Source organism: Moschus berezovskii, chromosome 10 (assembly GCF_049115385.1).
Source record: "Moschus berezovskii isolate FMDL1 chromosome 10, NW_MosBer_1.0, whole genome shotgun sequence".
NCBI classification, from domain to species: Eukaryota; Metazoa; Chordata; class Mammalia; order Artiodactyla; family Moschidae; genus Moschus; species Moschus berezovskii.
The window spans coordinates 5,278,075-5,422,253 of record NC_142469.1 but is presented as its reverse complement, the minus strand read 5'-3'; positions in this window follow the sequence as shown (position 1 = coordinate 5,422,253).

Genomic DNA, 144,179 nt, shown 5'->3' with positions numbered 1-144,179 from the left:
GAAAGTGAAGTCTAGGGAACAGCTATCTCTTGTTGGGCAGGGATTCGGCACAGCTGGATTTTGAGACAGAAGTCAGCTCCACTACTAGATTTGAATGAATATGACACTTGATGTTCCAAGTGGAGCACCTAAATAACTCAGTCCTGTGACCTAGGTTAGTGTTATAAGACATTCAGGGATCAGTCACAGGGAGGAAATGATTTGGCCAAGAAACAGCACCCACAGTGGATATCTCTGGATATTATGGTAATGAAGATGAAACACCTGGTCTCAAGGCTAATTTTAACAATAGTATCTGCCATTTATTCAATACCTGCTTAGTAACTGACAGCAACCTAGCTCCCTCCAAACTTTGCATATGAGAACCAGGTGGAGACTGTCCTGGCTCAGGTCCCTTGGCAAGTTTAAGTATCTCATAAACATTGGAACTGGAGTTGGCAATTCCCAGCTCTAACTCTAATGAACTATAAGGACAAGATACCAATTCAATGAAGACAGTGAGTCTCTTTTTATTCTTCATGCCTTGATTGTCTCCCTTTCTAGTATAGATCTTGGTGGGGCCATCTGGGGAATGTCATCCCTTCTCTGTGGAGGCTGGGATGCAGGCTAAAAAGATTCAGATTTGGAGTAGGGCAACTCATGGGCTTCTGCCCATAGGTAGAGCCAGCATGCCTAGTTCTTTCATCAGAACCTTTCCCAAAAGAAAGAAGCATGTGACCAGTGGGATAAATGTGGTGGTGTTTTCTGGACTCCCTGTTCTAGAGCATCTCGGAGAGTGTACCTAACCATTAACACTTGCCTCTCCACAGATGCAGATTTTCCCATTCTGTGTGCTTTTGTCAGTCACTTGTACATAGGAAATGGATACAAATCTGTTTTTGTTACTTCCCAAATCTATTTATACTTGAAGCATGTGGTGCAGAATGACAAGTTGTCACTTTATAAACATCAGTCGGTAGTATTTTGAGATGCTATTTAATGTCAATATAGAAGTGCTTGGTGGCTCAGACTGTTAAGAGTCTGCCTAAAGTGAAGGAGACCTGGGTTCGATCCCTGAGTCGGAAGACCCTCTATAGAAGGAAATGGCAACCCACTCCAGTATTCTTGCCTTGAGAATCTCATGGATGAAAGTGCCTGGCAGGCTACATACAGTCCATGGGGTCACAAAGAGTTGGACATGACTGAGCGGCTTTACTGTCATTTAATATCAATAGTTAAGGTATTATTTAAACCCCTAGATGGTGTCTTCATCTGAGTGTAATAGATATTAGTGTAACTTGTGTTCTTCCTGAATAACCACGTTTCACTTCCAATACATCTAAGTGAGGATGTCCTCATCTCTGTGGTTTGAGTGACACACTGCTGAACAGAATGTGTCTCCTATCCTCCCAGAGTTTAAACTTCAGCAGAGAGAGACAGATAGTAAAGACTAAGTATAATAAACCTGTATTTCTCTGCAACATGTTATACACAATAAAATGTATGTTGTGTACCCAGTCAGTAAGGTGTTTCTGACTCTTTGTGATGCATAGCCTGTAAAGTCGCCTCTCTTCTTGGGATTCTCCAGGCAAGAATACTGGTGTAGGTTACTAATGCCATTTGTTTGACATTGTCTAAAAACACAAGGGAAACTATGTGGTGGAGCAAGTGAGCAAGAGGAAGACTTGTAGAGGATGAAGTCAGGTGGATAATAGGGGAGAGGAAAAAAGTCAGATTCCAACAACGAGGTTATTAGAAGGGCTTGTGTTGTGAGTGAAACAGAAAATCTTGCCAGAGGTTTGAGTAAGACAGTAACAGGATCTGAGCGATCATTCTGGCTGTACTGCTGAGTATTGATTAGTGAGTGGGGTGGGATGGACATAGGCAGGGTACCAGTTAGGAGGCTAATGCACTTGTCCAGGTGACAAATGACCCTTGGCTCAATATAGGCAGTGAAACCAGAGAAATGGTCAGATTCTGGATCTGTTTTGAAGGTTAACCCAGCAGTATTTGCTGATGTATTGGCTTATTTTTTTTTTTTTTTGTTTTGGTAATCAGGTTTTTTTAAGCAGAGAAAAATGTCTTAAGATACCTCTGAAGATAAAGGAAAAACTAGGCAAACCAATTTTTCCAGACATGCTACAAATAGGTATATCTGACATTTTATCAACTTTAATTGATGCCAAGAAACTCCAATACATTGGCCACCTCATGTGACTAGTTGACTCACTGGAAAAGAGTCTGATGCTGGGAGGGATTGGGGGCAGGAAGAGAAGGGGATGACAGAGAATGAGATGGCTGGATGGCATCACCGACTCGATGGACATGAGTTTGAGTGAACTCTGGGAGTTGGTGATGGACAGGGAGGCCTGGCGTGCTGTGATTCATGGGGTCACAAAGAGTCGGACACGACTGAGCGACTGAACTGAATTGAACTGAACTGAACTGAACAATATCTCTATTACAATGTAAAAGTCTGATACATTTATAATGACATTCTTGATGATGGCCCTGAGGCACAGAAAGACACTTTGACTTCTGCATTGGTCATGCATTAACAAACCACGTTTGGCATGAAATATTAGTTTGGTGCTCTGCACTTATGCTTATCTTGTATATTCATGTGTGACTTTGTGTTGAATGGAGACACTCTCTCATAATTATATTTAATAATTCAAGCTATGTGTGCCCTATGTGATAGTATAACTAGAATAGTACACATATACATGTGTGTATATGTATGTATGTGTATAGACCTGGGTACGTGCTTGTGTGTTTGTATATAGCAAGAAGTCCATATGAAGTAGGCAGACCTAAGAATATAATGTTAACTATTAAGAGAACAGATGCCAGAATTAGAAAATATGGAAAGGGAAGAAGACAGATACCAGGATGAGATTTGATAATACTGACTCTGAAATTTTGCAAATATGACACAAACTCTAGAATTATAAATATATTTTGATGAACAAGCTATTAGTTTCCTAGGGCTGCTACAACAAAGGATGATTTGTGCTTTTTCAAATCACCTGCAAAATACTAGGTGATTTGAAACAATAGAAATTTGTTGTCTCACAGTCCTGGACCCTAGAGTTCTGAAAACAAGGTGTTGGTAGGATCACACTCTTACTCTGAAACTTCAGCTGAGTCCTCCCTTACTCACCTGTTTCTGGAGGGGCTGTAAACCCTTGGTGCTCCTTGACTTGCAACTGCATCACTAGTGTCTGCCTTCTCTTCTCACATGGTGTCCACCTTGTGTGTTTTACCATCTTCCTACAAGTACACACTAAAAACAGAAAGATTTTAAAAATCTTGAGTCATATAATTCCAGTGCTTGCTAATACGGCAGAATTTTAGAGGATGGACAAATCCTAAAATTCCCATTCTGTGACTTTCTGATTCTTTTTAGAAATGTTATCTGATTAGTCTCTGTTATTAAATGAGGCTACCACTAGTTTTGTGGAGTTAACATTTAGGATTATATGAATGAATATACTTATATTAATTTCTGTCACAGTGCCACCTGAATGCTAACCTCTTCCTAAATGTTTGCTTTTTTAATTCAACTCTATACTCTGTTTAGTTTCTGGACTACTGCCTCAACCACAGTTAAACATTTCTGGTCCTTTGAGTAACTGAAACATCAGCTTCATGCTTGTCCTGAATTTTATTGACGTATGCTCTGTATTGATTTGATCACTTACTATTGACTAATTTGCTCTCTTGACATTTTATTTCTAGGCCTAACCACACTCTTGCATCTCTTGTAGTTGTAAATCTCTGATTATATTTGGCTAAAGGTTTCTCCCTTCCCTAGGTCCCTTTAGTTCCTACTAATACTTTTCAGTGTGTATCCTCAGTTCAAGTATATTCAGTAGCTGATGATCTGGGGCTCCCTAAAGCTCATGTAAGTCTATCCTCTCTTTCCTGAGATACAGACACCTTATCCTGCATTCACACACTAATGCGGTCTGGGGTCTAGCCCCTACTCTTGGCTTTGAATTACATGATATTCCCAGTGTAAAAATAACATGAATTCCTATATTCTTATCATATTTCTCTTCCTTTTTCTCCAAAGCTTCCATGATATTTTACTTTTTGAACAGTTATTTAATGCTTAAGAAACATGACATGAATATTCAGTCTATTTTTGCAAATGCAAAAGCAATTCTAGATAGAATTTAGAAAATTCAGTTGAGGTGCACAAATTTTTTGATCTAAGATTATAACCGTAAACTATATTTTCCCATTTGATTTCTGTGTATGCTTTTATTTGGGGTAGAGCTTCTCTAAATAATTTACCATTTTGCTTAGATTTTGGATAATTTTTTATTTCCTATAGTGTTTTTTTTTGTATTAATATATCTTCTTTTGATACTAGTGCCTCTGTCATTCTTTATAGTAGTCTAACAAACTTTCTATGATGAAGGAAAATAAAGTTGTGTCTTATAATTTTGATAGTGCAATTTAATAGATGGTGAAATTTTGTGCTTTTCTGCATTTAATATTTCTACATGAAGGTATGTAAATATCATTGTTTATACTTGAAAGAAGTCATCTTCAATTTTTCTAAAACCAATAGGTCCTGTATATAAAATAAGATTGTTCACAAACAGGTTGAAAAAAACGTATTTATTTTTTGTAACCCCAGAGGAATCACCCCACATTTTATACTTATTTAATTTTCAAAAGCACAAAAATATATACTATCAATTTAAAATATATATTTATCTATTTTTAATTGAATGTTAATTACTTTACAGAGTTTTATTGTTTTCTGTCAAACATTGACAAAAATCAGCCACAGGTACAGCTTCCTCCCATGCCTCCTTCTCATATCCCTCCACATCCCCCTTCTAGATTGTTGCAGAGAACCTGAGTCATACAGAAAATTCCCATTGGTTATCTATTTTACATATGATATTGTAAGTTTCCATGCTACTCTCCCCATACAACTTACCCTCTCCTTATCCCCATTGCCCCATGTCCATAAGTTTGTTCTCTATGTCTGTTCCTCCATTGCTGACCTGCAAATAAATTCATGAGTACCATCTTTCTAGATTCCATATATATGCATTAGTATCTGATATTTATTTTAGTATCTGATATTCATATTAGTATCTGATATTTATCTTTCTCTAACTTACTTCACTCTGTATAACAGGCTCTAGATTTGTCTACCTCATTAGAACTGATTAATATATTCCTTTTTTATGATTGAGTAATATTTCTTTTTGTAAAGTAATGCTCAAAATTCTCCAAGCCAGGCTTCAGCAACACATGAACTGTGAACTTCCAGATGTTCAAGCTGGTTTTAGAAAAGACAGAGGAACCAGAGATCAAATTGCCAACATCCGCTGGATCATCGAAAAAGCAAGAGAGTTCCAAAAATATATATATTTCTGCTTTATTGACTATGCCAAAGCTTTTGACTGTGTGGATCACAATAAACTGTGGAAAATTTTGAAAGACATGGGAATACCAGACCACCTGATCTGCCTCTAGAGAAACCTAAATGCAGGTCAGGAGGCAACAGTTAGAACTGGACATGGAACAACAAACTGGTTACAAACAGGAAAAGGAGTACATCAAGGCTGTATACTGTCACCCTACTTATTTAACTTCTATGCAGAGTACATCATGAAATATGCTGGCTGGAAGAAGCACAAGCTGAAAACATTATTGCTGGGTGAAATATCAATAACCTCAGATATGCAGATGACACACCCTTATGGCAGAAAGTGAAGAGGAACTCAAAAGCCTCTTGATGAAAGAAAAAGAGGAGAGTGAAAAAGTTGGCTTAAAGCTCAACATTCAGAAAACTAATATCATGGCATCTGGTCCCATAACTTCATAGCAAATAGATGGGGAAACAGTAGAAACAATGTCAGATTTTATTTTTCTGGGCTCCAAAATCACCGCAGATGCTGATTGCAGCCATGAAATTGAAAGACGCTTACTCCTTGGAAGGAAAGTTATGACCAACCTAGATAGCATATTAAAAAGCAGAGACATTACTTTGCCAACAAAGGTCTGTCTATTCAAGGCTATGGGTTTTCCAGTGGTGAAGATGTGAGAGTTGGACTGTGAAGGAAGCTAAGCCCCGAAGAATTGATGCTTTTGAACTGTGGTGTTGGAGAAGACTCTTGAGAGTCCCTTGGACTGCGAGAAGAGCCAACCAGTCCATTCTAAAGGAGATTGATCCTGGGTGTTCATTGGAAAGACTGATGCTAAAGCTGAAACTCCAGTACTTTGGCCACCTCATGCAAGGAGTTGACTCATTGGAAAAGACCCTGATTCTGAGAGGGATGGGGGGGCAGAAGGAGAAGGGGATGACAGAGGATGAGATGGTTCGATGGCATCACCGACTCAATGGACATGAATGTGAGTAAACTCCGGGAGTTGGTGACAGACAGGGAGGCCTGGCGTGCTGCGATTCTTGGGGTAGCAAATAATTGGACACGACTGAGCGACTGAACTGAACTGAACTGATATATATGCCACCACTTCTTTATCCATCCATCTTTTGATGGACATCTAGGTTGCTTCCTGTTCTAGATATTGTAAAAAGGGCTACAATGAACACTGGAGTAAATGTGTCTTTTTCAATTTTGTTTTCCTCAGAGTTTATGCCTAGGAGTGGGATTGCTGAGTCATATGGTGATTTTATCCCTAGTTTTTAAAGGAATCTCCATGTCCTCTTCCATAGAGGCTGTGTTATGGAAACCAAGGTGTCATAAAGAGATGAGAGACTCTTGAAGGTGTAGAATATCAGGGTTTATTCAACACCGGTGTGGGATCAGGAGTCACCTCCAAAGGCTGTCTGCCTGGTTTTGTTCTGGGTATCTTATATACACTGTAAACTTCCCGCTCAAATAGCTCAGATCCCTCCCCTCTCCAGGTAGCCCAAGTTCCTCTGGACAAGCAAGCAAGATCACAGACGTAGCAGCAGTGATTGATGAGCAGCAGCTATTAACACAAGATAAACGAAGGGCAAGCAAAAGGTTGTTACTTTAATTAGGGGACTTTAATCTCACTCCTATCTTAGTCACTGATCTTGATGTTTAGGGTGCATCTGCAGCTGTCAGAGAGCATCATCTTCTGGCACTTGCTGGTGTCCCTTTAAAAGCAGCACCTGGGTGTCTGTTCTCTGTTGGACAACTGTCTCTATGAACCCTGTTATAACTCTGATAAGGAGGAATATGAGGCAGGGAATAAGCAGACATCCAGAGATTATGGCTACGACCATACCAACCATTGTTTTAAAGCCCCCCTAGCCAAGAGAGGAGAAGGCATTGGCAACCCACTCCAGTACTCTTGCCTGGAAAATCCCATGGATGCAGGAGGCTGGTAGGCTTCAGTCCATGGGGTCGCTAAGAGTCGGACAAGACTGAGCGACTTCACTCTCACTTTTCACTTTCCTGCATTGGAGAAGGAAATGGCAACCCACTCCAGTGCTCTTGCCTGGAGAATCCCAGGGACGGAGGAGCCTGGTGTGCTGCCGTCTATGGGGTCACACAGAATCGGACAGGACTGAAGTGACTTAGCAGCAGCAGCAGCCAAGGGAACCATCCTCCAAAGAGTCCATTTGTATCCCATCCCTTTCAGGTCTGAACCGGAATATGGGCAATTTTCTTAATATTTTTAGCTCTGTCTATCACAGTTTTTTCATTGTCATCTATTTGGACACGGCAGTCAGTTTGGTTGAAATTCCCACAAACTCCTCTGTCCTCCACTAGGAGCTCAGTTCCTTTCCGTTTAGTCACTCAGTCATGTCCAACTCTTTGCAACCCCATGAACCACAGCACGCCAGGCCTCCCTGACTATCACCAACTCACGGAGTCCACCCAAGCCCATGTGCATTGAGTTTTTGATGCCATCCGACCATCTCATCCTCTGTCATCCCCTTCTCCTGCCCTCAATCTTTCCAAGCATCAGGATCTTTTCCAATGAGTCAGCTCTTCACATCAGGTGGCCAAAATATTGGAGTTTCAACTTCAACATCAGGCATTCCAATGAACACCTAGGACTGATCTCCTTTAGGTTGGACTGTTTGGATCTCCTTGCAGTCCAACGGACTCTCAGGAGTCTTCCCCAACACCACAGTTCAAAAGTATCAATCCTTCTGCCCTCAGCTTTCTTTATAGTTCAACTCTCACATCCATACATGACCACTGGAAAAACCATAGCGTTGACTAGATGCTAGTATAGCGCTAATCAATTTTAATAAATGGCAGTCCTCATTTGAGATTGTTGGTGAGCTAATAGTTCCAATGCAGTTGTTATTTCACTAGTTATAATCTCAAGTACCGTGTGCAGTCAGATTATTCAGTAAATGGGAGTCCTGTATCCCCAACGTCCATCTTGTGCCAGTGTGGCCGACCATAATATTGGATTATCCATTGTGGGGGCCACTCATCTTCATCTCAATTTTGTTTTCCCCTTATCTCGAGGGATTGTTTTTCTCTATGTCTCAGGTTGTCAGGTTGGGATGCCTAGTGTGTCCCCTTGTGAGTCGGGTAAGAGGAAGAAACCTGGCTGAATTATTCCTATGGTGCAGGTTCCTCCCCATCTGGATGGAAATCATGAATAGGCCCTTCTCCCGCAAATCCAAAATAGTCCTTCTGGGGCCTGCCATAAGTCTGGGTTTGTGGAGCTTAGATGCTTCCAATATGGGCTAATGCCTGGGATTACAAGAAAGGGATTCACATCAGTTTGATTTCCTATACAGTTTTGCACTAGAATCCTGGAGGTGGAATTGAAGGGAACACAAGTGTGATTTCCATTCCCTCCTTTTTGGGGAGCCCAATACTAGGTTGGGCGCCTGGACACCATGAAAGGATCTTACTGGTATTATTATAGACCAGGGCTCTTTTGTCTCTTCAACACAGGTATAATTTATCCCTTCCCAGCTTAGGCACTCTTCACCTTCTGTCTCCGTGGACAGGGTCCAACTCCAAATAGGACGTCCTGCCCACCTGCTAATTGTTTGATTGCATTGAAATAGCAGAAATGCATCCAATCCAGTACCCTTTCAGGGCCATATTTCACTCATCAGGGCCCCTCCACAAACCCAGTAGCTAGTGACATTTAATTCCCAGGCAACCTCTTTGGCTAGATGGATAAAACAATTATTTCCAATAGTGGGCATTTCTAACTTATCTTTGAGAGAGGCTTGAAGCAGGTTGTACAGTCCAGTGGACCTCAGCTTTGAACCTGATGTCAAGTGTCTGACTTGGTTACTTGGGCCTTTAACCATTTTACCACTCCTTGGACTGCTTCTTTCTTAGCCTGGTCCAATTTCTCCCTTCTATTTGACATCCAAAAATGAGTCTGTTGAGTCCAGCAGGCCATCTATTTGGGGTGCCACAGCACATTAGGCCATTCACACTGTGGGCTCTATTTTTTTTCTTTCCAGTAATGTTTCCCTTCCCTAATGCATGAGGAAGCTGAACTATAACATGCGGCCAGTTGGTTTGTTTAGTAAATGGATCCTCGGACTCATTTCCCCTCATGATAGAAAGAGTCCATACATTTAGAACAATCATCCTGACTCTTGGTTGAGGAGGGGATTTTACAACTTACAGAACTATAAGGCAAAAATACGCTGTTTTCATATATGAGCTGATTGTAGTAGGTGGAGACTCCAAAAAGCAAGAATTATGAAGTAGGCAAAGCAGGGGGAGAGTTTTTGAATACAAATCCATGCCAGGTGAGACACAGAGTAAAGCCCTATTCTGAGTAAGATGAATAGGGTGAGTCCCAGCCCAATTAAAAAGCAATACATCCACCTCTTGTCAGCCCTGTTGGTTCCTCAAGCTTTAGCCGTGCGTTGACGGATCAGCTTTCTGTGTGGCCAAAGCAGGGCTTTAGGGGTAGTTGTGTCCTTCTTTGCAAGGTCAGGCACAGAAGTTCCTCTAGACTGAGGGCAGTTTCCGACTTCCCTTGGCTACTAGTCGGACTTGCAGGTTTGACTCTGGAGTAATGGATCCAAGTGTCTATTCCTGCCTCATTGAGAGCAGTGGGGGTAGTTAAGATTGCATAATAGAGCCCTTTCCACATGGGTTTTAAAATTTCTTTTTCCAGTCCTTTACCCATACTTGGTCCCTTGGTTGGTAGAATGGACTGTTATGCCTAAGGATACGGGTAGTCCATCAATTGTCCATATATGTATTTGAGAGATTATGTATCCTAACCCTTGTAGCTGCCTATTTAAGTCCAAGTTCTCCAGTTCTCTGGTGTCTCTCCTTAAGCTGACTAACAGGGGTGGTTGTCTATACAGGATTTCAAATTGCAAAAACCCTATCTCCTCCCAGGGTGAACCTCACCTTTAAGAAGACCACAGATAGCATGTCTACCCAAGATAAGCTGGTCTCCTGTCATAGTTTTGCTAGGGTTTGTTTGAGGATTCAGCTCATGTGTTCCACTTTCCTTGAGCTCTAGGGACAGTGGGCAGTACGCAATTTCTACCAGATCGTCAAAGCCCTTGCCAACTGTTGTACTGCCTCAGCTACAAACGCCAGTCCATTGTTCGACCTTATAGTCAGAGGCATTCCATATCTGGGGACAATGTCTTTCAGGAGTGTCTTGGTTTCTTCTCTTGCTTTTTCAGCTCAGGTAGGAAAGGCTTCCACCCAGCCTGAAAACATGCAGATAAAAGCCAAAAGGTATCTAAATCCTTGGCTTGGGGTGATTTCAGTGATGTCTTCTTCCATATCCTCAAAGGCAGATAGTCTACAATGTTGTCTACCTGCCAGCCTACTAGGCCCTTGGCAAGCATTATTTTGTAAACAGGTTACACATCACTGGGAAACAGAACAGAATGCTGGGATGTGAGAAATGAGGTAGTGCCAGCCTAGCAAAGTCTCTAAGGCAGTCTTGACCATATAGGTCAGTTCATGTTGCTGGTGGACCAGCTTGCAGGCTAGCGTTCCAGAACATAGACTCAGTGGTCTTGTGTGATCCACCATCCTGTCTTGGCCTTGGTTCCACCTTCCTTTTTTATCCATTTTTCCTCCTCGGGAGAATACCTGGGAGCAGCCGGTTTCTCCAGGGCTGGCAGGACTTTCAGTTTGTCTGGTGTCCACTCCTGGGTGGCCTCCTTGGTGACTGCATCAGCCTGGTGGCTCCCTCTGGCCACCGACTCACCACCCTTCTGGTGGCCTTTGCAGTGAATGACTGCCACCTCCTTTGGTTCTCATACTACTTCCAGAAGTTTCAGGATTTTGGCTTGGTTTTTAATCCCTTTTCCTTCTGCTGTAAGAAGTCCTTTTTCCTTGTACAAGTCTCCATGTAGGGTAGTAAAAGCATACCACGAATCAGTATAGATGTCAGCTCGCTGTTCTCAGCTGAGTTCCAGTGCCCCGATTAAAGCTTATAACTCTCCTCTCTGTGCTGACCATCACTGAGGAAGCGCCTCTGCTTCCACCACTTCAGAGTCAGACATCACAGCATACCCAGCCATCCTCTTCCTGTTCTCCATGAAGCTGCAACCATCAGTATATAGGACCAAGTCTAGGTTGTGAAGTGGCTTATCAGTCAGATCTGGTCTACTAGAAAATAGCTTAACTAGTATTTCCAAGCAATCATGGTCTAAGGGCCCTGCTTTGTCAGATAGGAAGGTAGCTGGGTTTAGAGTCCATATAACTTCCTATTTTACCAGGGGATTTTCATGTAGTAACCCTTGATTCTGAGTTATCTGTGCATCTGTGAGCTGATGGTGGCCTCTACTACCCATCAGGATTACAACTGAGTGTGGGGCTGTAACATTTAGGTTTTGCCCCAATGTTAACTTGTCAGCCACCCTCGCTTAGCAAGGTAGTGGCCGCTAATGCTCAGAGGAAAGGTGGCCATCCAGCTGCGACCAAGACAATCTGTATAGACAAGCAGGCCACCGGCCTTTACCAGGGCCCAAATTCTTGGGTCAAGACTCTCAAGGCCATTCCATTCTTTTCATGAACAAAGAGATTGAACTCTCGAGTTATATCAGGAAACCCTAGATCTGAGCCTTGGAGAGTTTGGCCGTAATTGTTTGAAATGCTTGCCTCTTGACTAGTTCCCTATTCAAGGTACGACTTTTCTTCTTTCAAAGCCTTATATAGGTGCCTGGCAAGGTATGAAAATCCAGGGATCTATATCCTACAGAATCCTGTTGCTCCCAGGATCTCATGGCCCTTCCGACGAGCAGTAGGGGTAGGAATGGTGTAAACTGCTTGTTTCCTTTCAGTTCCCAGCATTCACTGGCCCTGCGTGATGTCAAAACCTAGGTATCTGACTTGTCTTTTACAGATCTGTGCCTTTTTCTTTGGTACCTGGTACCCAGCTTCCTTTAACAAAGAGAGAAGGGCTTTTGTTCCTTCTAGGCATTGAGCCTGCATTGTGCTCACCAGCAGAAGGTCTCCAACGTATTGAACAGGACAGTCTAACTCCTGTCCAGGAAATTTAGGTAAGTCAGCAGCCAAATCTCTGCTGAAGAGAGTAGGGGAGTACTTGAACCCCTGAGGATGCCTCATCCAAGTGAGCTGTTCCTTGTTTCCCGTGTGAGGGTTTTCCCACTCAAAGGCAAATAGTCATGGGCTGACAGATGCAACCCGGAGGCATCTTTAAAGTACAAGAAAGTAAACCCTGAACTAGTGATCCATTTCACATATGATAAAAAGGATGGGTTATGGTTCAGAATAATGTTCAATATTCACTTAACTGTAACAAATGTACTACACTAATGTAAGATATTAATAACAGGGAAAATTGTGAGGGGTGAGAGGAGTATATAGAATTCCTTATGCTGTCTGTTTAATTATTCTATAAGTCTAAAACTGTAATAAAAATGAAATCTATTATTTTTAGAAGGTATTCGCATATGTTTAGTTCACACTATTTTTACTAAAATAAGAAATGGGGTTGTTCCTTCAAAGGAAAATGGACGATTTTCTTCACAGATTAAAAAGTTAAAAAAAGAAAAAAAAAAAAGAAAGTAAACCATTCGGCTGCAGAAGGGATCCTAGTAGGGTTTATGGATTAGGCACTGCCAGGGGCAGAGTAATTGTTGCCTCATTTACAGCTCTTAAGTCTTGAACCGGACAGTAGTCATGCACTCCTGGCTTCTTCACAGGCAGTAATGGGATGCTCCAGAGTGGCTGGCATTTCATCAGAAGTGACTTCAACAGAAGTCCATGTTGGAGTAGTCTGTTTAAATGAGCCTGCATTCTCAGTTGGGCCTCCTGGGGAATTGGACACTGTTGCAGTTTTACAGGCTGAGCTCTGGGTTTCAGATCAATCAGGATGGGAGCATGGTGTTTTGCCAGACCTGGAGGACTTTACTCAGCCCAAACCAGTGGGTATCCAGTCTCTAATTCAGGAGGAATGGTCCATTCTGCTGGAGGGGAAGAATACAGGCTCCATTCTTCTCTCCTTACAGCAAGAGCACCATCAAGGAGGAGGGTAATCCTGCTAGCTTTAGCCGAGCTGACTCATCAGCAGAAAAGGAAATATGGGCCCCCACCTTAGCAAGCAGGTCTCTTCACATCAAGGGAACGGGACAGTTGGGCAGGTAGAGGAATTCGTACCCTACCTCATGAACCCCAGTCGGCATTGTTGAGGACTACAAAACAACCTGCGGGTCTGGGCACCTGTGGCCCCAATGATGGTGGCTTCTTTTCCCTAGAGGGGTTCTCCCTGCTGGGTGACCACTGAATGCTCCGCACCTGTGTTCATCATAAAGTCTATGGCATTGCCCCCTACTTGAACACTGACCATGAGCTCTCGGGGGCCCAATTGGAGAGAGCTCAGTCCCGTCTAGTCAGATTCTACTCCAGTTAGCCCGAAAAGATTAGCTGGGTAGCTTGGATTGATACTGGCTCAGTGCGTCTGCTCCATGGTTTTCTTCTCAGGTTGACTGAGGCACTCATTTTTCCAGTTTCCCTTTTCCTTGCAATAGCACACTTATCGCTGCTGAGGGGAATTCTCCTTTTCAGATCTGGGCCTCTTGCCTTATGGGGTGGTGACACTTGGGGTGCAGGCTTTGACAAGACAACTGCCAAGAGTGTGGCTTTTTGCTTCATCCTCTTTTCCGCTTCTCAGCGTGCTGTTTGGTCGTGATTGACAAAGAGTTTGTTGGCTATTTCTAGCAGTTCTGTGGCATTTTTGCCTGCAAACCCTTCAAACTTCTGTAATTTATTCTTTTAATGTTAGATTGTGCCTGTCCCACAAAGGCTGCATTTATCATCCATTAATTTTCAGGTGTTTCAGGATCAAAACAGGTGAAGACCCAGAAGGCCTCACACAGCTTCTCATAGAAATCAGCCAGGTTTTCATCTGTTTTTGGTAACACCTCAGTGGTCTTAGTGATGTTAGTAGGTTTCTTAGCCCTGGCCTTTACCCCCTGAGGGGAGGCTGTCAATACCTCTCTAACTTCCAAGGGAGGTTTCTTCCCCACTTAGTATCTGGGTCCCAGTGAGACTCTTCCTCTGAGAAGTTGTCCCAAGCCCAGTTCTCCATGTCTAATTGACCCCCTGGGGCATTGGCTTGAAGCCATTTTTGAGACTCTGTCATGACTCTTGATGTTACTCTGTACTGAATAGGGTGAGGAGAAACTGCTGGTAGTCTACCCAGGTGGGGTGTTGCGTCTGGAAGATGGATTCTAAGAGATCAACCAGTGCTTGGGGCTTTTCAGAGTAGGAGGGGGTGCAATGTTTCCAGTTAAGATCAGTCATGGTATAAGGCTGGTAGCAAAAAACAGGTTCCCCCTCTTGTAGGGTGCCATCAGCAGCAAAGTGCTGCCTGAACTCTTTCATAAGGGTGTTTGCAGTGCTGAGGCAGCTGCTCCCTGAGCTGACTAGAGGTGTCTACCCGTCGGTTCTGGGGTAGCTGGCCGTGGGGGCACAATGGCTTCAGGAGCGTCAGGAGGAGGATATGAAACGGAAGGCAGTGGGCTGTCTGGTAAAGGCAGATCTGCTACTCTCAGTGCAGCACTCATGGGGGTGTAAGGTGGGGGCACTGGAGGCATTTCTTCAGCCTAGTCCTGGAGAATAGGTGGTTCCTTCTCTTGACACGAGGCCCTTTACTTTGGTTGAGCTACTAGGACCTTACATTGTCCCTCACCTGTGGCATAGAATCGAAACCAAGGGGACTTTAACTGGGCAATGTCCAACCACTGATCTACATATGGGAATTGGTCTGGGTGGTCGGGGTCTCCTGTTATGACTCTAGGCCTTGCTCGGTCAATGGGTATGTCTAAGGTACCTTCTGAGGGCCATCCGACCCCAAAGGAGGGCCACTCCAGTGTACAAAGGATCACAGTTTTCCAAGACTCAACTTTACACCATAACCCCCAGAGAATTCTTTGTTAAAATTCTTAACCATACATTCTAAGACAGTGGGCTTAAAAGTAAACTGGCCCATTTGGTGAAATTTCCAAACCTGAGGTGGTATTGCACAACAAAACAAAGGGAGGTGCTGACTATCCTCCACCTGGCCCCACCCTTTAAGGAGGTTTAACGCCTCTAAGCAAAATGGCTGTCTGAGGAGGCTTTACAAATAGCCGTGAAAAGAAGAGAAGCGAAAAGCAAAGGAGAAAAGGAAAGATATAAGCATCTGAATGTAGAGTTCCAAGAATAGCAAGGAGATAAGAAAGCCTTCCTCAGCGATCAATGCAAAGAAATAGAGGAAAACAACAGAATCAGAAAGACTAGAGATCTCTTCAAGAAAATTAGAGATACAAAGGGAACATTTCATGCAAAGATGGGCTCGATAAAGGACAGAAATGGTACGGACCTAACAGAAGCAGAAGATATTAAGAAGAGGTGGCAAGAATACACAGAAGAACTGTACAAAAAAGATCTTCACTACCAAGATAATCACGATGGTGTGATCACTCACCTAGAGCCAGATATCTTGGAATGTGAAGTCAACTGAGCCTTAGAAAGCATCACTATGAACAAAGCTAGTGAAGGTGATGGAATTCCAGTTGAACTATTTCAAATCCTGAAAGATGATGCTGTGAAAGTGCTGCGCTCAATATGCCAGCAAATTTGGAAAACTCAGCAGTGGCCACAGGACTGGAAAAGCTCAGCCTTCATTCCAATCCCCAAAAAAGGCAATGCCAAAGAATGCTCAAACTACCACACAATTGCACTCATCTCACACGCGAGTAAAGTCATGCTCAAAATTCTCCAAGACAGGCTTCAAGAATATGTGAGCCATGAACTTCCAGATGTTCAAGCAGGTTTTAGAAAAGGCAGAGGAACAAGAGATAAAATTGCCAACATCCACTGGATCATGGAGAAAGCAAGAGAGTTCCAGAAAAACATCTATTTCTGATTCATTGACTATGCCAAATCTTTGACTGTATGGATCACAATAAAATGTGGAAAATTCTGAAAGAGATGGGAAGACCAGACCACCTGACCTGCTTCTTGAGAAACCTGTATGCAGGTCAGGAAGCTACAGTTAGAACTGGACATGGAACAACAAACTGGTTCCAAATAGGAAAAGGAGTACGTCAAGGTTGTATATTGTCACCTTGCTTATTTAACTTATATGCAGAGTACATCATGAGGAACGCTGGGCTTGAAGGAGCACAAGCTGGAATCAAGATTGCTGGGAGAAATATCAATAACCTCAGATATGCTGATGATACCACCCTTATGTCAGAAAATGAAGAGGAACTCAAAAGCCTCTTGATGAAAGTGAAAGAGGAGAGTGAAAAGATTGACTTGAAGCTCAATATTCAGAAAACAAAGATCGTGGCATCTGGTCCCATCACTTCATGGGAAATAGATGGGGAAACAGTGGAAACAGTGTCAGACTTTACTTTTTTGGGCTCCAAAATCACTGCAGACGCTGATTGCAGCCATGAAATTAAAAGACGCTTACTCTTTGGAAGGAAAGTTATGACCAACCTAGATAGTATATTAAAAAGCAGAGACATTACTTTTCCAATAAAGGTCCATCTAGTGAAGGTTATGGATTTTCCCGTGGTCATGTATGAATGTGAGATTTGGACTGTGAAGAAAGCTGATCGCTGAAGAATTGATGCTTTTGAACTGTGGTGCTGGAGAAGACTCTTGAGAGTCCCTTGGACTGCAAGGAGATCCAACCAGTCCATTCTAAAGGAGATCAATCCTGGTTGTTCATTGGAAGGACTGATTCTAAAACTGAAACTGCAATACTTTGGCCACCTCATGCGACGAGTTGAATCACTGGAAAAACTCTGATGCTGGGAGGGATTGGGAGCGGGAGGAGAATGGGACAACAGAGAATGAGATGGCTGGATGGCATCACCGACTCGATGGACATGAGTTTGAGTGAACTCCGGGAGTTAGTGATGGACAGGGAGGCCTGGCATGCTGTGTTTCATGAGGTTGCAAAGAGTAGGTCACGACTGAGCAACTGAACTGAACTAGCATTGGCAGTAGGTGTAAAGCCCCGACCCAGACTAGCCTTTCAAGGATGGATTAAATCCCGCAGAGACTGGTGCTACCCTGAGCTGCATGAGTCCATCACCAAACGGCAGGTTAGGACCCACTCAGGCTCCCTAGTCTGAAAACAGGGGAGCGTGGGCTCTCACTCTGCACAGTTCCTCTCTTAAACAAGCCAGAATGGTCAGACCACCTGAAGGAACAAACCCTATTCTGAGTGACTCTCCAATCACTGGGAGGTGATTAGGCTCCCCTCCTGCCCTATGGTGTGTCTTGACTCTGGCAGATGCCCCCGGGGCACTCATCCATACGATGTACTGTCCTGGAGCCCGCTTCTGCTCTCCTTCTGAGTCCTTGGGAATTGGCGTGGGCCAAGGCCGGCCGGTGCGGCTTAAGTGAGTGTGGGTATCCTCCAAATCGCTGGGCAGTGCCTATCCATCAGTCACCTGCTGGCAGCTGCAGCTTTCTCCAGTTCCCTGATAAGGGTGTTGCAAGAGGTCAGCTCCGTTGGTTGTTGGGTTTCCGGCCAATATACCAGAAAATGTTATAGAAATTGTGGCCTCTGAAACAGACAAGAGACACTTGAAGATGCAGAATAGCACTGTTTATTCAGCAAAGGTGCAGGCTCAGTGGAGTTGCCTCCAAAGGCTGAGCACCCCAGCTCTGTTTTGGTTATCTTTCATACACGGTAAACTTCCCACTCAAATGGCTCAGATCCCTCCCCTCCCCAGGCAGCCCAAGTTCCCATGGATGTAGCAAGCAAGCAAGATCACAAATGGCAAGTGGTGATTGATGAGCAGCAACTGTAAACATAAGATAAATGGAGGGAAAACAAAAAGGTGTTACTTTAATTGGGGGGCTTTGATCTCACTCCTATCTCAGCTGTATCAATTTACATTCCCACCAACAGTGCAAGAGTGTTCCCTTTTCTCCACTCCAGCATTTATTGTTTATACACTTTTTGATGATGGCCATTCTGACCTGTGTGAGGTGATATCTCATTGCATTTTTTTTTTTTTTATGAGCGTTGTTGAGAATCTTTTCATGTATTTGTTAGCCATCTTTATTTCTTTGGAGAAATGTATGTTTAGACCTTTTTCCCACTTTTTGATTGGGTTGTTTTTCTGGTATTGAGTTGTATGATTTGCTTGTTTATTTTGGAGATTAATCCTATGTCAGTTGTTTCATTTGCTATTATTTTCTCTCAGTTTGAGGGTTGTCTTTTCACTGTGTTTATAGTTTCCTTTTCTGTGCAAAAGCTTTTAAGTTTAATTAGGTCCTACTTGTTTATTTTTGTTTTTATTTCCATTGCTGTTGGTACTTTTCATTAGATAAGACATGACATTGCAAAATAGCTTAATTTATTTATGTAGTCATGAAACTTGTAGTATTTAGTCTTCAGTTAATTTATTTAAAATGTAACTGATAAGCTAACCTATATTCAAGAGAAACACTACTATTTGTTTAGTATTCATTTAAGACCTACAACCATCAGCAGAAAGACACATACTTCTTTCTCCTGTTGCCCTAGAAATGGTTTCTATAGCAACTGAGTATATTGCTCTGAGGACCCAAAGACTACACATGAGTGTGTGCATTCATAACAAGAAAAAGTTTTTACATGATCTTTTATTTTTCAGCTTAAATATAATTGATATCAAGTCAGTTGGAACTCTTTTATAACAAATAGTACATGAAATATTATGAAGAACAGTGGAACAAAATTTTGATTTATTTCTTTAATCTCAGTTAAGTAAATAGCTCAAAGTTACTCACAACATTTTTAATCCATAAATGTTCCCACAGTTTGTCTTTGATATCAATTTCAAGAATAGTGCTATATTATCTGCTAAAAGTTATTACTCTCAATACTTAATACTCACTATGGTTACAAATAAAGATCCAAATATAAAGTCTATCCTATTCAGGTGCATAATTAATTTTAGACAAATACTCTTCTAAATAATTATAAATACTCATGATATACACTAATAAACATTGTGTGAGTATTTAAATGGTCTCTTTGGAGCCACTATGATGCATGGACTTTTGAAATCATTTTTTTCCCATAATAAAATATGCACAAGTGAGTTTTTATATAAATGGAATGTAATTTAAAACAATAGATAAGTAATTTAGCTTGTGATGTAAAAAGGGACTTATATATGATATAGTATCTATTTGTAGTTTGTGTTGTTTCCTTTGTTTAGTCATTTTTCAACATTGATTTTCTTTTTCTCATTCATTCCTATTCTGGCTTCATCCACTTTGTGATTTCCATGTACATTGCCCCAAGACTTTCATTTTCTCTTAAAGCATATCAAGTAATAGCTGTGTGCAGATGCCCAAGAGAAAGGCTTTTCCTCTCATACCAGAGTTATTTTCCCTAACATTATACTTTAGGCCTTCCACAAACTATTTTCTAAGTTTAAAATGGCTTTCGTCCCCAAATCCTGCTGAAGTCTTATATTTGTTTCAAGGTTTCTGTCAAAACTTCATTTCTTCAAGGAGCCATCCTAAGTGTTCCTCACCTTCTGACTCCCAGTGGAATTAATCGCCATATTTCTTAGAAAGAACTATGTCTCTGTACACTCTTGTATAATATTCATTTTCACATGAGATTTATTCTGCAGTCTTTCTCATGCTTTTACTCCTCCCCACAGAGTGCACTGAAATCAGTGTCACCCAAAGGATTTCTGAATTGAATTAACTCCCAGGACGAAATACTTTTTCTATTCCTATGTCAGCAGATCACTTTTGTGCTGATGTAGGGAGTTTCTCATTGGTTATTGATATTGTGCCCAAATGCTATAGAAACTTGAAAAAAAAAAGCATGAGAAGCTGTTTTAAACTATTGGGTTTAACCAGCACTGTGCTCACAGGTCCTCTTCTCTCTCTCGATGCTAGCTACTTCTTGATCTGTTTTGCTGGCTTATCCTCCTTCACTTGTGTTATCATTTCTAGTACTTCTCAGTCACGGGAGAACTCAGGTCTTGCATGTAGTTTTTTTAAAGTGTGCTTTTCATCTTCCCAGATCTTTGCTGAAATTGCTTCTAGAAGTTCTTTCCCAACCTCACACTTGACTCACAGAACTATGATGATTACTGGGTACTGGATACTGGAGTACATCTGTCTACGGTCTCAGGCTCTCTGGTAACTTTCTTCTCTCTGGTACTATGACAAGCTAACTCTGGCCTTCCTGGCCTCCTGAATTGCAACTCCATCTCCTGAAGTCATAAAGAGCGTCATAGTTCGTGTGCATTCCTCCGGCATGTGCTAGAGTCCAAACACCTCCAGATTGAATGGGGGATAATCAGAGCAATGAAAGTCAGGGGAAGCCTATTGTCCAATATCTGAAGACCCTTGTTTTACTTACACTGTCTTGTTTCTAGCTGTTTAGAGCAAATACATTTCATCTCTGTTACTCCATCACAGCTGGAAAAGGAGATTAGTCTTTTATCTTTTATTGCTATTTAGGGTATATTTTCTCTAACATAGTTTTATTTTCATGCAAATTTCTTATCATAGAGTTCATTTTCCTATGTAATCCATAACAAAATTCTATTTTTAGAAATAATTTATTGGCAACATCACATGAGATTTTTTTTCATCTTTTACCCCTTAGGTTTTTCTTCTACTTCCCATTTATCCTAGGTGTCCTCAAATTATGCTACAAGGATACTGTCATATTTTCTTCAATTTTGCAGTCTCTATATTGCATGATATTTATTTTCTTATTTGAATCTCCTTTGAAAGGAGTCTCGGTTCTAATAGCTAATAGTCTGAAGTACAGAGCATAAGGTTTGTATCTTTCAAGCTCCTCAACTGCTGTTGGCTTAATACATCTAAATTATGAAATTGCTACGTTAATGGCAAGCAGCCAATTCTTCCCAATATAGAGAATTAAATTTATACTTCAGTTCAGTTCAGTTCAGTCGCTCAGTCGTGTCCGACTCTCCGCGACCCCATGAATTACAGCACTCCAGGCCTCCCTGTCCATCACCAACTCCCGGAGTACACTCAAACTCGTCCACAGAGTCGGTGATGCCATCCAGCCATCTCATTCTCCGTCGTCCCCTTCTCCTCCCGCCCCCAACCTTTCCCAGCATCAGAGTCTTTTCCAGTGAGTCAACTCGACACATGAGGTGGCCAAAGTATTGCAGTTTCAGCTTTAGCATCAGTCCCTCCAATGAACATCCAGGATTGATCTCCTTTAGAATGGACTGGTTGGATCTCCTTGCAGTATAAGGGACTCTCAAGACTCTTCTCCAACACCACAGTTCAAAAGCATCGATTCTTCAGCCATCATACTTAGAGGACATCAAATTAATAAAGAGATATTTATTATTTAATAAAATTAATTTTACCAATTTAGAACTTAAGTAACTATAACTGTATTGAAAGATGATTTAAAAAATAGTTTCCTGAGGTTCACCATTGGATACATGGTAGGGATTTTATAGTAAAAGTTTCAAAATTAAAGGATCTATTTAAATGAACAAATTTTCCTTTTGGTAAAAGAAGGGTTATAGTGAAATGGATGTCTTCCTCCAGGGAGCCCAGGTCCAATTTTCTTGTGTAATTCCTTACATATTCCCTCTTCTTATACATGGTTTTAACTTTCATCTCCTTCAAGTCAATTGTCCACTGAAGTGGGGCATAAATGACACTCAAAATATAATTTAAATAATAGATTCAGTTGTTAAACATTTGTAAAATGTGTAGCACTCATCGGAATTGCTTTAAAGAAAATATGAAGTGCATACTTTTACCAACTATGATTTTGGTACATACATTAGGGGAGCAAGCGTTGCTTATTATTAATGTCACTGATGATGCTGATGATGAAGATGATGGTAGCCTATTTATTTATAATATATAAGTACATATATTATTAATATAAAAATTAAATTATTATTTATAATAAAGTATTTATTTCATGATTACTGCCAGCAGAGGCACTGTTCCTTTGTGAATGTTGTCAGAATCATAATCCCCATCACTGTCAGGGTCAAAGTTTGAATCTTTGTCTACTCTCTTAAAGTATGTGTCTTTTCATTGTAAACAGAAGAATATATTTTCTCCCAAAAACAGAGATAATACAATTTTTACTATTAATAAGTCTCCAGGCAAGAGTACTGGAGTGGGGTGCCATTGTCTTCTCCGCTGATAAGTCAGTACTGGACTATTAGTGAGGTGAGGTAGACCAAAGCGCTCTTCCATCATAGATTAATTGTGCATAAGTCCTGATCCTCTTCATGCAGAATAGTAGGATCCAGTGCAACGCACAGTTTAATGAGAAGAAAGATATTAAATTTTTGAACTATTTTGAAAATCAAAATTTGAAATTCAGACACATATGACATTTATTTTTAGAAGGTGGGATTCATGTCAATGTATGGCAAAACCAATACAATAATGTAAAGTAATTAGACTCCAATTAAAATAAATTAATTAAAAAATTTTTAAAAAAATAAATGTTAAATCTACACTGAGATAATAAATATTTTGTGCATTCTTAGTCTGTATATGAAGTAACAGAAAATTATAAATTTTAAAAACAAAACTGATATATATTTGTGGTTTTATATGAAAATATAAATCAAAGTTTTGAAAGACTTATTTTTTTTTTTTTTTAATTTTGCTCTTTTACAATCAGGCTTCTCTGGTGGCTCAGACGGTAAAGAATCTGCCTGCAATGTGAGAGATCTGGGTTCGATCCCTGCATTGGGAAGATCTCCTGGAGAAGGGAATGGGTAGCCTCTCGAGTATTCTTGTTTGGAGAATTCCATGGACAGAGGAGCCTGGCAAGCTAGAGTTAATGGGATTCAAAGAGTGGGACCCTTTCTAGCGACTTTCACTTTTTCACTTTTCTGATATAATGCCATGTTCTTTCCATTCATAACCTACTTTAGTTGTCTTCTTATATTGCTTCTAATTACCACAGATCAAATTGCCAACATCTGCTGGATCATTGGAAAAGAAAGAGTTCCAGAAAAAGCATCTATTTCTGCTTCATTGACTATGTCATAGCCATTGACTGTGCAGATCACAATAAACTGTGGAAAATTCTGAAAGAAATGGGAATACCAGACCACCTGACCTGCCTCTTGAGAAAACTGTATGCAGATAAGATGGTAAAATACATAAAAATCAATCAGTCCCCTATTATATTATCAATAACCAGTTATTCTATTTACAAAATCATCAACAATGGCAACCACAAACAAAAATAAAACAAACAGTAATTCTATTAGCCCAAGGAATTAATTGAAAAACTTGTGAATTCATAGGAATAATGTTATAAATATTTCCTGGGAAATATCATAGTTTAAGAAAAATTTTAATATTATCAAATGTCAATTCTGAAACTAATATGTAAACATAGTCTAATTCCAAACAAAACACAGTGTTAATTTTTGATTAACTTTCCAGAATAATTATTTCCTAAAAACAACTTGACTTAAGTTTATTTCTTATATCAGAAATTTCACTCATTTTAAGTCACAATCTAATGAATTCTAGTAATCATTACTTACTACTGAGTGGAGTGATCAACTTAAGTTTTAAAACATTCTATCACCCTAAAAAGATCCCTGAAACCTATGTACAGGTCATTCTTACTTCCATCTGTAGCCCCCATTAATTGCTAATCTACTTTCTTCATCTATATATTTGCATTATGGGAATACCAGACCACCCGACCTGCCTCCTGAGAAATCTGTATGCAGGTCAGGAGGCAACAATTAGAACTGGACATGGAACAAAAGACTGGTTCCAAATAGGAAAAGGAGTACGTCAAGGCTGTATATTGTCACCCTGCTTATTTAACTTATATGCAGAGTACATCATGAGTGCCGGAATCAAAATTTCTGGGAGAAATATCAGTAACCTCAGATATGCAGATGACACCACCCTTATGGCAGAAAGAGAAGAGGAATTAAGGAGCCTCTTGATAAAAGTGAAAGAGAGTGAAAAAGATGGCTTAAAGCTCAACATTCAAAAAACAAAGATCATGGCATCTGGTCCCATCAGTTTATGGCAAATAGATAGGGAAACAGTGGATGGCTTTATTTTTCTGGGCTTCAAAATCACTGCAGATGGTGACTGCATCCATGAAATTAAAAGATGCTTACTCCTTGGAAGGAAAGTTATGACCAAGCTAGATAGCATATTAAAAAGCAGAGGCATCACTCTGTCAACAAAGGTCCATCTAGTCAAGGCTATAGTTTTACCAGTGGTCAGGTATGAATGTGAGAGTTGGACTATAAAGAAACCTGAGCACCGAAGAATTGATGCTTTTGAACTGTCGTGTTGGAGGAGACTCTTGAGAATCCCTTGGACTGCAAGGAGATCCAACGAGTCCATCCTAAAGGAGACCAGTCCTGGGTGTTCACTGGAGGACCTGATGTTGAAGCTGAAACTCCAGTATTTTGGCCACCTGATAATAAGAGCTGGCTCATTTGAAAAGACCCTGATGCTGAAAGAGATTGAAGGCAGGAGGAGAAGGGGATGACAGAGGATTAGATGGTTGAATGGCATCACCGACTCAATGGACATGGGTTTTGGCAGAATCCGGCAGTTGGTGATGGACTGCAAGGCCTGGCATGTTGCGGTTCATGCGATTGCAGAGTCAGACACAACTGAGTGACTGAACTGAACTGAACTGAATTATTCAATTAGATGCCTGAGCCCTTCATAAATTATTAACTCCTTGAGAAAATGAACTATGCCATTTGTATTCCCAAATATGGTAGCCTTGGTGTAGTAAAAGTGTGTGCTTGCTGTGCTCTGCTTAGTTTCTCAGTCATGGCCAACTCTTTGTGATCCCATGGACTGTAGCTCGCCAGGCTCCTCTGTCTGTGGGGATTCTCCAGGCAAGAATACTGGAGTGGGTTGCCATGCCCTCCTCCAGGGGCTCTTCCCAACCCAGGGATCCAACCCAGGTCTCCCTCATTGCAGGCACATTCTTGACGATATGAGCCACCTACTGATAAAATTGATTAAATAAATGTGTTAATTGCAGTGATGATTTGCAGAAAAAAATTGACAAGTTTTCTTAGACATAAGTATCTGATTCTAATTTAGTGGATACAATGAATATATTCCCTGGAACTAATTATAATTAGAGGACAGTGTGTGTCCATTTTAATTCTTATGTCAAATTTGGTCTCAGAATTTTAAATACATGAGATACCTCTATGCAGTTTAATCATTGATTATCATATTAGTGTTTGTTTGTTAAAGCTCTCTGATGTTCTTTAAACACCTAACAAGAACCCTTTTTCATCTGCTTCAAAAAGGAAAAAAGTAAAAAAAGAATGCTATAAGCTAGCTCTTTAGATCAGAGAATAAATATTGAATGTCATGACTTTGGACTATGCATCTCTAATAAACTGCCAGACAAAGTATGTTCCTGCAATTACCCAGAAAATGGGAAAAGTTAGACCATCATTGACCTTTGCTACTCAAGCTAATTAGGCATTTTGAAATTATAAATGTTAACTCCACATGTAAAACTCAAGTCCTCTACTTTTATATCTGAATCCAATTACATTATTTTTACCATTAATGAATATACTTAGAGTTAAAATGTTTGCATAATGTACAACCTTTGAAAATTGAAGTATTCATAATAGATTTACATATTGCATAGACTTGTATCAGAACAATGGTTTTAAAATTTCAAAGTTGTGCAACTTAAGAACAATAATTTATTTGTAAATCTGATGTAAAAATTAACTTAGTGGTTACTTAGAAATGTATTTGGCAGGAGCAAAGACATTGTAAATATTGTTTTAAATGAAAGAATATGTATTATAACTGTAAATCATGCAAGTTATGAATTTTAAAAGTAGGAACATAAATATGCTCATCAAATACAAAAAATACAAGTAAGTTTAGGGATAATCTAGCACAAACTCCTCATTTTTCATGCTAAAAAACTAAAATATTTCTAATTAAATAATTTATTCAGTCCCCCTCCAATACATTAGAAGCAAAGAGTAAAATGAGATATTTTATTTTCACACTGTAAGCCCAGAACAGGATTGCTGTTATTGTTCAGTCACTAAGTCATGTCCAACTCTTCGCAACCCCATGATCTGCAGCATGACAGGCTTCCCTGTCCTTCACCATCTCCCAGAGTTTGCTCAAACCCGTGTCCATTGAGGCGGTGATGCCATGTAGCCATCTCATCCTCTGTTGTCCCCTTCTCCTCCTGCCTTCAATACTTCTCAGCATTAGGGTCTTTTCCAATGAGTTGGCTCTTTACATCAGGGAGCCAAAGTATTGAAAATTTAGCTTCAGCAACAGTCCTTTCAATGAATGTTTAGGGTCAGTTTTTAGGACTTACTGGTTTTGTCTCCTTGCAGCACAAGAAACTCTCAAGAGTCTCCTCCAGAACCATAATTCAAAAGTATCAGTTCTTTGGTGCTCAACTTTCTTTATGGTCCAACTCACATCCATACATAATTACTGGGAAAACCATAGCTTTAACTATACTTACCTTTGTTGGCAAAATGATGTTTCTGCTTTTTAATATGTTGTGTAGTTTTGTCATAACTTTCCTTCCAAAGTGCAAGTGTCTGAATTTCATGGCTTCAGTCACCATCTGCAGTGATTTTGGAGCCCAAGAAAATAAAACATGTCACTGTTTCCACTTTCCTCCTGCTCTATTTGCCATGAAGTGATGGGACCGGAAGTCATGATCTTCATTTTTGTAATGTTGAATTTTAAGCCAGCTTTTTCACTCTCCTCTTTCACTCTCATCAAGAGATTCTTTAGTTCCTCTTCACTTTCTGCCATTAGAGTGGTACCATCTGCATATCTTGGGTTGTTGTTATTTCTCCAGATGTGAAATGAAATGTTTTCTGCCATATCCTCAAACAAGGATGTCACAGTTAGCCTTCAAGGATTTCAGCTTTCCAAATGTAAATCCCTGAGGCCAGAAAGAACAGTAAGGGCTATCTGGCAGTCATCAGGTAAGAGCTGTGGAGCTTAAAGAATGCCAGAAAGCAGCAGCAGCCATATACCATATCTGCTATTCCCTTCAGTTAACAAGGAATTAAGAATGTTAACGATCAAGAAACGGGATGATGACCCCAGATAACTGAGACATATATGAAAGAAATGATTTTAGTGAGCCCAGACACTTGCTTGCAGACATATATAAAATAGTGCTAAATTCCTTAATTTGACATATTTTGTTTTCTTTAATTAATAATATGAGTGCTAAGTCACTTCAGTTGTGTCTGACTCTGTGTGACCCTATGGACTATGGCCTGCCAGGCTCCTCTGCCCATGGGATTTCCCACGCGAAAATGCTGAGTGTTTTGCCATGCCCTTCCTGACCAGGGATAGAACCCGCGTTTCTTTTGTCTCCTGCACTGGGAGGCAAGTTCTTTACCAGTAGCGCCGACTGGGAAGCTCTTAATTAATAATAATCTTTATATATTCAGATTCACAGAGGTTGCTGTGCTTCTGACTCTTTGTGATCCATGGGCTGTAGCCCGCCAGGCTCCTCTGTTCATGGGGATTCTCCAGGCAAGAATATTGGAGTGGGTTGCCATGCTCTCCTCCAGAGAATCTTCCCAACTCAGGGATCCAATCCAGGTCTCCTGCGTTGTAGGAGATTCTTTACCGTCTGGGCCACCAGGAAAGCCCTTATATATTCAGATTACCTGCCCCTTGCTGCAAACTTCCTAGTAACCCGACTCATCCCTCCACCTCCTGGGAAACAGTACTCTCAGAGTCAGTTCAGATGCTGTCTCTCAGGCTGGAATTCTTAAGAATTCTCACCAAATAAAGCAACTCTCCACTTTCAGGTTGTGACTATATTTTTAGTTGACACCAGCGATCTTGGTTCTAGCTTGTGATCTAGAAGAAGAGTAAAGATGGTTTCTTAGGAATGTTAAGTAAGAATAAGAAGAGGGACAGTTATAGGGGTCAAAAAAATAGTAACTTTAACCCTTCAGGTCAGTGGTTTAGATTTAGAAAATTTAAATTGAAAATCAACAATGATGTAAAGATGATACAGTATGATTTATGAAGCTTAAGTGACTTGGTTTAAATGATACTTATTTAAGGTACATTTGTAAAGTAATGTATAGAATAGTCAGGAAAGATCAAAAGAATTTAAGCCCTGGCACCATGGAAACATTTTGAAAAACAAATAAAAGAGAAGACTTTCTTGAGACCCATGCTCCACTGCTTTACTCCAATGAATTATTATTTCAGCAATTTTATTTTTTACTTCAAGAATTCTTTATAGTTCTTTGATTATTCTGTTTTGTTTATAGTTTGCACTATTTCATTAATAAAATTATTCTCATATCACTTTTTCAAATAAAATTTGGAAGCTTTCTAAAATATTTTTAGTAAACACCTTCTCAGACATTTCTTATGCTGAACTTCTATATAATGAATGTAAATTTCTATCTATTTGTTTTTCTAAGTGATGGGCTTATCTAAATTGTTCTTATCTACATTTCCTAAATTTATAATAGTAGATATTGCTTTTATGATATTGCACTCATTTTTTATAATACTTATAAAATCATTAAGAATCTGTAAATATCATTATCATAAAATATTAAAAATTGGAAATATTTTCAACCATGAGACCATATAGGAAAACATAAAATATAAATATATATTTGCCCATATGATAGGTATATTGATAGGTATTTATTAATTGTCATCATTGAGAAATGAAATGGAGTGAAATGTCTTTTATGTTACATTTTTATCGTATGAATAATGAATATTATAAGAATTGTTGCAATAATTAATGATAATTAAAAGCAATCATATAATTAACTCACTAGGAAGATAGATTGACAGTACAAATATTAAGACAGATAATTAAAAATTACTGTAGAAAACAAAATCATTACTAAAGATTTGTAAAAATTAAAGAATAATACAGACAGAATTTAGACATTAGTTAATGTCACAATTCTAATATTTGTATTTTTTTTATTCTCACAATTACAACATGAAATTAAAAAGAAGAAAGAAACCCTTTCAATTACAAATGCATGAATTTACTAGTTAAGAATGCAAATTGCAGGACATCTGTATAATCATCCTTAGCCAAAGACACATTTCATGTCATGCAAGTACATTTGGAACTGCTTTGTCATGTGTTCATACAAGGGTTTTAAATAAAATGGAACAGCATCAAAACCATGATAAGAAGAGAACTTGGAAAAAATGAAAGCCTTAACGTTATGTGCTACTCATGACAACAGCAATAACCTAACAAACAGTTTTGCTAGCAGGAAAATTATTTTATTTCCTGAAACTTGCTGAAAATTTCCTAAAGCTACATTCTATTATATTGCCTATTACAAGAAATCTGTTGTAAACATCCTCCTATCATTTTACTTTAGGGAGGACACTGAAATTGGCATAGACACAATAAAAGCTGAAATGGAGATAGTGATTTGGGGGTCATTTTGTTACTGCCAATGGTAATTACTTTGTTTCCTACCATAACCTTTGAGACAATTTCTCAGTCTCACCATGATTGACAGTTTGGTGGGATGAGTCTTTGTTGTGGGGAATGCCCAGTTCACTGTAATATGTTTCACAGTTTCCATGGCTCCTAAGCTAGTTGTGTGACCCTCTCCCCAACCAGAAATGCACCCTCCCAAGGTATCTATAGATATTGCCCTATTTCCCTTATTGTGGCAAATTCATCCCCAGCTTCAAGCTACTCTAGAGTGAAGATACAAAGATGTTTAAAAAAAAGTAGTTGTGAATAGAGTTCATGTTTAAAAAAATAATTCTGTCAACCAAAAGTTCATGTTTAAAATATTAGAAAAAATTTTCTCCAACAACAATATTAAATTGAAGTACGAAATACTCAGAAAGTATTTTCTTCAAACAATGCATAATGTTAGTTTTGGGGCTGTTTCTATGAAAGTGCATTATTGCCATTTCCCAAATATTTCAATCCAGGAGGTAAAGAAAACTCTCTACCTTAGTCAAGTACTAAGGCAAAGGCCAGTTTAAATGAAATAAAAACAAAAAACAAAACAACACCAACAAAAATCAGAAGTATGTATATATATATATTTTTTTTAATTTTAATGTGTTCTATTGGTTTTAATTAATTTTATTTATATAATGAACAGAATAAAAGAAGTAGTACATTTCTGGAAGAAAAAATATTGTTCCTCCTCTTAGATGAAATTGAGTATATATTTAGTGTCATTGGTATTCTTATGGTGACTATAAGAGCGGTGCAGAAACTGACTGTCCTGTAAAGGACCTGAAAGCAAATGTTTTAGGCTTTGTCATCTCTCTCAACTGCCCAGCTGTGCCACTGCCATGTGAAAGCAGCAATGCATGCCCATCAGCATTATGTGAGGACTCCAGCTTCTTCTCATCCTTAGCAGCACTTGGTGTGTTTTGTTCTAGTCTTTAATTTATACTATTCTAACATATTGGAGAAGAAAATGGCAACCCACTCCAGTGTTCTTGCCTGTAGAATCACAGGGACGGGGGAGCCAGGTAGGCTTCCGTCTATGGGGTCACACAGAGTCGGACACGACTGAAGTGACGCAGCAGCAGCAGCAACACTGTGTGGTAGTATCTCAGTGGGATTTTAATTATCATTTTTACAATAGCAAATGACTTTGTGCATATTTGCCATATGCTTATTTACTATCTGTATCTCTTCTTTTGCTTGTTTATATTTTTACCCAAGTTCTTTATATATTTTATAATTAAAATCTTTATCTTATGCATGTTTTGTTAATGTTTTCCCCAAGACTGTGTCTTATGCATTTATTATATTTTTAGCATTGTCTTCTGAGGAGCAGAAGTTTTGTGTTTATTGATGAAGACTAATTTATTATTTTTTTCTCTTATGGTTCATGCTTTTATATCCTATATGTAAATATTTGTGAAATACAAAGAAGCAATTTATTTCCCATTGGTTCCATTAGAAGTTTTATAATTTGATTTTTACTCATTCATATTTCAACTTTATTTTTGTATGTTATGCAATGTATACTTATTTGCATAAAAATGTCTGGTGCTCCACCACTTAGTGATATAGGCAGAATCTTTTCTCTGTTGACTCCAGTTCAGTTCAGTCACTCAGTTGTATTCGACTCTTTGCAACCTCATGGACTGCAGCACACCAGGCTTCCCTGTCCATCACCAACTCCTGGAACTTGCTCAAACTCATGTCCATCAAGTTGATGATGCCCATTCAATCATTTCATCCTCTGTCATCCCCTTCTCCTACCTTCAATCTTTCCCAGTCTTTTCCAATGAGTCAATTTTTGCATCACGTGGTCAAAGTATTGAAGTTTCAGCTTCAACATCAGTCCTTCCAATGAATATTAAGGACTGATTTCCTTTAGGATTGACTGGTTTGATCGCCTTGCAGTCAAAGGGGCTCTCAAGAGTCTTCTCTATTGACTTACTTTAGATCATTTGTTAAAAGTTGATATTCTATTCTGTTTCATTTCTCTATATATCTTTTCTTAAGCCCATACTACATTATTTTGCTTAAATATATCTTTTTAATAAATCTCAAAATCAAATAATATGAATTTTCCAACTTAGTTCTTTTTTCAAAAATTGTTTTGATTACTCTAGGCCCTTTGTTTTTCCATAAAAATTTTGCAAGTTATTTGTCAATTTCAACTTGAAATTATGTCAAATCTTTAGAACACTTCTTTTTTTAACAAAATGATCATATATGCACATACATGTAAAATGACTCTATGTGTAGTTTTATAGTGTATATATCTACATCTTTCTGTGTTTGGAGATATATATGTATGTATATACTATGCATACTATGTATATACATATATTGATAGATTTGATATATTTATCAAATGTTCCTTTTTCTAGAAGAGTAGATGTAGATTTTATCATGTGATCTATCTACCAGTTTCAACTAAACCTGACAGTGTAATTTCTGGAAAATTTGTGAAACAGTAACTTTAAAAGAATATTCAATGACATGTTTTCATGTTGTATGCAAACAATATTTAGTTTCAGTTCAGCTCAGTTCAGTCACTCAGTCGTATCTGACTAAATCCATGACTTGAATACATGAGTATTTATAATCTTGGACCTCTCCCTTTCTTCAGTTGCATACATTCCCTGAAAGAAAGTGAAAGTGTTAGTCCCTATATTGTGTCTCACTCTTTGTGACCTCATGAACTGTAGCCCTCCAGGCTCCTCTGTCCATGGAATTCTCCAGGTAAGAATACTGGAGGGAGTTGCCATTTCCTTCTCCAGGGGATCTTCCCAACCCAGGGATAAAACCCAAGTGTCTCAATTGTAGGCAGATTCTTTACTGTCTGAACCACCAAGGAAGCCCATACATTCCCTAGGTGATTTCAACAAGTTTTGTGACTTTAACATATTTTGTACTGATTCAACATCAGATTAAAATAGCTATATCTCTATTCATTTCTGCTTGTAAGTACCATAGATTCTCTTTCACTGTCTTCTTTCACCTTCATCAAGAGGATCTTTAGTTCCTTTGTGCTTTCTGCCATAAGGGTGGTGTCATCTGCATATGTGAGGTTATTGATATTTTTCCTGTCAGTTTTGATTTCAGCTTGTGCTTCATCCACTCTAGCATTTTGCCTGATGTACTCTGCATATAAGTTAAATAATCAGGGTGAAATATATACAGCCTTAACATAATCCTTTCCCACTTTTGAAGCAGTTGCTTGTCATATGTCCACTTCTAACTATTGCTTTTTGACCTGCATACAGGTTTCGCACAAGGCAGGTAAGGTGGTCTATTATTTCCATCTCTTTAAGAATTTTCCACTGTTTGTTGTAATCCACACAGTCAAAAGCTTTATCATGAAGCAGAAGTGGATGTTTTTTTTTTCTGGAATTCTCTTGATTTTTCTATGATACACTGGATGTAGGAAATTTGATTCATTCAGTTATTAATAATGAAAGCTGTTCTTGACTGCTTTATTTTTTTCAAGCCCACATCTACCTGTTGTGTAACTCTATCAGCTTTACTTTCTAAATATATCCCAATCGAGTGCATTCCTTCACTAACCTGCTCTCATGTACAGTTTGTGGCTTCAGCTCCTACAGTCACCACTTAACTAGTCAGACTCCCCCAGCTGTTATTTTCAGATATCATCATTTCTCACAACATTCAGAATTAAAAATTTTTAAAACACTGCATTCAAAATGAAATCTAAAATGTGCATTATGGCCTAACTTAAATGTCTATTTCTTTCTCCTTCAATTCTCCTATTGTCTATATTTCTTCCCACAATCTCCAGCCACAATGGTCAGCTTCACATATTCTTTTGCACGTGTTCTTTCTTGTGTCTATGAGCACTTCACCCAGCTATCTATGGGGTTCATTCCTTGTCTGCACTCATTTCTATTTTCATTTCAGTCTTAGAGTAACTTTTCCAAATCAGTCAATCTCAACTTAAAATAACACTCACCATCAGAATCCTGATTAAATTTTTTCATAGTATTTTTATGTAATAGATTACACACAAATTCATAAAGAAACACATACAAGTTCCCTTATACAACTGACTGCACACACATTCACACACACACATACACACACACACACACACACATATATATATGAACAATGTCTATATTCATCAGTTCAGTTCAGTCACTCAGTCATGTCCAATTCTTTGTGCCCCCATGGACTGCAGCACACCAGGCTTCTCTATCCATCCCCAAACTACAGAGCTTACTCAAACTCAAGTCCATTGAGTCAGTGATGCCATACAACCATCTCATCCTCTGCCATCCCCTTCTCCTCCCACCTTCAATGTTTCCCAGCATCAGGGTCTTTTAAATAAGTCAATTATTTACATGAGGTGGCCAACATATTGGAGTTACAGCTTACCATCAATCCATCAAATGAATATTCGAAACTAATTTCCCTTAGGATGGACCAGTTGGATCTCCCTGCAGTCCAAGGGACTCTCAATTGTCTTCTCCAACACCACAGTTCAAAAGCATCAATTCCTTGGTGCTCAGCTTTCTTTATATTCCAACTCTCACATCCATACATGATTACTGGAAAAAAAAAATAGCTTTGACTAGACAGACTTTTGTTGGCAAGATAATGTATCTGCTTTTTGATATGCTGTCTAGGTTGATCGTAAATTATCTTCCAAGGGGTAAGTGTCCTTTAATTTCATGTTGGCATTCAGCATCTGCTTTGATTTTGGAGCCCCCCAAAATAAAATCTGCCACTGTTTCCATTATTTCCCCATCTATTTTCCATGAAGTGATGGGACCCGATGCCCTGTTCTTAGTCTTCTGAATATTGAGTTTTAAGCCAACATTTTCACTCTCCTCTTTCACTTTCATCAAAAGGCTCTTTAGTTCTTCTTCACTTTCTGCCATAAGGGTGATATCATCTGCATATCTGAGGTTATTGATATTTCTCTTAGCAACTTTGATTCCAGCTTGTGCTTCATCCAGCCTGACATTTTGCATGATGTACTCTGCATATAAGTTAAATAAGCAGGATGACAATATACAGCCTTGATGTATTTCTTTCCCTATTTGGAATGAGTCTGTTGTTCCATGTCCAGATTTAACTGTTGTTTCTTGATCTGCATACAGTTTTATCAGGAGGCAGGTCAAGTGGTTTGGTATTCCCATATCTTGAAGAATTTTCCATCATTTATTGTGATCCACACAGTCAAAGGCTTTGGCGTAGTCAATAAAGCAGAAAGAGATGTTTTTCCTGGAGCTTCCTTGGTTTTTCGAAGATCCAACTGATGTTGGCAATTTGATCTCTGGTTCCTCTGCCTTTATTAAATCCAGATTGAACACTTGGAAGTTCATGATTCATATAATGCTGAAGCCTGAGTTGGAGAATTTTGAGCATTGATTTGCAAGCATGTAAGATGAGTGCAGTTGTGCAGTAGTTTGAACATTCTTTGGCATTGCCCTTTTTTGGGATTAGAATGAAAACTGACCTTTTACAGGCCTGTCACCATTGCTGAGTTTTCCAAATTTGCTGGCATATTGACTGCAGCACTTTCGCAGCATCATCTTTTAGGATTTGAAAGTTTTCAACTGGAATTACATCCCCTTCACTAGCTTTGTTCATAGTGATGATTCCCCAGGCCCACTTGAATTCACATTTCAGGATGTCTATCCCTAGGTGAGTGATCACACTATTGTGATCAGGGTCATGAAGATCTTTTCTGTATAGTTCTTCTGTGTATTCTTATCACCTCTTCTTAATATCTTCTTCTTATGTTAGATCCGTACCATTTCTGTCCTTTATTGTGCCCATCTTTGCGTGAAATGTTCCCTTGGTATCACTAATTTTCTCTAAGAGGTCTCTAATCTTTTCCATTCTATTTTTTTCCTTTAGTGGTTTGCATTGATCTCTAAGGAAGGCTTTCATCTCTCTGTGCCATTCTTTGGAACTCTGCATTCAAATGGATATGTCTTTCCTTTTCTCCTTTGCCTTTCACTTCTCTTCTTTTCCCAGCTATTTGTAAGGCCTCCTCAGACAAGCATTTTGTCTTTTTGAATTTGTTTTTCTTGGGGATGATCTTGATCCCTGCCTCCTGTACAATGTCACGAACTTCTGTCCGTAGTTCTTCAGCACTCTGTCTATCAGATCTAATCTCTTGAATCTATGTGTCACTTCCACTGTATAATCGTAAGGGATTTGATTTAGGTCGTACCTGAATGGTCTAGTGGTTTTCCCTACTTTCTTCAATTTCAGTTTGAGTTTGGCAATAAGGAGTTCATGATCTGACTGTGGCTGATGACTATGAGCCTGATCCTCTACAGTCTGCCTGTGACTGTACAATAGCATTTCTCCAACTTTGCCTACAAAGAATATAATCAATATTATTTCAGTGTTGACCATCTGGTGATCTCCATATATAGAGTCCTCACTTGTGTTGTTGGAAGTTGATGTTTGCTATGACCAGTGTGCTCTCTTGGCAAAACTCTGTTAGCCTTTGACCTGCTTCATTTTGAACTCCAAGGCCATATTTACCTGTTACTCCAGGTATATGTTAACTTCCTACTTTTACATTCCAGTCCCCTATGATGAAAAGGAAATCTTCTTTTGGTTGTTAGTTTTAGAAGGTATTGTTGGTCTTCATAGAACCGTTCAACTTCAGCTTCTTCAGCATTACTGGTCAGGGCATAGACTTGCATTAATATAATTGGGAATGGTTTGCCTTGGAAAGAAACAGAGACCATTCTGTTGTTTTTGAGATTACATTCAAGTATTTCACTTTGGACTCTTTTGTTGACTATGATGGCTATCCCATTTCTTCTAAGAGATTATTACCCACAGTAGGAGATATAATGGTCATTTGAGTTAAAATCACCCATTCCCATTTATTTTAGTTCACTTATTTCTAAAATGTTGATGTTCACTCTTGTCATCTCCTGTTTAAACACTACCAATTTTCTTTGATTCATGAATGTAACATTCCAGGTTCCTATGCAATATTGTTCTTTACAGCATCAGATTTAGTTCCATCACCAGTCACATCCATAACTGAGTGTTGTTTTTGCTTTGACTATGTCTCTTCATTCTTTCTGGAGTTATTTCTCCACTGATGTCCAGTAGCACATTGGGCACCTACCAACCTGGGGAATTCATCTTTCAGTGTCCTATCTTTTTACCTTTTCCTACTTCTCATGGGGTTCTTAAGGCAAGGACACTGAAGTGTTTGCCATTCCCTTCTCCAGTGGATCACATTTTGTCAGAACTCTCCACCATGACCCGACCATCTTGGATTGCCCTACACAGCACAGCTCATAGTTTCGTTGATTTAGACAAGGCTGTGATCCATTTGATCAGTTTGATTAGTTTTCTGTGATTGTGGTTTTCATTTTTTTGGTCCTCTGATGGATAAGGATCCGAAGCTTATGGAAGCTTCCTGATGGGAGAGACTGATTGAGGGGGAAATTGGGTCCTTCTGATGGGTGGGACCACGTTCAGCAAATCTTTAACCCAGTTTTCTCTTTACGGACAGGGCTGTGTTCCCTCCCTGTCGTTTTACCTGAGTCTAAACTATGGTGGAGGTAATGGAGACCTCCTTCAAAATTCCCCGTGCATGCATTGATGAACTGAGTGCCCCCGACCCTGCAGCAGGCCACGGACGATCCATGCCTCTGCCAGAGACTCCTGGACACCCACAGGCAAGTCTGGTTCAGTCTCTTTTGGGATCACTGCTCATTTCTCCTGGGTCCTTGTGCACACAAGGTTTTGTTTGTGCCCTCCAAGAGTCTGTTTTCCCAGTTCTGTGTAAGTTCTGGCAGCTCTATGGTGGGGTTATTGGTGACATCCCCCAAGGTGGCCTATGCCATACCCAAATCTGCTGCACCCAGAGGCTCTGCCCCTGTGGCAGGCCACTGCTGACCTGTACCTCTACAGCAGACACTCAAACATAGTTCTGGCTCAGTCTCTGTGGGGTTTCTGGGTACTGATGCACACAAGGTTTGTTTGAACCCTCCGAGTGTCTCTGGTGGGTATGGGGTTTGATTCTAAATGAAGTTTCATCCCACCTACCATCTTGCTGGGGCTTCTCCTTTGCCTGTGGATGTAGGGTATTTTTGTTTTTTTTGGTGGGATCTGACATTCTCCTGAAGATGGTTGTTCAGCAGCGATTTGCAGTTTTGGAGTTCTCACAGGATATGAGTGCACATCCTTCTACTCTGCCATCATATATGTTTTCCTTGATTTCCCAGTGGAAGACAAATTACATGAGAGCAGGAACTTTTTGATTACTGATACATCCTCAGCAGTAAGGAAACCACGTGGATCACAACAAGTGCCCAATGAAATATCTGGGTATTGACATAAATAAGAAGAAAGAGAAGAAAGAAAAAAATAAATTTTATATAGAACCCTTGAGACATTTTTGTATTATAAATTTATATTTAGTTTGTATATTTATATACAAATTGATAGTAAGGCAGATTCTTTAACATCTGACCATTCTTTACCATCTGCAATGCAAAAGACCCTGGGTCAATTCCTAGGTCAGGAAGATCCCTGGAGAAGGAAATGACTACCAACTCCAGCATTCTTGCCTGGAGACTTCCATCCACAGAGATGCCTGGTGGGCTACAGTCCCTGGTGTCACAGAGTCAAACACTACTAAGCAACTAACATAAAGCAATAAACTCTACAGTTTTATGTATTATAACATGTCTTTGTAATTCAACATTTATTCTGTACTTTTATATATATCTTGTAAGCAATCAATGTAGAGAAATGTAGTTATCTGCAAAATGTGGACATCTTCCTCACATACAGATACAATTACAATTATCACCTCCTGTTTGTTGATCCGGAAATGAATCGCCAAAAATGTGACTTGAGTTTCAGCAATTTTCACGACATATTCAATACATACTATTTTAAAATACTGATCATGTGACATATTGATTACACAGACAAGGACATCCATCCTGTTAGCAGTTTACAAGAGATACAAAGAGTTTATGTGAGGTTCTATCCATAAGGATATGATGTGAACAGAGAAGATACAATTTATTTCAAATAAAAGGATGCAACTAAGAGTCATAAATGAAGGTACACTAAACTGTCAGCCTTATTTTATCTGGGCTACATCGTGGTCATTTTTAATGTAACATGCTCCAGGAAGGATAGAAGCAGAAATTTATTTAAAGAGAGTTAATAAGTCTCTCAAGTCCTATTTGGAGAAACCAGATAGTCTAGAATAATTTGGTTAGCTAGTACTTAATGGGATAAAACTCACAAGTGCTCAACCTTCTAGCCAAGATGCTAATTGTATTAGAAAATATTGTCTGACATCTATATCAATAAATGGTTTTCGTGGTCTTATTTGGTGCCATATATAAATACTCACAAAGCAGCTAAGCAAATAAAATTTTTAATCACATTTATTTTTAATGGTGCCTCTAAGTAACTTAAAATGGCAACTTCAATTTTTCAAAAAGTACCATTCACCTTGAATTTTTAAAAATCTTGTGAATTATTCTAATGGACTTTTAAGAACATATCCTGTAAGTGTTTGAATGTCTTTGACTTTATTTTAACTATCCAAGGTCTTTGATGTTCATGGTTGGAATTACCTAATTATCAATAATTTCCTACACAAAATGTAATTTAAAATGATGTGACCATATTCAGTGTGAAATTTTCAAAAATTCACCACCAGATATTTTCAGAGTGAGAAAAAAATGTGTGTAAAATTAACTATACCCCAAATTAGCCAATTAGTGTGTAAAAATAATTTGCTGGTTATTCTAAAGTAAATCAGTAACTGGTGAAAATTGCATAAAATTATTTAGGTCTAGCCCAGAGTTTCTCAATCTTTAAAATGAGTAAAAGCCACTTGAAGATTTTTACAAAACAGCTTCTGATTCAGTTATTCAGTGAGCTGTGAATTCTATGGGGCTCCCATGATGCCAGGCAATATACATTGACAGGAGGGGGACTCCTGGATAGGGTTTCATCTCTTCTGGTTTTCTGACTAAAAAATGACAATATCTAGGTGTTAAATAAAAATTGTTTGTTCAGATGTTTCCTTCCCAAATCAATGATTTAATATCATTTAAATTGAGTTAATTTAATATTGTCATTCAGCTATTTTAAAGTAAGCTAGACATACTGAAGACTGTTCTTCTAGATCTTACTGCTTCATTTCTCCATTCTAAGAGAAACAAACTCTTTTTTTTTTTTTAATTGGAAAAGAGATGCATATACACTATCAGCACTTTCTCTATATTTTAGTATTTAGAGCTATTTCTGAGGTATAGCAGAAGGAAATGGCATTATGATTTAAATTCATAAATAAGTTATTTTATTTTGTTGAGGTCGTATGAGTGTCCAGAGAATACAGCTATTGGAAAGTCGATTTTTTCAAGGGGTTTAAAGCATAAAAACACTAAGCATCTTTCAAAATATGTTGATTGAATTGAACCTACAAAATGTTTCAGGAATAAAATAAATGCAGCATATGATTCTCTTTGGATGCCATTTCAAAAACTTCTCACAGAAAATACACAAAAATATGAATTTATTTTCATAATAAATCTGTATAAAGTAATCATAGGAAAGCAATGAAAACAAGTGACACAAGTACTGCCTTAAGGTCTTATCTCTACAGACAATACAAGCACAGAAAACATTAATATGAAAAGAGATTCTGGTTTGCCAATCATTCCTTGGAAGCTGGAGAATACTTTTTCTTTGATATGCTTTATTTTTTCTGAAAGTTTGAATGAATAATTGCAAAGGTGATTTTCTTTTATTTAAAGACCTTCCTGTTAAAGAACTAAAAATCTATTAATGCTTTGTTGACATAGAGTTAACTGTGGATAAATGAACTGGTTTCCACAAAGGCACCTTTTGCTATTTAAAGCAGTAAGGGGGTGGTCGCTATGGTGATTGCTGGAAGAGTATGCATATCTGCCCTATAACTGCCTATGGGTGAGTAAATGTCACCTGATTTTGATTTTTGTTTCTAATTTTGTTAAAGCAACATTTTTCACAAATAAATCTCAGATGTAAACAATATGCTATAAGCTTGTGAATATTAAAGATACTCTGTGTGTAAAGTGGGTAGTTATCACTGCATTATATTGCATACTTTGAGTAGAGAGCATAAATAAATGAACCAAAGCCATCAGTGTATGTAAGGTATTGATCTCAGATGCTCTTTGTCTATGGAGATTTGAAGCTGGATCTCAATTCCCCATGCAGAGATTGAAGTCAGGCTTCAGCGGTTAGATCGCTGAAACCTAGCCACTAGACCATGAGGGACAGTGACCAGTGCCCAGGCCCCAGATTGCATTGGAGAAAGGAATTTCAACAAAGAGATGGAAAGTAGTGAAAAAAATAAAATGTTTATTAGAAGGAAAAAGGTACATGTGGATAGATACACACGGGCAGGCTCAGAGTCATGCCTTTGGGGTAGTGCAAATCACTTACATGGGACAGATCTTCTGAATTTACCTCTGGCCTATCATCTTGCTTCCTCTGGCTCTGAGTTCCTAGTCCCTATTTGCTGACACATGTTTTAGAAAAAGATGGATCGCAGTGCAGAGATTTCTGGGAAGAAGTACATATTATGGCCTGCCTCCCCTTCCTTTCTCTGACCTCTGAGAAACCTTTCTGCACATGTGTAGTTTGGGAGGTCTCCTTGACCTCAAGGATGAGAAATATGTAGCCTCTTCACCCTCTATCTAAGCAGGACTTAGTTCCTCCCTTGCTTCTGTCAATATCTTGGAGTATCTGCCCACAGAGGACATATTCTAGCTGTTCAGCCTGGGGGCTCATATATCCCCTGCCTCAGTATTAGTAAAATGAAATGATAACTAAAATCATCTATTATATTAATAATAAATGGGTAGATGGTAAAATTCCTGTTAATGCTTTAAATTTCCAGATTATTTTTTGATTCATTTCATACTCAGGTAGAACAAACAAAGTAATCTGATGGGAAGCAACAGCTTCTAAGCCCCAGGATTCACCAAATCCTCACTCTGCAATAAATGACTGGGTACTCCTCTAACATTTCAAAAAAGTATTCTCCAACTTTTTTATTTTGTAATCATATAAAAATCAGACAAAATCTAGCAGACTTATGAAGAAGTTACTGCATAAACACATTTTAAAGTTATATGCTGTTATATACATTCAAAATATAATTTTAATTGCCTATTAATTGAGGGAAAAGGTGACTACTGTTAAAAGGTTTTTTTATTAAGAACGTGAAGAGTTTTGAAGTTACTGGCTTGGCTCATATTGGTAATTATTAATAGGAATAGGGCAGTATTAAAATAAAGATTCATCATGCCATAGGGGGACATGAAGAATTTATAATGCATATGTTGTGTTTGGAAGTTGGAAAATTTGTAAAAGAGGCAGCTACATCCTGAAAAGTTTCACTTTATAGGACTTTAACTATTAAACCAGATGAGAAGGGAACACAAATCTGTCAGTGGTCAGAAGTCTGCCCAGAAATGGACAGCCTGTATAACGGAGATGGAGGTACTCTGTCCCACATGCTGTGTATGTGCTGCGTTTCCACTCCCAAATGACTCTTTAACTCCTATCACCCAGAGGGCGTAGATGAACTGTTTATCATTGAACCCAGTGAGAAAATTTAATGTAACACATTCAAAAATCAACTCAATTGAGAAGCATGACATAGATCTATTTCTTTTATAGTATTGGTTATATTTTTTAAATATGGTTGTAACAGTACCACTGACATAATCCACTAATGCATCAGTTTATGCTTCTTCCACTGAAATTCCTGGTCTTGTGATAGGAGGGAGCAGAGGGGAGCGTCAGCTTAGAAAGGATCACTGCATGAATGCCATATGCAGCTGTATTGGGGGAGTAGTACGGTGGCATCCCTAATAAATAAAAGTAGGCTGCTCTTCCTGCCTCTGAAGGGTAGTAGCTTAGCTGTGCCCTATATTTTGTCCGTGGACATAAGCTTTATTTACATTGTGTTAGTCTGGAAAGTGATCTGCAGCTTTTGAAATTAAAAGTGTAACAAGTTGTGGTGTAATAATCATGAATTAAGAAGGTGACTGCTGTGAGTGGTGTGTACCATGTGCCACAGCTGAGGTTGGCCATTGAAGGATGACCTGTGAAGTTCGCAAGGCAGGAAGCAGCTGGGATGGTCCTCACCTCACTTTCTGTGTTCTCGGCGTTTCTGGCACAACTTCTGCTTCCCCAGGACAACCCTCCACCCACCTTCTGTCCCTGCACCAGAGCTGCTGGTGATGCTAGTAGCTATTTTGGTAGGTGACACTATTTTTTTTAACAAATTTACTTTTAATTGGAGGATAATTGTTTTAGAGTATTGTGTTAGTTTCTGCCAAACATCAACATGAATCAACCCTAGGCATACATTTATCTCCTCCCTCTTGAACCTTCCTCCCACCTCCCACTCCACCCTACCCTTCTAAGTTTCAGGTGAGGCACTCTTACTCCCCTTTCCCTCTCCAGGCTGGCAGCCGTATGTGGTTCCCTGCAGTAACTAATCTCTCACATCCCTGCACTCTATGGTTCATCCTTAGATTCCTCTTTACCTTCTTAAACAAATATTTGAACTGAATTAATTTTTTTGGAACCCTTTGTTTCCTAATTATGCCATAAGGACTAAAAAATTGAAAATTCAGTGAGATAAGTTATTATACATGTTTCTATCAACTTCTTCCAAACTGCATATTTTCTTAGTTAATGCACTGAATAAAAACAAAATAAAACTCTCAAGTTGAGTGGAAAACTGGTTTTGTCTCAAAGTATAAACTGGTGATACCCTCTAAGCATTACATTAATAGATAAACAATAAAAAAAAAAAAATCAATATATTACCTGAACGGAGTTACTGGTATTTCAAGTATAGTTTTAGAGATAGTTCAAGGAGATATGTCTTTTATATGTAACATATTCTAGTCATGAATAACATTTAAAATCTGACTCACTATAAGCAAATACATATTTATTGAGGAAAGTATTATAGTGTTTAAGGGGCTGAAGGATGACATTTGAGTCCTATACCAGCAATTTCTGCTGTGCAATACCTTGGTCACTTAGACTTTATTTTGTATGAAATTAAGAAGAATAATTCTCACAACGTCCTGCCATGACTGTTCTTATACTCACTTTCAGTTCAGTCGCTCAGTTGTGTCCTACTCTTTGTGACCCCATGAACTGCAGCACACCAGGCCTCCCTGTCCATCACCAACTACCGCAGTTCACCCAAGCCCATGTCCATTGAGTCAGTGATGCCATCGAACCATCTCATTCTCTGTCATCCCCTTCTCCTCCTGCCCTCAAACTTTGCCAGAATCAGGGTATTTTCCAATGAGTCAGCACTTCACAACAGATGGCCAAATTATTGGAGTTTCAGTGTCAACATCAGTCCTTCCAATGGACACTCAGGACTGATCTCCTTTAGGATGGACTGTTTGGATAGCCTTGCAGTCCAAGGGACTCTCGAGTCTTCTCCAACACCACAGTTCAAAAGCATCATTCTTCAACGCTCAGTTTTCAAGCCAACTCTCACATCCATACATGACTACTGTAAAAACAATAGACTTGACTTGATGGACCTTTGTTGACAAAGTAATGTCTCTGCTTTTTAATATGCTATCTAGGTTGTTCATGACTTTTCTTCCAAGGAGTAAGCGTCTTTAAATTTCATGGTTGGAATCACCATCTGCAGTGATTTTGGAGCCCAGAAAAATAAAGTCAGCCACTGTTTCCCCATCTATTTGCCATGAAGGGATGGGACCGGATGCCATGATCTTAGTTTTCTGAGTATTGAGCTTTAAACCAACTTTTTCACTCTGCTTTTTCACTTTCATCAAGAGGCTTTTTAGTTCCTCTTCACTTTCTGCCATAAGGGTGGTGTAATCTGCACATCTGAGATTATTGATACTTCTCCCAGCAATAATGATTCCAGCCAGTGTTTCCTCCAGCCCAGCGTTTCTCATGATGTAAACTGCATAGAAGGTAAACAAGCAGGATGACAATATACAACCTTGATGTACTCCTTTTCCTATTTGGAACCAATCTGTTGTTCCATGTTTAATTCTAACTGTTGCTTCCTGACATGCATACAGGTTTCTCAAGAGGCACATCAGGTGGTCTGGTGTTCCCATCTTTTTCATAATTTTCCAGTTTATTGTGATCCAGTCAAAGACTTTGGCATAGTCAATAAAGCAGAAATAGATGTTTTTGTGTAACTCTCTTGCTTTTTTGATGATCCAGCAGATGTTGACAATTTAATCTCTGGTTTCTATGCTTTTTCCAAAACCAGCTTGAACATCTGGAAGTTCACAGTTCACGTTATTGCTGAAGCCTAGCTTGGAGAATTTTGAGCATGTCTTCACTAGCGTTTGAGATGAGTGCAATTGTGCGGTAGTTTGAACACTCTTTGGCATTGCCTTTCTTTAGGATTTGAATGAAGACTGACCTTTTCCAGTCCTGTGACCACTGCTGAGTTTTCCAAATTCGCTGAAATATTGAGTGCAGTTTTTTCACAGCATCGACTTTTAGGATTTGAAATAGCTCAACTGGAATTCCATCACCTCCACTAGCTTTGTTTGTCATGATGCTTCCTAAGGCCTACTTGACTTCACATTCCAGGATGTCTGACTCTAGATGAATGTGAGTAATCACACCATCTTGATTATGGGTCGTGAAGATCTTTTTTGTACAGTTCTTCTTTGTATTCTTGCCACCTCTTAATATCTTCTGCTTCTGTTAGGTCCATACCATTTCTGTCCTTTATCAAGCCCATCTTTGCATGAAATTTTCCCATGGTATCTCTAATTTTCTTGAAGAGATCTCCTGTCTTTCCCATTCTGTTGTTTTCTTCAATTTCTTTGCATTGATCACTGAGGAAGGCTTTCTTATCTCTCCTTGCTATTCTTTGGAACTCTGCATTCAGATGGATATATCTTTCCTTTTCTTCTTTGCTTTTCACTACTCTTCTTTTCACAGATATTTGTAAGGCCTCATAAGACAGACAGCCATTTTGCTTCTTTGCATTTCATTTTCTTGGGGATGGTCTTGATTCCTGTCACCCGTACAATGCCATGAACCTCCGTCCATAGTTCATCAAGCACTCTCTCAATAAGATCTAGTCCCTTAAATCTATTTCTCACTTCCACTGTGTAGTCATAAGGGATTTTATTTAGGTCATACCTGAAAGGTCTAGTGGTTTCCCCCCTTTCTTCAATTTAAGTCTGAATTTGGAAAAGGTCAGACTTCATTCCAATCCCAAGGAAAGGCAATGCCAAAGAATAATCAAACCACCACACAATTGCACTCATCTCACACGCTAATAAAGTCATGCTCAAAATTCTCCAAGCCAGGCTTCAGCAATATGTGAACCGTGAACTCCCAGATGTTAAAGCAGGTTTTAGGAAAGGCAGAGGCACCGGAGATCACATTTCCAACATCTGCTGGATCATGGAGAAAGCAAGAGAGTTCCAGAAAAACATCTATTTCTGCTTCATTGACTATGCCAAAGCCTTTGACTGTGTGCATCACAAGAAACTGTGGAAAATTCTGAAAGAGATTGGAATACAAGACCACCTGACCTGCCTTTTGAGAAACCTGTATGCAGGTCAGGAAGCAACAGTCAGAACTGTACATGGAACAACCGACTGGTTCCAAATAGGAAAAGGAGTACGTCAAGGCTGTATATTGTCACCTTGCTTATTTAACTTATATGCAGAGTACATCATGAGGAACGCTGGGCTGGAAGAAGCACAGGTGGAATCAAGATTGCCAGGAGAAATATCAATAATCTCAGATATGCAGATGACACTACCCTTATGGCAGAAAGTGAAGAGGAACTCAAAAGCCTCTTGATGAAAGTGAAAGAGGAGAGTGGAAAGGTTGGCTTGAAGCTCAACATTCAGAAAACAAAGATCATGGCATCCGGTCCCATCACTTCATGGGAAATAGATGGAAAAACAGTGGAAACAGTGTCACACTTTATTTTTTTGGGCTCCAAAATCACTGCAGATGCTGATTGCAGCCATGAAATTAAAAGACCCTTACTCCTTGGAAGGAAAGTTATAACCAACTTTGATAATATATTTAAAAGCAGAGACATTATTTTGCCAACAAAGATCCGTCTAGTCAAGGCAATAGTTTTTCCCGTGGTCATGTATGGATGTGAGAGTTGGACTGTGAAGAAAGCTGATCGCTGAAGAATTGATGCTTTTGAAGTGTGGTGTTGGAGAAGACTCTTGAGAGTCCCTTGTACCGCACGGAGATCCAACCAGTCCATTCTAAGGGAGATCGATCCTGGGTGTTCATTGGAAGGACTGATGCTAAAGCTGAAACTGCAATACTTGGCCATCTCATGTGACGAGTTGACTCACTGTAAAAGACTCCTATACTGGGAAAGATTGGGGGCGGGAGGAGAAGGGGACGACCGAGAATGAGTTGGCTGGATGGCATCACCGACTCTGTGGATATTAGTTTGAGTGAAATCCGGGAGTTGGTGATGGATAGGGAGGCCTGGCGTGCTGTGATTCGTGGGGTCGCGGAGTGTTGGACACGACTGAGCCACTGAACTGAACTGAACTGAATCTGACAATAAGGAGTTCATGATCTGAGCCTCAGTCAGCTCTCAATCTTTTTTATTTATACTGATTGTATAGAGCTTCTCCATCTTTGGCTTCAAAGAATATAATCAGTCTGATTTTGGTGTTGACCATCTGGTGATATCAATGTGTAGAGTCTTCTCTTGAGTTGTTGGAAGAGGGTCTTTACTATGACCAGTGAATTTTAAATCCTCACTTTACAGAATATGAAATGGAGATTATTTTATTCTCTGAAATTCAATGTCCAATACCTACTCTGTAGAGAGCTGAATTTTTAATATCCAAAATCTTTGAATTTATTGATCTTTATTTGCAATAGTGCTTTGTAAATTAATTTAAACAGCGTTCTCTTAGCTAGTTTTTATTACCTCTATTAATTTTAATAGCAAACATTTCTCGTAGGTCCTTCAATGCTTTTTCAGTGGTTCAGTTCAGTTCAGTGGCTCAATTGTGTCCAACTCTTTGCGACCCCATGAATCACAGCACGCCAGGTCAAACTGTCCATCATCAACTGCCGGAGTTCACTCAAACTCATCTCCATCGAGTTGGTAATGCCATCCAGCCATCTCATTCTCTGTTGTCCCCTTCTCCCCACCCCCAATCCTTCCCAGCATCAGAGTCTTTTCCAGTGTGTCAACTCTTCGCATGATGTGGCCAAAGTATTGGAGTTTCAGCTTCAGCATCAGTCCTTCAATGAACACCCAGGACTGATCTCCTTTAGAATGGACTTGTTGGATCTCCTTGCAGTCCAAGGGACTCTCAAGAGTGTTCTCCAGAACCACAGTTCAAAAGCATCAATTCTTCCTTGATCAGCCTTCTTCACAGTACAACTCTCACATCCATACATGACCACGGGAAAAACCATAGCCTTGATTCGATGGGCCTTGGTTGGCAAAGTAATGTCTCTGCTTTTTAATATACTATCTAGGTTGTGGTACATGATTTCAAATAAATTAAATCCAAATTTGTGATGTCACAAATGCCATTTAAATTTTAAATTTTGAAAAAATTGCAGATCCAAATAAATTGAGCCAATGAGACTATTTTTTTTTCTATAAAGTGAAAACTTCATCAATGTAAAAAACAACCAGTTTCTTTAAATGACTATAATGTTGTCAATTCTTTCTGAAATAATTAAATAATGAATGATTAGTGTTATAGTGTTAGTAGTTCAGTCATGTCCAACTGTTTGTGACTCCATGGACTACAGCCAGCCATGCTCCTCTGTCCATGGAATTATCTAGGCAAGAATATTGGGGTGGGTTGCCATTCCCTTCTCCAGGGAATCTTCCTGACCCAGGGATTAAAGCCGGGTCTCCTGAATTGCAGGCAAATTCTTTACAGTCTGAGCCATTAGGGGAGCCCAATGAATGATTAACCTATATTTTAATAGTAAGTTGTTAGTAGTCTTTTTTCCTTATTTTTTTTTAACATATGCATATTTTCAAATACTTTTCCCTTATATGTTGTTATAAAATATTGAGTATACTTCCCTGTGCTATATGGTAGGTCCTTGTTTATCTGTTTTATGTACAGAAGTGTGTATATGTTAATCCAACTATATTAATTTATCTCTCCGCCACCCCTTTTCCCTAAAATTAATTTGAGGAATCATTTTTCTGATTCTCTTCTCATCTGAATAAATGTAATGATTTTGATAATGCTGATCATTCAAAGGAGAAGTTGAAGCTTAAAACGCTCTGAATATCATTGCTGTTCAGGTGCTAAGTAATATCCGACCCTTTGTGACCCCACAGACTGTAGCATGCTAGGCTCCTCTGTCCGCCTCTGTCTCCTGCAGTCTGCTCAAATTCAAATTCATTCGGTTGATGATGCTGTCAAACCATACCGTCCTCTCTTCTATGAGACTTAAAGCTATAAATTAGTGGCTGTTTTTTTAAAGCAATAAATTTTCTTTTTGGTGACATATCAGATGGTGAACTTTAAAGGATGAGGTTTAAAGGATGAGGACTGGTGATTCAAATCATATTCAAACATGAAAATTACATGACTCAGTTAAAGGGCTATCAATTAAAGAGAGAACCCTTTTGAACTAAGACATCAATTTCTTAGGACAAAAAGTTACTTATCCCTAAAGCGAGTTGGACTGTGAAGAAAGCTGATTGCCAAAGAACTGATGCTTTTGAACTGTGGTGCTGGAGAAGACTCTTGAGAGTCCCTTGGACTGCAAGGAGATCCAACCAGTCCATTCTAAAGGAGGTTAGTCTTGAGTGTTCACTGGAAGGACTTATGCTAAGCCTGAAACTCCAATACTTTGGCCGCCTCATGTGACGAGTTGACACACTGGAAAAGACTCTGAGGCTGGGAAGGATTGAGCGTGGGAGCAGAAGGGGACGACAGAGAATGAGATGTCTGGATGGCATCACCGACTCTATGGACATGAGTTTGAGTAATTCCGGGAGTCAGTGATAGACAGGGAGGCCTGGCGTGCTGTGATTCATGGGGTCGAAAAGAGTCGGACACGACTGAGCGACTGAACTAAACTGAATGCAGATATTTGGTGTGGTATAGTCAAAGATACATAGATTTCTTGGTAAGAAGATGAAAATGAGGAATGAAGCAGAAATCATTCTTTGAAACTTATTCAAATCATGCTGGTAATTCTCTCTTAAGGAAACTGTTTTGTGTCTGTTATCCTTTTCTCTTTAGAAGTATATCGGCTATGACTCTCTCTCCTTTCATGAAGGCTATTCTTCTATCCCATTCACTGAATGTCTGAAATTCTTGAAACATTTTCAATTATTTGTCTGCCCTTTTATATATATTCTTTTATATTTTACTTTTTAAAAATTCATCTCAAGTGTGAAATCTGGCACTGCTTTATTCTCAGTTTTAGAATGGTGAAGGGAATGAGACCTAGAAAGCTACTCTGACTGTATTAGTAATAGACATCAATCAACAGGAGTATTTAGCAGTCAATGTTTGGTGTCCAGAATCCCCATTAAAGTATATGTCTGCTTTATCCAAGTGCTTATATCCAAGTAAATGCTACAGTTTGCTTTAGCTAATAATACAAGCTGATTGAGAGGTTTTTTCCTCCCTAAAGGAAGAAATATCTTATAAACTTTGGTTATACTAGATCTAAATGGGCAGAAAAGTCAATTGGTAAGCACAGAACACACCTCTGGGAAACATTTTGGTAGATGATGTTTACATAGATGACTTTAAGTGCAAGTAAGTAGTAAAGGTCACTGTGACAGCAATATTAATTTTATATTATAAATAAAAATACTTGAGTGAGATGGCTATTTTTCTTTCTTCATGGAAAACTGAAGATGCTGGTTTGCTCGTCAAAATTTGGAGAAGGAGGAGGCAGACGATTTAATTATTATGACAACTATTATTCAAAGTTTTCTATTTACCTTTGTATTTTAACAAACTGAATACAGGTTCAAAAGAAATGCATTTTATACAGGTGAAAAAGGTTGATGTTCTTAAAAATGGAGTGTAATTGAGTAAATATAAGTGAAGGACCTGTTTTTAAATGCAACGGCCTTCATGTCTGAGGGAAATTCACAATATAATAATTTGTTTCTGATTGTATGAACTTCCCTGGTGGCTCAGATGGTAAAGCGTCTGCTTCCAATGCGAGAGACCTGGGTTCAATCCCTGGGTTGGGAAGATCTCCTGGAGAAGGAAACAGCAACCCACTCCAGTACTCTTGCCCAGAGAATCCCACAGACGGAGGAGCCTTGTAGGCTACAGTCCATGGAGTCGCAAAGAGTCGGACATGACTGAGCGACTTGACTTCACTTCTGATTGTATAAAAATGAAAGTGAGATAGTTCTATAGGTAATATAAAAAACTCACAAAAATTTTACATTTTCAGAACACCTCCATATGCAGTACCATCTCCCTTTCTCACCAATCCGTATGAAGGAGAAAATTCAGACATTGTTAACCCCCTCACAAATGTAGGAATCATGACTTAGACAAGTGGTATAAGACACATGGAGAGAAATAGTGGAAAAATGGAAAGGAAACTGATACTTCTGAAATGTCAGTGGGGTGAGAGATGAATGACAGAGTTGAAAGCATGGAAAACTATTTGGGACTCTGTGGGAGAGGGTGAGGGTGGGATGACTTGGGAGAATGGCATTGAAACGTGTATATTATCATATGTGAAACGAATCACCAGTCCAGGTTCGACACATGATACAGGGTGCTCGGGGCTGGTGCACGGGGATGACCCAGAGGGAGGATATGGGGAGGAGGGAGGTGGGAGGGGAGGTTCAAGATGGGGAACACATGTACTCCCGGGGCGGATTCATGTCAATGTATGGCAAAACCAACCAATACAATATTGTAAAGCAATTAGCCAGAACATCATGAGGAACGCTGGGCTGGAAGAAGCACAAGCTGGAATCAAGATTGCCGTGAGAAATATCAATAACCTCAGATATGCAGATGACACCACCCTTATGGCATAAAGTGAAGAGGAGCTCAAAAGCCTCTTGATGAAAGTGAAAGAGAAGAGTGAAAAGGTTGGCTTGAAGCTCAACATTCAGAAAATGAAGATCATGGCATCTGGTCCCATCACTTCATGGGAACTAGATGGGGAAACAGTGGAAACAGTGTCAGACTTTATTTTTTTGGGCTCCAAAATCACTGCAGATGCTGATTGCAGCCAGGAAATTAAAAGACACTTACTCCTTGGAAGGAAAGTTATGACTAACCTAGATAGCGTATTAAAAGGCAGAGACAATACTTTGCCAACTAAGGTCTGTCTAGCCAAGGCAATGGTTTTTCCCGTGGTCATGTATGGATGTGAGAGTTGGACTGTGAAGAAAGCTAATTGCCGAAGAATTGATGTGTTTGAACTGTGATGCTGGAGAAGACTCTTGAGAGTCCCTTGGACTGCAAGGAGATCCAACCAGGCCATTCTAGAGGAGATCAACCCTGGCTGTTCACTGGAAGGACTGATGCTAAAGCTGAAACTCCAATACTTTGGCCACCTCATGTGATGAGTTAACTCACTGGAAAAGAGTCTGATGTTAGGAGGGATTGGGGGTAGGAGGAGACGGGGATGACAGAGAATGAGATGTCTGGATGGCATCACCGACTCTATGGACATGAGTTTGAGTGAACTCCGGGAGTTGGTGATGGACAGGGAAGCCTGGGGTGCTGTCATTCATGAGGTCGCAAAGAGTAGGACACAACTGAGTGACTGAACTGAACTGAACTGAACTGAAAAAAGAGAAAATAAAGAAAGAAAGAAAACAAATATAAAAAAGAGAGAGAGAGAGAAAAGATAAGGTAGTAATATAGAAAAAATTCAATATTTTTAAGATTTCTGAAAGAATGCACTGGAAAGGGAAAATTCCCTAATAACTAAAGCACACATATGGGTTACGGGCATAGTGGTTAGGGGATATAGTTTGGAGGTGGATAACCACTTTTCCTTTAAGCAAATAAGTAGGGATACAAAGGTAATTTTAGAAATTCTCAATAATTATTTTTGATTTGATAAGCATTCACTTTTAAAAAAAAGCTGCTGGAGGGCTATGATAAGAATAATTAAAATAAGTGTTTGAAATTTCTTCTAGAGAAGGAAATGTAAAATAGCACAACTCTTAAGTACAGGTGCCATGAACAAATATGATGGTGAATTAATCAGGGGTCTGTTCTGACCTAATATGTTCAGGCCAGTCATCAATAGAGTATAGCCCATGGCCTTAATAGGACGAGAACCTGTCAAACTTATTAAGTCTTGATCCTCAAGCATGAATAGTTGAGTATTAGACATTTTCAAGCTCCAAGAAATCAAGATTAATTCAGGTTTATTCTAGTTAATGGGGAGATACTAAAAAGACATTAAGAAAGTAAAAAGAAGAAGAAGAAACTCAACAACCAAGGAGTAACACATTAGTCTCAGAGTTAGTACAGCTCTGGAACCCATTTTGTTAGCAACAGACATCTTTTCATTCTCTGCTTCCCTGTTAACTCTCTTTGTATCACATTCACATTCTCCAAGTCAGAGAATGTCATTGGCAGAGCTCATTGCCATAAGGAATAGAACTGCCAGAACAGGCCATTTTAAAAGATACTAGAAAAAGTGTAGATGGATTTTTGCATCTATTGGCTTTATAATATATTACAGAGGTTGGGGTTAAAAAGCAGAACAGATTTTGTAAAGTGATGACCTTATACTGCTTCCCTAAATAAGTGGTTGCTGGCATTCTTTCCTTCTGGGATAACATGGGGAGTGCCTGTGAAGTTGAGACCACAAGTCCTCCTCAGTTCGCATTTTGGCACGCTCCTTGAGCAGATACAAGCAAAAACAGGACACAGAAAGAGTTATTCCATGAGAATCAAACCACAGTAGAAATCCCTACACCACCTAAAGGATTTAAGGTGCTCCTTCTATTACAGGAAGCTGACAGAAGTTTGTTTGTTTGCTTGTTTTTTTGGAAAGGACTTTAGCTGATATTTTCTCAAACACTAGAAAATAATTCAGTGGAGCTCAAAAGTCTTATTCTTTGATATGTAGCAGCAGTTTGGAAAATGTTCCCCTCTTCTCAGCTTTCAGGATGAGAGCAAAATTTTCAACAAGTATCATAGGTGTTATTTTAAGACACATTTATCTGAGAAATTTAAGGAAGACCAAGATTCTTCCAAAGCCAAAGGCATTATTAGAATTGGAAATTTCTAGTGAATTGAAGGGCAACAAAAGCAATGGGCACTTTCTGCTCACTCATCCTACTAGTATGAATGAGATATACATTTTGGTTATAAAGGCAACTTTAGTAGAGAGGAAGGTTTTATCCCACATATCAACTCAAATCAAATGACAGTGACTTCTGAGAAGCTGTCTGTGCTTTCGCCATTACAAGGTTCATTTACAGATCAGCTACATCAGCACCGGGTGGCAGAGTGGTAAAGAATCTGCCTGCTAATGCAGGAGACACAAGAAATGAGGGTTTGATCCCTGGGTAGGGAAGACCCCTTGGAGTAGGAAATGGCAACCCACTCCAGTATTACTGCCTGGAAAATTCCATGGACAGAGGAACCTGGTGGGTTACAGTTCATGGGGTCACAAAGAGTCAGACATGACTGAGGGACTGAGCGTGCACATACACACATCATCATCACCATGTGGTCCTCCTTCCTGACCTACGTACTCATAAAACAACATGTAAAAATGAAAGTGTTAGTTACTCAGATGTGTCTGACTCTTTGTTACCCAAGGACTGCAGCCCACCAGGTTCCCCGTCCGTGGAATTCTCCAGGGAAGAATACTGGAGTGGTTTGTCATTCCGTTCTCCAGGGGATCTTCCCGACCCAGGGATTGAACTCTGGTTTCCTGCATTGCAGGCAGACTGTTTACCAAATTAGCCACTGGGGAAGCCCCTAAAAGAACATAAGTGAAGTGAAAATCACTCAGTCATGTCTGACTCTTCGTGACCCCATGGACTGTATAGTTCATGTAATTCTCCAGGCCAGAATACTGGAGTGGATAGCCATTCCCTTTTCCAGGTGATCTTCCTAACTCAGGAATCAAACTGAGGTTTTCCGCCTTGCAGGTGGATTCTTTAGCAACTGAGCTATCAGGGAAACCCCATAAAACACCATACTTGTTATAAAACAAACATTTATATAGATTAAACTGAAGTATATGATGCTAAGTGAAATAAACCAGTCACAAATGCAAAACTATATGATCCTACTCCTTTAAGACTCTGTATTTTAGAACATGAGGGTATTAATCTAGGTCCCATCTGGACTCAGTAGGCATAGCAGCAAACAAGGACTAGACTTTTCACCTCTGGTAGAGCAAAAAGAACACACTTTTCAAATTCGGATCAATCTCTTTTATGATCCAAGCTCTACTGCTTACTACCCATTTGGTAATTGGTAATTGTTTTAAGCTGCTTTAAATGTCATTTTAAAAAATGTATAATATGGTCATATAAAAACCCATTATGGTTTTTTTCAAGTAGTTAAAGGATTTGTAGGCTGATCATTTCTTGCAGCCCTTGGCTTACAATAAGCACACTTAGTAGTTAATTTATTGTTATTATTATTAGGGTCAAAAATATTTCCAATTGTATTCTGTATTCTAGCAGAGTAGCAAGTCAATGAAATTTTCAGAATCTTGACCTAATTGAGAAAATAATCTCAAATAAACATGTTGAACATGATATAAGGGTATGGATATTATAAAAGTCAAAAGGCTGTTCAGATTTCAATAGCTCTGAAAGCCATCTTGATGAAAGGCTAGATGTAAGGCACTCCGGCAGTTACAGTATTTCTTTCATTCTGTATTCAGAAAAAGAATATACACAACCAATTCAGGATTTTATTACAATTTTAAAAAGTTATTCAACTTTAATAATAAAGATGCTTTAATATGAGTCTCAGCACTTTCCCTTAACTGAGTCGCTCTGTTTTTCATTTTCTTCTGGCGGACAAGCTCACGGTGGTTACTGCCTAGAGAAAGAAAATGAAAGGGGGATTCTTTACCACTGAACAAGGAGGGAAGAGCTGTCTCTGGAATTTGATTTGCTACCGGTGTACAAGATGGCAGAATAAAAGGACTTGCGCTCATATTCTCCTGTGAGAACTCCGAAATTAGAACTCGCTGCTGAAATACTCTGGACAGGAAAATGTTTGATCCCACCAAAAAAGATATTGAAATCAGACTGATTATATTCTTTGCAGCCAAGGGTGGAAAAGCTCTAAACAGTCAGCAAAAACAAAGCCAGGATCTGACTGTGGCACAGACTATGAACAGCTTATTGCCAAATTCAGACTTAAATTGAAGAAAATAGGGAAAACCACTAGACCATTCAGGTATGACCTAAATCCAATCCCTTATGATTATATAATGGAAGTGACAAATAGACTCAAGAGATTAGATCTGATAGACAGAGTGCCTGATGAACTGTGGATGGAGGTTAGTGACATTTCACAGAAGGCAGTGATCAAGATAATCCCCAAAAAGACAAAAATGGTATCTTAGGAGACCTTATAAATAGCTGAGAAAAGAAGAGAAGTGAAAGGCAAAGGAGAAAAGGAAAGATATATCCATTTGAATGCAGAGTTCAAAGAATAGCAAGAAGAGATAAGAAAGCCTTCCTCACCGATCAATACAAAGAAATAGAGGAAAACAACAAAATGGGAAAGACTAGAGATCTATTCCAGAAAATAAGTGACACCAAGGGAAAATTTCATGCAAAGATGGTCACAATAAAGGATGCAAATTGTATGGACCTAAAAGAAATAGAAGATATTAATAAGAGGCGGCAAGAATACACCAAAGAACGATATAAAAAAGGTCTTCATGACCCAGATAACCATGATGGTGGCATTACTCACCTAGAGACAGACATCCTGGAATGCAAAGTCTAGTGAGCCATAAGAAGCATCACTACAAACGAAGTTAGTGGAGATGATGGAGTTCTAGTTGAACTATTTCAAATCTTAAAAGATGATGCTATGAAAGCGCTGCACTCAATATGCCAGAAAATTTGGAAAACTCAGCAGTGGTCACATGATTGGAGAAGGTCAGTTTTTATTCCAATCCCAAAGAAAGGCAATGCCAAAGAATGTTCCAACTGCTGTACAATTGCACTCATCTCACACCCTAGCCAAGTAATTCTCAAAATTCTCCAAGCCAGGCTTCAATATCACATCAACCATGAACTTCCAGATGTTCAAGTTAGATTTAGAAAAGGCAGAGGAACCAGAGATCCCAGTGTCAACATTAGTTGGATCATCAAAAAAAGCAAGAGAGTTCCAGAAAACCATCTACTTCTGCTCTACTGAATATGCCAAAGCCTTTTACTGTGTGGATGACAATAAACTGTGGAAAATTCTTCAAAAGATGGCTTTACCAGACCACCTGACCTGCCTCCTGAGAAACCTGTATACAAGCTAAGAAGCAACAGTTAGAACTGGACATGGAACAACAGACTTTTCCAAGTCAGGAAATCAGTACGTCAAGGCTGTATATTGTCACCCTGCTTATTTAACCTAGATGCAGAGTGCATCATGTGAAATGCCAGCCTGGATGAAGCACAAACTGGAATCATGCTTGCCAGAAGAAATATCCATAACCTCAGATATTCAGATGACTCCACCCTTATGGCAGAAAGCGAAGAAGAACTAAAGAGCCTCTTAATGAAAGTGAAAGGAGTGAAAACCTAGCTTAAAACTCAACATTCAGAAAACTAAGATCATGGCATTCAGTCCCATCACTTCCTGGTAAATAGATGGGGAAACAATAGAAACAGTGAGAGACTTATTTTGGAGGCCTCCAAAATCACTACAGATGGTGACTGCAGTCATGAAATTAAAAGATGCTTGCTCCTTGGAAGAAAAGCTATGACCAACCTACACAGCATCTTTAAATGTAGAGATGTTACTTTGCAACAAGTGTCCATCTAGTCAAAGTTATAGTTTTTCTAGGAGTCATGAATGGATGTGAGAGTTAGACTATAAAGAAAGCTGAGTACCAAAGAATTGATGCTTTTGAACTGTGGTGTTGGAGAAGATTCTTGAGAGTCTCTTGGACTAAAAGGAGATCCAACCAGTGAATCCTAATGGAAATCAGTCCTGAATATTCATTGGAAGGACTGATGCTGAAGTTGAATCTCCAAAACTTTGGCCACTGACTCATTGGAAAAGACCCTGATGCTGGGAAAGATTGAAGGCAGGAAGCAAAGGGTTCAGTAGTGGATGAGACTATTGGATGGCATCACTGATTCAATGAACATGAGTTTGAGTAAACTCCAGAAGTTGGTGATGGATAGGCAAGCCTAGCATGCTGCAGTCCATTAGCTCACAAAGAGTCGGACATGACTGAACGACTGAACCCGCATTGAAGTAGTATATTTGTTTCTTTTCTGTGCTAAGTCACTTCACTTATATACAGCTCTTTGTGACCCTGTGGACTGTAGCCCACCATGCTCCTTTGTCTATGGGATTTCCAGGCATCTTTGCAACCCAGGCATTGAACCCACATCCCTTATGAATCCTCCATTGGCAGACAGATTTTTCACTACTAATGCAACTGAAGTTTAAGCTAATTTATATCAATCTTTTAAGTACAGCCCATGGGGTCCCAAAGAATCGGACATGACTGGGTGACTGAACTGAATTGGTCTCAATCATTTATTCATGGAAATGAAAAAACAGTGTGCTTATTAGGTACAATAGACATAATAAACATAAGCAACAATTTCTTCCTCTTCCTTTGACCATTTAACTTTGAGCACTAACCAACCTTTTCAGTTTTTTTTTACAGCCTCATCTATGTATTGCTGGAGAACATTTTTCTACCAGAATTTTCCTAAACCAAATTTTTATTCATCCCATTTTCATAATTGCATCCCTGATATACACCAGACACTTATTAGGTCTCTGATCCAATATGCCTAAAGCCAATATTTATTTTTTTTTATTATTTTTTTAGTTTACATTATTGTATTGGTTTTGCTCGGGGCTGGTGTACTGGGCTAAAGCCAACATTTTAAATAAAAATCAATATTATAAATTGAAGTCTAAAGCCACAACTGTGCTTGGGTTATTTTAATCAATGCCAGGAGGTATTCTCAAAATCTCAAATCAAAGACTTTTGATTACCAGGAGGTAACCAAAAAATCAGGTTTGATCCCTGGGTCTGGATGATCCCTTGTAGTAGGAAATGGCAATTCATTCCAGTATTCTTGCCTGGAAAATTCTATGGGCAGAGGAGATTGGAGGCCTACTCTCCATGGGGTTGCAAAGAGTCAGACACTACTGAGCAACAGCACAAAGCAGCTTCAATCTATTAGAAAGACTTCTGGAACACAGCCACTATGGATATTCCTTAAAAAACTAGGACTAAAACTACTATATGATCCGACAATCTTACTACTGGGTCTATGCCCCGAGAAAACTATAATTCAAAAAGGCACACATATTATAAAAGATATGATAGACAGTAGAGTTTGCTATACAGAGGGAAGTAAGTTAGAGCAAAACAAATATTGCATATTAATGCAAGCAATGTCAATCTATTAGAAAGACTTTTGTGGGATGGAAAGCCACATCATGGTCACTGTGAGGTATCTGAAAACTGTTTTGGTTGCAACCTACAGGAGGGGTTCGAATTAAGTGAAAATATGATGAGTGATTTAAAGTAGTCATAAAAAGCAAAGTTAGATATTATGATGATACATTTTTAGAGAAAAGCCATGGGGATGAAAATGCATGCTACATTATTAAAGAAATAGAAACCTAACATAAATAAAAATTGCTGTTTTTTAGTCCAAGTGTTGAAGCTAAAGTGATTAAGCCATGTGTTAAAGCAGAATAAATTTTGCAAAGGGACATACAAATTCAGCTCTAACAGCTAAACAAATGTATATCAGAAATTCAGAAAAATTTCAGAAAAAAAAAAGGAATTTTGAACAAAATAGTATGTTGCATTAAGAGTCATGCAATCTGCTTAGCTAAGGAGCTGTTCTTATTTTTAAACATTATGTAAAGAAGTGATTCGTGTGCTTCTTTGTGTGTGTGTGTCTTTGTACCTGTGCAAAGTAAATGTCTGAGAAACCTCGGGTGCCAATCTGACTGTATCATTAGTGGTTAGTTACCTGTTGGTGATCTATTGTTTAAAAAGATAGTTTCTCTTTCTTCAAACATATCAAGCTGTTGGAGGAAAATTTTGATATATAAGAATTCCGACTAACAAAGGAGCAAAGGAACTAGTTTAAAAAGCCCCAATTCAGAATTGGTTGAAGATAGACTTCAGGTAGCTAAAATAGCTGCAGCCCAAGTATTGAAAATCAAGCAAAGGAAAGGGAAAGAAAAAAAGTATGAGGAAACGTGTAATCATAAGAATAGCAAAGTGAAAGTAAAAGGAGCAAAGGAAAATAAAAGGTGAAATCTAAGATTTTAGCTTATAATTACTGAATAATGAATGTAAACCGAAAATCTTATTAGGAAATAATTGTTTTTACTGTCAGTGCTATATTTTATACATATATTTGTTTTAAATTGCACATATTTCTATTTTCTGATGATTTAGATTGCTTTTAGACAATTTAGAAAATCAAGAAAGCATTTATTTAATTTTAATTTATTTTTATTTGGAAGATAGTTACTTCACAAGGTTCTGTTGGCTTCTGTCATACAACAATGTGAGTTAGCCACAAGTATACATGTATCCCCTTGCTCTTGAGCCTCTCTCTCTTTCAACCCATTATCACTCTAGGTTGTCAACAAAGCACTGGGTTGACTCCCTATGTTATACAGCAACTCCCGCTAGCTATCTATTTTACATATGGCAATGTATATCTTTCAATGCTACCTTCTCAATTCATTCCACCCTCTCCTTCCCTGGCTGTGTCCACAAGTGTGTTCTCTATGTCTGCATCTCTATTCCTGTCTTGCAAATAGATTCATCAATGCCATTTTTCTAGATTCCTTATATTTGCATTAATATGCAATATTTCTTTTGCTCTAACTTATTTCACTCTGTATAACAAACTCTAGATTTATCTACCTCAGCCCAATTGACTCAAATTTGTTCTTTTTAGTGGCTGGGGAACATTGTATATATTCCATTGTATAAACTTCTTTATCCATTCATCTGTCAATGTACATCTAGGTTGCTCCCGTGTCCTGTCTATCATACCTTTTTTAATATGTGTGTCTTTTTGAATTATGGTTTTTCTCAGGGCATAGACCCAGTAGTGAGATTGTTGGATCATATGGTAGTTTTAGTCCTAGGTTTTTAAGGAATATGCACAGTGGCTGTGTCAATTTACATTCCCATCAATAGTGCCGGAGAGTTCCATTTTCTTCACAACCTCTTCAGCATTTATTATTTATATATATATTTTTTGATGATGGCTATTATGATCAGTGTAAGGTGATACCCCACTAAAGTTTTGATTTGCATTTCTCTACTAATAAGTGATACTGAGCACCTTTCTATGTGTTTATTAGCCATCTATAGGTCTTTTATTTTCCTTATTTTTCCTTTGTGACTATTTGAAAAGTTATTGAACACCTTCAATTCCCTGATTCTTTCACTGTTATTAACCTTTTAAGCCCTTTAAAATACATTCTTCATTTAAATTATAGTATTTTATTTCTATCAAAATTTGCCTTATAGTTTCAACTTCTATTGTCATTCTTTTCCTATTCAAGCATATTGTCCATTTTTTTAGACTTTAAGTATAGTATTCATAGTTATTTAATAGTACCTATTTGATCATTTTGTGGAAGGAAATGACAAACCACTCCAGTATTCTTGTTTGGAAATTCCCATGGACAGAGGAGCCTGGTGGGCTACAGTCCACAGGGTTGCAGAGTCAGGTATTACTTCACTAATAAACAGCATCATCTTTCAATCATCGTAGTAACTGAGCCCAAAATAAGGCTGTTGCAAATGAAAATGTCTTCCTTCTATTGACGTAGGTCACATTTCATTTTATTGCATCTTCACATGAGTCATTTTATTATTATTATTATTATATGTTGGACATTGTGTATGAAAAAATAACAAATATTGTAGCAATAAATTTTCCCTTAGGAAATTTCATTTGTTTTCTGTCAAATTTCTAGTTTCATGAGACTTTAGTCAATATAACACCTAAGCACTTTAGCTCTGAGCTTTGTTTCAATTTGTTGTTGTTCAGTTGCTAAACTGCGTCTGACTCTGAAACCCCATGGACTGCAGCATGCCATCTAACAAGATGAAACCTCCCAAGACATTTTTAGCTTTTCAGACAGCTTCCAACTTTCCAAACTCTGAGACACTTCCCTCTGCTCTGTAGCCTGGCTGATGACCTTTTGGATTCCTAGAGAGTTCTTACTGCTTTCCAGCCCTGCCAGGTCTTCCACAACCCAGTGAGAGCACTGAGTTGCCCCTACCCCCAGAGTCGGAGGGCTGTTGCAATGACTTCCCTGAAAGTCCAAGCTTCCTGGTAGAAAGTATTTTAACTCCCTGGCCTGATCCTTGCCATTGTAAGACTATAGCACTGGACTCCATTAAGACCTAGGTTGCCTTGACAGAAGCTTTCTCAACTTTCTGTCATGATTCCAGCCTTGTTACATTCTCAGGCCCAAGGGAAAAACTTGTGAATGGGGTCAAACCACTTTATGGCAGGGGAGGCTCAGCTTTCTGACCCACCACAAGCCCTGCATGGAGAGTACATGGTGGAAGTTTGTTAGAAGTTTAGTTGGTTTGTCCTTACCCTATTATTCTGCAAGTTTTTCCTCCTGCTTTCTGTCAGAGATGAAACAATCATTAATTCATTTATTTCTATGAGGTTGTGTATTTTCTAGCTTGTTCTTATTCTTAAGTTGAAACTAATGATATCTTAGGACTCTATTTGCTAACAAGAATCTTTTTTTTGTTTTGTTTTGTAAATAAGTTCATTTGTATTCTTTTTTAGATTCCATAAATAAATGATATGATATATTGGAATATAGCCAATTAGCAAAGTTGTGATAGTTTCAAGTAGACAGCAAAGGGACTCAGCCATACATATACATGTATCCATTCTCCCCCAAACTCCTCTCCCATCCACGCTGCCACATAACATTGAGCAGATTTCCCTGTGCCATACAGTAGGACCTTGCTTATTTATTTCTTTTTATTTTTATTTATTTATTTTTTATTGGAGGCTAATTATTTTACAATATTGGTTGGTTTTCTATATATTGACATGAATCCACCCCGGGTGTACATGAGTTCCCCCTCCTGAACTCCCTTCCCACCTCCCTTCTCCCTTTATCCTCCCTCTGGGTCATCCCCGCACACCAGCCCTGAGCATCCTGTAACATGCGTCGAACCTGAACTGGTGATTCGTTTCACATATGACAACATACATGTTTCAATACCATTCTCCCAAATCATCCCACCCTCACCCTCTCCCACAGAGTCCCAAGGACTGTTCTATACATCTGTGTCTCTTTTGCTGTCTCATATACAGGGTTAACATTTGCATCTTTCCAAATTCCATATATATGCGTTAGTATACTGTATTTGTGTTTTTCTTTCTGGCTTACTTCACTCTGTATAATAGGCTCCAGTTTCATCCACCTCATTAGAATAGAACTGCCATATGATCCAGCAATGGCACTCCTGGGCATACACACTAAGGAAACCAGAATTGAAAGAGACACATGTACTCCAATGTTCACTGAAGCACTGTTTATAATAGCCAGGACATGGAAGCAACCTAGATGTCCATCTGCAGACGAATGGATAAGAAAGCTGTGGTACATATACACAATGGAGTATTACTCAGCCATTAAAAACAATGCATTTGAATCAGTTCTAATAAGAATCTTATTTTTTATCTGACTTTTAACATAAAAGTTATAAAATACAAAAACTTAGAGGAATAAAATATAATATACATATTATATAACACAAAAGTGAATCCCACTTCTTGCTTCTTTCCTGTCTCACCATAGTTTCATCTTCTATAGAATGAGAAATGCATTTATCTTTGAAATTGCCCTTAATCACAAAAGAGTTTGAACATCTCCTCAATTTCACAGATATTGTCAAATATTAAAGGTGAGTTATAAGAAGAACCAGAAAGTGTAAAGATGGTTCAGAAGTGAATATGACTAGAAGTTTCCTGAGACAAACTGTGGATTAATTAGATTTGGACAAGGCTCACTTATTTTTGATTTTTCTCAGTATGTTGTAATTCTGCTTGTATTTGAAGAAAGTACAAAAACAGGAGATCAAATGATTATTATCACTTTACTGAGATGATTTTAGACTCTTCTGTCCCCACCTATTTATTTATTTATTTTTATTAGAAGTTTAAGAGGCGTAATACACCTTATAGTTTTCAGCTAAATGGGTAAAATATAAAAGGCAAAATAAATAAATAAAGTCATTAGTTAAAATTTTATACAAGTGATACTTTTTAACATAAGAAAATATTTTTTCTATCATAATAAAAATATTTTCCAAGTCTCCAATTTATTAAATCAATGTTATTTATAAGAGACAATAAAAATATTGAATAAGTTTTCCATTTCTTTCATTTTTTCTCTCCTGTAAAAGATTTATTACCAAAATATATCAATGCATCTTATATATCTAGGAGAAAATGACACTGAAGATAAAATCATATAACAATATCATTCTAAAAAGAATAAAAAGAAGAATAAAATATTTTCTTAGAATTATGTTTTACAAATATATTTGCCTTATTTTCCTGGGATCAAGGCTTCCCCAAGTCTTAAATTTATTAAATACTTAAGGAAAACTCCTGATATTTTAATACTTTTTGATTATTCTTATTATTTAAGGAACAAATAATGTACTTGGTTTAGCATTTTTAAATTAACATTTTAATTGCTTTATTTTCAGTTTCAACTGTTTACACTGAAAGAGTCACTCTTTCAATAAGTACTGACTCGATGAAAATATAAACTAGAACAGTGCTGAAGCTTGTGAAACATGGATTAAACATGAAAATAGATGGATATTTTTCATGTGATGCTAGGAGTGTACACTTTTTACTTCTCTTCTTCAAGAGTAAAAATATCCATGCATAAATTTCAAGTCACCAGCCAATATTTTCTTTTCTTTTTGTATTTTTTCTTCTGGCATTAAATTCTAAAACTCCATCCCAATTCGTTTTGCTGCAATTTATTTCTCTATCGCCTATATTCCACTCATTTGAAAACTTTTTAATGAACTCAACACATTCTGTGCCACACAGTCAGGGGCTCTGCAAGCCAGCTTCCTACTTTAGCGTTGTGAACCTTGACAGTGAAGTCCTAGCATACCCATCTATTTCATTTTAACAGACAATTGTAATGAATAAATAATAAGCTCAGAAATATTTTAGATGCTTTGAATTCACTCATTTAATCATCCTGTCATCAAAATAATTAAAACAATCTAATTTATACTAAAATTATCCTCATAATAGAAGTATCATTCATCTTTTAATGCTTCCTGTAAAACTCCAATACTTTGGCCACCTCAGGCGAAGAGTTGACTCATTGGAAAAGGCTGATGCTGGGAGGGATTGGGGGCAGGAGAAGGGGACTACAGAGAATGAGATGGCTGGATGGCATCACCGACTTAATGGACATGAGTTTGGGTGAACTCCGGGAGTTGGTGATGGACAGGGAGGCCTGGTGTGCTGTGATTCACGGGGTCGCAAGTAATCGGACACGACTGAGCGACTGAATTGAACTGAACTGAACCTGACACTTAAGAAAGTGAAAATGAAAGTTGCTTAGTCGTGTCCGACTCTTTACGACCCCATGGACTGAAGCACGCCAGGCCTCCCTGTCCATCATCAACTCCTGGAATTACTCAAACTCATGTCTATTGAGTCGGTGATACCATCCAACCATCTCATCCTCTGTCGTCCCCTTCTCCTCCCACCTTCCTGTTAGCTTTTCCCTTCGCCAAGGGATCTTCCAAACAAAGGGATCAACCCCAGGTCTCCCGCGTTGCAGGTGGATGGATTCTTTACTAGCTGAGCCACAAGGGAAGCCCGACACACAAGAAATATCCATTAAATGTGAAATTTGATTTCAATTGTTTGCTTAATTATATACATTTATTTATGGCAATGTTCTTGGAATTCCCGTTAGATGGTGTGGGTTACAAATGTGACTAATCCAGTTCTTAATTCCAAAATCAAATCTAGGAGAATGAGACACACAGGGTAATGACCTTTTTTTTTTTTTTTCCTGAAGAATGCAGATACGTAAAGATATGATCAGAGATTATGTGTGAATTGGAATTTAATAATATATTTTGGAATGCCGTAGACCACTAGGAGAAATTCAAGCATTTTAAGAAAAGGAGAAAGAGAAGTGTGATATGTTTGAACAACTATAAAGTTCGGTGTGGCCAGACCCCAGCGTGAACTATGTAAGCAAAATAAAAACAGGTAGGTAGGAGTTTCTTTTATGCATACTGAGAAGTTAAAATTTAACCCTGACCTACCTTTTTCCAAATGTATTCTAGGGAACACTGGTTCTGTGTTGTGTTCTATGGAACCACAAATAAATTTGAACAAAGCCAGGGAGCACTTTAGGATCAAAATAATGTTAAAGAACATTGTGTATTAGATTTTGCAAATGGAAAGGTAGCATTTAAATGCATTAAATGTTCTTCTAAGCACTGCAGTGTAGAAAATTATTCATTGTCATTTAATATAGAAAGCTCTATATGTGCATATCTGATGAATGAATTCTTTTTCAGAGTAAATGTCTACAAATGCTGAGATATATGTAGAACTCTGAATTGCTTAAACATGCCTTAAATGAAAGAATTCTCAATTTTTACCAAATAGTGCTTTATTCTATTGATTACTTTTCAGTTACTTGTCATTTTCTTTGTGGTCTTTCTTTTTCACCCGTATTTACATTTAAAATTTCAAAAAACTGTATCTCTTCTAGTTGAAGATATAGACAAAATTTTGCACAATAAAAAACATACTTTGGTATTCCTTTAAATTTTTATTTCTTTATTCTTGGTCTCACTAAATATCATATAAAAAATAAGATGTGCTTACCTTTTGCAATTTGTGTGTCTAAGAAATATTACAACATAAATTTATTTTCCCCTAAATATATGTTTCATAGACATATTTCATTGAATTTTACCCATAGTTCAAAAATATTTTTTTTGTTAAAGCAAAAAATAAAAAGCTTGTCATCCTAAGTATCAAGATATCAAGAATAATTACATAAACAATAAGATATTTCAAATAGATATAGTCAGGTAAGTAAAAATATTTCTAAAATTTGACTGCATGTATTTTGCAGAAATTGGCTTGCAGACATCATCTTATTTTATTAAATACATTACATAAAAAGGAGCAGAAAAAGGCCTCTGGGCCTGGCATATCAACTTCATTTTGCTTACTTAGTTTCATTTTCCATCTCCCTTTTGGTTGTTATTTAAAATAGGCAACAGAACCCTGCCATATGTTGAACCTAGGAGCTCTCACCTCAATATGTTCCTGTTTCATATGTAAGATCATTTGCTAACTGTTGAAATATTCAGTAAATCTCTGTAGTTTATGTAGCTTCTGGGCTTGTAGTTATTTCCTTTTAATCTGTGTATTTCCAACCATCTGCAGCAAAGGCATTAAAAAATTATCAGAAAATAGTTTATTTTATTTTTTTTAAAGTTTACTCAAAGGATAATGAAGTACCCTCAAACTATGATCCCCAGTATGGAATCTGATTTCTTGAAATCTTTAATAGAGGTTGGCCCAAAGTACAATGTTTGGCCACTTAGAATTTAAGAGGAAATTAATCAATAGGATAATGTAGCTCAGTATTGTCCTTGTTTTAAGAAGGATCCTAACTAATGACAAGTCTAGATGCTGGGAAACTTGGGTTTCAGTCTCAGTCAGTTATGTAAACTCAGTTACAGAAGTTATTTAATTCCTTCTGATTATTTAGAGATACAAACTGAAGAATAGGAATGCTTTCACTTTTTACCTCCTAGGTTTTTTTTCCTTTAACTCCTTCTTCATAAAGATGATCAAAGGGTGGAATTTAATTTCAGATGTAATGATACTATGAAAAACTTTATAAAACTTTAGGATTCTACATGTATTGTGTATATACAAAATAATGTATTACATATGATATAGCATACATAAAATTGTCAATATGTCATTTGGCCATCATTTAAACTTCGGTGCCTGGGAAATATTATTTTTTTTAATAAAAAATGAGATCTATTTAATTTCTGCACTTTCATGGTGGTTCAGGGGTAAAGAGTCTGCTTGCCAATGCAGAAGACATGTGTTCAATTTCTGGGTCAGGAAGATCCCCTGGAGAAGGAAATGGCAACCCACTCCAGTCTGGAAAATCACATGGAGAGAGGAGTCTGGTGAGTCCATGGGATCACAAAAGAGTCGAATATGACTTAGCAACTAAACAACAATTTAGTTTTAATCTTACTGTTTTTAACCTTGAATTTTAAAGATGTTATAGTTGAATGCAAATATGTGGGATCGTTTTACAATGATTTTTATGCTCTTTAAAAATTAAAGCACTATGGCAAAAATATTTATCAGGGACAACACATATGTATTTGGATAAGAGCATGTATTTCCTATGTGTAAATTGGAGGACATTATTTTCGTAGTATTTGTTATGATTCTGTTTCAGAAAGTCCAGCTTCTGTATACGTGGTCTTTAGCTTTTCATCTCTCTCACCACATTTCATAGAAGATAAGGAAAGAGATAAAAATGCAAATTCAATAACATGGATGAGAAAAAAATAGAAATAGAGATTAGAAGAAGAAAGAAGCAAAAACCATTCAATCATAAGGATCTCTTCTTTAACTAGATAAAAACTTAATATTCTGGTTCAAATCTTTAAATGGATGGCTTCCTAAAAGTTTTTGAAATAAAGGAAGTCTTTCATTGAAATATCATAAACATCAAATAGAAAAATCTTGTTGTTCAGTTGCTAAATCATGTTCAACTCTTTGCAAATCCATGGACTGCAGCATGCCAGGCTCCTCTGTCCACAAATATCTCCCAGAGTTTGCTCAGATTCATGTCCATTGAGTCTATGTTGCTAACCATTACATCTTCTGCACCCCTTCTCCTTTTGCCTTCAATCTTTCCCAAAATCAGGGTATTGTCCAATGACTTATCTTTTACAATGACTCGTCAGATGGCCAAAATATTGGAGCATCACCTTTAGCAGCAGTCCTTCCAATAAATATTAAGGGTTTATTTTCTTTAGGATTAAGAGTAAGGGAAATCTTACCACCATTTTGACCTGAATTTTGGATGCTCATCATTTGGGAAGTGTCCTGTGCATTTCCCTGGGTCCTTGCACTCTTCATTCCTTTTGGAGATACTCCATCCTGAAGAAGCACAGAAATGGGTCTTCCCATTTTACACAAACTATCTTTTGTCCTCTTTATTAAAAAGCCTTGACACCATAAAAAACGACTTTAGTACCATGCCTTCTATCCCAGGTATTTGCTAAGGAAGTATTCTGCATACACTGTATCTCATCTAAGGAAAATGCAGAAATTTCCTAGTTTGCTAATAGTTGTATAGAAGAGTAGTGATGAATGAATGAAGCCCTTACAATCACATGGCTTTGGAGATATTTATATGAGTCTAAATTTCAGAAAGTAATCTGATTTAAAAAAGACATAAAGTGAAAATTTGATTTAATCCAGTAAAAAGTGTTGAGTAGAAGGGGCAAACAGAAGCCGACTTGCCAATATAACCTACACTGACAAAAGTTAGAGACTCCTACTGACATGTTTTCTTATTTTGGATTCTCTGAAATTATATGTTTTAATTAATCAGTTTATAGACAGACCAAAATTGTCACTCATTAACTGAAAGCTTCATGTCAAGATGATTTTGTTGTAAGCTCAAATAGCCTTGTTTAAATGCTAAAACTGTTAAACCATTTCACCTTTGGTGACGGGGGAAGCTTATAAACCTTAACTAGAATTACATGTTATGCCCTGACATTTTATTTCTTTGGAAAGGCTTTGCAAAATAAATGTCCACTAATTTTAAATATGTAATAGAGCATCCAGATTTATTTTGATCCCCCAAATAGCTGAGTTATTTTCTTTTCATCTGTAAATGTGCACTTCACACCACCATCACCTATTGAACTTAATATTCAGATACATTCCTTTGACATTTGTTTTATTTATAAATTGTGCTTTGTGTTTTTAACCTTCAGAGATCAACTATATTTGAGAATGAAAAGACTTGCATGAAGAAAACAGTAATTCAGGTCAGGCTTAACTGGAACATATCTGCAAGAGGTGGGAGATGGGCCAGACAGGCCACTAAGCCTCTGAGTCCTCAGTCTCCACTCTCCTCACACAGACCCAGCTGAGAGTTAAGGAGGCCTTGGGGCTACTAGGAGCTTGTCTATAACCTTACTTCACAAAAGGCCATGCACGTACATCCAGTTGGTTTTTAAACACCACTGGGGCTACGCTCCTTTGAATATATTTTCTTGTCCAGTCTGCCTGTTTGACTCTGGAGGTTTCTTCCCACCCTATTTGCCCCCTCAAATCTGCATTTCTGTTCTTTTTAACAAGGCCGTGAGAGTTTGAACAGGTGGTCAGAGCTCTGTCTGGATTATTTGGGGTATAGCATACTTAAGGAAAATCACAATTCATATATGCTTAAACATAATGATATATAGTGATATCTCCGTTATATGCAGATATAGTTGATTATTTTCCTTAAACTCAATCATTGTTTGAAAGTGGACACTGTTTTTGAGTGGCCCAGGAAGAGGCACTCCCTGTGTGCATTTATGTTCCCAAAGTTTCAGTTTGTGGATGCTGCACACAGATGTCAAGCCTCCCCTAGTATCTTCTTGGACTCATCTTTTATCTACTACACTCTGCTGTCCCAAAGGTAAATATTATTTTCTGTCTATATTTCAAAATGCACAATCCTGGGTGTCCATTGGAAGGACTGATGCTAAAGCTGAAACTCCAATACTTTGGCCACCTCATGCGACAATTTGACTCACTGGAAGAGAGTCTGATGCTGGGAGGGATTGGGGGTGGGAGGAGACGGGGACAACTGAGAATGAGATGGCTGGATGGCATCACCGACTTGATGGACATGAGTTTGAGTGAACTCCGGGAGTTGGTGATGGACAGGGAGGCCTGGCGTGCTGTGATTCATGTGGTCGCAAAGAGTCAGACACGACTGAGTGACTGAACTGCACTGAACTGAACTGAATATTCCACTGCATATATGTACTGCTGCTGCTGCTGCTGCTGAGTCGCTTCAGTCGTGTCCGACTCTGTGTGACCCCTTAGACGGAAGCCCACCAGGCTCCCCCGTCCCTGGGATTCTCCAGGCAAGAACACTAGAGTGGGTTGCCATTTCCTTCTCCAATGTGTGAAAGTGAAAAGTGAAAGTGAAGTCGCTCAGTCGTGTCCGACCCTTAGCGATCCCACGGACTGCAGCCTACCAGGCTCTTCCATCCATGGGATTTTCTAGGCAAGAGTACTGGAGTGGCTTGCCATTGCCTTCTCCGGCATATATGTACTACATCTTCTTTATCCATTCCTCTGTTGACAGACCTTTAGGTTGCTTCCAAGTATTGCAATTGTAAACAGTGCTTCAGTGAACACTGGGATGCATGTATCCTTTCGGATCATGTTTTTCTCTGGATATAGGCCCAGGAGTGGGATTGTAGGGTCATACGGTAGCTAGATGTTGAACTTTTTAAGTTGCCTCAACACTCTTCTCCATAGTGGCTGTACCAATTTCCATTTCAACCAACAGTATATATATGAGAGTTCTCTTCTATCCACACCCTCTAAAGCATTTATTGTTTGTGGAAATTTTGATGATAGCCATTCTGACTGGTGTGGGGTGGTATCTCATTATAGCTTTGATTTACATTTATCTAATAATTAGCGGCATTGAACTTCTATCCATGTGCCTTTTGGCCATCTGTATGTCTTCCCTGGAGAAATGTCTATTTAGGTCTTATGCTTATTTGTTGATTGGGTTGCTTGTTTTGATGCTGTTAAGCATGATAAGCTATTGGTAAGTTTTGGATATGAATCCCTTGGTCAAATCATTTGCAAAAGTTTTCTCCCAATCTATGGGTAGTCATTTCATTTTATCATTTCTTTTGCTGTGCAAAAGCTTTTGAGTTTAACTAGATCCAATTTGTTTATTTTTGTTTTTTTGTTTCCATTATTCTGGGAAATGGATTGAAAAAGATATTGCTGCAATTTATGTCAGACAATGTTCTGCATATGATCTCACATTTGGGTTTTTAATCTATTTTGAGTTTATTTTTGTATATGGTGTTAAATAATTATGTAATTTTACATTTGTACACATAGCTGTCCAGTTTTTCTGGCACCATTTGTTGAAGAAATTGCCTTTCCAACATTGTGTAATCTTGCTTCTTTTGTCATAGATTAATTGATCATATGAGCATGGGTTCATATCTGGGTTTTCTATTCTATTCATTTTGTCCAGATTTCTATTGCTGTGTGAGTACCACACTATTTGAAGACTGTAGCTTTGTGGTATAGTTTGAAGTCAGAAAGCCTGATTCCTCCAGCTCTATTTTTCTGTCTCAAGATTGCTTTGGCTCTTTGGGCATTTTGTCTCAAAAATTTTTGAGATTGTTTTGTTTTAGTTTTGTGAAAAATGTCATTGGTAACTTGATAGGGATTGCATCAATCTATAGATTGCCTTGTAGACTGTCAATAGTCATTTTGACAATATTGATTCTCCCAATCCACAAGCATGATATATCTTTTCATCATGTATGCCTTTTTCAATTTCTTTCATTAGTATCTTATAATTTTCAGAGTATAGGTCCTTTGTATCCTTAGATAGATTTATCCCTGTGTATTTTATTCTTTATGCTGCTGCTGCTGCTAAGTCACTTCAGTCGTGTCCGACTCTGTGTGACCCCATAGACGGGAGCCCACCAGGCTCCCCCGTCCCTGGGATTCTCCAGGCAAGAACACTGGAGTGGGTTGCCATTTCCTGATGTGATGGCAAATGGAATTATTTCTTGAATTTCTCTTTCTAATATTTTGTTGTTGTATAGAAATGCAATACATTTATGTATATTAGTTTGTAAACAGCAACTTTACCAAATTCATTGATGAGTTCTAGTTTTCTGGTATCATGCTTATGATCTTCTATATATAGTATCATGTCACCTGCAAACAGGGCCATTTTAATTTTTTATTTTCCCATTTGGATTCCCTTTATTTCTTTTCCTTCGTCAGTGTAACTGTGACTCCCAAAACTATGTTGAATAAAGGTGTTTAGAGTGGACATCTGTGTCTTTTTCCTGATCTCAGAGGAAAAGTTTTCACAATTGATTATGATGTTAGTTGTAGGTGTGTCATATGTGGCCTTTATTATGTTGAATTATGTACAATCTATGCCCATTTTCTGTAGAGATTTTATCATAAATGGATGCTGAATTTTGTCAAAAATTTTTTTTTACATCTATTGAGATGATCACATGGCTTTTATTCTTCAGTTTGTTGACGTGGTGTATCACATTGACTGATTTGAGGATACTGAAAACTCCATACATCCCTGGGATGAATTCCACTTTATCATGGTTTACGATGATTTTAATGTATTGTTGGATTCAGATTGTTAGTATTTTGTTGAAGATTTTTGTAACTATGTTCATCCATAATATGGGACTGTAATTTTCTCTTTTTTTGTGGTATCTTAGCCTGGATTTATAATTAGTTTCCAAGTTTTCCTTCCCCTGAAATTTTTTGGAACACTTTCAGAAGGATAGGCATTAACTGTTCTCTAAATGTTTGATAGAATTCACCTGCAAAGCCATCAGGTCCTGGACTTTTGTTGGTTGGAAGTCGTTAAATGACAGTTACAATTTTAATGCTTGAAATTAGTCTGTTCATATTTTCTATTACTTCCTGAGTCAGTCTAGGGAGACTATACCTTTCTAAGAATTCATCTATTTCTTCCAGGTTGTCCAATTTACTGGCTTACAGTTGCTCAAAGTAATGATCTCTTATGATTTTTGGTATTTCTCTGAAGTCAGTGTAATTTCTCTTCTTTCATTTCTGCTTTTATTGGTTTGACTCCCATCACTTTTTTTGCTTGATAAGTCTGGCTAGTTTGCAAATTTTGTGCATCTTTTCAAAGAACCAGCTTTAATTTAATTGATCTTTGTGATTGTTGTCTTTATCTTTATTTCATTTATTTTTTCTCCAATTTTTATAATTCCCTTCCTTCTGCTAACTTTAAGTGTTATTTGTTCTTCTTTCTCTAGTCGTTTTAGGTGTAAAGTTAGGTTGTTTATTTGTGATTTTTTGAACTGCCACATGTTCAAGCAGGTTTTAGAAAAGGCAGAGGCACCAGAGATCAAATTGCCAACATCGGCTGGATTTTGGAGAAAGCAAGAGAGTTCCAGAAGAGTAACTATTTCTGCTTCATTGACTATGCCAAAGCCTTTGACTGTGTGGATTCACAATACTGTGGAAAATTCTGAAAGAGACGGGAATACCAGACCACCTGACCTGCCTCTTGAGAAACCTGTATGCCGGTCGGGAAGCAACAGTTAGAGCTGTACATGGAACAACCGGCTGGTTCCAAATAGGAAAAGGAGTGCATCAAGGCTGTATATTGTCACCTTGCTTATTTAACTTATATGCAGAGTACATCATGAGGAACACTGGGCTGGAAGAAGCACAAGCTGGAATCAATCTTGCTGGGAGAAATATCAATAATCTCAGATATGCGGGTGACACTACCCTTATGGCAGAAAGTGAAGAGGAACTCAAAAGCCTCTTGATGAAAGTGAAAGAGGAGAGTGAAAAGGTTGGCTTGAAGCTCAACATTCAGAAAACAAAGATCATGGCATCTGGTCCCATCACTTCATGGGAAATAGATGGATAAACAGTGGAAACAGTGTCAGACTTTGTTTTTTTGGGCTCCAAAATCACTGCGGATGCTGATTGCAGCCATGAAATTAAAAGACGCTTGCTCCTTGGAAGGAAAGTTATGACCAACCTTGATAATATATTAAAAAGCAGAGACATTACTTTGCCAACAAAGGTCTGTCTAGTCAAGGCTATGGTTTTTCCAGTGGTCATGTATGGATGTGAGAGTTGGACTATGAAGAAAGCTGATCGCCGAAGAATTTATGCTTTTGAACTGTGGTGTTGGAGAAGACTCTTGAGAGTCCCTTGTACCGCAAGGAGATCCAACCAGTCCATTCTAAGGGAGATCGATCCTGGGTGTTCATTGGAAGGACTGATGCTAAAGCTGAAACTGCAATACTTTGGCCACCTCATGCGACGAGTTGACTCACTGGAAAAGACTCCTATGCTGGGAAAGGTTGGGGGCGGGAGGAGAAGGGGACAACTGAGAATTAGATGACTGTATGGCATCACTGACTCCATGGACATGAGTCTGAGTGAACTCCGGGAGTTGGTGATGGACAGGGAGGCCTGGCGTGCTGTGATACATGGAGTCGTGGAGAATCGGACACGACTGAGCGACTGAACTGAACTGAACTGAGATAAGATTGTATTGCTTTAAACTTCACACTTAGAACTGCTTTTGATGCTTCACGTAGGTTTTAGACCCTTTGTTTTGCTTTTGTTTTCATTCACCTCTAGGTGTTTTTTTTACTTCCTCTTTGATTTCTTCATTGATCCTTTTGTTGCTTAGTAGCATATTGTTTTTGTAGTTATTTTTTCTTATACTTTATTTCTAATCTTACAGTGCTGGGATCAGAAAGGATGCTTGATGTAATTTCAGTTTCCTTAAATTTGCCAGGGCGTCTTGTGGCTTTAGCATGTAGCCAATCCATGTGCACTTGAGAATGTGAATTCTGACGGTCTATAAATATCAGTTAACTCCCACTGGTCTAAAGTGTCATTTAAGACCTCTCTTTCCTTATTAATTTTTTTTCTGGGCAATCTTTCCATTGATGAATGTGGGGGTATTATCTTACTCTCTGTCTCTCTTCTCCTTCTTGGACCCCTATAATGTGAATATTGGTGCATTTAATGTTGTCCCAGAGGTCTCATTTTTTTCTTTTTTCATTTTTTTTTCTATATTCAGTTTTTGTGGCAGTGATTCCACCATTCTGTTTTCCAGGTCAATTATCTTCTTCTGTCTCAGTTATGTGCTATTGATTCTTTCTAATATTGCTCATCCTTGTTTGCTTGTTCTTTAATTCTTCTAGGTCTTTGGTAAACATGTCTTGTATCTTCTTCATTATTTTTCTGAGATCTTGCATCATCTTCATTAACATTATTCTGATTTTTTTTTCCTGAAAATTTGCCTATTTAGTTGTTTTTCTCTTATTTTTTCTTGTTTCTTCATCTGAGAAATAACCCTCTGCTGTTTTTATTTTAACTTCCTATGATTGTGGTTTCTGTTCTAGAGAATGAGGGATTTTTTGCTTCTCTTGTCTGCCCTCTGGTGGATGAAGCTAAGAGAATTGTCCAAGTTTCCTGATGGGAATGACTGGTGATGGGAAAAACTGAATCTTGCTCTGGTGGGCAGGGCTGTGCTCAATGAAGTTTTAATCTAACTGTCTGTTGATGGTTAGGGCTGTGCCCCTTCCCTGTTGGCTTTGGTTTTTTTTCATGTTGGGCCCCAAATCTGGAGTCTATAGACACTATGATAGTGCTAATGGTGACTACCAAGAGGACATAAGCTGAGGGACACCTCCCGGGCTTACTGCTGCCTGTGCCCCTACCTACATGGATAGGGACCCATGCCTTGACCCATGCCTCTACAAGAGCCTCACCAACACGAATCAGTCTGATTCAGTCTCCTGTGGGGTCGCGGTTCCTTTCCCCTGGGTCCTGGTATTTGGTTTTTTTTTTTTTTTTTTCTCTCCAAGTATGGAATCTCTGTTTCTTACAGTCCTGTAGTAGTTCTGCTGTCAAATCCTACTGGCCTTCAAAGTCAGATTCCCTGGGAATTCTTATTCCCTTTGTTGGATGCCCAGGCTGGGAAACCTGGTGTCAGGGCTCAGAATCTTCACAACTGTGGGAGTATTACTTTCGTATTATTATCCAATTTCTGGGTCACCAATCCACTGTGTATGGGATTTGATTTTATCATAATTGTTCTCCTTCTACCATCTCATTCCAGCTTCTTCTTTGCCTCTGGAAGTGAAGTATCCTTTTTGTGGGTTCCAGAATCCTCCTGTCAATGGCTGTTGAAGAGCTAATTTTGAATTTGGTGCTCTCACAGGAGAAGGTGAGGATGCATCCTTCTACTCAACCATCTTAAACCAATCTCCCCGTGGATTCACTCTTAAAATGAATTCTTGCGTGTTTCTTATGTGCATATAAATGTGTAGGATAAGAAAAATATTCTGGGGAGAAACTGTGTCTTCCCATCCCCTGTGTTGAAAGCCTAACAGAAACTAAAGGGGCCAAAGCTCTCAGGATCTCAGGAATAAACACACGAATATTCACTACCTTTCTGAACAGCACATGAACATAAAATGAGAGTTTAATTGGAATACGATAGTAAAACATGTCACTATATAAAAGGTTAAAAGGAAAAAGTCATGAATAATTAAGTGCCAAATTAGTTGTCTTGCATTGTCTGTTGAGAACTTGGGACTATGGCAACCTTTTAAAAAACTGTGTCTCAGATTTTTCCCTTATGGGCCCTGTGTTTTCTCAGTGAGAGATGCTGTGTATGGTCTGAAAGGAAGACTGGAAGAAGTAGACTCATTCTTGCAGCCACAGGTAAAGATGTGGGCAAGACTTTGAAATGATTCTAAAGTGCTTCTATTTTAGAATTATTTTTATTGGTGTCACAGCCTAGTCACACAGAGTCATACTTTATAGATCCTAAGAGTCACAGTGGTTTCTAGGAACTCCGAAAACCCCATCTGACACAGCTGAGATGCAGATCTTCACTCCCCCATCACTCCTGTAATGGTAGACGCCTCATGCCCCTCAACTGAAACCTCCCATATCTGAACAGAGAGTGGCTTCAATTTCTTGACCCAATTCAAACTGATCTATCAGTCTTCTAGAGTTTTAAGAGTTTTAAACTACAAAACCAAAGAATATTTCAAGCTAAGTAATTTTATATATTCTGTGAAGAAGGTCATGGTGCCTGGAACAAAGTTTATAGGCCTGTGAAACAAACAGAATATCAGATACGGTTTTTCAATGTAACAGAAATTTCTCTCTCCAGGCTGCCTGCACCCACTCCCCACCATCCACCCACCTGGAAGAAACAGACATTCCATGTCACTCTCAAATAACAAAACCCCCTGCAGTAATTTTATTTCCCACAATGCCTTATTTCATTAATATTTATACCCAAATTTGTACTATAATAAAAATTCAGACTACATTCAAAATCAAGTTATCTTCTTCACTGCTCAGGCTTCCCACAGGGAAGATATCTATGGTGGGTGGGAAAGCGGTTCTTGGCTGGCTTATTTTATTATTTATTAATAGATTGTATTAGCTGACCTCTGACCCAAGGACATGGCAACCACCTTCAGTATTCTTGCCTGGAGAATCCCATGGACAGAGGAGCCTGGTGGACAGTCCATGGGGTCGCAAAGAGTCGGACACGACTTAAGCGACTTACCTGGCACATGCACACACGACCCTTCTAAGCTTAGAGAGGTGGAAGAACAAAGATCACATCTGAGAGGTATTTCCTGAGTGTGACTGGTCAAAGCTAACTCATTCAGGAATTTCTCTTCAGGCATAACCATCCTCCATGACTGGGTCTCTCATCAGCAATTCTTAAAATGGTTTGAAAACCTCTTGGACATTTGATGACCTCCACAGAGAGGCTGGCTGCACTCTCTGCTGAGGTCTCCCCTGTGCCCCCGATGTACCTCTTGCCTGGAACCTATGGCAGTTGCAGGCTATTTCTTGTGTTTTTATCCTTTGAGTCCAGAGAAAACACACAACTGAACAATTTATGGGTGGGGGTGCAGTTTCTATCTAAGATTATTTTCTTTTTTTCCACTTTGCTCTGTGGTGGTAGTTTCAGCCACTGTCTCTTACCCTTTAGATTTTGGAGTATGAATTAGACACTCCACCCATCCTTTTATTAAAATCCCAGAAGACACATACAAAACTCTGTGAGCAATCCCCTTGACCTCTCTTCTCCCCACTTTGACCTAAGGTGTAGATGGAGCACCATCCCTCCCTCATGGCGTATGGGACTCATGGTTCACAGACAACATGCTCCCAAGACATATCTGATTTTCAGCTCCTAGAACCTCTTTGATTTTAACTGCATCACACCCTCATAGCAATCTCCATTACGAAGCCAACAACCAAGTCCAAAGGCCTTAGGGTGATTAATTATTTTCAGGGAATCTCCACTAAAAAGTAAAAGAAAGCCACAATTTAACATCAAGTCACATACAAATACGCTTAAAAGGCCACTAAATTTGTTTTTATCTTTATCAAGGTGAGTTTTTCCTCCTTTTCATTGAGAATTTATGTCTGTGAATAATTTGTGGAACTTCAAATTAGGAACAGACAAATCTCCAAATCAGACTTACCCCCAAATCTAGAGTCTACTGTCACTTTTTTTTTTTTTTCTTTCTTTCTCTCAAGAAAGTCCCAGAGCCACTCACATGGAACCTTCCCTTGGTTAAATCCTAAACACTCACAGTCATGATTAGGTGCTGCCTAGGTGGTCCTCCTGGTACTCAGAGCTGATTCAGCCTCACTCAGCTGCTGGAAGGTGAACCCTGCTGTCCAACATCACAGCTTTTGCAAGTATACACTCCCTGGAGGCTCTGCATACACTACTCCCTCAACAAGCTGCAAGGAGTTCAGCTCTCCAGCAGTTCCTGATTGAACCCCCTTCCCCTCAAAATACTTCCCTTGCTCTTTAAGAGAAACTGAGATTTTAGCTTATATTTAAATGTGATTATCAGCTAGAAAGTATTTTTTAAAAGAAAATATACTTTGTGTTTATAATCATATCATAAAGGAAGAAAATATAACTTTAAAGACAGTATTTCAGCAGCATATACATGTATCATACATTTCAATCCACAGAATGAAATCAAACTTGGATAAAGACTGCAGAGAATCCATGAGAAAGCAGGAAATGCCATGAGTAGACTCCAGAGAGATCCAGCCAGAGCTAGATCACAGGACTGAGACCAGTCACAAGATGGAGGGAAAAATGAACTTGTTTTTACATATAAAGTCAGTTGGCTTTATTTATTAGAAATATTTAGGAAAAGAAAAGGCTTGATAATTCATTTAGGAATTTGCTGCTTTATTTAACTGACAGCATCAGAAATTTGAGTGAAGTGTTTTAGGACACATGATGAAGCATGTGTGATATTAGAAAGCAATAAAGGGCTAAATGTGCTATTGCCTACTTCTGTCTACTCAGTACTATCTCCCCTTACTGAAAACAGAAATAATCAATGTTTTATGACATTGATGAGAAAGATAAGGCTAAATCCAAGTTTATGGCTTTCAAGAGATGACAGAATATCATCTTGCAAATGAAGACATTAAAACTGTTGCATTAGCTTTCTCCAAAAAGCATGTAACCATTTTCCCCATTGATAACTATGCTATGCTACTAAAAAGATATATATTTTTTAATGAAAAGATTGCTTTACTATCACAATAAATTGATATCTGCAATCATATATACTTATAGAATGCAACTTTGTATAAATTTAAATTTTTTTTTCATTCTTATACCTGCAATTTTCCTAATTGAATTAAATTAAAAATGTGTTCCTTGAGGTTACTTTGGAGCTAGGTGTCATGTGACAAGTGAAACAATTAAAGCTACATATTTAGTTAATCTTCTTGGAATAAATATCTATGAAACCATTATAATTCTCCATTTAACCAAATACAAACGTGAAAAATTTATTTCTCTCTGTGTTCTACCATACATGGAATGCATTTAGGATTATAATTATGTAGAAGAAAGGGTTGAGAAATCTGGCATTCTGCATTTGACTCAAGCTTTGTTTAAGTACGTAGTTTGGGGTAATCCATTTTTTTTTTTTTTTATCTGTTACACAGTTTTATTTTTAGAGAGATGTAATTTATTTAACGCTCCCATTTTTAATTAAACTTATAAAATAATTTGAATGTCTTTGCTTTGGTTTAATACTTATAGATTTATTTGTGTGATATAATTATTATAAAGTAATTTTATCTTAGGTAACTTTTAGAAGCTGGAATTTAATTAAGTTATATAAAAGAGGAACTCTAGTTAATATACAATAAAATTATATGAGATTTACTTAAACTTAGGCTATAAATGTAAATGCCATTCTTATTAGCATATAAAACTTTCAGTATTACTCTTGTCAATATATTTAGGCAGAGACATAAAGCATAGTAACTGATGCGTGCATTAGTCACTCATTCATGTCTGATTCTTTGCAACCCCATGGATTGTGGCCCGCCAGCCTTCTCTATCCATGGACTTCTCCAGGCAATAATACTTTAATAGATTGCCATTCCCTTCTCCAATAGTAACTGATAGAGCTAATATTTTTGAAAAATAAGAATAAGATTGTCTTTATTATGTTTTCTGGTGGTTCTAAAAATGTATTTATTTAAATTCTTAAAACACAATTATGTGAAATGGAGATTAAGAGATGGCCAGTGCCTATCATTGGCTGAAATTTATCCCACACATAGGACGGTACACATGTACACATGTACAAATATAAATAGCTCATGCAACTCATACAAATAACACTTGATTAGCATAATAATATGAACATTCAAATAAACTCTAATGCTTGGTAATTATATAAATCAGTATCTATTTAAAAAGAAATATCCCTTATGCAGCCATTAAAATCAAAAGGTTTTAAGGTGCTAAACGTTAATAGCAATATTCCATAACAAATTTTCAGCAGAAATTGAACATTAATAGCTTATATAAATTAAGTAGACATTTAAAAGTAAATACATAATAATTAATGCACTTAAGCAAGGCATTCACATTTACTTACTTTTAAAAATGAATCAATAGTCTTACTCAATGTGTATTCTTATTCATATTGAAAGTGAGCCTATATCTTACTAATCAATTGAAGAGTGGAAAATTATTCCAAATCTGTGTACAATTTTTAAATAGAAACACTGCCTTTATGCTTATGCTATAAGAAAATGTGTAGTCAAAATGCACTATGTTAAATACTAATTTACATTTCAATTTTGTTTTCAAGTGTTATTTTCATAGCTATAACTTACTCAACAAAAGTAATGGAAAATCAAGTAGCAGTCATCTGTTGAACTACAGATTCTGAAAACCTATTTGGGAAATAAAATGGAATAAATTAATCTATTACAATAGAAAAAATGTGCAGATATAATTTAAAGGTGGAGCATTCTTGGACTTACTTGTAATAGGCAAGGCAAAATTTTTGAAACAGATATTTGTGACTATTCCTTCATTTTTGTGAAGAAAATTGCCACTTTTGTATTTCTTCGTTAATGTGTTCCTTTTCTATTTTTCTCTTTGCTGCCTCTTTGATGTCCTAAGTTTGAATCCCATATTTACCTCTTTCTATAATCTTTCCTTTGACAATCATATGCTTTTACAAATTCTATTATTGCTGTTGCTGTTGCTCAGTCGCTAAGTTAGGTCTGACTCTTTGTGACCCCATGAACTGCAGCATGCCAGGTTTCTCTTGTTGCCGCCGTTCAGTTTGTCTGAGTTTTTGCTACCCCATGGACTGCAGCATTCCAGGCTTACCTGTCCTTCACCATCTCCCAAATCTTGCTCAAACTCATGTCCATTGAGTCATTGATGCCCTCCCACAATCTCATTCTCTGTTGCCCCCTTCTTCTCCTGCCTTCAATCTTTCCCAGCATCACAATCTTTTCCAATGAGTTGTCTTTTCACATCAGGTGGCCAAAGTATTGGAGATTCAGTATCAGTCTTTCCAATGAATATTCAGTGTTGCTTTCACTTAAGATTGATTGGTTTGATCTCCTTACTGCCCAGGGGACTCTCAAGAGTCTTCTCCAACACCACAACACAAAAGTATCAATTCTTCATTCATCACTAATCCTTCTTTAAAGTCCATCTCACACCTGTACATGAATACAGGAAAAGCCATAACTGTGACTATATGGCCCTTTGTCAGCAAAGCGATGTCTTTGCTTTTTTTTTGTTTTTAATTGAAGGATAATTCCTTTACAGAATTTTGTTGTTTTCTGTCAAACCTCAACATGAATCAGCCATATGTATACATATATCCCCTCCCTTTGGAACCTCCCACCCATATCCCTCCACATCTCACCCCTCTAGGTTGATACGGAGTCCCTGTTTGAGTTTCCTGAGCCATACAGCAAATTCCCGTTGGCTATCTATTTTAAATATGGTAATGTAAGTTTCCATGTTACCCTTTCCATACATCTCACCCTCTCCTCCCCTTTCCCCATGTCCATAAGTCTATTATCTATGCCTGTTTCTCCATTTCTGCCCTGTTAATAAATTATTCAATACCATTTTTCTAGATTCCGTATATATGCATTACAATACAATATTTATCTTTTGCTTTCTGACTTACTTCACTCTGCATAATAGGTTCTAGATTCATCCACCTCATTAGAACTGACTCAAATGTGTTCCTTTTTATGGCTGAGTAATATTCCATTGTGTGTATGTATCACAACTTCCTCATCCATTCATCTGTCAAAGGACACCAGTGTTGCTTTCCATGTTCTAGCTATTGTAAATAGTGCTGCAATGAACAATAGGATGCATGTGTCTTTTTCAATTTTGGTTTCCTCAGGGTATATGCCTAGGAGTGGAATTGCTGGGTCATATGGTGGTTTGATTCCCAGTTTTTTAAAGAAATCACCGTACTGTCTTCCATAGTGACTGTACCAATTCACATTTCCACTTACAGTGCAAGAGTCTTCCATTTTCTCCACACCTTCTCTAACATTTACTGTTGCAGACTTTTTGACAATGACCATTCTGACTGTTGTGAGGTGTTATTTCATTGTAGTTTTGCTATATGTTTCTCTAATAATGAATGGTGTTGAGCATCTTTTTTATGTGTTTTTTAGCCATCTGTATGTATTATTTGGAAAGATGTCTGTTTAGATCTTTTCCGCACTTTTTCATTGGGTTGTTTGCTTTTGTTGTATTGAGTTGTATGAGCTCCTTGTATATATTGGAAATTAATCCTTTGTCCCTTGCTTCACTTGCTATTATTTTCTCCCATTCTGAGGGTTGTCTTTTCACCTTGCTTATAGTTTCCTTTGCTGTGCAAAAGCTTTTAAGTTTAATAAGGCCCCACTTGTTTACTTTTGTTTTTGGGTCCATTACTCTAGGAGTTGAGTCATAGAGTATCTTGGTTTGATTTATGTCATTGAGTGTCCCACCTATGTTCCTCTAAGACTTTTATAGTTTCTGGTTTTACATTTATGTCTTTAATCCATTTTGAGTTTATCTTTAGTGTTAAGAAGAGTTCTAATTTCATTCTTTTACATGTAGTTGTCCAGTTTTCCCAGCACCATTTATTAAAGAGGCTGTCTTTGTCCCATTGTCTATTCTTGCCTCCTTTGTCAAAGATAAAGTACCCATAGATATATGGGTTTATCTCTGGGCTTTCTATCTTGCTCCATTGGTCTATATTTCTGTTTTTGTACTGTCTATATGACTGTAGCTTTGTAGTATAATCTGAAGACAGGAAGGTTAATTCCTCCAGCTCCATTTTTCTTTCTCAAGTCTGCTTTGGCTATTCGGGGTCTTTTCTTTTTACATTTGAATTGTGAAATTTTTTGTTCTAGTTCTATGGAAAATGCCATTGGTAATTTGATAGGGTTCACATTGAATCTATAGATTGCATTTGGTAGTATAGTCATTTTCACAATATTGATTCTTCCTACCTGGGAACATGTTTATGTCATCTTTGATAATAATTTTCAGTGTCTTATAATTTTCTGTGTACAGTTCTTTTTTCTTCTTAGGTAAGTTTATTCCCAGATATTTAATTCACTCTGTTGCAATGATGAATGGGATTGATTCTTTAATTTCTGTTTCTGATTTTTCATTGTTAGTACATAGAAATGCAAGTTATTTCTGTGTATTGATTTTATATCAAGCGACTTTGCTAAATACACTGATTCACTCCAGTAATATTCTGATAGCATCTCTAGGGTTTTCTATGTATAGTATCATATCATCTGCAAACAGTGAGAATTTTACTTCTTTTTTTCTGATCTGAATTCTTTTATTTCTCTTTATTCTCTGTTTTCTGTAGCTAGGACTTCCAGAACTGTTTTTTAGTAATAATGGTGAAAGTGAATACCTTTGTCTTGTTCCTGATTTTAGGGGGAATGCTTTCAGTTTTTCACTATTGAGAATAATGTTTGCTGAAGGCTTATCATATATGGCCTTTACTATGTTTAGCTAGGTTCCATCTATGCCCATTTTTTTTTAAGAGTTTTAATCATAAATGGGTGCTGATTTTGTCAAAGGCTTTTTCCGCACATAATGAGATTTGCCAACAAAGGTCCGCTAGTCAAGTGTATGTTTATTCCTGTGGTCATGTATGGATGTGAGAGTTGGACTGTGAAGAAAGCTGATTGCCAAAGAATTGATGCTTTTGAACTGTTGTGCTGGAGAAGACTCTTGAGAGTCCCTTGGACTGCAAGGAGATCCAACCTGTCCATTCTAAAGGAAATCAATCCTGGGTGTTCATTGGAAGGACTGATGCTAAAGCTGAAACTCCAATACTTTGGCCATCCCATGTGATGAGTTGACTCACTGGAAAAGACTCTGATGCTGGGAAGGATTGGGGGCAGGAGGAGAAGGGGACGACAGAGAATGAGATGGCTGGATGGCATCACCAACTCGATGGACATTAGTTTGAGTGAACTCTGGGAGTTGGTGATGGACAGGGAGGCCTGGTGTGCTATGATTCATGGGGTCGCAAAGAGTCGGACACAACTGAGCGACTGAACTGAACTGAACTGAATGAGATTATCATATGGTTTTTATCTTTCAGTTTAATATGGTGTATCACACTGATTGATTTGCATATACTGAAGAATCCTTGTCTCCCTGGAATAAACCCAACTTGATCATTGTTTATGAGCTTTTTGATGTGTTGTTTAATTGTTTGCTAAAATTTTGTTGAGTATTTTTGCATCTATGTTCATCAGTGATATTGGCTGTAACTTTCCTTTTTGTGTGTTGTCTTCATTTGGCTTTGGTATCAGAATGATGGTGGCCTCGTAGACTGAGTTTGGAAGTGTCCCTTCCCCTGCAATTTTTTGAAAGAATTTTAGAAGGATAGACATTTGCTTATTTCTGAATGTTTGATAGAATTTTCCTGTGAAGACATGTGGTCCTGGGCTTCTGTTTTTTGGGAGACACCATCAACATGAAAGTATGCCCTGGCCAAAGAGAGACCGCAGGCAGAGGGAAAGTTCCCACCACAGACTGCTTTCATGGAGAAATGTCATTTACTCATGGAAATAATGTTATGCAAATTAATGGGAGGAAAGACTCATTGCAAGTGTGCTCAAAAGCATGATGACTCTTTCTCTTAAGAATTTTTTTTCCTAAAGCACAGCAGCAATCATACTACTTTCTGGTTTAAGACCTTAATTGTTCATCTCTTACCACTGTAGAATAACATTCATATTCTTTCTCATTGGATTGAAAGTCCCACACAATTTTTCCCTGATCATTACAATTTCACTTTGTACTAATCAAAATTCTTCATCTTTAGGCAAACTGAACACTTACATGGATAAAAACATTCACTAAATTGACATTTTTTTTCAAAGTCTGCCCTCCAAATATAATATGTTTATCTCAATTGTTCCTATAAATATTCTACAATGTACATGAAGATTTAAAACCTTCCTTTATTGCCTTGACCTGTGTAATTCTCTTCAAAGATGTCTGTTAGTGACCCATTAACTGCCCAGTATCCATTTATCCATTTGTTATAAAGGTAGTGAAAGTATTTCATTCTTATTTTCTGCTTAGTGTACCATACATACAGTAAATGCTGCAATTTTGTTTCAAGGAGGAAGCCAATTCTGACTCCATGTTGGAAACTTCTTTTTTTTTGCCTTGATTTTATTATTATAATCATACTCAATGGCTTGCCTGGAGGACCCTGCCCCTCTGCTTGACCATAAACTAAAGCACATTTGTTCAGCACATGGACAGGTAGTTTGTCCCTGCCCACTTGTGAATAGGTAACCCACCCCTTCTAAAGGCTGGGCATTCCCTTAGGAATGTTTTACAAGACTGAAGACCCTTTCACTTAACTTCCCCACAGCATCTCCCTCTCTATTTTGCCTTTTGACTTTAGTTCCTTATTACTTCTTCCTCTATGATTTGTAAAAGAAGCTGGCATCCAGATGACCCCGATAAGATGGTTATTTTGAGGCACTAGCCTGCAATCTTCTCAGTCTGCTGGCTCCCTGATTGAGGTCGCTTATTTGACCCACCACCTAATCTCTTGGATTCCTTGGTCTATCCTGAGGCGAGCAGAGCAAGCTTGGACTTAGTAACAATTTTATGTATTGAAATTCAAAAGTAAACTACAACTGTTCACCTTGTGTAAGATATTAATTTATCATTTCAATTTTCATAGAATATAAGTTTAAAATACAAAAAAAGTTTTTTAATGAAGAACAACGTATTTTGATAAGAAAACCAAATGTGAATGACAGTTTTACAAGCTTGGATATTCTTGTGCATAGAGAACCGAACATCTCACATATAAGTAATACATTTTTAATTTAACTATGTACTCTTTCATCAATTTTATACTACTTTTATAAAAATGTCTGTTTATTTTATAATTTAAATTGAATTTCCTAATGGGTCTTAGATCCATAAATATGTTATAGTAAAAGTATATCTAAGTGTTTCTATAAAAGTATAAGTAGAGAAAATATGATATGTAAAGATGTTTGAGTCGTTTCTATTTAGACTTATTTTCTTTTCCTTTAAGTAGACTCAAAGTAACACAGTACTAGGAGTTACATATCATTTTTTTTTTAAGGTGTCTCTGTTTCAGAAACATTACAACAAAGTAACAAAACATGTGCAAGGATAACAATTGAGACTAAAAATAAAGGAGTCCTTTATTATTATTTTTCATGGAAATATTTCACACATCATTTTGGAATGTTTCAACACGAGAAGTCAATGAAGCAGAAACTTTCCTTCCAAGGAGTAAGCATCTTTTAATTTCATGGCTGCAATCAGCATCTGCAGTGATTTTGGAGCCCCCAAAAATAAAGTCTGACACTGTTTCCACTGTTTTTCCATCTATTTCCCATGAAGTGATGGGACCAGATGCCACGATCTTTGTTTTCTGAATGTTGAGCTTCAAGCCAACCTTTTCACTCTCCTCTTTCACTTACATCAAGAGGCTTTTAAGTTCCTCTTCACTTTCTGCCATAAGGGTAGTGTCATCAGCATATCTGAGATTATTGATACTTCTCCCAGCAATCTTGATTCCAGCTTGTGCTTCTTCCAGCCCAGCGTTCCTCATGATGTACTCTGCATATAAGTTAAATAAGCAAGGTGACAATATACAGCCTTGCCGCACTCCTTTTCCTATTTGGAACCAGTCTGTTGTTCCATGTCCAGTTCTGACTGTTGCTTCCTGACCTGCATACAGGTTTCTCAAGAGGCAGGTCAAGTGGTCTGGTATTCCCATCTCTTTCAGAATGTTCCACAGTTTACTGTGATCCACACAGTCAAAGCTGAGACTGCTATACTTTGGCCACATCATGCGACGAGTTGACTCACTGGAAAAGACTCTGATGCTGGGAAGGGTTGGGGGCAGGAGGAGAAGGGGACGACCGAGGATGAGATGGCTGGATGACATCACCGACTCTGTGGACTTGAGTCTGAGTGAACTCCGGAAGTTGGTGATGGACAGGGAGGCCTGGCGTGCTGTGATTCATGGGGTCGCGGAGAGTCGGACACGACTGAGCGACTGAACTGAACTGACCTGAACTGAAACACGAGAAGTGTTTGTAGTATAAAAATCTACAAATCTGTAATTCTAGAGTGTTTGTGTTACTGAGTCCAAGCTCTCTCTTTTTCGCATATTGCAGCCCAATGACTCTGAGAGACAAGGTGTTGAAGCAAGCAAAACAACCCAATTCAGACAGCAGCTGACTAAGATGATGGTGGGTTAAGGCCTCAAAAAGACCATGTTATTGGTGTCTGGATGCCAGGTTCTTTTATAGATCAGAGATGGGGGGAGGTGAGGAAGCAAAGCAAAAAGGCCATAAAGTTTGAACACATGTCCTTTAATTCCAAACTTCCAGCAATGGATGTGTTAATTTCTTCCTTTTGAAACAGGAATCTGAGTTCTTGTCAGCAGAGTGAAAGAATGGCATCCATGAAAAGTCAAACACTCACAATAGCAAGTGAATAGGATTTATTAGTGAGGAAAGTATAAAGCTCTCAGCATGCACACTGAGAGGGGGTAAAGAGTCCACCCAACATGGGACTTACAGCAGTTTTTTTTATCCTTCCTTCAGTTCAGTTCAGTTCAGCCGCTCAGTCGTGTCCGACTCATTGTGACCCCATGGAATGCAGCACGCTAGGCTTCCCTGCCCACCACCAACTCTTGAGGTTTGCTCAAACTCATGTCCATTGAGCCAAGTGATGACATCCAACCATCTCATCCTCTGTCATCCACTTCTCCTCCTGCCTTCAATCTTTCCCAGCATCAGGGTCTTTTCCAATGAGTCAGTTCTTCACATTAGGTAGCCAAAGTATTGGAGTTTCAGCTTCAACATCAGTCCTTCCAATGAATATTCAGGACTAATTTCCTTGATGATGAACTGTTTGGATCTCCTTGCTGTCCAAGAGACTCTCAAGTGTCTTCTCCAACACCACAGTTCAAAAGCATCAATTCTTTGGTGCTCAGCTTTCTTTATAGTCCAACTCTGACATCCATACATGACTCCTGGAAAAACCATACTTTTGAATAGATGGACCTTTGTTGGCAAAGAAATGTCTCTGCTTTTTATATGCTGTATAGGTTGGTTATAACTTTTCTTCCAAGGAATAAGCGTCTTTTAATTTCATGGCTTCTGTCACCATCTGCAATGATTTTGGAGCCCCCCAAAATAAATCCTGTCACAGTTTTCAATGTTTCCCCATCTATTTGCCATCTCTTCAAGCAAATTAGATAACCCACCGGAACATTTCATGCAACAGTGGGCCCAATAAAGGAGAGAAATGATATGGACCTAACAGAAGCAGAAAATATTAAGAAAGGGTGGCAAGAATACACAGAACTACACAAAAAAAGATCTTCATGATCCAGATAACCATGATGTTTGATCACACCCCTAGAGCAAGACATCCTGGATGCAAAGTCAAGTGGGCCTTAGGAAGCATCACTACAAACAAAGCTAGTGGAGGTGATGGAATTCCAGTTGAGCTATTTCAAATTCTAAAAGATGATGCTGTGAAAGTGCTGCACTCAATATGCCAGCAAATTTGGAAAACTCAGCCGTGGGACCGGACTGGAAAAGAAAGCTCAAAGAAAGGCAATGCCAAGAATGTACAATGACCACACAATTCCAGTCATCATACACACTAGAAAAGTAATGCTCAAAATTCTCTAAGCCAGGCCTCCACAGTACATGAAACACGAACTTCTGGATGTTCAATCTGGATTTAGAAAAGGCAGAGGAACCAGAGACCAACTTGTCAACATCCGTTAGATCATTGAAAAAGCAACAGAGTTCCAGAGATACATCTATTTCTGCTTTATTGACTATGCCAAAGCCTTTGACTGTGTGGATCACAACAACCTGTGGAAAATTCTTCAAGAGATGAGAATACCAGACCACTTTATTTGCCTCCTGAGAAATCTGTATGCATGTCCAGAAGAACAGTTAGAACTGGTCATGGAACAACAGACTGGTTCCAAATAGGAAAAGGAGCACGTCAAGGTTGTATATTGTCACCCTGCTTATTTAACTTATATGCAGAGTACACCATGCAAAATGCCAGGCTGGATGAAGCACAAGCTGAAATCAAGATTGCCAGGAGAAATAGAAATAACCTCAGATATGCAGATGACACCACCTTTATGACAAAAAGAGAAGAATAACTAAAGAGCCTCTGGATGAAAGTGAAAGAGGAGAGTCTGTGCCCCATTTCTCCTCTTGCCCTCAATCTTTCCCCACATCACAGTCTTTTCCAATGAGCAATTTCTTTGCTTCAGTTGGCCAAAGGATCGGAGCTTCAACTTCAGCATCAGTCCTTCCAACGATATTCAGAATTGTTTTCCTTTAGGATTGACTGGTTTCTTCCCCTTGCTGTCCAAGGGACTTTCAAAAATCCTCTTCAGCACCTCAATTCAAAAGCATCAAATATTTGTTGCTTTATGGTTCAACTTTCACATCTGTACCTGACCACTGGAAAAGTTGTAGGTTTGATTATATGGACTTTTGTCAGCAAAGTGATATCTCTACTTTTTAATATGCTGTCTAGGTTTGTCATAGCTTTTCTTCGAAGGAGCAAGTGTCTTTGAATGTCATGGTTGTAATCACTGTCTACAGTGGTTTTGGCTCCCAAGAAAATAAAATCTGTCATGTACCCATGGGTACCTATGCACACATCTTTTTGCCATGTAGTGATGGGATCAGATGCCATGATCTTATTTTATTGAATGTTGTGCTTTAAGCCAGCTTTTAATTTGTGTTTTAAGTCCAGGTTTGACGCATAATACAGGATGCTTGAGGCTGGTGCATCGGAATGACCCAGAGGGAGGATAAGGGGAGGAGGTAGGTGGGAGCGGGGTTCAAGAAGGGGAACACATGTACACCCGGGGCGGATTCATGTCAATGTATGGCAAAATCAATCAATATAATATTGTAAAGTAATTCAGTTCAGTTCAGTTCAGTCGCTCAGTCATGTCCGACTCTTTGCCACCCCATGAATCACAGCACGCCAGGCCTCCCTGTCCATCACCAACTCCTGGAATTCACTCAAACTCATGTCCATCGAGTCGGTGATGACATCCAGTCATCTCATTCTCTCTTGTCCCCGTCTCCTCCCACCCCCAATCCCTCCCAGCATCAGACTCTTTTCCAGTGAGTCAACTCGTGACATGTAATTCAGTTCAGTTCAGTTCAGTTGCTCAGTCGTGTCCGACTCTCTGTGCCTCCAATTAAAAAAAAAAAAAAAAAAGAATAAAAGGGGAAAAAAAAGCCAGCTTTTTCACTTTTTCACTCTCATCTTTCACCCTCATCAAGAGACTCTTTAGTTCCTATACATTTTCTGCCATTAGAGGGGTATCATCTGCAAATAAATTCTTAAAATTGCAATATGATATATGATTTTGTAACATAATACAACATATATTTTTGTATGGTAAAACTTTATAATACAGTTTTTCCCCAAAGTATTTAATTTTTTAAAATAGTTTTTCTTTAATTTTAGATAGTCTGTCTCTTTCATGTTATATAGTCTTTTCAGAAATATCTTTATTATCTTAAAACAAAAGCTTTCTTAAATGCATTTTGTTTTTTAATTTTAATTGATATCTTATCCAAAATAACAAAATTCAGATTTTAAAATGCAACATTAACATTTTCACTAAAAACATCACTCTTTAATGTTATGAATGTCTCTTCAATGATATACTGATAACCTGCATTTTCATTAAGATGAATATTAATGTTAAATTAACATAGTATCCAGAAGTTATTATTGAGCATTTTCATTGAATAATATCCTGTTCATGAAATAGCATGTGAATTTTATAACATTGTATGATGCTTTTTATAATATTTCATGATGTTCTGTGCTTTTTTAGATCTAAATAATTTTAATGTATTTGTCTTTTCCAATTTTATTTCAAACATACTTCCAATTATCACTGCTGCTGCTAAGTCACTTCAGTCGTGTCCGACTCTGTGTGACCCCATAGACGGAAGCCCACCAGGCTCCCCCGTCCCTGGGATTCTCCAGGCAAGAACACTGGAATGGGTTGCCATTTCCTTCTCCAATGTGTGAAAGTGAAAAGTGAAAGTGAAGTCGCTCAGTCGTGTCCGACCCTTAGCGACCCCACGGACCGCAGCCTACCAGGCTGTTCCATCCATGGGGTTTTCTAGGCAAGAGTACTGGAGTGGCTTGCCATTGCCTTCTCCGTCCAATTATCACTACTGGTATGCAAAATTTACTGTTAGAAAAACAGTAAAATGGAAACTACATGAAAAATTTGAATATCAATTATATGATTTAGAATATAAAATGAATTTAAAAATTTGATTTTCACTATTCATTGAAAACAGTAATGCCCTCATCAAAACTCATGTGGGAGAAGGAAATTACACACACCTGTCTTCATGAATCAGATCAGCTCTTACCTATGCACCAATAGTTCTAAAACTAACAGAAAGTTTGCAATACATTATATTTTCTTTTTTCTTATGTGTATTAGCAATGTGTGTGTAATTGTTGTCATTATAGGCGGAACAATAGCCATCTGAGTATGATTATTTTCTGCGATATAAAGTTGCTCCTGAGAATTACTCAGCCTCCCCTGATATATATAATTGCAAAATACCCTGTCACAACAGAGAAATTATTTCACACCATATTATATTCATTAGTGTGCACTCTGTAGAATGGAAAATTGATTATTATTTTAATGTAACCATGATGACTGTCTTTGTATTTTCTAATCTCATCAAATCCATTGAATACAACCAAGGCTTGTTTCCATGGCAACTATGTGTGAAAAGAAGAACTACAATGCAGTTAAATGCTGCACTTAAAGAAGGATAAAATTTCAAAGAGAGGATCAGATAGGTAAATTCTGGAAGGTGGGGATTCTATGTCGGTAGTGACCAAGAGGGTCTATAAATCTGTGACCAAGGAAGATATGTTAAATAATTAACTACATGGTCAGGCAGACAAATCACGTCAAAGCAATAATTTCCAGAAAAAAATATTTGACTATTTCAGTAAGCATAGTGACTTTAAGCTTCCTACAAGGCTGCGAAAAGTTTCTAAATCTAAAATTTGAGGATGACAGAATAATTGTAACTATTAAAAAAAATAAAAATTCAGGATAGGGTGTTGCCCTAGCTCTGTAATTGTCAAATTGTAATTTTTACAATTTACAATTTCTAGAACTTAAAAGGAATACTCATTTAAAACCAAAATATTAAAAATGCCAACATATGGAGACTGAACAACATGCTGCTGAATAATGAACAAATCATAGAAGAAATCAAAAGAGAAATCAAAATATGCATAGAAATGAATGAAAATGAAAACACAACAACCCCAAACATCTGGGACACTGCAAAAGCAGTGCTAAGGGGGAAGTTCATAGCAATAGAGGCACATCTCAAGAAACAAGAAAAAAGTCAACTAAATAACCTAACTCTACATCTAAAGAAACTAGAAAAGGAAGAAATGAAGAACCCCAGGGTCAGTAGAAGGAAAGAAATCGTAAAAATTAGGGCAGAGATAAATGCAAAAGAAACAAAAGAGACCATAGCAAAACTCAACAAAGCCAAAAGCTGGTTCTTTGAGAAGGTAAATAAAATTGACAAACCACTAGCTAGACTTATCAAGAAACAAAGGGAGAAGAACCAAGTCAATAAAATTAGAAATGAAAATGGAGAGATCACAACTGACAACACAGAAATACAAAGGATTATTAGAGAATACTATCAGCAATTATATGGCATTAAAATGAAAAACCTGGAAGAAATGGACAAATTCCTAGAAAAGTACAACTTTCCAAAACTGAACCAGGAAGAAATAGAAAATCTGAAAAGACTCATCACAAGCACTGAACGAGAGGCTGTAATCAGGAATCTTCCAGCAAACAAAAGCCCAGGTCCAGATGGCTTTACAGCTGAATTCTACCAAAAATTTAGAGAAGAGCTAACACCTATTCTACTCAAACTCTTCCAGAAAATTGCTGAGGAAGGAAAACTTCCAAACTCATTCTATGAGGCCACTATCACCCTAATCCCAAAATCTGGTAAAGACCCCACAAAAAAAGAAAACTACAGGCCAATATCACTGATGAACATAGATGCAAAAATCCTTAACAAAATTCTAGCAATCAGAATCCAACAACATATTAAGAAGATCATACATCATGACCAAGTGGGTTTTATCCCAGGAATGCAAGGATTCTTCAATATCCACAAATCAATCAACGTAATACATCACATTAACAAACTGAAAAATAAAAATCATATAATTATCTCAATAGATGCAGAGAAAGCCTTCGACAAAATTCAATATCGATTTATGATAAAACCCTCCAGAAAGTGGGAATAGAAGGTACATACCTCAACATAAAAGCTATATATGACAAACCCACAGCAAACGTTATCCTCCATGGTGAAAAACTGAAAGCATTTCCCCTAAAGTCAGGAACAAGACAAGGGTGCCCACTCTCACCACTACTATTCAACATAGTTCTGGAAGTCTTGGCCACAGTAATCAGAGCAGAAAAAGACATAAAAGAATACAAATTGGAAAAGAAGAAGTAAAACTTTCACTGTTCGCTGATGACATGATCCTCTACACAGAAAACCCTAGAGACTCTACCAGAAAACTAGTAGAGCTAATCAATGAATACAGTAACGTTGCAGGATATAAAATCAACACACAGAAATCCCTTGCATTCCTATACACTAATAATGAGAAAATAGAAACAGAAATTAAGGAAACTATTCCATTCACTGTTGCAACAAAAATAATTAAATACTTAGGAATATATCTACCTAAGGAAACAAAAGACTTGTACATAGAAAACTATAAAACACTATTGAAAGTAATCAAAGAGGACACTAATAGATGGAGAAATATACCGTGTTCGTGGATTGGAAGAATAAATATTGTAAAAATGAGTATACTACCCAAAGTAATTTATGCTTTCTATGCAATCTCTATCAAGCTACCAACGATATTTTTCACAGAACTAGAACAAATAATCTCACAATTTATATGGAAATACAAAAAACCTCGAATAGCCAAAGCAAACTTGAGGAAGAAAAATGAAACTGGGGGAATTAACCTGCCGTACTTCAGGCTCTACTACAAAGCTACAGTCATCAAGACAGCATGGTACTGGCATAAAGACAGAAATATAGATCAGTGGAACAAAATAGAAAGCCCAGAGATAAATCCACGCACCTATGGACACCTTATCTTCGACAAAGGAGGCAAGAATATAAAATGGACAAAAGACAGTCTCTTTAACAAGTGGTGCTGGGAAAACTGGTCAGCCACTTGTAAAAGAATGAAACTAGAACACTTCCTAACACCATACACAAAAATAAACATTTTTTATTATTTTCAAATTGCCAGAACAAAAATTTGCAGCCTCCTTCTGCAGGAGGGTGGAGAGATGAGTTACGTAAGAGAGACAGAAGAAATTATTTCTTATTGATCTGTTCTGAGAAGATAGCAAAGACCTGACTAGAAAATAACTCAGAAAAAAATTTTGTAAATGTTGGAAAAATGTAGAATAGCAGCTGAGGTCATAGGGCTTAATCTCAAGGAACTAGTAAGAAAATTAGCTCTTTTTCCCTGAAGCTCCAACTTAGTCCCTTTAACATTGATAAGAGGAGAGCCTTGTCCAATCAAGTTAGCAACTGGACAGGGACACTTTGCATTGCTGATCACCTAAGCTTGAACACGGTGTAATGTAACCCAGAGAAATAAAAGGCCTTTGGGGTCTTCAATAATTTTTAAGAACAAAAGAGAGTTTTTAGACAAACAGAATTGAAAACCACTCCTTTGTGGTATTAAATCTTCTAAAAATGCAGCAACAATGTCAGCCTAAGCCTAGAGAAAGTGAGTAAAGGGAGAAGAGTTCATGCCAGTCATGTGGTTCTCACCCCTTCAGTCACATCATTTTACTTCTTGAATGAAAATTATAGAGTTTATTCTTCTGTACTGAACTCATTTAGGGAAGAGGAAACTGAGATTCAGAGCATGAACAACTAGCTAAAACCTTACATTGGAAAAAGCATTCATCATCCTTGACCCTAAGGGAATGCTCTTTCAGTTATTCTGCATTACTTTATTTAAAATGTATATATTTGCATTTAGCTTGAAATAGGCAATATTACATTGTTTTAATCAGCATGAGTAACTGAAAGCAAGAATTTGCTTATTTAATTTTTTAATGTTTCAATTTTTCCCAGATAATGTGCTTCTTTCATTTACAAAAAATATCTAAAAGGCAAGATAGAGTGTATAATTTTTGTTATATAGCCAGTTTCATTAAGTTAACACTAGTTGTGCCTCTGATAATATGTTAACAAATTGGTGGACACTCAGAATGTTAGACACCCAAACTACTAGAGTAGTAGAAAATATAACCCAACCAACTTCATTAAGGCTAGAAAAATACCTGCTATTCTAATCAGAAATGGTTTCAAGTGTAAAGAGCTCTTGGCATTCCTTTATTATTTACATAAAGGTGTATTTTTCTGTGTGTATTTTCCTTCTGATTTTTTTATTTGTGTAAACAGCTCTTCATTTTTTGAAAAAATCAAAACAAAATAAAGCAAGCTCATTGTTATAGAAGCCTGATCCCAATAGAATTCTGTAGAGAGGGACTTCCCTGACCATCCAGTGGTTAAGACTGTGCTTCCATTCCAGTGTACACAGATTCACTTTCTTGTCAGGGAATTAAGATCCTCCATGCTAAGGCCAAAAATAAATATATTAATTAATTAAAATAAAAATTTAAAAATTGAAAGGCCTTTCTGTAGAAAATTACCAGTAATATTTTCCTACATTTCGAGATAACGAAAGAATGGAGATTCCTTCCCTCCTTTGTTTCTATGTGTTTGTGTCCTCGCTTATAAGAGTCTTCAAGTTTTAGAATCATTTAACCTCATTCTTATCGTTATTGTTCATTATATCTCTAATAAACAATATTTTTTTAATTTAAAAAAATGAGAACAACAACAAAAAATATGGTACAGACTTTTTATGTTCTTCAAGGTAAAGCCAAAAGTCACTCTCATCTTCAATATCACCAAGAACTTCCTTGTAAGATAGAAGGTCTCTTTTACACTGTGTGTGTATTTCTAGAGAATGGACAATTTGGAAAATTGGATAGAATTTTTTTAGGAAGGTTATTTTGAAGTGTTGAAATGATTGCCTCTCAATTGTACACAATAGAGCTTAAGGACTTTAGTTTCCTCTCTCAGTATTATTTAATCAAATATTCCCTTTAAATAGCGTAATTTTCAATTATTTCTCTCATTTAAAAATCCTGTATAGGAATATTCATGTGCAAACTTTTTCTTTTTTTGGGGGGGGAGGAGGAAGATGAGTGAATGCTTTGCTTATCAGTATCAATTTATATTTTTAAATTGGCAAAAAAATGGTTTAATTTAATGGAACCTTTGTAGTACTAATTTGAATTAGAGAACTTTTATAAAATTCTAAAGGTCTTTAAAGTTTAAGAGAAAGATTCTGGTTTTAATTAGATTGCTTTCACAATTAATAGACCAGGTATAAAGTTAGCCTGCTCCGTAAAGGACAGAAATGGTATGGACCTAACAGAAGCAGAAGATATTAAGAAGAGGTGGCAAGAATACACAGAGGAACTGTACAAAGAAGATCTTCACAAACAAGATAATCACAAAGGTGTGATCACTCCCCTAGAGCCAGACATCTTGGAATGTTAAGTCAAGTGGGCCTTAGAAAGCATCACTACTAACAAAACTAGTGGAGGTGATGGAATTCCAGTGGAGCTATTTCAAATTCGGAAGGATGATGCTGTGAAAGTGCTGCACTCAATATACCAGCAAATTTGGAAAACTCAGCAGTGGCCGCAGGACTGGAAGATGACAGTCTTCATTCCAATCCCAAAGAAAGGCAATGCCAAAGAATGCTCAAACTACCGCACTATTGCACTCATCACTCATGCTAGTAAAGTCATGTTCAAAATCCTCCAAGCCAGGCTTTAGTAATACGTGAAACGTGAACTTCCAGATGTTCAAGCAGGTTTTAGAAAAGGCAGAGGAACCAGAGATCAATTTGCCAACACCCACTGAATCATGGAAAAAGCAAGAGATTTCCCGAAAAACATATATTTCTGCTTTATTGACTATACCAAAGCCTTTGACTGTGTGGATCACAATAAGCTGTGGAAAATTCTGAAAGACATGGGAATACTAGACCACCTGACCTGCCTCTTGAGAACCCTGTATGCAGGTTCAGTTCAGTTCAGTTCAGTTCAGTCGCTCAGTCGTGTCCGACTCTCCGCGATCCCATGAATCACAGCACGCCAGGCCTCCCTGTCCATCACCAACTCCCGGAGAACACTCAAACACATGTCCACAGAGTCGGTGATGCCATCCAGCCATCTCATTCTCCGTCGTCCCCTTCTCCTCCCGCCCCCAACCTTTCCCAGCATCAGAGACTTTTCCAGTGAGTCAACTCGTCGCATGAGGTTGCCAGAGTATTGAAGTTTCAGCTTTAGCATCAGTCCCTCCAATGAACATCCAGGATTGATCTCCTTTAGAATGGACTGGTTGGATCTCCTTGCAGTATAAGGGACTCTCAAGAGTCTTCTCCAACACCACAGATCAAAAGCATCGATTCTTCGGCAATCAGCCTTCTTCACAGTCCAACTCTCACATCCATACATGACCACGGGAAAAACCATAGCCTTGACCTAGACGGACCTTGGTTAGCAAAGTAATGTCTCTGCTTTTTAATATACTATCAAGGTTGGTCATAACTTTCCTTCCAAGGAGCAAGTGTCTTTTAATTTCATGGCTGCAATCAGCATCCGCAGTGATTTTGGAGCCCAAAAAAACAAAGTCTGACACTGTTTCCACTGTTTTTCCATCTATTTCCCATGAAGTGATGGGACCAGATGCCATGATCTTTGTTTTCTGAATGTTGAGCTTCAAACCAACCTTTTCACTCTCCTCTTTCACTTTCATCAAGAGGCTTTTGAATTCCTCTTCACTTTCTGCCATATGGGTAGTGTCATCTGCATATCTGAGGTTATTGATATTTCTCCCAGCAATCTTGATTCTAGCTTGTGCTTCTTCCAGCCCAGCGTTCCTCATGATGTACTCTGCATATAAGTTAAATAAACAAGGTGACAATATACAGCCTTGACGTACTCCTTTTCCTATTTGGAACCAGTCTGTTGTTCCATGTCCAGTTCTAACTGTTGCTTGCTGACCTGCATACATGTTTCTCAAGAAGCAGGTCAGGTGGTCTCGGATTCCCATCTCTTTCAGAATTCTCCACTGTTTATTGTGATCCACACAGTCAAAGGTTTGGCATAGTCAATGAAGCAGAAATAGATGTTTTTCTGAAACTCTCTTGCTTTCTCCATGATCCAGCGGATGTTGGCAGTTTGATCTCTGGTGCCTCTGCCTTTTCTAAAACCTGCTTGAACATCTGGGAGTTCACGGTTTACATATTGCTGAAGCCTGGCTTGGAGAATTTTGAGCATGACTTTGCTAGCGTGTGAGATGAGGGCAATTGTCCGGTAGTTTGATCATTCTTTGGCATTGCCTTTCTTTGGGATTGGAATGAAGACTGACCTCTTTCAGTCCTGTGGCCACTGCTGAGCTTTCCAAATTTGCTGGCATATTGAGTACAGCACTTTCACAGCATCATCGTTCAGGATTTGAAATAGCTCAACTGGAATTCCATCACCTCCACTAGCTTTGTTAGTAGTGATGCTTTCTAAGGCCCACTTGACTTCACATTCCAAGATGTCTGGCTCTAGGTCAGTGATCACGTTATCGTGACTATGTTGGTCGTGAAGATCTTTTTTGTACAGTTCTTCTGTGTATTCTTGCCACCTCTTCTTAATATCTTCTGCTTCTGTTAGGTCCATACCATTTCTGTCCTTTATCGAGCCCATCTTTGCATGAAATGTTCCCTTGGAATCTCTAATTTTCTTGAAGAGGTCTCTTGTTTTTCCTATTCTGTTGTTTTCCTCTATTTCTTTGCATTGATCACTGAGGAAGCCTTTCTTATCTCTCCTTGCTATTCTTTGGAACTCTGCATTCAGATGCTTATATCTTTCCTTTTCTCCTTTGCTTTTCGCTTCTCTTCTTTTCACAGCTATTTGTAAGGCCTCCTCAGACAGCCATTTCACTCTTTTGCATTTCTTTTCCATGGGGATGGTCTTGGTCCCTGTCTCCTGTACAATGTCACGAACCTCCGTCCAGAGTTCATCAGGCACTCTATCAATCAGATCTAGTCCCTTAAATCTATTTCTCACTTCCACTGTATAATCATAAGGGATTTGATTGAGGTCATATCTGAATGGTCTAGTGGTTTTCCCTACTTTCTTCAATTTAAGTCTGAACTTCGCAATAAGGAGTTCATGATCTGAGCCACAGCCAGCTCCTGGTCTTGTTTTCGCTAACTGTATACAGCTTCTCCATCTTTGGTTGCAAAGAATATAATCAATCTGATTTCGGTGTTGACCATCTGGTGATGTCCATGTGTAGAGTCTTCTCTTATGTTGTTGGAAGAGGGTGTTTGCTATGACCAGTGCATTCTCTTGACAAAACTCTATTAGCCTTTGCCCTGCTTCATTCCGTGCTCCAAGGCCAAATTTGCCTGTTACTCCAGGTGTTTCTTGACTTCCTACTTTTTCATTCCAGTCCCCTATAATGAAAAGGACATGTTTTATGGGTGTTAGTTCTAAAAGGTCTTGTAGGTCTTCATAGAACCGATTAACTTCGGCTTTTTCAGCATTACTGGTCACATGGACCACAGCCCAATGTGGTCCACTGGAGAAGGGAATGGCAAACCACTTCAGTATACTTGCCTTGAGAACCCCATGAACAGTAACAAAGGGCAAAATGTTAGGATACTGAATGAGGAATTCCCCAGGTCGGTAGTTGCCCAGTATGCTACTGGAGCTCAGTGGAGAAATAACTATAGAAGGAATAAAGGGATGGAGCAAAAGCAAAACCAATACCCAGTTGTGGATGTGACCAGTGATAGAAGCAAGGTCCGGTGCTGTAAAGAGCAATATTGCATAGGAACCTGGAATGTTAGGTCCATGAATCAAGGCAAATTGGAAGTGGTCAAACAGGAGATGGCAAGAGTGAACGTCGACATTCTAGGAATCAGTGAATTAAAATGGACTGGAATGGGTGAATTTAACTCGGATGACCATTATATCTACTACTGTGGGCAGGAATCCCTTAGAAGAAATGGAGGAGCCATGATGGTCAACAAAAGAGTCCGAAATGCAGTACTTGGATGCAATCTTAAAAATGACAGGATGATTTTTGTTCGTTTCCAAGGCAAACCTTTCAATATTACATTATGCAGGTTAGGAAGCAACAGTTAGAACAGGACATGGAAAAATCAGACTGGTTCCAAATAGGAAAAGGAGTCCATCAAGGTTGTATATTGTCATTTTGCTTATTTAACTTCTCTTCAGAGTACATCATGAGGAACGCTGAGCTGGAAAAAGAACAAGCTGGAATCAAGATTGCCAGGAGAAATATCAATAACCTCAGATATGCAGATGACACCACCCTTATGGCAGAAAGTGAAGAGGAACTAAAACGCCTCTGATGAAAGCGAAAAAGTTGGCTTGAAGGTCAACATTCAGAAAACAAAGATCAGGGCATCTAGTCCCATAAATTCATGGGAAATAGATAGGGTAACAGTGGAAACAGTATCAGACTTTTTTTTTTTGGCTAAAAAATCACTGCGGATGCTGATTGCAGGCATGAAATTAAAAGACGCTTACTCTTTGGAAGGAAAGTTATGACCAACCTAGATAGCATATTAAAAAGCAGAGACATTACTTTGCCAACAAAGGTTCGTCTTGTCAAGGCAATTGTTTTTCCAGAAGTCATGTATGGATGTGAGAGTTGGACTCTGAAGAGAACTGATTGCCAAAGATTTGATACTTTTGAACTGTGGTGCTGGAGAAGACTCTTGAAAGTCCCTTGGCCTGCAAGAAGATACAACCTGTCCATTCTTAAAGAGATCAGTCCTGGACGTTCATTGGGAGGACTGATGCTAAAGCTGAAACTCCAATACTTTGGCCACCTCATGCGAAGAGCTGACCCCCTGGAAAAGACTCTGATGCTGGGAGGGATTGGGGGCAGGAGGAGATGGGGATGACTGAGAATGAGATGGCTGGATGGCATCACCGACTCAATGGACATGAGTTTGATTGAACTCTGGGAGCTGGTGATGGACAGGGAGGCCTGGCATGCTGTGATACATGGGGTGGCAAAGAGTCGGACACGACTGAGAGACTGAACTGATTATATGTGAAGTTAGTTAGGACCACAGAAAACATGGGATTCTTTCCTTGAAAGTAAATATAATTTTCATGCTTTGTCCAGGTTTCACAGGATTATAGGAAAGGATATATTTAACATATATCAGTAAATTTATAAAGTAGAATCTGTGAAATAGTGAACAAATTAAGTATTATATCCCTAACACTGTTTGTATAAATTGAATTAATTGCTTCTTATTCATTGTACACAAATATTTTTGTATCATTAGCATTCTTATTCCAGTGGACATACAAAACGAATAAGATTGAGGCAGGAGTTCCGTTTGGTTTTAGTCTCCTCCTACAGTTCCATCTCACAGCCTAGGACACTTCTCTCCTTAACAAAGTGGTGGAGAGCATCTTCTCTATTCTTCCACCTACAACCAGTGAAATAGAAACAACTTTGCCCAACAAACCAGAGTGCTGCAGACGCCACACACTTGCTAATCTGAAAGTGGGTGGACCGGAAAATACCAAGGAGGAAATGACCAGTGGACATTGAACCTGGCCCCTGCCTGCAACAACTGAGCCTCCAGCCCCAAAAGACTTGATATCAGAAGGCACAAGGCACACATGACTCTGGCTCCCAGGCTCCAGCATCAAAGACCATGGGGATCTGGGCAGCAGCAGCAGCAAAACCCGACTTTGGTCCTTTTACCTGGGGTCGCACCTGTCACTGGGCTCCTGGTTGTGGTGGTGGGGCTCTGAACCCAGGAAATCCTGAACACAATGGAGGCCCCGCTATTTCAGGATACCCAGTGATGATGTCGGTGACAACAGTGATACTAGCTATAGCAAGAAAAAGGAATCCTGAAGGCATATGCAGTGATGATGAAGCCACCAAAGACACCTCTGATTGAGGTGATAAGAGAATGGACTATATTGATTCTTCAAAAAATCAGAGAAAGTGCAAGGCAGAGAAACAAGTATCTTGTGTTATTGTCCCATCTACTGAAAAAAGAAAGGTCTCTAATAAACACCTTGTTGAATTGTGGGTGTCAAAGTTTAAAAAGCATTACCTAAAAGAAAGGTGGTCACAATTTCAGATGCACAGGAAAATGAGCAACTAGTTAAGCATCACACAAAAATCATAGTAAAATGGTATCACAAAAAGGAAAAGACAATTCCCCAGAGATCAAAATTAAAGTCACAGAAATTGTGATTTCATGGAAAATTCAAAATGGCTGTCATGAAGAAAGTCAAAGAGTTACAAGAAAGCTAAGAAAGACATTTTAATGAGCTCAAGGATAAAATTAATGAGCAGAAGGATTACTTTACCAAAGAAAGTAAAAATTTTAAAAAGAACCAAACAAATTCTGAAGCTGAAGAGCCCAATACACAAGATGAAGGATACATTAGAAAACATTGAAAATAGAGCAGACCATATGGAAAAGAGAATTAATTAGCTTGAAGGTAGAAATCTAGAAATAATAGAGGAATAAAAAGAAAGAGAATTGATTCTTTTTATAAATGAAGAAATAATTTGAGAACCACTCAACTCTATTAGGAAAGGCAACATTAGAATAATGGGTATTACAGAAGGAAAAGAGAAAGAGAAGGAAGCAATGAGCTTATTTAAAAAATAATAGCTGAGAACTTTCAAAACCTAGGAAGGAAGTAGATACATAAGCCCATGAAGCTAAGAGAAGACCTAACTACCTCAGTGCAAAAAGATCTTTTCCAAGAAACACTATACTAAAACTATCAAAATCAATGATAAAGAATTTTAAAGACAAGCAAGGAAAAAAGTACAGTAAGCAACAAAGGGCCATTCCCCTTTTTCAAAACTTAAAATTTCTACCCCTAAGCCTGTTCTTCTGCCTACAAATATTTATCCATTATTGAAAAAGTGCAAGTTAGTTACTCAGTCGTGTCTGACTCTATAAAAGCCCACCAGGCTCCTCTGTCCATGGGGAACTCCAGGCAGGAATACTGGAGTGGGTATCCATTCCCTTCTCCAGTGGATCTTCCCCACCCAAGGACTAAACCTCGGTCTCCTGCATTGCAGGCAGTTTCTTCACTGTCTGAGCCACCAGGGAATCCCATTGTATTCATTATTGAGCACCATGTCAAATGTCGCCTTTTCCTATGGAAGCCTATTCCCAAGGCTCCAAAGAGTAGGTTTTTCCTATCATCAGTCTTTCTTACTGTCCTGACAGTGAACTCTGTAAGTTCAGTTCAGTCTCTCAAACGTGTCCGACTCTCCGCGACCCCATGAATCACAGCACGCCAGGCCGCCCTGTCCATCACCAACTCCCGGAGTTCACTCAAACTCATGTCCATCGAGTCGGTGATACCATCCAGCCATCTCATTCTCTGTCGTCCCCTTCTCTTCCTGTCCCCAATCCCTCCCAGCATCAGAGTCTTTTCCAGTGAGTCAACTCGTCGCATGAGGTGGCCAAAGTAATGGAGTTTCAGCTGTAGCATCAGTACTTCCAATGAACACCCAGGGCTGATCTCCTTTAGAATGGACTGGTTAGATCTCCTCGCATTCCAAGTAACTCTCAAAAGTCTTCTCCAACACCACAGTTCAAAAGCATCAATTCTTCGGCGCTCAGCATTCTTCACCGTCCAGCTCTCACATCCATACATGACCACTGGAAAAACCATAGCCTTGACTAGATGGACCTTTGTTGGCAAAAAATGTCTCTGCTTTTTAATATGCTATCTAGGTTGGTCATAACTTTCCTTGCAAGGAGTAAGCATCTTTTAATTTCATGGCTGCAATTAGCATCCGCAATGATTTTGGAGCCAAAAAATATAAAGTCTGGCACTGTTTCCAATGTTTCCCCATCTATTTCCCATGAAGTGATGGGACCAGATGCCATGATCTTCGTTTTCTGAATGTTGAGCTTCAAGCCAACATTTTCACTCTCCTTTCACTTTCAACCAGAGGCTTTTTAGTTCCTCTTCACTTTCTGCCATAAGGGTGGTTTCATCTGCAAATATGACGTTACTGATATTTCTCCCAGCAATCTTGATTCCAGCTTGTGCTTCTTCCAGCCTAATGTTCCTCATGATGTACACTGCATTGAAGTTAAATAAGCAGGGTGATAATGTACAACTTTGACGTACTCCTTTTCCTATTGGAACCAATCTGTTGTTCCATGTCCAGTTCTAACTGTTGTTTCCTGACCTGCATACAGGTTTCTCAAGAGGCAGGTCAAGTGGTCTGGTATTCCCATGTCTTTCAGAATGTTCCACAGTTTAGTGTGAGCCACAGAGTCAAAGTCTTTGGCATAGTCAATAAAGCAGAAATAGATGTTTTTCGGGAAATCTCTTGCTTTATTCATGATCCTGCGGATGTTTGTAATTTGATCTCTGGTTTCTCTGCCCTTTCTAAAACCAGCTTGAACATCTGGAAGTTCGTGGTTCACGTATAGCTGAAGTCTGGCTTGGAGAATTTTGAACATGACTTTACTAGCGTGTGAGATGAGTGAAATTGTGCGGTAGCTTGAGCATTCTTTGGTATTGCCTTTCTTTGGATTTGGAATGAAAACTGACCTTTTCCAGTCCTGTGGCCACTGCTGAGTTTTCCAAATTTGCTGGTATATGGAGTGCAGCACTTTCACAGCATCATCTTTTAGGTTTTGAAATAGCTCAACTGGAATTCCATCACCTCCACTAGCTTTGTTCATAGTGATGTTTCTAAGGCCCACTTGAATTCACATTCCAAGATGTCTGGCTCTAGGGGAGTGATCACACCATCGTGATTATCTTGGTCATGAAGATCTTCTTTGTACCGTTCCTCTGTGTATTCTTGCCACCTCTTCTTAACATCTTCTGCTTCTGTTAGGTCCGTATCATTTCCATCCTTTATCAAGCCCGTATTTGCAAGAAATGTTCCCCTGGTATCTCTAATTTTCTTGAAGAGATCTGTAGTCTTTCCTATTCTGTTGTTTTCCTGTATTTCTTTGCATTGATCGCTGAGGAAGGCTTTCTGATCTCTCCTTGATATTCTTCGGAACTCTGCATTCAGATGATTATATCTTTCCTTTTCTCCTTTGCTTTTTGCTTCTTTTCTTTTCACAGCTCTGTAAGACCTCCTCAGACAGCCATTTTGCTTTTTTGCATTTATTTTCTATGAAGATGGTCTTGATTCCTGTCTCCTGTACCATGTCAGGAACCTCCGTCCATAGTTCATCAGGCAGTCTATCTATCAGATCTAGTCCCTTAAATCTGTTTCTCACTTCCACTGTATAATCATAAGGGATTTTATTTAGGTCATATCTGAATGGTCTGGTGGTTTTCCCTACTTTCTTCAAGTTCAGTCTGAATTTGGCAATAAGGTGTTCATGATCTGAGCCACAGTCAGCTCCTGGTCTTGTTTTTGCTAACTGTATACAGCTTCTCCATCTTTGGCTGCAATGAATATAATCAATCTGATTTTGGTGTTGACCATCTGGTGATGTCCATGTGTAGAATCTTCTCTTGTGTTGTTGAAAGAGGGTTTTTGCTATGACAAGTGCATTTTCTTGGAAAAACGCTATTAGCCTTTGCCCTGCGTCATTCCGTGCTCCAAGGCCAAATTTGCCTGTTACTCCAGGTGTTTTGTTACTTCCTACTTTTGCATTCCAGTCCCCTGTAATGAAAAGGATATATTCTTTGGATGTTAGTTCTAAAAGGTTTGTAGGTCTTCATAGAAGTGTTCAAATTCGGCTTCTTCAGCATTACTGGTTGGGCATAGGCTTGGATTACTCTAATATTAAATGGGTTGCCTTGGAATCGAATAGAGATCATTCTGTCGTTTTTATGATTTCATCTATGTACTACATTTCGGACACTTTTGTTGACTATGATAGCTATTCCCTTTCTTCTAAGGGATTCCTGCCCACAATAGTAGATATAATGGTCATCTGAGTTAAATTCACCCATTCCAGTCCATTTTAGTTCACTGATTCCTAGAATGTCGACGTTCACTCTTACCATCTCCTGTTTGACCACTTCCAATTTGCCTTGATTCATGGACCTAACACACCAGGTTCCTATGCAATATTGTTCTTTACAGCATCGGACCATGCTTTTTATCACCAATCGCATCCACAACTGGGTATTGGTTTTGCTTTGGCTCCATCCCTTCATTCTTTCTGGAATTATTTCTCCACTGATCTCCAGGAGCATATTGGGCACCTAACGACCAGGGGAGTTCCTCATTCAGTGTCCTATCATTTTGCTTTTTCATACAGTTCATGGGGTTCTCAAGTCAAGTATACTGAAGTGATTTGCCATTCCCTTCTCCAGTGAACCACATTCTGTCAGACCTCTCCACCATGACCTGCCCATCTTGGGTGGCCCCCACGACATGGCTTAGTTTCTTTTAGTTAGACAAGGCTGTGTTCTGTATGATCAGATCGACTAGTTTTCTGTGATTATGATTTCAGTGTGTATGCCCTCTGATTCCCTCCGTAAATACATACTGTCTTATTTGGGTTTCTCTTACCTTGGTCGTGGGGTATCTCTTCACGGCTGCTCCAGTAAAGCGCAGCCACTGCTCCTTACCTTGGGTAAGGGGTATCTCTTCATGAACGCTCTAAGAGCACTACCAAATACCTAGCATCCAACATTGACTTTGGCCCCCATAGTAGTGAGTCAATATCTCTTTGATAAATAAATGTACAAAAATGTACAGCAATTTTTGAAGAAAAAAAATACATATATATTTCAAGTTCAGATCAGTTCAGTCACTCAGTCGTATCTGACTCTTTATGAACCCATTAATTGCAGCACACCAGGACTCCCTGTCCATCACCAACACCCGGGATTCACTCAAATTCATGTCCATCGAGTCGACGATGCCAGCAAACCATCTCATCCTCTGTTGTCCCCTTCTCCTCTTGCCCCCAATCCCTCCCAGCATCAGAGTCGTTTCCAGTGAGTCAGCTCTTCGCATAAATTGGCCAAAGTTTTGGAGTTTCAGCTTTAGCATCAGTCCCTCCAATGAACACCCAGGACTGATCTCCTTTAGAATGGACTGGTTGGATCTTCTTGCAGTACAAGGGATTTTCTTGAACACCACAGTTCAAAAGCATCAATTCTTCGGCGGTCAGCTTTCTTCCCAGTCCAACTCTCACATCCATACCTGACCACTGGAAAAACCATAGCCTTGACTAGACGGACCTTTGTTGGCAAAGTTATGTCTCTGCTTTTTAATATGCTGTCTAGTTTGGTCATAACTTTCCTTTCAAGAAGTGAGCGTCTTTTAATTTCTTGGCTGCAATCAGCATCCACAGTGATTTTGGAGCCCCCAAAAATAAAGTCTGACACTGTTTTCCCTGTTTCTCCATCTATTTCCCTTGAAGTGATGGACCAGATGTGATGATATTAGTTTTCTGAATGTTGAGCTTTAAGCCAACTTTTTCACTTTCCTCTTTCACTTTCATCAAGAGGCTTTTTAGTTCCTCTTCTCTTTCTGCCATATGTGTGGTGTCATCTGCATATCTGAGGTTATTGATATTTCTCCCAGCAATCTTGATTCCAACCTGCGCTTCTTCCAGCCCAGCATTCCTCATGATGTACTCTGCATATAAGTCAAATAAGCAGGGTGACTGAATACAACCATGACGGACTCCTTTTCCTATTTGGAACCAGTGTGTCATTCCATGTCCAGTTCTAAGTGTTGCTTCCTGACCTTCATACAGGTTTCTCGAGAGGCAGGTCAGGTGGTCTGTTATTCCCATCCCTTTCAAAATTTTCCACAGTTTAGTGTGATCCACATAGTCAAAGGCTTTGGCATAGTCAATAAAGCAGAAATAGATGTTTTTCTCTAATTCTCTTGCTTTTTATATGATCCAGAGGATGTTGGCAATTTGATCTCTGGCTCCTCTGCCTTTTCTAAAACCAGCTTGAACATCTGGCTTTTCATGGTTCACATTAGCTTCTAATAAAAAATTGCCATTTGTGGCCATACACTGGGGACATTCAGTATTATAACTGCCATTGAAGAGACTTCCTAAAATGTAAGAGTAACTTTAAAATATCTTAATTTTATGAAAGCAATTTAAAACTTAATAAAATAATTTGAAAAGCAATAATGATAATCATGCTGAAGACTGAGATAGTTAATTTCCAGAATGTAGCTTTTCAGAGACTTGGCTGTATATCAAGATATGATTGAGCACATTTCAAGGACTATGACTGGGGTTTTGATGATTCAGAGACTAGGTCATTCTCTAGCTTGAGGGGCAATATATTCTCAGTGCCCCAAGTTTCTCTTTCAAGGGAATAGTTTGGTAACCAAATAGTTTGGACACTGCATTACAGGAGTTAGAAACTTGAATTGGTATCATCTTTCTAAATTCCATATATATGCGTTAGTATACATGTATATTATCATATGTGAAATGAACCGCCAGTCCAGGTTCGATGCATGATACAGGATGCTCAGAGCTGGTGTACTGGGATGAACAAGAGGGATGGGATGGGGAGGGAGGTGGGAGGGGGGTTCAAAATGGGGAATACATGTACACCTGGGGCAGATTCATGTCAATGTATGGCAAAACCAATAAAATAATGTAAAGTAATTAGCCTCCAATTAAAATAAATTTTTTAAAAAAGAAACGAATTGGTGGCCTCAACCCCAAACACCTGACTGGGGTAGTTACCTGTAAGCCCAATGAACACTTTCTGAGAAACTTATTTACATTTACTGGAACACTTAGATTCCATGGAAACAGTTTTGTTTTCATGGAAACAGTTTTGTAAAAACTTAAAAATGAGCTTTTTCTCAAATATTATCATCAGGTTCACATAAGAATTAGTAATCTTTGATTCAGACGCCCTAGAGTTTTTTAACCTAAAGCTTTGAAAAGATGATTTGACCTGGAATTTTTTTATTTTTTTTCTTTAAATCAAGCCAGTTTCCTCAGCCTTAGAAAACACATCTCAAGGGTCATCTGCCTTAGAACTGCTTAGTGTGCCTGCGATGAAAATTTAGCTGCCAAATATTTCCACCAATACCTGAAAAAATTGGCTACCTTTGTACAATTATTTTATATTGACTAATGAATTAATTAAAATATCTAACAAAGGAAAAAGTACAGGTTTGACAAAACTATGTTTTATTTTGTGTGAATGAAATATCTTATCTGAATTTTAAGATATGGTGATAAAATATCCACAATTTAAAGGAAATATTTATGTTATGACTTATTTTGGTACGAGGAAGGAGCTTAAGTTCATCTAATACTAGTAGCAGATCATCCAGAACTTACAAAGCAGCTCAAATTTATGCCATGAAAAATTAGGCTATGGTCTACTCTAAGAATAGCCCTGCCTACCTGACTGCTTTCCTGAAATAATTTAAGATTCCTATGGTGTAGAAATATAACAGACCTACTTTAAGTGTATTTGTATATGTGTGTGCTCAGTCGTGTCTGACTCTTCAAGACGCCATGGACTGTAGCCCACCAAGTTCCTCTGTCCATGGAATTTTCCAGGCAAGAATACTAGACTGGGTTGCCTTTTATGTGCTGTGCTGCTGAAGCTAACACAGTTTTATTTACTTTTAATCAAATTGTATATTTTCTCATCATTTCAAAAACTGTTGATGGATCAATTAATGGTACTGTCTTCTGGCAGGAATTTTGCACAGGATGAAAGAAAGGTGTCAACAGCAGGGACAATTTTGCGTGAATTGCTTTAGTCCTAATGTAATATTTAAACTTGTACTGTCTTTTTAGAAAAATAAATAAATAAAAGAGGAGTATTTTAAAAGTTATTGAATTGTTAATATCTGTATTGTTGGATATTGTTTAGCAACAAACAAACATGCCACTATGCTACTCATTATTTTCTAGGAAAATAATATACTCAATTATAAGATATTAGTGTCTGGGTTTTTCTAAATTACTGAACACAAAATGAATACATAAAAAATTGAAATGTAAAATTTAATATAGACTTTAATATGAGATAAAATTTACTTTTGCTTTTAAGATTTTCCCAAAATAATGAGAAATAAAGCCTACTTACGAAAGCCAAATAAAAATAAATTCTGCTAATGTCAGTCTGTTATTTTTGCAACCTTTATAAGTAAATTGGAGCTCTGCACAGTTAATGTAATCAATGCATACAATCAATAATGAAAACAGCCAGAAACACTGTCTAAACTTTGCCTTGGCTAATTTAGTCCCATCTCCTTGACACAATCACATTGGTTTTCTAAAACTGTTGTCTTTCTGATGGATGCTCTGAGAATGTAAAACAATCCCTTTAAGGCTCTTGAGATAACAAGCTACCTTACTCAGACATTGAGTTAAAAATGATTATGCATCTTCCAGTAACTTACTCCTGGGGGAAACTGACTTACAAAATGATAATCTGGGACTAATCAATATAATAAACATAACATCACATTCCACTTATGATATATCTGGTGAGGATATTTTAGCAATCATTCATAATTTATTGACACAGTACAACTTTGCATGTGTGGGCAATTCTTTTTCTAAGAAAGTGTGATTATTTGATTGTGTAATTAATCCTTTTAAATACAGGGCATTTGATTAGTAAGGAAAACTAAAATAATTCCAATACAAATTCTATCTTTAAGGCTACAAGAATTAACAAATGTATGGATATTGGCTCAAACACAGATCCATATTTATAACCTGGAGATGTTGTTGTAGCTGGAATACATGCAAATTTTTTATTGCTAGGAGCTTATCAAAGAGCAAAATAGCTGAGTACTACAAAGGAAGAGAATTGTGATTTCTCAAAATTAACAATATTTTGCAAGGGTCCTATTAAACAAAAGAGACTTAGAGCATTTATTTTAAGTATTTTACCTAATATAAACCATCTGGTATATAAATTCAAAATTGAACTAATAGAATTATATAATATGGGTAACAAGTATGTCACTGACAATCGCAAATAAGGTGAAACTTTATATAACATATTTTTTATTTTAAAAATATATTTTTATTTTTAATATTTTAAAATATTTTATTTACTTTTGTATTAGAGTATATATTTATACAATATATTGTATATTATATATAAATACATAAGTTTTTCTCATTTTATTATATATATATATATAATATAAATACATATATAATTTGGGAATTCAGTTCAGTTCAGTCGCTCAGTAGTGTCTGACTCTCTGCGACCCCATGAATCACAGCACGCCAGGCCTCCCTGTCCATCACCAACTCCCGGAGTTCACTCAAACTCATGTCCACAGAGTCAGTGATGCTATCCAGCCATCTCATTCTTGGTCGTCCCCTTCTCCTCCCGCCCCCAACATTTCCCAGCATCAGAGACTTTTCCAGTGAGTCAAATCGTCTCATGAGGTGGCCAAAGTATTGTGGTTTCAGCTTTAGCATCAGTCCTTCCAATGAACACCCAGGGTCGATCTCCTTTAGAATGGACTGGTTGGATCTCCTTGCGGTACAAGGGACTCTCAAGAGTCTTCTCCAACACCAGAGTTCAAAAGCATCAATTCTTAGGCGATCAGCTTTCTTCACAGTCCAACTCTCACATCCATACATGACCACGGGAAAAACCATAGCCTTGACTAGACGGACCTTTGTTGGCAAAGTAATGTCTCTGCTTTTTAATATATTATCAAGGTTGGTCATAACTTTCCTTCCAAGGAGTAAGCTTCTTTTAATTTCATGGCTGCAATCAGCATCTGCAGTGATTTTGGAGCCCCAAAAAATAAAGTCTGACACTGTTTCCACTGTTTTTCCATCTATTTCCCAGGAGTTGATTTATCAATTTAAACCTTAGCTTTTGCCATGAATAATTTTGGAAGTATTGGTATGGTGGTCACTATGTGTTTCCCAGATCTTCTTTCAGGAATGAAAATCAGACTTCTACAGCAGCTGTGATTACTGCTACAAAAAGGTCTCAGATATCAGCTCCCCATGTGGCTGGCAGGGCTGCCTCTCTCATTCACTGAAGAGTTTATTTTGTCAACACTACTTCCTTTCCAAGGTTGTACAGACTTTAACAGATGTACTGACCCAGTCTTCTAGTCCAACTGTGCATGATTCTGATGCCATACCCCAGCTTCATAATTTCCCATATTTTTGCAGGGGCTTCCACTGAGACCACAGAATATTTCTTTTTCTTTTTGTTTCATCCTGCTTCCCTTCTGAAGAGGTTGATAACACAATCAGTCCCTAATAAAACTCTATCACAAGCATCTCCTTATCAGAGCCTGCATCCCAGGCAACCAAACCTGCAAGAGTTAGCTATAAAGGCCATAAAAAAAAAGTCATAAGGCCCTTTTCTAACATTGTAGCTACCTAATACATATTTATGCATAGCAACCTTGGGCTAAAATTATTGATATTTTTGGATATAAGAATATGTATGTATGTAATTTAAGTGCGCACATTTATATAATGAAAGACACGGCAAACACTTTTCAATGTTGTTCTGTAGACTGAGGAAGTACACCTGAGATGTCAGGGGAAAAAAGGAAATTTTCATTAAAATAAAGCAAGTAAATATAAGAATAGTTCAAAGGAGATTATCATGTTTGGAATAGTAATATGGTAAAAAGAAAAAAAAAACAGTAGCTATTAATAATATTTAATTTATTTCACACTAGTGGTGGCTCTCTCTCTCTTTTATGGTCAGATCTGTCTCTGTGATACATGACCAAGCCATTCGTTTCAATTCTAACGAGGCATCAGTTCATTTTTCATGCATTGGTTGCAATCAATAGAATTCTGATAGTTCTAAACGGAAAGATAGGCTACAATCCCCTTCTGATTGCCCATTGTCTTTAAAGGAAATGGGGAAATAGATTGATTTTGGTGTGCGTATCTGTAGTGTGTGTGTTTTGTATATCATTATTTCTTGACAGACATTAAAAATAAAAATCTCCTTAGTGGCCCATAATCTTACAAATCAATTTTTAAAGTGCATATAAGTGACATATCGGAGAAGACAGTGGCAACCCACTCCAGTACTCTTGCCTGGAAAATCCCATGGATGGCGGAGCCTAGTAGGCTGCAGTCCATGGGGTCGCTAGGAGATACGACTGCATCACTTCACTTTCACTTTTCACTTTCATGCATTGGAGAAGGAAATGGCAACCCACTACAGTATTCTTGCCTGGAGAATCCCAGGGATGGGGGAGCCTGGTGGGATGCCATCTATGGGGTAGCACAGAGTCGGATATGACTGAAGCCACTTAGCAGCAGCAGCAGCAGGTGGCATATGCTTCCCTGGTGGTTCAGACAGCAAAGAGTCAATCTACAATGAGGGAAACCTGTGTTTGATCCCTGAGTCCAACAGATCCCCTGGAAGTGGAAATGGCAACCCACTCCAGTATTATTGCCTGAAGAATCCCTGCAGACAGAGGAGCCTTGTGGGCTAAAATCCTCTTCCAATGGATATAGAGATCACTGGGCCACCTTTACTTCCTATTACCTTATACCTGACGGTCCCTCTTTTCCAGGGTGTCAATGATCCTTAGTAAACTATTAATTTGATTAGGCTTCTTTTCTTGGAGACCAACCATTGTTTGAAATTTGTAAATTATAGAATAAAATTTACTTATACTGATGCTATAAGTGTGAATGATAATTTAATTATGCCATAATAATTATTATCTTAAAGTGATATAGAATTTAATCCAGTGCTGTTCCAAGGCTGAGATTTGACAAGAGAACACACTGGTCATACCAAACCACCCACTTCTAAAAACACAAAAGAAGACTCTACACGTGGACACCACCAGATGGTGAACGCGAAAATCAGCTTGATTATATTCTTTGCAGCCAAAGATGGAGAAACTCAATACAGTTAGCAAAAAGAAGACCAGGAGCTGACTGTGGCTCAGATCATGAATTCCGTACTGGCAAATTCAGACATAAATTGAAGAAACTTGGGAAAAGCACTAGACCATTCGGATATGACCTAAATCGAATTCCTTATGATTATACAGAGGAAGTGAGAAATAGATTTAAGGGACTAGATCTGATAGATAGAGTGCTTGATGAACTCTGGACGGAGGTTCCTGACATTGTACAGGAGACAGGGAGTAAGATCATCCCTAAGGAAAGGAAATGCAAAAAAGCAAAATGGCTGTCTGAGGAGGTCTTACAAATAGCTGTGAAAAGAAGAGAAACGAAAAGCAAAGGAGAAAAGGAAAGATATAAGCATCTGAGTGCAGAGTTCCAAAGAATAGCAAGGAGAGATCAGAAAGCCTTCCTCAGTGATAAATGCAAAGAAATAGAGGAAAACAAAAGAATAGGAAAAACAAGAGATCTCTTCAAGAAAATTAGAGATACCAAGGGAACATTTCACGCACAGATGGGCTCGATAAAGGACAGAAATGGTATGAACCTAACAGAAGCAGGTAGATATTAAGAAGAGGTGGCAAGAATACACAGAAGAACTGTACAAAGAAGATCTTCACGACCAAGATAATCACGATGGTGTGATCACTCCCCTAGAGCCAGACATCTTGGAATGTGAATTCAAGTGGGCCTTAGAAAGCATCACTATGAACAAAGCTAGTGGAGGTGATGGAACTTCAATTGAGCTATTTCAAATGCTGAAAGATGATGCTGTGAAAGTGCTGCACTTAATACGCCAGCAAATTTGGAAAACTCAGCAATGGCCACAGGACTGGAAAAGGTCAGTTTTCATTCCAATCCCAAAGAAAAGCAATACCAAAGAGTGCTCAAACTACCGTACAATTTCACTCATCTCGCATGCTAGTAAAGTCATGCTCAAAATTCTCCAAGCCAGGATTCAGCAATACATAAACCTTGAACTTCCAGATGTTCAAGCTGGTTTTAGAAAAGGCAGAGGAACAAGAGATCAAATTGCCAACATCTGCTGGATCATGTAAATAGCAAGAGATTTCCAGAAAAAAAACATCTATTTCTGCTTTATTGACTATGCCAGAGCCTTTGACTGTGTGGATCACAATAAACTGGAAAATTCTGAAAGCGATGGGAATACCAGACCACCTGACCTGTCTCTTGACCTGTCTCTTGAGAAATCTATATGCAGGTCAGGAAGCAACAATTAAAACTGTATATGGAACAACAGACTAGTTCCAAGTAGGAAAAGGCGTATGTCAAGGTTGTATATTGTCACCCTGCTTATTTAACTTCTATGTGGATTACATCAGGAGTAACGCTGGGCTGGAAAAAGCACAAGCTGGAATCAAGATTGCCAGGAGAAATATCAATAACCTCAGATATGCATATGACACCACCCTTATGGCGGAAAGTGAAGAGGACTAAAAAGCCTCTTGATGAAAGTGAAAGAGGAGAGTGGAAAAGTTGGCTTAAAACTCAACATTCAGAAAGCTAAAATTTTGGCATCTGGTCCCCTCACTTCATAGGAAGTAGATGGAGAAACAGTGGAAATAGTGCCAGACTTTATTTTTGGGGGGCTCCAAAATCACTGCAGATGCTGACTGCAGCCATGAAATTAAAAGACGTTTACTCCTTGGAAGGAAATTTATGACCAACCTAGATAGCATATTAAAAAGCAGAGACATTACTTTGCCAACCAAGGTCCATCTAGTCAAGTCTATGGTTTTTCCCGTGGTCATGTATGGCTGTGAGAGTTGGACTGTTAAGAAAGCTGAGCACCGAAGAAGTGATGCTTTTGAACTGTGGTGTTGGAGAAGACTCTTGAGTCCTTTGGGCTGCAAGGAGATCCAACCAGTCCACTCTAAAGGAGATTAGTCCTAGTTGTTCATTGGAAGGACTGATGCTAAACCTGAAACTCCAATACTTTGGCCACCTCATGTGAAGAGTTGACTCACTGGAAAAGTCTCTGATGCTGGGAGGGATTGGGGACGGGAGGAGAAGGGGATGACAGAGAATGAGATGGATGGATGGCATCACTGACTCGATGGAGGTGAGTTTGAGTGAACTCTGGGAGCTGGTGATGGACAGGGAGGCCTCGCGTGCTGTGATTCATGGGGTTGCAAAGAGTCTGACACCACTGAGAGACTAAACTGAACTGAACTGATATAGATTCAAAAACTTTGATAAATGTTAACATTCTATCCTCAGCTGTGTCCTCCAGAATTTCAATTTGAATGCAGTTCCTTTTTTGTTTTTCATTCTGGCCAATGAACCTTCTTTGGTCTTCCTCAGTGGCTCAGTGGTAAAGAATCTGCTTGCCCATACAGGAGACATGGGTCAATCCCTAGGTCAGAACGGTCCCTGGAGAAAGAAATGGCAACTGACTCCAATATTCTTGCCTGGGAAATCCCGTACCTGGTGGGCTACGGTCCATGGGGTCATAAAATTTAGACACAACTTAGCAACTAACCAACAACAATGCATCTTCTCACATAACATGTAAAAGAAAATTGTTGGGTGTCACTATTTCACATTTATCTTTATTGTAAACACACCATCTGAACCACCAGGGAAGCTCTGTCTTGTAAACATTTAAAAAATTTAAAATAGCAATGTTTTGGTCAATTTGTTCTAATTCCCTAGTGGCTCAGAGGGTAAAATGTCCTCCTGCAATGCGGGAGACCTGAGGTCGATCCCTGGCTCAGGAAAATCTGCTGGAGAAGGAAACGGCAACCCACTCCAGTACTCTTGCCTGGAAGCTACAGCAAATGGGATGGCAAAGTGTCACACATGGCTGAGCAGCTTTATGTCTCATTAATCAGGCTGCTTGCCACTTCTAACTTGGTAAAATTTTTTTTAAAAAATCATATGGAATGTTCCGGGACAAAAAAGAAAAACTGATGAATTTAACTAACAAATTAAATTTATCATTTTAATCAATTTATACTTATTTTAGCAAATAATCATTCAATGTGTGTTTTCTCTTTCTTTAATTCTTATGTTTGCTTTATCTAAAATCAGATTATTACCTGCTGACTTCTTGTCATTAAACCACATTCAAAGTTGCCCTGCACAGCACCTCCACTGCAACAGAGCAAATTGACTAAGCACATCCTACCTCTTCAATGGCCTTGGAGAAGAGTTCCACATTTTAGATGAGTTAAGCAGACATTCAAACTGGAGGAAACGGCATAATTCTAATACACATTATTTTGGATTTGTTCATTTTATTAGCACAATATTACTTATTGCTACACAGCATGCAAAAAGTCTGAAGATTAGAGGTTTAGATATTTTGATCAGGAAGGAGAGACCAGAGAATTATAAAACTCTCTGATCCAAGAGTCATACATTTACTTACAAAGATGGAAACCACAAAGGTAAAAAAGAGCTGGGGAATGTGAGCAGATTATTCTGGCTTGACTGAAAAAATGTGAAGTCAAGACACATTGAATAAGTTTTGTAAGATCTTAAAGCTGTGTAAAATCTCACTGCTGAATTGGTGCAGGATATTCAATTGTACAGGCATGGCATGGTAACAAGGAATCCAAGTGTATGTTATAAACAAAAACAAAATTAGACCCATAGAGCTGTTGGCTGAAACACATGATCTACAAGCATGAAAGGGGTTTTCTATTGACTATGGAAATTTCCTGTTCAGCTGAAATAGTATATACAAAAACAAAGAGGCATAAAAATAAGGCAGAGCTCAGGGTTGCAGTGAGAGTCTGATTGGAGAACAGATTTATCCATGGGAGTCTGGAGAAATGAAGTCATATATAATTCATTGATCAAATTGTAAATGACCTTACCGTCCATATTATATTTATTCTGACTTCATGTCAAAGGCTATTAGATATGACTGAAAGCTTTGGTTAAATTTAAATACAGTTGATGTATAGTTATGCTAGCTTCAGCTGTGTTACATTGTGACTTAATATTTGTGTACATTGTGAAATGACAAGTCCAGTAACCATCTGTACCCATGCAAATTTATTACAACATATTGACCATATTATTTACTATTACATCCCTGTAGCTGAGGATTTGTACCTTTAACCCCCTTCACCTATTCACCTGCAAGTTACACACCACTGAAAAATTTTTAAACATGATAGTGGCGCATGGTTAGTTTTCCCAAATAGATTTACTAAACTAAAAATAGTGTAGATAAGAGATCAGTTGTAAGACTGCTGCTGGAGTAGGATGAGTAGAAAATGAAGAGGATGTGAATTTTGAAGAAAAAAAAAAGTGCATGTAAAAAAAGGTAGAGTTAATGCAAATTGGTTATACTGAACTAGTTCTTTGGGAGAAAGGAAGACACAAACACCAGTCGATAAGAACAGAAGCCACTGGGCTTCAAAAACTCTCCCTAGATCTCATGAGTTTGTGACCTTGGTCAAAGTACTCTTTTCTTTATACTTCATTTTCCTTATTTATAAAATCTTGTAGGACTTCTCTTATTGCTCAGTCAGTAAAGAATATGCCTGCAATGCAGGAGACCTGGCTACAATTCCTACGTCAGGAAGATCCCCTGGAGAAGGAAATGGCAACTCACTCCAATATTCTTGCCTGGAGAATCCCATGGAGAGAGGAGTCTGGCAGGCTACAGTCCATTGGGGTTGCGAGAGTCGGAAACGACTTAGCAACTAAACCATCATACCAGATCTCATGAGTTTGTGACCTTGGTCACAGCACTTTTTCTTTATACTTCATTTTCCTCATTTGTGAAATTTTGTAGCTATAATTTAGGATAATTTAGGAACTATCTTATAGTGTGTTAGAGGGACAAATCAAGTCAATACATACACATCACTTAGCAATACATATCAGCAATAGCTATTTTTATGAAAAATAATGTTACCTGCTTGGAAGATAGAAAGACAGAAAAACTTTCACAGATTAAAAAATGGAGAATGCAAGTATCTTTTTAAAAAATGTGTTTTTAATTTACCTCCATTTATTCCTAGAGACCAAATAAAAAAGTTTCCTAATACCTTTGTCTATATGTGTTTAGTTCAGTTCAGACGCTCAGTCATGTCTGACTCTTTGAGACTCCGTGGACTGCAGCACTCCAGGCTTCCCTGTTCATCACCTACTCCCAGAGCTTGCTCATACTCATGTCCATCGAATCGGTGATGTCATCCAAACACCTCATCCTCTGTCGTCCCTCTCTCCTCCCACCTTCAATCTTTTCCAGCATCAGAATCTTCACATCAGGTGGCCAAAGTATCAAAGTTTCAGCATCAGTCCTTCCAATGAATATTCATGACTGATTTCTTTTAGGACTGATTGGTTTGATCTCCTTGGACTCCAAAAGACTCTCAAGAGTCTTCTCCAACACCACAATTAAAAAGCGTCAATTCTTCGGTGCTCAGGTTTCTTTACAGTTCAACTCTCACATCCATACGTGACTAGTGGGAAAATCAAAGCTTTCACTAGACAGACCTTTGTTGTATCTGTGTATCATTGTTAACTCTTGTTTAAGCAGGCTGGAAGCCTGACAGTTCTTTTGATGCACTTCTCTTCTCCTACCTTTGCTTAAGCAGTTACTAAGATTTATTGTTTCTGAAAACAGACAAACCGTCCTCATCAGTCACTCTTTTACATGGCACTTCCCAAGTTCAGTTCAAGTTGCTATTGGGACATAACCTGAACTGCCATAACTACCCATCATACCTGCCCACTATAAGGCAATGTACAGGTCCTTTCACTAATCCACCCTTCTTCTTGATTGTTTCAGTATAATCCATTCCTACTGTAATGTCTCCATCTCTCTATTTTTCCTTCATTCCACTCTTGGCTGCAGTTCTTATTGCCTTGTAATCACATTGTACCCATCCTTCTAAGCTCATGTTTCTCTGCTTGCCTGGAATGCTTTTTGTAATTCCTTATCCATGTAAAACATCCACATTCTATCTGCTCCAGACTCATATCACAACTCAATTTAGAAGTGTGTAAGAATAGTTCGGAGAAGGCAATGGCAAGCCACTCCAGTACTCTTGCCTAGAAAATCCCAAGGATGGAGAAGCCTGGTAGGCTGCAGTCCATGGGGTCGCTAAGGGTCGGACACGACTGAGTGACTTCACTTTCACTTTTCACTTTCACACATTGGAGAAGGAAATGGCAACCCACTCCAGTGTTCTTGCCTGGAGAATCCCAGGGACAGGGGAGCCTGGTGGGCTTTTGTCTATGGGGTCGCACAGTGTCAGACACGACTGAAGTGACTTAGCAGCAGTTAACAGCAGCAAGAATAGTTACATATTTTGAATGAAGAATGTCACACTTTAAACTGGCTTTGACAAAAATTACAGTCAGATTTTTTTTGACTATGTAAGACTTTCTTGGGCTTCCCTGATGGCTCCACAGTAAAGAATCTGCCTGCCAGTACAGGAGATGCAGGCTTGATCACTGGGTCAGGAAGATCTCCTGGAGAAAGAAATGCAAACCACTCCAATTTCTTGCCTGGAAAATTTCAAGAACAGAGGAACCTTTTGGGCTACAGTCCATGGGGTTGCAAAAGAGTCAGACATGATTTAGCAGCTCAACAACAGCAAAAACAACAAGACTTTCCCAGAAATTACAGAGCAATCACAAGTATTTGTGACAAACTTTTGCAGTTCATTGTATACCGTGTGCAATGTAATAAATTTTTATAGTTTTGCCATCTAAATAAGTATTAGAACCTAATAGCAGAGATTGTCATCATGTCTATTACAACCCCAGATATAGTGTTTGGCAATACTGGTAGTACTTTAATATCTATTTGTTTGAACCAGGATTTGAGACAACTTTCAGAATTTAGTGGAAGTGGCCATAAATTTTAAAGTTTCAATTATTGATTATAATAATCTACTTAACATTCTTTCTAAAGCATAAGTCCTTTAGGATGTATAATAAATGGATGATTTCTAAAATATACAGGCAAGCTTAAATTTGTAAAATAGAGAGCCCAATATCCAAGTCAAAAATATAGACTTGTTACTGTGGAGAACCAACTAAGAATTTCAAATTAATAGCCATGTGACAGAATTTAAAAGGAAATGATGAGCAGTCACAAACACCTAAAATGTGTTAGGCTTAATGAAAGTTTATAATTATAGCATTGAACATTGTAATTTCTTTGAAAATGGCAAAAAAGGAATAATAGATATCAAAATTGTTTTTTAATGGTTCCATAAAGAATAATGACAAAAGAATATAAAATAGGGAGAAATAAGACTGGGTTTTACTTATTTGAGAAAGACCTACTTAGAATTAATATCAACTTCTATAACAATTTGAGACAACTACCATAAAAGATACAAAGTCACTTTAGTACAGGGACTTTTTTCATGTCATCAATGAAATGATGAAAAGTAGATTAAGTCATAGTCTTTGGGCCTTAGCAATTAACTACTATTTTTGCAATATAACCAATAAGCACAAATACTTAAAGAAAAATGAAAAAAAGACAAGAGAAGCATGATAGTCTTTTTTTAATTTTTATCACCAAAACTATAACTTGTAATTCAAAATAGCTTTAATTTTAAATTCAAGACAGATAATTCCTTTGCTCCCACTTTTTCAGCATTAAAAGAATAGAAATTTCTTACCATATTTTCAGTATTTATAAATATTCCAGTTTAAGAAAGAAAAGTATTAATCAGAAATGTATACTTTATTTTTTTTAATTTATTTTATTGGAGGCAAATTACCTTACATTAATATATTGGTTGGTTTTGCCATACATTGACATGAATCCGCCCCAGGTGTACATGTGTTCTCTTTCTTGAACCTCCCTCCCACCTCCCTCTTCCCCATATTCTCCCTCCGTGTCATCCCCGTGCACCAGCCCCAAGCATCCTGTATCATGTGTCGAACCTGGACTGGTCACTTATGATAATATACATGCTACAATGCCGTTCTCCCCAATCATCCCACCTTCACCCTCTCCCACAGAGTCCCAAAGACTGTTCTATATGCCTATGTCTCTTTTGCAGTCTCGTATACAGGGTTCAGGTTACCATCTTTCTAAATTCCATATATATACATTAGTATACTGTATTGATGTTTTTCTTTCTGGCTTACTTCACTCTGTATAATAGGCTCCAATTTCATCCACCTCATTTAAACTGATTCAAATGCATTCTTTTTGATGGCTGAAAAATACTCCATTGTGTATATGTACCAAAGTGTTCTTATCCATTCATCTGCAGATAGACATCTAGGTTGCTTCCATGTCCTGGCTATTTTAAACAGTGCTGCAATGAACATTGGAGTACATGTGTCTCTTTCAATTCTGGTTTCCTCGGTGTGTATGCCCAGGAGTGCGATTGCTGGATCATATGGCAGTTCTATTTGCAGTTTTTTTGAGGAATCTCCATACTGTTCTCCATAGTGGCTGTACTAGTTTGCATTCCCACCAACAATGTAAGAGGGTTCCCTTTTCTCCACACCCTCTCCAGCATTTATTGCATGTAGACTTTTGATTAGCAGCCATTCTGAGTGGTGTGAAATGGTATCTCATTGTGGTTTTGATTTGCATTTCTCTGATTATGAGGGATATTGAGCATTTTTTCATATGTTTGTTAGCCATTTGTATGTCTTCTTTGGAGCAATGTCTGTTTAGTTCTTTGGCCCATTTTTTGATTGGGTCACTTAGTTTTCTGGAATTGAGTTGCAGGAGCTGCTTGTATATTTTGGAGATTAATCCTTTATCAGTTGCTTCATTTGCTATTATTTTCTCCCATTCTGAAGGCTGTCTTTTCACCTTGCCTAGAGTTTCCTTTGCTGTGCAGAAGCTTTTGATTTCAATTTGGTCCCATTTGTTTATTTTTGCTTTTATTTCCAATATTCTGGGAGGTGGGTCTAGGAGGATCCTGCTGTGATTTATGTCAGAGAGTGTTTTGCCTACGTTCTCCTCTAGGAGAAATGAAAATGGAGAGATCACAACTGAAAACACAGAAATACAAAGGATTATTAGAGAATACTATCAGCAATTATATGGCAATAAAATGAATAACTTGGAAGAAATGGACAAATTCCTAGAAAAGTACAACTTTCCAAAACTGAACCAGGAAGAAATAGAAAATCTGAACAGACCTATCACAAGCATGGAAATAGAGGAAGTAATTGGAAAGCTTCCAGTAAACAAAAGCCCAGGTCCAGATGGCTTCACAGCTGAATTCTACCAAAAATTTAGTGAAGAGCTAACACCTATTCTACTCAAACTCTTCCAGAAAATTGCTGAGGAAGGAAAACTTCCAAACTCATTCTATGAGGCCACTATCACCCTAAACCCAAAACCTGGTAAAGATCCCACAAAAAAAGAAAACTACAGGCCAATATCACTGATGAACATAGATGCAAAAATCCTTAACAAAATTCTAGCAATCAGAATCCAACAACATATTAAGAAGATCATACATCATGACCAAGTGGGCTTTATCCCAGGAATGCAAGGATTCTTCAATATCCACAAATCAGTCAACGTAATACACCACATTAACAAACTGAAAAATAAAAATCATATGATTATCTCAATAGATGCAGAGAAAGCCTTTGACAAAATACAACATCCATTTATGATAAAAGCTCTCCAGAAAGTGGGAATAGAAGGGACATATCTCAAAATAATGAAAGCTATATATGACAAACACACAGCAAACATTTTCCTCAATGGTGAAAAACTGAAAGCATTTCCCCTAAAGTCAGGAACAAGACAAGGATGCCCACTCTCACCACTACTATTCAACATAGTTCTGGATGTTTTGGCTATAACAATCAGAGCAGAAAAAGACATAAAAGAATACAAATTGGAAAAGAAGAAGTAAAACTTTCACTGTTTGCTGATGAAATGATCCTCTACACAGAAAACCCTAAAGACTCTACCAGAAAACTACTAGAGCTAATCAATGAGTACAGTAAAGTTGCAGGATATAAAATCAACACACAGAAATCCCTTGCATTCCTATACACTAATAATGAGAAAATAGAAAGAGAAATTAAGGAAACTATTTCATTCACTGTTGCAACGAAAAGAATCAAATACTTAGGAATATATCTACCTAAGGAAACAAAAGACTTGTACATAGAAAACTATAAAACACTATTGAAAGTAATCAAAGAGGACACTAATAGATGGAGAAATATACCATGTTCGTGGATTGGAAGAATAAATATTGTGAAAATGTGTATACTACCCAAAGTAATTTATACATTCAATGCAATCCTTATCAAGTTACCAACGATATTTTTCACAGAACTAGAACAAATAATCTCACAATTTGTATGGAAATACAAAAAACCTCGAATAGCCAAAGCAATTTTGAAGAAGAAAAATGGAACTGGAGGAATTAACCTACCAGACTTCAGGCTCTACTACAAAGCCACAGTCATCAAGACAGTACGGTACTGGCATAAAGACAGAAATATAGATCAGTGGAACAAAACAGAAAGCCCAGAGATAAACCCGGAGAAGGAAATGGCAAGCCACTCCAGTACTATTGCCTAGAAAATCCCATGGATGGAGGAGCCTGGTGGGCTGCAGTCCGTGGGGTCGCTGGGGGTCAGACACGACTGAGCGACTTCACTTTCACTTTTCACTTTCACACATTGGAAAAGGAAAATGCAACCCACTCCAGTGTTCTTGCCTGGAGAATCCCAGGGACGGGGGAGCCTGGTGGGCTTCCGTCTATGGGGTCGCACAGAGTCGGACACGACTAAAGTGACTTAGCAGCAGCAGCAGAGATAAACCCACGCACCTATGGACCCCTTATCTTCGACAAAGGAGGCAAGAATATAAAATGGACAAAAGACAGTCTCTTTAACAAATGGTGCTGGGAAAACTGGTCAGCCACTTGTAAAAGAATGAAACTAGAACACTTCCTAACACCATACACCAAAATAAACTCAAAAAGGATTAGAGAGCTAAATGTAAGACCAGATACTAGAAATGTATACTTTAAAAAATAAATATTTTCTTAACCGTGGCCACTTTATTCTCAGAGTCCATATTTTATTCACCTTTGCATTTCCTGACTTCTTGATTAAAATGCATGTTGAATAAATGAATTCATCTTAAAAATAAAAGTAAATATCATCACTTCTAGAGGAAAAGGAAATATTAAGAAGAAGGTTATGTTCTAAATGTATGGTACTTTTATATGTATTTTTAATATTTCTACATTTTCAAGATAGTGATTGAAGGAAACATAAAAATCTGATATCACTATGACTTAGAAAATGTGTCATTAAATCTTCCAGCATAAATTTAAATTTACTGAAATGACAGATATCCTTGGAAATGTTTAATCTTTTAAAATAGGCAATAACTAATCATACATATATAAAGAAAAAGAAGAAATATAAATAACAACAGATAGATATTCAAGGAAAGGAAAAAGTTTAATGCATGACTCTGTTTATTTCTTGTCTGCATTGTTCATTTCAATTTGTGCAACTTGCCCCTTTGTACTGTTTATCTTACAATTAGTCATCATGCATTTCTTCAAAGTAAAAAGAAATGCTAAAGCCACAGAATAGTGTTACCTAACTTCTCACAGATTTCTTTTTTCTAATAGAATAGAACAATTCATTTCAGAGGTTTTCTGACCTTCAAATTCAATCTATCCAAACCATCTGTATTCTTTTTTTAAAATTAATTAATTTATTTATTTTACAGTATTGCATTGGTTTTGCCATACATTGACTTGAATCCGCCTTGAGTGCAAATGTGTTCCCCATCCTGAACCCCCCTCACCATCCCATCCCTCTGGGTCTTCCCAGTGCACCAGCCCCGAGCACCCTGCATCATGCATCAAACCTGGACTGGCGATTCGTTTCACATATGATATTTCACATGTTTCAATGTCGTTCTCCCATATCATCCCACCCTTGCCCTCTCCCACAGAGTCCAAAAGACTATCCAATACATCTGTGTTTCTTTTGCTGTCTCACATACAGGGTTATCATTACCTTCTTTCTAAATTATATATATATATGCCTCAGTATACTGTATTGGTGTTTTTCTTTCTGCCTTACTTCACTCTGTATGATAGGCTTCATTTTCATCCACCTCATTACAACTGATTCAAATGTATTCTTTTTAATGGCTGAGTAATACTCAATTGTGTATATGTACCACAGGTTTCTGATCCATCCGTATTCTTTAATGACTAATTCAAGACTCTGTTTTCCTTCTATTGAATCAGGTGGTTCTAAGTCATTGCCCTCTTCCAAGCCCCACTGAGATCCTAACTTAAGAGGTGATTTTAGAACATGTAACTGCAAAACTCATATAGAAGAAGTTAGAAAAGAGCTAATGTCTAAGGAATTTGCTGAAATCTTGACTGACCTGGAAATTATACTCCACCTGCATATATCAACATGAGTGGCCATGCCTGACCACATCAGAGAGAGAATATTCCTGATAAGGCTGCTGTTCACTCTCTCAAAATTAACATGGTATGAAAACGTGCTCAGCCTAGTGACAGAAGTAAGCTTGCTACTTTTGCCATTCTACATGAGACAGTGGTTTATGAGCATGCCACATAATGTACATCAGAATCAACCATTTTAGAGTTGTAACAAAATAATCAACACTGGTGTCTTAGAAATTGAAATATTTATTAAGTTATCAAGCGTTTCAGTACATATTAACCATATTTAATGCTTATAACTCTTCTGTAAGGAAATAATTTATTTTGTAGGTTGGAAAACAGGCCCAGCAAAGACAAATAATATAATATTCAATTATAATATTCATGAGATAAAGAATGGAGCCGGGGTTTGAGGCAGCATACTACAACTTTCTTTGGAAATTCTCTTTCAAGTACAGTTACACTAGGAGGAACCAGAGATAAGAAAAAACTGAAGGCTGAATGCAGACCTGAGTCCCAGTCAGGGCCAGATTTTTTCCTTTACTCATTGATTCATGAACACATTAAACTAATAACTAAGAGCTTAGCTATTGGATTCCATTAAGTGATAAGTATGAGAGAAAAATGTGTACCCTGGTAGCTCAGTTATTAAAGAATCTGCCTGCAATTCAGGAGACACCAGTTTGATTCCTGGGTTGATGAGGGATAGTCTATCCACTCCAATATTCATGGGCTTCCCTTGTGGCTCAGTTGATAAAGAATCCACCTGCAATGCATAAGACCTGGGTTGGCAAGATCCCCTGGAAGAGGTCATGGCAACCCATTCCAGTATTCTTGCCTGGAAAATCCCAGGGACAGAGGAGCCTGGTGGGCTACAGTCCATAGTTGCTAAGAGTCAGATACCACCGAAGTGACTTAGCATGCATGTGGCATAATATATATAGGAAAGAAGAATAGGATCCTGGTAATAGCACTTTTTTTTTTTTTTTCCTTAGAAATCAGGAACGATTTCTCAGAAAGACTAGGTGGTGAATTCCTGGACTATATAATATAGAAAATAATTAGCTAACTCTTGAGATTTTTAATCATGAGTGCCACAAGCAGATTTCATGGAAAAAAGAGATAAATTTAGCTGCTTTGTGTAGAGTCACTTGAGAAGAGACAGGCAAGGGACTCAGTCCCAAGAGACCTAGTGACAGGTAGTCTCCTTTCCTCATGAGTAATGAAACCAACAGGATAGAACAAATAGAAATATGTTCAATTCATAAGTTAAGTTGAATGCAGGAAATCATCCCTGTTACATATGAGTCTTTCCAGCACTATGTGAACAGGAAAAAGATTAGACACCACTATATTCCAGTGAAGATTCTCTCAGCCATGTGTCTCACAAATAAGCTGCAATAGTTCCCTCTTTTGGTGACAGCCAATTCCTCTGGCAACTGTGGACTTTCCAGTATCCTGACTGATTACAGGCCCCTTGTGCTGTGGAGAAGGTTCTAGGAAGAAGGAAAAATCTCTTCTTCCAAAGCCTCTGGGGGAGAGAGATAAATGTTAAGTGTAGGGACAAAGGCATTTCTTCTGATGGCACACTGACTCTGGTTGTGTCATTGAGATCCACATTCGTAGACAGAAGATGATGGAATTAAAGAAAATGTGGGGTCACTGAAAGGGACTCACAGCCTTAGAAAGACAGAGGGAGGATGGAGAAAGATTCTCAGATGCTCACACACACACACACACACACACACACACACACACACACACACATAGATAGATATACAGATACATATGTATCTCATACCTAACACAATTTCCTCTTAATGAAGTACTATTCTTTTACCCAAATGTCCTAGAGTGAACTCCAGGAGTTGGTGATGGACAGGAAGCCCTGGCATGCTGTGATTCATGGGTTCGCAAAGAGTCAGACACGACTGAGCGACTGAACTGAATGGAACTGATACATTGTCTTTGAACCACTAGATACGTTATCTCAAGAGAAATATTTCAGCCTTCTCTTTCTCTGTTTTTTTTTTTTTTTTTCATCTGTGAGGAGAAGTTAATGGTACTTACCTTAGGGGGTAGTTTATAAATATTAAATTAGACAATAGATGTGAATTTTGTCAAAAAAAAAGTATTTATAATAGCCCTAGCACATAAGCTTAAAGGTCAACATTCAGAAAACAAAGATCATGGCATCTGGTCCCATCAGTTCATTTCAGTTCAGTCACTCAGTCGTGTCCGACTTTCTGCGACACCATGAATCACAGCAAGCCAGGCCTCCCTGTCCATCACCAACTCCCAGAGTTCACTCAAGCTCACGTCCATCGAGTCGGTGATGCCATCCAGCCATCTCATTCTCTGTCGTCCCCTTCTCCTCCCTCCCCCAATTCCTAACAGCATCAGAGTCTTTTCCAGTGAGTCAACTCGTTGCATGAGGTGGCCAAAGTATTAAAGTTTCAGCTTTAGCATCAGTCCTTCCAATGAACACCCAGGATTGATCTCCTTTAGAGAGATCTCCTTGCAGTCCAAGGGACTCTCAAGAATCTTCTCCAGCACCACAGTTCAAAAGCATCAATTTTTTGGCGATCAGTTTTCTTCACAGTCCAACTCTCACATCCATAAATGACTTCTGGAAAAACCATAGCCTTGACTGGATGGACCTTGGTTGGCAAAGTAATGTCTCTGCTTTTTAATATAATATCTAGTTTGGTCATAACTTTCCTTCCTAGGAGTAAGCGTCTTTTAATTCCATGGCTGCAATCAGCATCCGCAGTGATTTTGGAGCCCAAAAAAATAAAGTCTGACACTGTTTCCACTGTTTTTCCATCTATTTCCCATGAAGTGATGGGACCAGATGCCATGATCTTTGTTTTCTGAATGTTGAGCTTCAAGCCAACCTTTTCACTCTCCTCTTGCACTTTCATCAAGAGACTTTTGAGTTCCTCTTCACTTTCTGGCATAAGGATGGTGTCATATGCATTTCTGAGGTTATAGATATTTCTCCCGGCAATCTTGATTCCAGCTTGTGCTTCTTCCAGCCCAGCGTTCCTCATGATGTACTCTGCAAAGAAGTTAAATAAGCAGGGTGACAATATACAGCCTTGACGTACTCCTTTTCCTATTTGGAACCAGTCTGTTGTTCCATGTTTGGTTCTAACTGTTGCTTCCTGATCTGCATACAGGTTTCTCAAGAGACAGGTCAGGTGATCTGGTATTCCCATATCTTTCAGAATTGTCCACAGTTTATTGTGATCCACACAGTCAAAGGCTTTGGCATAGTCAATGAATCAGAAATAGATGTTTTTGTGGAACTCTCTTGCTTTCTCCATGATCCAGCGGATGTTGGCAATTTGATCTCTGCTGGTAACATCACTTCATGGTAAATAGATAGGGGAATAGTGGAAACAGTGTCAGACTTTATTTTTTGGGCTCCAAAATCACTGCAGATGCTGATTGCAGCCATGAAATTAAAAGACGCTTACTCCTTGGAAGGAAAGTTATGACCAACCTAGACAGTATATTAAAAAGCAGAGACATTACTTTACCAACCAAGGTCCATCTAGTCAAGGCTATGGTTTTTCCAGTAGTCACATATGGATATGAGAGTTGGACTATATAGAAATCTAAGCTCTGAAAAATTGATGCTTTTGAACTATGGTGTTAGAGAAGACTCTTGTGAGTGCCTTGGACTGCAAGGAGATCCAACCAGTCAATCCTAAAGGAAATCAGTCCTGAATATTCATTGAAAGGAGTGATGCTGAAGATGAAACTCCAATACTCTGGCCACCTGATGCAAAGAACTGACTCATTTGAAAAGACCCTGATACTGAGAAAAATTGAAGGTGGGAGGAGAAGAGGACGACAGAGGATGAGATGATTGGATGCTGTCGCTGACTTGATGAACATGAGTTTGAGTAAACTCTGGGTGTTGGTAATGGACAGGGAGGCCTAGAGTGCTGCAGTCCATGGGTCAGAAAGAGTCGGACACGACTGAGCGACTGAACTGAACTAAGCACATAGGCGTCTCAATGAATACTTTTTACTAGCTATTATTTACATGAAAGTATGATAAAGCTAATATTATTTTCATAATATTCTCATGGGATCATTCATAATGGTTCTGAAAAAATTAAACATATAGGAAAAGGGGCTAAGAGAAGATGAGATGGCTGGATGGCATCACAGACTCAGTGGACATAAGTTTGAGTGAACTCCGGGAGTTGGTGATGGACAGGGAGGCCTGGCGTGCTGCGGTTCATGGGGTCGCAAAGAGTTGGACACGACTGAGTGACTGAACTGAACTGAACAGAATAGAAGTTTGTTTTATATTCAGGGGGATAATAATTGCAACACATCTAATCTCTATCAGGTAAAATATATTTTAGATAGTTGTGTTTTATTTTGTTATATTTCATTTTAGGAAAACAAAACTACTTGCAAGCATAATCCACTTTCTGAAATTACATTAAATACTAAATTGCATTATGAATTTGTAGATATAATTTTTTTGTAAAAGATGATACAGATCCTATGAAGACCATTTTCACATTGGATGGTGTTCTCATCAGCTTTATTAAGCACCTCACCAACTCACCCTAAATACCGGTTCATTTTGGAAATTTAAATCTAATAAATAACTAGTTTAAGAGGAGGAAAAGCCACTGGGTTTCTATTAAATCAAATGCATGCATTATTAGTTGTGTCCAACTCTTTGCAACCCTTGGACTGTAACCCACCAGGTTCTTTGGCCATGGGATTTTCCAGCAAGAATATTGGAGTTGGTTGCAATTGCCTTCTCCAGGGGAGCTTCCTGACCCAGGGATGGAATCCGTGTCACTTGCCTTTCCTGCGTTACCCATTCAGTCATTGGGGAAGCCCAGGGTTTCTATACATCTAGTAATATTTTTTAAATGTTTTTTAAATAACATTTTTTAAAAATTGTCCATTTTTTAAAAATTTAATTTCTCAATAAAGTTTAAAAGTGTCCTTTATAAAAATAGCTCAACCATATGGTGTGCATAACTAAAACAAAATTGTGTACACATATGATATAAAAAGTGATGATATTTGTAAAAATGATTTAAAACACTTGAATTATATAAGCATTGCCCATTGATGCTAATCTCAGTTCCCAATATTTTAGTCATTAACATTCCATAAAAAGTCTAAGGAGTATTGTTACTTTTTCATTATTTATAAATCTTTCCTTTGTCTAGTGACTTCACTTCTACACAATTATCACGCTATATTAAAATGGCTTTAATATTCCTTGTAATATCTTTTTTTTCTCTTGACTTGAAGCATTCACATCTTGTTTTGAAAGCCAGAAAGATGCACATACTATACAGCAAAGATTTCTGTCATCACCAATCATAGAGCAGTTAAAATCTCAAATATTCAGAGTTATGGGAATTTTGCCTCTGTTACCTAAATGCTTTCAATGAACATTGTAAAGTATTGATTGTGTAGTAAAATTAGGCAGCTAGATATGATATTCTATTGGTAAATCACTATGATATTTTTCACAGATATTTAGTGTGAAAAAAAAAAATTACCTGGCATGTATTTCACTGTGGGAAAATGTTCAAAAAAAAAAAAAAATCGTGATACTGTGCTTGACTCATAGCAGCTACTCTGTGTTGATTAACTTTGTTCCTCTTCAGTTTCAGAGTCTCATATTGTCATCTATGGCGGTAGTCTCCACCATTTCCTCTAGCTCCTCCTCCTCCTTCTTTTTCATTTCTCCTTTCCTTCTGCTTCCTTTCCTAATAAGTAATTCCTCAGAAACACGAAATAGTCAAATACAACTTTTGTGCACACTCAATGCCTTACGTGTTTTGCAGTAAGTCTATTAACTGAAGGAATCTCTCTAGCCACTTACCTCTCAGCAACAAATGTCTTCAAATTCTGTTTCTAAAGCCTCACATTTGGATTATTTTCTTTGTATATCTTTTTAGGATATAATGTGTAATGTTCTAGTTAAACTATCTTTGCTTCCTTGGTTTCTGCAGTGCTGGCTACTCCAGCCCAATTATCTTGGCCAGATTAACTAAATTGCATTTTAGCCTGGACCCCAGATTCCTTTGCGGTTAAAAAGTGTCACTATTGTTTACTTCTTAATTCATAATTTCAGCTCATGCTAGAGAGAAACGGAGATGTTTCAAATTAATAAACATTCTAATAATTAAAATGTTTTAAGAACTATATTAGTTCTGACATTAATGACTTTGCTGGAATATTGCCTTCCCTGACGGTGCCAAATTGTACTAGTGACACTGTCACTATATTGAGCTTAGCGAGACTCCTTTGTGAAGCATGTGTATTGCAAAAATTAATCACAAATCAAAAAAGGAATCAAACTTTCTAAGGTGATACACAGTAATGGTACATTAAAATAGAAATCTGAGAAGTCAAAGCCTGAAAATTCTAGTAAGGAAATAAATGACACACACGTGTTTTTGCACTTAGTAGAATTTTTGAAAGCTCATTGGAATATTAAATGTTGGTATTTTATTAATCTAAGGTGATAAGACACACTGCATTAAAAAAGTACTAAATTGTTTTTTTGTAAAGTTAGATTTTAGAATTTTTTAATTGATTGATTTTAATTGGAGGCTAATGACTACAATATTGTGGTGATTTTTGCCATACATTGGCATGAATCAGCCACAGGGCCACATATGTCCTCCCATCCTGAAAACCCCCTCCCACCTCCCTCCCTAACCCATCCCTCTGGATGGTCCCAGAGGACCAACTCTGAGTGCCCTGCATCACACATTGAATTTGTACTGGCCATCTGTTTCACATATGGTAATATACATGTTTCAAAGCTATTCTCTCAAAACATCCCACCCTCAACTTCTCCCACATAGTCCAAAAGTATTTTCTTTACCTCTATGTCTCTTTTGCTATCTTGAATATAGGTTGTCATGACCATCTTTCTAAATTTCATGTATATGCATTAATATACTATATTGGTGTTTCTCTTTCTAACTTACTTCACTCTGTATAAGGGCTTCCCTGATAGCTCAGTTGATAAAGAATCCGCCTGTAATGCAGGAGACCATGGTTCAATTCCTGGGTTGAGAAGATTCACTAGAGAAGGGAATAGCTCCAGTATTCTTGGGCATCCCTTGTGGCTCGGCTGGTAAAGAATATGCCTGCAATGCAGGAGACCTGGGTTCAATCCCTGGGTTGGGAAGATTCCCTGCAGAAGGGAAAGGCTACCCACTACAGTATTCTGTCCTAGAGAATTCTATGAACTGTATAGTCCATTGGGTCACAAAGAGTTGGACACGAATGAGTGATTTTCACTGTCACTCATTTCTCTGTATAAGAGGCTCAAGTTTCATCCACCTCATTAAAACTGATTCAAATGTATTCTTTTTTATAACTGAGGAATATTGCATTGTGTGTATGTGCCACAACTTCCTTATCCATTCATCTGCTGATGGATATCTAGGATGTTCCATGTCCTGACTATTATAAACAGTGCTGCAATGAACATTGGTGTACACGTGTCTCTTTCAATTCTGGATTCCTCAGTGTGTATGCCCAGTAGTGGGATTACTGGGTCGTATGCAGTTATATTTCCAGTTTTTTAAAACATCTCCACACTGTTCTCCATAGTGGCTGTACTGGCACTACATTCCAACCAGCAGTGTAAGAAGGTTCCCTTTTCTCCACACTGAATCCAGCATTTATTGTTTGTAAACTTTTTGATGGCAGCCATGTCAGATGGTACCTCATTGTGGTTTTGATTTGCATTTCTCCCATAATTATTGATGGTTAACATTTTTATGTGTTTATTAGACATCTGTATGTCTTATTTGGAGAAATGGCTGCTTAGTTCTTTCGCCAGCTTTTTAATTGGGTTTTTACTGGCATTGAGCTGCATGTGCTGCTTGTATACTTTGGAGATTAATTCCTTGTCAGCTGTTTCATTTGTTATTGTTTTCTCCCATTCTGAAGGCTGCCTTTTCACCTTGCTTATAGTTTCTTTCCTGATGCAAAAGCTTTTAAGTTTAATAAGGTCCTATTTGTTTATTTTTGTTTTTATTTCCATTACTCTGGGAGGTGAGTCAGAGAGGATCTTGCTGTGATTAATGTAAGAGAGTGTTCTGCCTCTAAGAGTTTGAAAGTTTATCATTTTATTTTTAGACCTTTAATCCATTTTTGGTTTATTTTTGTGCATGGTGTTAGAAAGTGTTCTAGTTTCATTCTTTCACATGTGGTTGACCAGTTTGCCCAGCACCACATGTTAAAGAGATTATCTGTTCTCCATTGTGTATTTTTTCCTCCTTTTTCAAAAATAAGGCATCCATAGGTGTGCAGATTTTTCTATGAGCTTTCCATTTTGTTTCATTAATCTATATTTCTGTCCTTGTGCCAGTAGCATACTGACTTAATGATTGCAGCTTTGCAGTATAGTCTGAAGAAACGAAGGTAGATTCCTCCAGGTCCATTCTTCTTTCTCAAGATTGCTTTAGCTATTCGAGGTTTTTTGTGTTTTCATGCAAATGGTGAAATGATTTGTTCTAGTTCTGTGAAAAACATTATCTGTAACTTGATAGGGATCACATTGAATCTATAGATTGATTTGGTAGAGTACTCATTTTCAATATACTGATTCCTCCAATCTGTGAACGTGGTACATTTCTCCATCTATTTGTGTCATCTTTGATTTCTTTCATCAGCGGTTTATCAGTTCAATTCATTTTAGTCACTCAGTCTTGTCAGACTCTTTGTGACCCCATGAATCACAGCACGCCAGGCCTCCCTGTCCATCACCAACTACCAGAGTTCATTCAAACTTATGTCCATCCAGTCGGTGATGCCATCCAGCCAGCTCATTCTCTGTCTTCCCTGTCTCCTTCCGCCCCCAATCCCTCCCAGCATCAAGGTCTTTTCCAGTAAGTCAACTCTTCACATGAGGTGGCGTAAGTATTGGAGCTTCAGCTGTAGCATCAATCTTTTGAATGAACACCTAGGACTGACCTCCTTCAGAATGGACTGGTTGGATGTCCTTGCAGTCCAAGAGACTCTCAAGAGTCTTCTCTAGCACCACAGTTCAAAAGCACCAATTGTTCGGTGATCAATTTTCTTCACAGTTCAACTCTTACATCCATACATGACCACGGGAAAAACCATTGCCTTGACTAGACGGACCTTGATTGGCAAAGTAATGTCTCTGCTTTTTAATATGCTATCTAGGTTGGTCATAACTTTCCTTCCAAGGAGTAAGCGTCTTTTAATTTTATGGCTGCAATCAGCATCTGCAGTGATTTTGGAGCCCCCAAAAATAAAGTCTGACACTGTCTCCACTTTTTCCCCATCTATTTCCCATGAAGTGATGGGACCAGATGCCATGATCTTTGTTTTCTGAATGTTGAGCTTCAAACCAACCTTTTCACTCTCCTCTTTCACTTTCCTCAAGAGGCCTTTTAGTTCCTCTTCACTTTCTGCCATAAGGGTGGTGTCATCTGCGTATCTGAGGTTATTGATATTTCTCTCAGCAACCTTTATTCCAGCTTGTGCTTCTTCCAGCCCAGCATTCTTCATGATGTACTCTGCATATAAGTTAAATAAGCAGGGTGACAATATACAGCTTTGACGTACTCCTTTTCCTATTTGGAACCAGTCTGTTGTTCCATGTCCAGTTCTGACTGTTGCTTCCTGACCTGCATACAGGTTTCTCAAGAGGCAGGTCAGGTGGTCTGGTATTCCCATCTCTTTCAGAATTTTCCACAGTGTGTTGTGATCCACATAGTCAAAGGCTTTGGTATAGTCAATGAGGCAGAAATAGATGTTTTTCTGGAATCTTCTTGTTTTTTCCATGATCAAGCAGATGTTGGCAATTTGATGTCTGATTCCTCTGCCTTTTCTAAAAGCAGATGGAACATCTGGAAGTTCACGGTTCACATATTGCTGAAGCCTGGCTTGGAGAATTTTGAGCATGACCTTACTAGCGTGTGAGATGAGTGCAATTGTGCGGTAGTTAAAGCATTCTTTGACATTGCCTTTCTTTGGGATTGGAATGAAGACTGACGTTTTCCAGTCCTGTGGCCACTGCTGAGTTTTCCAAATTTGCTGTCATAGTTTGTTCTATATAAGTCTTGTGCTCTTGCATATAAACTTATTCCTAAGTATTTTATTATTTTTGTTGTAATAGTAAACGGGATTGTTTCCTTAATTTCTCTTTCTTTTTGTTTCACTGTTATTGTATAGGAATGAGCGGGATTTCTGCATATTAATTTTATATCTTGAAACTTTACTATATTCACTAATTCAGTTCAGTTCAGTTCAGTCACTCAGTCACATCTGACTCTTTGTAAACACTCTTTGTAAAGACTCTTCAGACTTCCCTGTCTATCACCAACACCCAGAGTTTACTCAAACTCATGTTGATCGAGTTGGTGATACCATACAACCATCTCATCCTCTGCTGTCCCCTTCCCCTCCTGCCTTCAATCTTTCCCAGCATCAGCGTCTTTTCCAGTAAGTCAGTTCTTTGCCTCATGTGGCCAAAGTATAGGAGTTATAGCCTCAACATCAGTTTTTCCAATGAATATTCCTAAGTAAATATTCCTAAAGGAAATCAGTTCTGAATATTCATATTCATTGATTAACTTTAGGAATTTTGTGGTGGTATCTTTAGGATTTTCTATGCAGAGAATCATGTCATCTGCAAAAAGTAACAGTTTTAATTTTTATTATCCAATCAGGATTCCTTTTATTTCTTTTTGTTCCCTGATTGCTGTGGCTAGCACTTCCAAAACTACATTGAATAGTAGTGGTGAGATCGGGCACTATTGTCTTGTTCCTGATTTTTTTTTTTTTTTTTACAGTTCATAACTTTTATAAATAAAATAAATTAAATGTACAGTGAATAAGTTCTCTGAAATATTTCAATATTTCTGCAGGTTTAGTAACATCATAAAATACATTTCAACTAAAATTCACAAATCTAAAAACCTGTTAGGCATTTTTAGGCGTTTTAAGTTGGAAATGAAGACCAATGTTACATCGTAATATGCCAAATACAAATAGTACTTCAAATAGCAAATACTACAGTTTGTCCCAAACTTTAAAAACTATTCATGAACTCAACACTGAACTATTGATGGCTATGAGAATTGTTTCCTAGCCTTTTTGAAAATTTCAACCCATTTACGTTTAAGGTAATTATTGATAAGTACGATCCCGTAGCCATTTTCTTTATTGCCTTGGGATCGAGTTTATACACTCTTTCTGTGTTTCCTGTCCATAGAAGATCCTTTAGCATTTGTTGCAGAGCTGGTTTGGTGATGCTGAATTCCCTTATCTTTTGCTTGTCTGTAAAGCTTTTGATTTCTCCTTCATATTTGAATGAGATCCTTGCTGGGTATAGTAATCTAGGCTGTAGGGTATTTTCTTTCATCACTTTAAGTATGTCTTGCCACTCCCATCTGGCCTGAAGAGTTTCTGTTGAAAGATCAGCTGTTATCCTTATGGGAATCCCCTTTTGTGTTATTTGCTGCTTTTCCCTTGCTGCTTTTAATATTTGTTCTTTGTGTTTGATCTTTGTTAATTTGATTAATATGTGTCTTGGAGTATTTCGCCTTGGGTTTATCCTGTTGGGGACTCTCTGGGTTTCTTGGATTTGGGTGATTATTTCTTTCCCTATTTTAGGGAAGTTTTCAACTATTATCTCCTCAAGTATTCTCTCATGTTCTTTCTTTTTGTCTTCTTCTTCTGGGACTCCTGTGATTCGAATGTTGGAGCGTTTAACATTGTCCCAGAGGTCTCTAATTTTGTCCTCATTTCTTTTAATTCGTTTTTCTTTTTTCCTCTCTGTTTCATTTATTTCTACAATTCTATCTTCTAGTTCGCTTATCCTGTCTTCTGCCTCTGTTATTCTACTGTTTGTTCCCTCCAGAGTGTTTCTGATCTCATCTATTGCATTATTCATTGTATATTGACTCTTTTTTATTTCTTCTAAGTCCTTATTAAATCTTTCTTCCATCTTCTCAATCCTTTTCTCCAGGTTATTTTTCTGTAACTCCATTTTGCTTTCAAGATTTTGAATAATTTTCACCATCAAAATTTGAAATTCTTTATCAGGTAAATTCCCTATATCTTCTTCTTTTGTTTGTGTTGGTGGGCAATTATCTTGTTCCTTTACTTGCTGGGTATTTCTCTGCCTCTTCATCTTGCTTATATTGCTTTGCTTGGGGTGGCCTTTCCCTCTTCTTGCAGTTTGTGGAGTTCTCTTTATTATGTCGTTTCTTCGCTGTGTGTGGGGATGGACGGGTGACTTGTCCGGGTTCCCTGGTTAGGGAAGCATGTGTCGGTGTTCTGGTGGGTGGAGCTGGATTTCTTCTCTCTCCTTTAGAAGACAATGGGCTGCTTTTCTGGGAGCCTGATGTCCTCTGCCAGTATTCAGAAGTTGTTTTGTGGACTTTACTCAGGGTTCAAATGTTCTTTTGATGAATTTGTGGGGGAGAGAGTGGTCTCGCCGTCTTATCCCTTCGCCATCTTGTTCCTTCCTCCCCAGAACACTGGATTCTTATATTCCACTTGGTCGTGGAGTATCTCTTCCTGTTCCTGATTTTATATGAAATGTTTTCCATTTTTGACCATTGAGAATGTTTGCTGTGGGGTTTTGTATATGGCTTTTTTAAAAAAATTATTTATTTATTTTTTGGAGGCTAATTACTTTATAATATTGCATTGGTTTTTATTATGTTGAGGCATATTCCTTCTATGTATGCTTTCTGGAGAGTTTTTTTAATCAGAAATGGGTGTTGAATTCTGTCAAAGGCTTTCTCTGCATCTATTGAAATAATCATATGGTTTTTATCTTTCAATTTCTTAATATAGTGTACCACATGATTGATTTGTGAATACTGAAGAATCCTTGATCCCTGGAATAAAGCCTATTTGGTCATGATGTATGATTTTTTAATATGTTGTTGAAATCTGCTTGCTAGAATTTTGTTGAGGATTTTTGCATCTATGTTCATCAGTCACATTGGCCTGAAGCTTTTTTTTTCTATTGTGGCATCTTTGTCTGGTTTTGGTGTTAGGGTGATGGTGACCTCATAGAATGAATTTGGTAGTTTACCTTCCTCTGCAATTTTCTGGAGGATTTTGTGTAGGATAGGTGTTAATTCTTCCTTAAATTTTTGGTAGAATTCACCTGTGAAGCCATCTGCACCTGGGTTTTTCTTTGTCAGAAGATTTTTTATTACAGTTTCTATTTCTGTGCCTGTGATGTGTTTGTTAAGATTTTATATTTCTTTTTGGAAATCAGTTTTGGAAGTTTATACTTTTATAAAATCAGTTTTGGAAGGTTATACTTTTCTAGGAATTTATCCATTTCTTCCAAGTTGTCCATTTACTGGCATAAAATTGCTCATAATAGTCTCTTATGATGTTTTCTATTTGTGTTGTCTGTTGTGATTTCTCCGTTTTCATTTCTAATTTTATTGATTTGATCCCTCTCCTTTTTTCCCCTTGATAAGCCTGCTAATGGTTTGTCTGATTATTTATCTTCTCAAATAACCAGATTTTAGCTTTGTTGATCTTGGCTATAGTCACCTTCGTTTCTATTTCACTTATTTCTACTCTGATTTTTATTATTTGTTCTTTCTACTAACTTTGGGGTTCTTCTATTCTTCTTTGTCTACTTGCTTTAGGTGTAAAATTAGGTTGTTTCTTTGATGTTTCACTTGTGTCTTGGGGTAGGCTTGCATTGCTATGAACCTCCCTCTTAGCACTGCTTTTACTGAATCCCATAGGTTTTGGGTTGTCATGTTTTCATTTTCATTTGTTTCCATTCATATTTTTATTTTATTTCCTTTTTGATTTCTTCTATGATCTGTTGGTTATTCAGGAATGTGTTGTTTAGCTTCCATATGTTTGTGTTTTTTAATAGTTTTGCTTTGTTTTGTTTTATTTTTTTCCTGTATTTGACATCTAATCTTACCACATTGTGGTCAGAATAGATGCTTGAGATGAGTTAACATTTTTCTTTTTTTTTTAATTTACTAAGGCCAGATTTATGGCCCAGGATGTGATCTATCCTGGAGAATGTTCTGTGTGCACTTGAGGGAAAAAAAAAGTGAAATCCACTGTTTTGGGGTGAAATTCCCTATAGATATCAATAAGGTCTAACTGATTCATTGTACTGTTTAAAGCTTGTGTTTCCTTGTTAATTTTCTGTATGGTTGATCTACCCTTAGGTGTGATTGTGGTATTATAGCCCCCCACTATTATTGTGTTATTGTTAATTTCCTCTTTCAAACTTGTTACAATTTGCCTCATGTGTTGATGTGCTCCTATGTTGAAAGTGAAAGTGAAGTCACTCAGTCGTGTCTGACTCTTTGTGACCCCATGAACTGTAGTCTACTAGCCTCCTCTGTCCATGGGATTTTCCAGGCAAGAATACTGGAGTGGGTTGCCATTTCCCCCTCCAGGAGATCTTTCCAACTCAGGAACTGAACCCAGGTCTTCTGCATTGTAGGCTGACACTTTACCATCTGAGCCACCAGCAATTCCTATGTTAGTTGCATATATAGTTATAATTGTTGTATCTTCTTCATGTATTGATCCTTTGATCATTATTTAGTGTCCATCTATGTCTCTTACCAGTGTCTTTATTTCAAAGTCTATTTTATCTGATATGAGTGTTGCCACTCTTGCTGTCTCTTGGTCTCCATTTGCATGACATATCTTTTTCCAGTCCCACATTTTCAGCCTGTATGTGTCCCTATGCTTGAGGTCGCTCTCTTGTAGACAGCATATATAGGGGTCTTTTGTCTTTTGGTTGGAGCATGTAACCCATTTGCATTTAAGGTAATTATTGAGAAGTATGATCCCGTTACCATTTACTTTGTTGTTCTGGGTTCATTTTTTTTATAAACCTTTTCTGGATTTCCTATCTAGAGAAGATTGTTTAGCATTTGTTGAAGAACTGGTTTGGCGATGCTAAATCCTGTTAGCTTATGCTTGTTGGTAAAGCTTTTGATTTCTCCTTTAGATCTGAATGAGATAATTGCTGCATAGAGGCATCTTGGTTGTAGTTTTTTTTGTTTTTTTTTTTTGTTTTGTTTTTTCTCTCTCATCACTTTAATTATGTCCTGTCATTCTCTTCAGGCCTGAAGAGTTTCTATTGAATGATCAGCTGTTATCCTTATGGGAATCACCTTGTGTGTTATTTGTTACTATTCCCGTGCTGTTTTTAATATTTGTTCTTTGTGTTTAATTTTTGTTCCTTTTATTAATGTGCTTCTTGGGGTGTTTGCCTTGGGTTTATCCTGTTTGGAACTCTCTGGGTTTCCTGGACTTGGGAAGCTTTTTCCTTGCCCATTTTAGGGGAGTTTTGACTATTATCTCCTCAAGAGTTTTCTCACTCCCTTTCTTTTTTATTCTTCTTTTGAGACACCTATGAGTCTAATGTTGGGGCATTTAACATAGTCCCAGAGGTCTCTGAGGTTGTCCTCATGACTTTTAATTATTTTTCCCCCTCTCTGCTCCATTTATCTCCTCCATTCTATCTTCCACATCACATATCCTCTCTTCTGCCTCAGTTATTCTACTTTTATGTCCCTCCTGAGAGTGCTTTAAATCTGTTATTGCATTGCTTCTTATTGATTGACTCTTCTTCATTTCTTCTAGGTCTTTGTTAAACATTTCTTGTATCTTCTCAATTCTGCCTCTAATCTAT